General features: G+C 40.5%; 2 protein-coding genes and 1 non-coding gene across 4 annotated transcripts in view; 1 reads left to right on the top strand and 2 right to left on the bottom strand.

Moving 5' to 3' along the window:
* Nucleotides 1–46,652, bottom strand: part of PPP4R2 (protein phosphatase 4 regulatory subunit 2) — a 55,100-nt gene extending 8,448 nt beyond the window's left edge. Inside the window, exons 1-3 of the mRNA XM_059940194.1 lie at nt 46,403–46,652; nt 45,324–45,405; nt 8,059–8,229 (exon numbers count right to left, since the gene is read on the bottom strand). Coding sequence (XP_059796177.1) covers nt 8,059–8,229; nt 45,324–45,405; nt 46,403–46,436 — 287 coding nt within the window. The 5' untranslated portion in view covers nt 46,437–46,652. The remainder of the gene's footprint in view (nt 1–8,058; nt 8,230–45,323; nt 45,406–46,402) is intronic.
* LOC132375545 (U6 spliceosomal RNA) lies at nt 11,209–11,316 on the top strand. Its single transcript, XR_009506089.1, has one exon. It is a non-coding gene; the product is annotated as a U6 spliceosomal RNA (small nuclear RNA).
* Nucleotides 46,653–63,140: 16,488 nt separating the features above from the next.
* GXYLT2 (glucoside xylosyltransferase 2) lies at nt 63,141–143,870 on the bottom strand. 2 transcript variants are annotated; one of them, XM_059940192.1, is made up of 7 exons: nt 143,565–143,870; nt 123,014–123,206; nt 115,762–115,893; nt 85,063–85,314; nt 83,705–83,828; nt 72,921–73,093; nt 63,141–67,601 (listed from the first exon to the last, which is right to left on the bottom strand). In XM_059940192.1, exons 1-7 carry the CDS (start codon nt 143,837–143,839, stop codon nt 67,419–67,421), a joined length of 1,332 nt encoding a protein of 443 aa, XP_059796175.1. In that variant the 5' UTR covers nt 143,840–143,870; the 3' UTR covers nt 63,141–67,418. The 2 variants fall into 2 exon arrangements, with proteins under 2 accessions (XP_059796175.1, XP_059796176.1); XM_059940193.1 differs by lacking the exon at nt 143,565–143,870 and adding an exon at nt 143,323–143,343.
* Nucleotides 143,871–144,179: the final 309 nt, after the last annotated feature.

Genomic DNA, 144,179 nt, shown 5'->3' with positions numbered 1-144,179 from the left:
ATCGAGGATAAATGTGGGAACACTTAATTTAAGGTGGGTCTTTAAAAGGAGGTATAAGAATAAACCATATAAATCCCAAATGAACGCCTGGTACAACTATATGAAAGTTCTGCTTTCTGTTACTCTTCATTACACATAAGCACACAAGATATTTTATTCTAACTCTGGAGAATATTAACGCGTTACCCAATAAATATCACTAGCTAAATTAAGACACATGCTAAGAAGGAAAAAAAAGCAAAAATGCATGCTGCTAACTCTCAACGAAAAGCATGAACCAGAATCCCGAAAACGGGAGAACGCGGGAGGATGTTCATTAGCAAAGATGCATTGTAATTTAGTAGAAAAATATTTTGGGTTATTTAAAATAAAATGCAGTCAGTTTACTCTGCAAGATGTCACCAATATATTACCTTATTTACCCACATCATAAGATGAAAACTAAGATTATATAAGGAACTGAAAGAAAAAAACTTTTAAAAAGGATATGACTAGCTTGCATTTTATTAAGCAAACCAAAAAAACCTATGTCTACAATATCTAATAAAACTTAAAAAAAACATTAAGTATTTCAAATTGTATTACTCAGAAATGGTACAGAACGCTATCAACCAGTCCACTTTAATGCACAAATTACGTATAAGGCAGTGTGGCTTAAAAAAAAAATACTGGCTAGCCCACTGGGACACCTTGCCCGAGTCGAATTTACCTCTTTAAAGCCTTCATGTCCTTTTCTGGAAAAGAGAGATTCTGAAAGTGCACTTCTCGTGTGATTATCATGAGCACTGAATACGACATCATGCATATAAATCACTTAAGGCCTGAAATATTTTAAAGTGTTCAATAAATCTTAGTTCCTATCATCATCCTGATTCCATCTGACCTTTAATGTAGATTGTGAGAAGGCACAAACCCTCCAAAGACCAACTACAGTGAAACAAAGCAAAAAATGTTTTTAAAAATATTCTTTTTAGGACTTCCCTGGTGGCACAGTGGTTAAGAATCTGCCTGCCAGTGCAGGGGACACGGGTTCAAGCTCTGGTCCGGGAAGATCCCACGTGCCGCAGAGCAACTAAGCCCGTGCACCACAACTACTGAGCCCGCACTCTAGAGTCCGCAAGCCACAACTACTGAGCCCTCGCGCCACAACTACCGAAGCCCGCACGCCTAGAGCCCATGCTCTGCAACAAGAGAAGCCACCTCAATGAGAAGCTCGCACACCACAACGAAGAGTAGCCCCCGCTCACCACAACTAGAGAAAGCCCGCATGCAGCAACGAAGACCCAATGCAGCCAAAATTAAATAAATAATTTTTTTAAAATTATTTTTCATTCCAAAGAAAGTAACTAACCCTGATGAAATAGGATCACACATTTTACATTACTTATATACCTGAATTTGACTGCAATCTGTCCCCATCTACTGACTTAAAAAAAAAAAAGACCAAGTCTTGTATATCTAAAACCTATGGGGTATTCAAATACCAAGAAAGCTGCTGAACATCAGAGAAAGACATCTAAGCACAAATTAGAAATTTTAAACACTAACACTAAGCCCTAAAGATAGAATCTTCTACCCTGTATTTTAACTTGAGAAAGACTCTAAGTAACTAAAATTTATGTTTTGTTTTTAATTTATCTTCGTCTTTTTAAAGGTTTGATCATCAAGATGTGCCAATATTCTGGATATATACCAAGATATTAAGAAGGCATCCAGAAAAAAAGAAATGCACATTTCATTCAGAGTCTAAGATTTTAAAAATCAGATAACCTATATCTTGCCTTTATGTTATTATATAAGCAACGTTCCTCATAAAAAAAGATAAAGGAGTATAAAACACAGAAGCCATTAAAGTAAAAGGCTAAAGAGATAACCACAAAACCAGACATCCTATTTAAAAACTGCTAAAACAACCAATCACTTTTTTTTTATGCATAAAGATGTGATTTTTACCACATCTTTATTTTCTATTAATGACCACATTTATACTGTGTCTTAGTTAACAGAATTACTCGTTTGACCTGAACTATTGAAGTAGAAATTAACTTATATATCTCTTAGATATCAAAGGTTAAATGGGTTAAGTTTTGTTTACTCTTAAGTCCTACAGAAGTCAGAAATCACCACTGGAATCTTGTGATATTATCTGACCTAAAACAATATGCTCTTTCTGGATCAGGCTTTATTTAACATCTGTATCAATATACACAACATAAATATTCATACGCATAAATTTTACAACTCAAATCAAATGTTAGTAATTGAGATTTACTGAAAACAGCACTGTAAAATGGCAAGTATAGAAAATTAAGAAAATGAAGAATTAGCCTCTTACAATAATGGTAAATAACCGTAAACTAGTATCTATACCATTCCCCATTCCAAAACAAATCTATAGCAATTGTCAACACTTTTAATCAAGTTAACCATCTTCTACAGTGCCTGAATTACTTTACTTGCCTCAAATAAAAATGTTAAGAAAAATTAATTAGGTTTCTGCTATTTCCTCTCTTTTTTTTAATACAGCAGGTTTATTTCCTCTCTTTCAATTATAAAATTTTATTATAGAGAGCATCACATCAAACCCTATTACCACCAGACAAGGCAAGGCAGGAAGGAGAATAAGGAGGGAAGGGTACTAAATAATTCCGATTCTCAACTAGTTATGCTAAGAAAGGGAGTAAAGAAAAAGAAATAAACAAATTTCAGCTAAAGGATTCAATATGCTCAACAAATACTGGCACAAATAACTAATAAAAAATGCAATAACTCTATTTTTCTCAACAGAGGAGCAGAAATTCCAGCAAGCAATAAAATAGGTAAAAGGAGTAAAGGAACAAAGTAACAAAAGGCTGGAACCCATTCCATCCCTGAATAATCTGAGCTAACTGTAAAGCAAACAATACAAAATCAAAAAAGGAGTAAATGTTTTATATCTACAATCCAGATTTTAAAGTATTAAAAACCTTGTATATGAACCTTTAAAAAAAAAAAAGTATGACGAGGCAAACTCTCAGGTGCAGAAACTTACAAGATATCTGCACTTGTGCACACATGCATATAAAACAATCACGTGAAAGTTTTCAGGAGTAAGCAAAATCTAGTTAATTATGTACATTAAAATAACTTTAGAAGACGCACACGTAGAGAATGGACTTGAGGACACGGGGAGGGGGAAGGATAAGCTGGGACGAAGTGAGACGGTGGCATGGACATATATACACTACCAAATGTAAAACAGATAGCTAGTGGGAAGCAGCCACATAGCACAGGGAGATCAGCTCGGTGCTTTGTGACCACCTAGAGGGGTAGGATGGGGAGGGTGGGAGGGAGACGAAAGAGGGAGGAGATATGGGGATATATGTGTATGTATAGCTGATTCACTTTGTTATAAAGCAGAAACTAACGCACCATTGTAAAGCAATTGTACTCCAATAAAGATGTTAAAAAAATTTTTTTAAAATAACTTTAGAGAAGAAATTCTATAGTCAGACTATAATCATGCCAAAAGATATGCCCTGGATGCCTTAGAGATGATGTAACAAAGATTTTTAGGTATCAAGTAGTTGTGCAGTGTGCCTAGAACCCCTCATAAATACACAGCCATGCCGTTTTAGGCAACTACCCACAATAAGTGAAACTTACTGCTTATTTTAGAGAGGGCTTATGTCTAACAGACTGTCAAAGGTGGAGGAAGACTTAAGTAATTAATTTATATTCATTATTGTTCCATTTCAATAATTAGGATTTAAAATAATCTTTTTAAAACTACTAGGAATGTAAGTTATTCTCTCTACCTCTCGAAATCTCTCTCTGTGTACCATTATAGGAATGAACTACTAGCTACAAGCAATTTCTAAATTATATTCATGGCGTCTAAGACAGGAAGAGAATTTTCATAAATGGCCTCAGTTTGAGTAAGCCTACATATACTCTTGTTCATTATAAACCCACATAGAGGGCATAAAACGGCAACTGTCTTTTAACCGACCATTCATTGAAGTTTCTAATTTCGTTAATTTTTAATTTTTGGTGTTTCTCACCTAAGAAACTGTAACTTCAGTTCTGGAGAGTAGCTATAATCCATCTTCCCCTATAAAATTTTAAAGTTCAAAAGTAACTTTAAAAGGACAAGAATATATGACTAAAAAAATTTTTTAAAGAACTTTAAGCATTCAACTATGTAATTCTATCTACCCTGCCCCATTAAACAAAATACAGATATAGAAACATGCTTTTATTCCTTTCACTCACTCATTCAACACCTGTTTGTTTGAAAACCTACTATGTTCAGGCATTCACTGTGCTAGGCCTTATATGGAAAAAGATAGTCCCCCCTGGTGTCCAGAATCTGACAGTTCAGGAAGTCAAGTAAACAAGTGAATGGACAATTTCCGCTTTAAAGAGGGAATATTTATATACTGACAATACTAATTTTAGAAAACAGATAATCTTTTCATGCCAATATATGTATTTTAAGATATACGCACCATGCGGCACATGGGATCTTAGTTCCCTGACCAGGGATCGAACCTGTGCCCCCTGCAGTGGGAGCATGGAGTCTTAACCACTGGACCGCCAGGGAAGTCCCCATGCCAAAATATTTTGAAGCATTTAACACAGAGCTTTCACTAATTAAAAGCAAAAAACAAAAACAACAAAATGAAGTTACCAATAAGAAAATCACCAAAAGATTTAAAAAAACAAAAAAAACAGATATGAAACCACAATTCATAAAAGAGTCATTAAGGACATGGATGTTCAATTTCACTTGCAATCAGAGAGACACAAATTCACGTACATACCCACAAAAATACTGAAGAAATAAACTATGTGCATTTATATAAACATAGAAGCATAAATGAAAACATTTTGAGGTCAATTTGGCAATATTAATAAAAATTTTAAGTGTGCATACACCATGACCTAGCAACTCCTTTTCTACAAATTAAAAAAAAAGCAACACCATCTACACATATATTCAACATATGATATTCATCAACACAAAAACGTATTTACAAGGAGGCTCACTTCAAGCACTACCTGTAACAGCCAAAAAATAAATGCCCATCACCAGTGGGAACAGAGAAAATGAACTGTATACATATAATCTGTTCACATAACAGAAAATAATGAGGCTATTTCAAATAAACAGACAAACAGAAGACACAGCGGTAAATGTACTGATATAAAGAAGATTTCAAAGCTCTTCTAAAAGTAAAATACAACTAGCATATAACATGTTCCTATTTTCTTTATATATTCCTAGGACAACTGGGGATCTTTTCAAAACTATGAACATACTTATGTTTTTTATAATTTAAAAGATGATCTATTAGAAATAGCAGGAGAGGTATACTGGCAAGGACATACTCTCAAACTAGCTAAAAAAGAACAAAATGCTACTTCTACCCACCACTCTTAGCTAAAATTTTTTTAAAAGCAACAGCTTATCTATGTCTATTCAAACACAAAAGTAAATTTGAAAAATATTACAGACATGTTTTTATGTACCATGTACCAATATATTATGATACAGACAAAAATGGCTGAAATGAAAAATATTAATGTATCACTGATTAACACTTGGACCCTGAACTTCCCTGGTGGTCCAGTGGTTAAGACTCCACACTTCCACTGCAGGGGGCACAGGTTCAATCCCTAGTCAGGGAAGTTCCACATGCCACATGGTGTGGCCAAAAAGTAAAATTAAAAAAAAAGACTTGGATTCTGCCTGATTAAGAAAAATAATTTGGGGCTTCCTGGTGGCGCAGTGGTTGAGAGTCTGCCTGCCAATGCAGGGGACACGGGTTCGAGCCCTGGTCTGGGAGGATCCCACATGCCGCGGAGCAACTAGGCCCGTGAGCCATAATTACTGAGCCTGTGCGTCTGGAGCCTGTGCTCCGCAACAAGAGAGGCCGCGACAGTGAGAGGCCCGTGCACCGCGATGAAGAGTGGCCCCCGCTCGCCGCAACTAGAGAAAGCCCTCGCACAGAAACGAAGACCCAACACAGCCAAAAAGGAAAAAAAAATAAAAAATCAGGCACTTATAAAAAAAAAATTGTTTAAAAAAAATTTTAAAAAAAAGAAAAATAATTCGTAAACTGCCTTTCTGAAAAATCAGAGAAAAAAACATAAATTCAAAGTATTTATGGTTCAAAGATGAAAAATATTTTAAAAGTAATTATGTTTATGTATGCTTAGGCATTTAATGACTGTTCAAGTCATTTTCAGAGGTAGGTCGACTACCTATTTAGCAAATTAAAACATTATACAAATATTTAGATTAATTTAATACCTACATATCTGTTTCATCCAATTTAATTTGAAAGAATTGAAAATGGTATTACTAAATTCAGAATCACAAGTACCTTCACACCCACAAAGCAGTGGTATAATTTAACCTGTTTCACCATAACTCGTAATTTTAAATGAGAGCCATAACTTATTGAAGTAAAAGATGAGTTACCATAATGTCTAAGTACTATCTGTCTAACTACCTCTGCACTATTTATAAACATCCCCAAGAAATATTCTTAACCACATTCAATTCAATAGTAAATCTTACGTATGCTTCTAATACATAGCATGTCTTCATCTTGGCATGTGCTTTAAAAAAAAAAAATTAGTATTGATAAGTAAACATATGCATACAGTTAAAATAATTTTCAACAGTACAATAGGGTACACAGTGAAAATAAAGTTTCCCTCCAATCCCAAGCCCCCAAGAGCAGCTCAATGATAAAGCTTTAATTTCTCCCAAAAGAAAAGTATTTTAGGAACATACTTAAAACCAAAGCTTAAGAATTTGTTATTTTAAGCCAAACTGTTAAGCAGGAGAACATAACATGTAATAAAGGGTTAGGTGAATTACACTATCTTGTTGCAAATCCCATGTGATTAAGTAACTGAAGAAAAAAATGAGACCATTTATGCTACCTAAAAATACTCACAAATGAAATGTGATCAAATAAAAACTGCCCCTAAATATGAATTCATGGTTAACATACCCACAATTCATTAAATTAGGTATTGTCACTCCACACTCCAAATTGTTAATGCCAATTTAAATACTGAACAATTCGTGCTTCCCTGGTGGCGCAGTGGCTGAGAATCCACCTGCCAGTGCGGGGGACACGGGTTCGAGCCCTGGTCCGGGAGGATCCCGCATGCCGCGGAGCAGCTGAGCCCGTGCGCAACAACTGAGCCTGCGCTCTGGAGCCTGCAAGCCACAGCTGCTGGGCCTGCGTGCCTGGAGCCTGTGCTCCGCAGCGGGAGAGGCCACCACGGTGCGCCCCCCCCACGCTCCACGGCAGGCAGGTGGCCCCTGCTCGCTGCAGCTGGATTTGGGGGGTGCCGCGCACAGCGGCAGGGACCCAACGCAGCCAAAAATAAAAATTAATTAATTAATTAAATACTGAACAATTCAACTTAACAAATACTTCTTCCCTTCAATAAAGGGAACCCTAAAAATATAAAGTCCTGAAAAGAAAGTATTTAAAATAACACAGAGTATGACACACAATTTAAAAGGTCAGCTTCATTTTAGTGGAGAGTAACTTTTCAGTACAATGTTTTACCAAGGGCTAAAAATGGTTACTTACTGGAGGGAAAAGAGGGACTCTAAAAAAATGTTTTAAAATAAAAAGTCACTAAGTAGAATCTTTTCATAAATTGTTACTTTTCATTTTAAAAGAAATGTTACTTATTTGAGTGATAGAAAGGTTCTAGACAAAGTATAAAGATTTATAATATCAAATATAAAACAGAAAGAAAAAATTTTAAAATATTTGATTAATGTTTCCACTGTCATACACATTTAAAGTCTAAATGCCACTGACCCACATAAAGGTGGTTCAAGTTTTTTTTTTTTTTTAAAAGCTGTCAATATTTTAAATACTTGTAAGCTGGAAATCAATAACTACTATATAGATCACAAGACATAGAACTTGTTCTAATGGATAATCAGTTATCAAACAACCAGACACATCAAAACTTAAGAGAAAAATCTAATGTTCTCCTAAAAATTAAACCTTTAAAGTAGAATTAAATGCATACCCATTAAATCCAGTGACAATTTTCAGTATCCTTTCCTTCATTTCATCAAAGGGAATATATTCGACATTAGGGTTGGGAGGACCTCTTGGTTCAGGAGCTGAAGTTCTGAAATCATCCATCACTTTCTCCAGTTTGAAAATAAAATAGCCTTTAAACTGGGACCACTGAATCCTATAAGCAAAAAATTAAAAAAATATATAATACCACGTAGGGTCACAATTCTTGAACAAAAAGCACAAATACAGAATTTACCATGACACTAATGCTGACAAAATTAAGATCTGGAAAAGTAGTCGTGAAAATGTCTTCGTTCAGTAGCCTGCACCACGCCTGATCAATCTGACTCACAAGGTCCAACTTGGTTCCATCCAATTCTCCCAAACTCCTGACCCAAACAAAACCTAAATCAGATTAAAATCTTTAAAATTAACTACTTCTGGCTGAAAGCTTATTGTCTCAGTCCCCCTCTCCACATTTTTAAAACATTATCTTGTTCTGACTCTATCTATCCCTCATAACAAACCTAACCCAGGAGGCGTTACTGTCCCCATTTAAAAGAGGCTATTGGAAATTGGCCCAACCTTACATTTATAATTTTAAGTGGACAAATGAGAATGACTCCATACCCTAAGCTCTTAACATCCAAGGTATAGTGCTTATATAGACTAGTAAATGTTTCTTGTTTTTTATCTCTTAAATAGCAAAATAAACTTCAATTTCTCCTTTTTCTTTTGCTTTTAACTAAAATTTTTAGTATTTTGTCATTTAAAAGGTATATATCATAGGTTCTATCCAAGATGTAGCCTGCAAAGTAAAAAAATACATAATATCCTTGTGTAATTTTCACATCTGTTCATGAACTTTTAATATAGACATCTTTTTACCCCCTCTCCCTCACATTTTACCACTAATATAAGGATATTTTGTGACACCTGCCTAAATAGCCTAAAGTCTAGGAGATGCAAGAGTCAGGAAGGCCAACCATTCCTCCAAACACTATAACCATTACTGGCAGCAGATAGATCTCTTACACAGGAGATGACTTAAGCAAGATAAGACTGCTAGTCTGCAATCACTCTTCCATCCCATCCAGCAACCCTACAAATAAGGCGGCAGTTCTCAAAGTGAGGCCCAAGAGGTCAAAGCTATTTTCATAAGAATAGAGTTGACTTTTTCAATGACAGTAGGTGCAAAAGCAGCAGTGGATAAAATGGACAACACTTAAGCACAAATCAAGGATGCAGTACCCAACCATACTAGAAGTAGTCGTTACCTTCTTTATCAACAGAGACTCACAGTTTAAAACAAAACAAAAAAACCTGTTTCACTGGAAAGTTTAATAAAACAAATTTACTAACTTAATTAAATCTGAACCTTTGAAAACACACACATCTTTTTAATATCCCGTGTAACAAGATAAGAAGTATACATAAAGGTCATCTGTTGCATAACAAAACATTATGGACATCTCAAGTCACAAAAATTTAAATACTGCTGCCGGTTGAATGAAAGCCATTTTTACTTGAAAGGAATGTCAAACAAATAATGCTTATTCAGACCAAGAAAAATTGCTAGACATTACCTCAAAAATGAACAAGTGAGTCTATCACTTGAAGAAAATCAACCACAATATTGGTGGCCACTGATAAGATTTCAACTTCAAAATAAAAATGTAAAATCTAGAAAATGTTTGTTCTTCACTGTGAGCTTCAAAGGTTCCCGATACATTCCCAAGACATTTCAAAACCTACCACTGTTGATATAAAAAAGATTGTGACACACCCCCCCCGAAAAGTAGAGGCAACAAGAGAAATAAATTGAGCTGTATCAAAGTCAAAAAGTTGTGTATCAAAGGACACTATCAGCAAAGAGTGAAAAGGCAACCCACAGAATGGGAGCAACTATTTGCAAGTCATCTATCTGATAAGGTTTTAATATCCAGGACATATAAAGAACTCCCACAACTCAACACCAAAAAAACAGACAACTCTATTTTAAAAATGGGCAGGGCTTCCCTGGTGGCACAGTGCTTAAGAATCTGCCTGACAATGGAGAGGACACGGGTTCGAGCCCTGGTCCGGTAAGATCCCACATGCCACGGAGCAACTAAGGCCATGCACCACAACTACTGAGCCCATTTGCCACAAATGACATATCTGCACGCCTAGAGCCCGTGCTCTGCAACAAGAGAAGCCACCGCAATAAGAAGCCCGCACACCTCAATGAAGAGTAGCCCCCACTCACCACAACTAGAGAAAGCCCACGCGCTGCAACGAAGACCCAACGCAGCCAAAAATAAATAAATAAAAATAAATAAATAAAAAATAAGTAAAAATGTGCATGAATAGACATTTCTTTAAAGATATAGGAATGGCCAACAAGCAAATGGAAAGATGCTGGAAAGATGCTCAACATTATTTAGGGAAATGAATATCAAAAATCACAGTAAGACAGAACTCCACATCCATCAGATTGATTGTTATCCAAAAAACAAACAAACCCCACACACAAAAAATAACAACTACTGCCTGGCAAGTATGTAGAGAAACTGAAACCCATGTGCATTGCTTGTGGGAATGTAAAATGGTGGGGTCACTGTGGAAAACAGCATGGCGGTTCCTCAAAAAAATCAAAGAATTACCATATTATCCAACAATTCCATTTCTAGACACCCAAAAGAGGTGAAAACAGAAACTCAATCACATGAAACTCACTTATACACAATGGTAGAAACTACCCAAGTGTCCCTCAACAGATGAAGAGATAACCAAAATGTGGTATATACAATAGGATATAGCCTTAAAGAAGAAGAAAATTCTGACACATACTAAAACAATGATTAATCTTGAACACATTATGCTAAGTGAGATAAGCCAGACACAAAAGAACAAGTATTTTGATTCTACTTTTAAGAGGTATCCAGAATAGTCAAACTCAAAGAGACAGCAAAAAAGGCATATGCCAGGGTCGTGAAGAAGGGATGGGCGAGATGTTACTGTTTAAAGGGGTACATAATTACAGAAGATCGATAAATGGCCAATAAGCACATGAAAAGATGCTTGACATTATTAGTCATTAAGGAAATGCACATCAAAACCACAAGATACCATTCCACACCCACTAAAGTTGTTATAATAAAAATGACGGACAGTGCTCACTTCAGCAGCACATATACTAAAACTGGAGCAATACAGAACAGGATTAGCATGGCCCCTGTGCAAGGATGACACGCGAATTCGTGAAGCGTTCCATATTTTTCGTGGATGGAGCTAGAGACTGTCATACAGAGTGAAGTAAGTCAGAAAGAGAAAAACAAATATCGTATATTAATGCATATATGTGGAATCTAGAAAAATGGTACAGATGAACCGGTTTGTAAGGCAGAAATAGAGACACAGACGTAGAGAACAAATGTACTGACACCAAGGGGGGGGGGGGCAATTGGGGCAGGGGGGATGAACTGGGAGATTGGGATTGACAAATATACACCAACATGTACAAAATAGATAATTAACAAGAACCTGCTGTATTAAAAAATGAAATACAAAAAAAAACTACAGGCTTCTTTTTTTCTGATTATAAAAGTAATAAAGCTCAATGTAGATATGCCAAGCAAAACAGGAAAAATATAAAATCATTGGCAATCTCACCTCAACATGACCATCATTAATATTATTAATATCCTCCAGAGAGTATTTATGAATTTTCATATGCACTACTTCTTTCATTTTATGTAAATGAAGTTTGAATTATGTACATTTTTCCATTCAACAATGTGTCATTCACATTTCCATTTTCAAAATATACTGACTTTCGTTATTCTAATGGTTCAGTCCACTGAATAGATGCATGACAATCTCTACTGACAGATATATATATATATGTGTGTGGGCGTGTATTTCGTTTATCTTTCACAGTTAATGCACTAAAACCTATATTCTGGTAAACGTTCTTGTGCATACCAATTTATATTACCAATAAAGGTATATGCAAATACTTCTAAAAAAAAATGATGGACAATAAACAAGTGTTGGGGGACTTCCCTGGTGGTGCAGTGGTTAAGAAGCCGCCTGCCAATGCAGGGGACACGGGTTCGATCCCTGGTCCGGGAAGATCCCACATGCCGCGGAGCAACTAAGCCCCTGCACCACAACTACTGAGCCTGCACTCTAGAGCATGTGAGCCACAACTACTGAGCCCACACACTACAACTACCGAAGCCCACGCGCCTAGAGCCCAAGCTCCGCAACAAGCAAAGCCACCGCAGTGAGAAGCCCGCGCACCGCAACGAAGAGTAGCCCCGCTCACCGCAACTGGAGAAAGCCCACGCACAGCAATGAAGACCCAATGCAGCCAAAAATAAGTAAATAAATTAAAAAACAAACAAGTGTTGGGAAGGATGCAGGGCAATCGTTGACGGGAAGTGCAAAATGGTGTTGATGGGAATGCAACCTACACACTGTTGATGGGAATGCAAAATGGTGTTGATGGGAATGCAACCTACACATTGTTGATGGGAATGCAAAATGGTGTTGATGGGAATGCAACCTACACATTGTTGATGGGAATGCAAAATGGTGTTGATGGGAATGCAACCTACACATTGTTGATGGGAATGCAAAATGGTGTTGATGGGAATGCAACCTACACATTGTTGATGGGAATGCAAAATGGTGTTGATGGGAATGCAACCTACACATTGTTGATGGGAATGCAAAATGGTGTAGCCATTTTGGAAAATAGTTTGGCTTGGCAGTTCCTCAAAAAATTAAAGAGAGTTAATGTGTGACCTGACAACTTACTCTGTTAAATGACTGAATTACATCGTATGTAAATTTTACTACTATTATTTTTAAAATATGGTGAGGGTGATTATCTAAAGCTAACTGCATGACTACGTTTTCCCTCCTTTCCCTAGTCTTCTTTGGGAAGGGAAATTTGAGATTTAACAAGCAGAGGCAGCATATTATAATCTCTAACATGCCTAATATTAATTTCTGAGTAGTATACAATTGTCAATGGTTACTCAAATTTATCTTTAAATTTCACTAGACTCCCTACAGTCATTTAACTAATACTTAAACACACCAGGGGAGGGTACTGAAATAGGAGTCTTACACTTTTCATTTCTTAAATTAAGAATCTTTCTGTAGTTTTAATAATCACCCACTAAGTCATAACCTGTTTCATTAATTAGAATTTCCATATACACATGGGTTTCTTAACCCACCTTTCCACTAACTGCTTGAGAATCCACCCATGACATCCAAACAGCAGCAGCAACACATTAATGGGAATAGGGAGACAAGGAGTGATAGAGACCAGGTAAAGCAAACTATGAGGAGCTTCAAAGACTCTAGGTCACCAATTCTAGGTCAGATGGTAATTAAGTCCCATAAAATGAAATGAATTATGTACAATTTGTATTTTAAGTTCCAAATGTATCAAGCACAGTTACTCTAAATCAGATCCAATAGATGCAAGTCAAATTCCTATGCCATATATAATTGAAAAAATGCTTCTATAAAATGTGAAAGATAATGTTTTTGATGTAACACAACTGATAAAAACAAAAGCAGAAAATGCTTCCCTGAAAATTATGTAATGTGAGCACAAAAACAGGCCAAGAGTAAATCAACTAAAAATTTGGCAACAGAAATAATTTTCTTAGGAATGTACTCACAGGACAAGAAACTACAAAACAAAAATAAAACAAACAAAAAAACCCTTATTTTTCACATGAAAATAAAATTATTCTAAACAGATGCTCATGAAACATAAACACGTTTTCAACTTTAGAATCAACTCCTCCACATAAAAATTTCCTCCAAAAGTAAAATACATACTCAGAATTTAAATCTACTTTGCTAAAATTAACTCGAGAATTTACTGAAATTCATTACTCATTAATTTTTTTAAGTAACTTAACCTCCCTTCACTTGCTTTTCTTCTCTTTCCCTTCATGCAGTTTCTCCTCTACGAAGGCAAAACAACTCTCATCACTAATAAATATATCCTCCTTCCAAACACCACACTGACCTTTTTCTTCCACAGGAACTCTCAAGTACTAATAAAACAAACATGTTTCCCTCACAATTCTCAGGTTAAAGGTATTTTTCAGAGACTCAAGAGCCAAAAATCCATCTCTTATTTCCCAGCTAGTTCTAGAACATTTTAGTGACCAGTAGCCACATCTTAACTTGTTGCCCCTTACAGTTCCAAATTCTATTAAGATTACTTCCTATTCAGACTAATTGCTTTCCACACAAAATCTGTGTGGGAAGCTAACAGAAGAGAGCACAGGAGAGCCCTACACTATCTCCAACGGAGAGCAGATACTGTACCACTTGTAAACAAAGGGGAATATGGAAAAAATGAATGAATGAAAACAAAAAGAAAATTAATAGGGCTGATCACTGACACAAGGTGACAGGCTTTGAATCAGGAGACTTAAAAGTGCCATAGAATTCAGTCGTAACTATCTGACTGGAGCAAACAAAGACAAGTAAATTTAATATGAATACTGAATTACGTGAGTGATAAAGATGGGCAAAAATCAGAACACAACTGCTTACACAAAATCTTGACATTTTTAAGAACTTCCTTTAAATTACAAATCACTAGCTCAGAAAACCTCTACAAGTGGGGTCCCAACCAAGAGAATATTCCTTGCATAATTTCTTTTGCATAATTATACCTTTAAAATATATTATACTTTATCAATTAATTGAGCAAGCATTAAAATGTCAGTGGAACAGAGAGCCCAGAAACAGACCCATACATAAATGGAAACTCAGTATATGGGAAAGGACAGATTTTTCAGCAAATAGTCTGAGAAATGACAGAGCTACTACAAACTTTTACTACAGTTTAAAAATTTAAAAGATGTCTGCTCCCCCCCCTTTCTGATTATATAAATAGGACAGTCATCAGAAAAAATTACAAAACACAGAAACAATGAAAATTGTCCATAATGTGCCCAGTAGTCATTACTAAAGTACATGTTTAGTGTATTTTTTCACTAATATTTATTTATTTAAATTGGGTATCCTTGATTAATATCCCTTTGTTTCCCTACCTCATTCACTGTGGGTATTGTCACGGGACCAGTAGTCTCTGAAAGTAAGATTTTTAATATGTATCACATATGGTAGTACCATTATTTAATAACCACCATTTTAAACAAAGAATTTAGGTTTGCTTCCAGCTCATTACAATTAAAAATAACTGTGTTTAATATCCCAATAATAAACTTTGTAGGCATCTGTTTATTACCTTAGGATAAATTCCTGTAAGTGGAATTACTGAGTCAAAAGTATGAAATATAAGGACTTTTCATACATATATTCAAAAGCCCCTCAGAAATGCTGTACCACTTTATAGTGCCATCAGTATAGAAACACCTATTTCATTCCAGTATTACATGCTTTCAAAACTCTTGTATATTTAATAGTAGAAAAACACTTTAATTTGCCTTTCATTCATTGCAAGTGAAACTGAGTATTTTTACCTATGTTTACTACCCACAAAACATTCCTTTTGGGTCTGAATAGGTCCTTTGCAATCCCTCATCCTGTAGTCCCTCAATTTTGGCACCACTGACACTGTAAGCCTGATAATTCTTTGTCAAAGACGGATGTCCTATGAACTGTAGAATGGTGAGCAGCAATCCTTGATCTCTACCCACTAGAAGTCATTAGCACCCAACCTTCAACTGCCCCCCAAATTCTGACAATAATAAATGTCTATAAATATTGCCAAGTGTTTCCTGGGAGACAAAAAGCATCCCCAGTTAAAAACCACTGCCTACTCCACCCCTTTAAAATTGTCTTTTTCTTACTCTCATGGTATTACAGAAAAAGTAAAATTACTATGTAACACAAGTATGAACATAACTTTTGCATTCTCATTTTGTACCGACTGCTGCAAAAATAAAAATTGTCTTCATATGAATGTTGAAGTGACACTAAAATATTTATCTAATTGTTCCTATGTTGAAATTATCTTTGAAATGTCATACATTTCTTTGCTCAGAAACTCATATCTGAAGATGGAATGGTACCTGCTCCAAAGCAATAAAATTATGACACAAATTCTGAAGGGAAAGTATTTGGCACTAAAAGTGAAGTTTTCAAATTAAGAGTGCTAAATATCTAATGATAATTATACACAAAAAGGATCCAATCAGATGGAAAAGAAAGCTTCAGCAGGTAATGCTAACGTTCAGGTAATACCTTACTGCAAACTTGGGTTTCTTCTTTGGCAACTTGTATATTCGTGATAAGGACTCTAACATGTCTAAAGATTCAAGTTGCACTCCTCTACTCACCCATCTCTCTCTACCAATTAAAACAAAAAGTTCAAGAAACAGTGTGTTCTGGTTAGCCTGATTTATGCTTAACTCTTAGCTAAACTTTGACCCTTTTTTGAAAATCTTTCTCAAATTTACTAACAGATCAACATGGATCCTTCCCTTCCACACAGACAGTTGAACCAAACAAGTATGAACCAAAGATAGATCTCCTCTAACAGTATGACTCAGGCTGAAGACAGCCGATTTAGAATTCAGAAGGTACTAGGTTTTTTTAAATAGCACTAGTTTAATGGCTGCAGTGGATCTACCCTCCTCCCTGCTACTAGAGAGTAACTCTTCTCATCCCATTCACCACTGATGCTATCACTTCTTCCATAATCCATTTGATACTAATGCCAAACTGCCATCAACAGAGATGAGTCCGTTCTTCTACCACATTTGCCAGAGCCTAGGTAGGCCATGGGCCCTTTTTTCATTCTACAAACTCACAATGTAATGTCAGTGTCAACAGCAGTTAGAAAGCCCAGAAACAATGTAGGACATTGATCCTTAACAAAATTAGTTTGAAAAACAAGATACATAAACAATAAATAAATAGAAATAAAACAGCATAAACTATCAGATGCAAAGATTTCAGTGATGGTATAATAGAACAAAGAAAAAGGAGAGATGAAATGCAGGTTTAGAGCCATCAAGAAAAGCCTTCAGGACAAAGTGAGACTTTAAAAGGTGAACCTTAAAAGCATGAGTAGAGTACGGAAAAAGGAAGTGGGAAAGTATAGGACTTAAACATAGAAGTTTAATATGGACAAATGACTTTTTCAAACTCAGCACTACTGACAGTTTAGGCTACAGAGTTCTGTATTGTGGTAGGCTGTCCTGTGCATTGTAGGATGTTCAGCAACATCTGCGACCCCTACACTGTGATGCCAGTAATCCCCACCACAAATGGTGACAATCAAAACTGTCTCTAGACCCTGACAAATGAACCCTGGGGTTGGGGGGAAGGGAGGCTTGCTCCCAGTTGAAAAACACTGCAATACACAATCTCTTTTGTTGAGAATTACACTGGTTCCTGAAAAACAGTAAGGCTGGCAAAATCAGAGGTGCAACACCAAACTCTCAAAAAATTTGAAGAATAAAACAGCACGAATATATATATTTTAAGAGACAGAGGAGAAATTCTAAAATGTACATGAGTCATTCAAAAAATACTCATTAGCATTAAAATCTATCTCATGAATCACTTCTAGTCGTACAGGAAAATGCGCTGTGGAGATATGATCTAGAATTTATTTTTCCTCGGGTGTAGTCTTCTGTTGAGAAAGGTGAAGGAAAAAAAACAACAAACAACAGCAAAAAGTCCTTCCACCTGGACCCAGATATCAATTCATGTGGTGCAAAGCAAAGGAAGCTTTAAATACTCAAGTTTTTAAAGGAGGTTGAATGAACATACATAAATGGTTTTATAATTTGTTAATGAAATATAAAATGAGTTAACACAGCAGTGGTGGTAGATTACTGTACACTTTAGTACACAGTGTTTCATCCTGGAGAATCCTTTCAGAGTTTGAAGGTGAAGCTCAAAGTGTCTTTATAGTGTTTGCAATATTGGCTTTTTATAGTGTGGTATGTGTCTATTTTGTGCTATTCCATTTACAATTATTTTTATTAGCGTTTTGAAGTATGACCCAGAGTTATGCTATCTTACAATTACTAATAAAGATATAATTATTTAGAAAGCATTTTTCTCTATCTACATACTCTCAAAACAAAGAAAAAATAATAACCACTAAAAGCATAGTATCTACTGAGAAAACAACTTGTACTCTAATCCAAGAACTGTCTGAACATGTGAAAAACGAACACATCAACACTGAAATGGATAACCCTTCCTGAGACTCTCCATCTACATAAGATGAAACTAAGAAGATTAGCTGGAATTTTTTTTTTCAGGGAAATGTTTTTAAAACAAGTAACTGACTAGCCCAAACCTAACATCATGCTCAGTGGTGAAAAGCTGAAAGCTTTTCCTCTAAGATCAAGAACAAGACAAGAATGTGCACTCTCACCAGTTTTACTCAACATAGTACTGGTAGTCCTAGCCACAGCAATTAGGCAAGAAAAAGAAATAAAAGGCAACCAAGTCCAAAAGGAAGAGTAAAACTATCTCTATTTGCAGGTAACATTATATTATGTATAGAAAACTCCAAAGACACAACCAAAAGACTGTTAACACTAACAAATGAATTCAGTAAAGTTGCAGAATACAAACTCAAGATAGAAAACTCAAGTGTGTTTCTACACACTCATAATTCACTACTGGAAACAGAACTTAAGAAAACTATCCCATTTACAACAGCATCAAAAACAATGATATACTTAGGAATGAATTTAAGCAAGGAGATGAAAGATCAGTACAACACTGAAAATTTTAAGACACTGATGAAGGAAAGTGAAGACACAAACACATGCAAAGATATTCTATGCTCATGGAATGGAATAATATTGTTAAAATGGCCAAATACTACCTAAAGCAATCTACAGATTCAATGCAATCCCTACCAAAATGCCAATGGCATCTTTCAGAGAAACAGGAAAAAAAAAATCCTAAATTCTTATGGAACCACAAAAAACTCTGGATATAGCCAAAGCAATCTTGAGAAACAAGAATAAAGATGGAGGCCTCACACAATCTGATTTCAACTATATAACAAAGCTATAGTAATCAAAACAGTATGGTAGTGGCATAAAAACAAACAGATCACTGGAACAGAACAGAGGGTCCAGAAATAAACCCATGCATGTATAAATACAGTCAATTAATTTTTGGAAAAGGAGCAAAGACTATACAAGGGGGAAAGGATAGTCTCTTCAATTAGTGGTGCTGGGAAAACTGAATAGCCACATGCAGAAGAATGAAACTGGATCACTATCTTATACCTACACAAAAATCACCTCAAAATGGATTAAAGACTTGATCATAAGACCCAAAACCATAAAACTCTTAAAGATGATTTTTTGGATCTGACTCTAAAAGCAAAGGCAAAAAATGCAAAAATAAAGAAATGGGACCACATCAAACTAAAAAGCTTCTGCACAGTGGAGGAAACCATCAATAAAATTAAAAGACAACCTATGAAATGGCAGAAAATATTTGCAAAGCAGATAGCTGACAGGGTTAATATCCAAGATATACAAGGAATTCATACAACTCAATAGCAAAAAAAAAAAAAAAAAACCTTATTTTTAAATGGGCAGAGAATATGAACAGACATTTCTGCAAACAAGACATTCAAATGGCCAACAGGTACAGGAAAAAGTACTCAACATCACTAATGCTGAACTGTACACTTTAAAATGACTATATGTCAATTACACCTCAATAAAGCTAGCGGAGAATGATTAAAATGGTAAATTTTATATTATGTATGTTTCACCGCAGTAAAACAGAATATAAATTTAAATAGCCATATTTAAAAGATACTACTTTTCAAACTGAGAGAGCCTCACAAAGGTTGACAAACAGATTAGGGATCAGACATCATAGTAAAACTGCATAATTCTGGAATCAAAAAGAAGATCCTGCAAAACTCCAGAGATACAAAACAGGTCACATACAGGGCTTCAGACTTAACAACAGTGCAGGAAGAAAGCAACAGGAAAATGCCTTTAAAATTCAAAAAAACTCTTTTCAACCTAGAATTCTGTACCCCAACTATCCATTTAAGTAAATGGGTAGGGGAAAAAAAACATTTTCGGACGTTGAAAGTACAAAAAAAGATGTATTTCCTATCATGCTTTCTCTCAGTCCACCAAAACAATGAAGTAAACCAAGAGCGAGCATGTAACATGCTATCAAGGAAACTAAAGACCCAAGACGAGAAAGTGAATTTCAGAATAATGATAAAGGCAGATTCCAAGAGCGGAGGAATAAGGCAGGTCTAAGAGCAACCACTCCAGAATGGAGCAGTTAAGAAGGCTCCACAAGAGATTTTTTAAAAATATAGAATTGGTAGAAGACCTAATATGTCATATTTTGCAATGAGATCTAAACAACTAAAGTTTGGGGTGGAATTAGCCATAAGTATACAAAAAATTAAATGGAAAAAATAGCATTCACTGAGACAATGAATGTAACAAATGCTGAGCTGACCAAATTTTCAATATAATTATACTGAAGACACTGGGCAATGGAAGTGAGAAGTATGTATGTCTGAAGGAGAGCAGATAAAAAAAACTACATCCTCACTGCAATTATTATGAAATCAATAATTAATTCTAAAAATTTAAAGAAAAAAGTGATTTTCTAAGACTGTAACTTAGAAATAGGCAGATTAACACCCCTTCCCCCAAGAAAACAATGATTTTAAAGTGGTTATCTCTAGGGAATAGGGAAAAAAAGGAAAGCACACAGAAGACTTTTTTTGTTCCCTTTGTTATATTAATAAACTCCCTAAATCCTGTGCATGTAAAACTTCGATGAAAGTAAAAATCACATGGTAAAAAAAAAAAATTAAAAAGCATTGGTGGGGCTTCCCTGGTGGCGCAGTGGTTGAGGGTCTGCCTGCTAATGCGGGGGACGTGGGTTCGAGCCCTGGTCTGGGAGGATCCCACGTGCCGCGGAGCGGCTAGGCCCGTGAGCCACAACTACTGAGCCTGCGCGTCTGGAGCCTGTGCTCCGCAACAAGAGAGGCCACGATAGTGAGAGGCCCGCGCACCGCGATGAAGAGTTGCCCCCACTTGCCGCAGCTAGAGGGAGCCCTTGCACGGAAACGAAGACCCAACATAGCAATGAATCAATAAATTAAAATCTTAAAAAAAAAAAAAAAAAAAAAGGAAAACAAAGAAACAGAACCACATATCCCTTTAGGAGTTGATATAGTGCAGCAATATAACCCAGCTGTTCACATTTAAAAAGCACTGGTGCTAGAGTCTGAAAGCTTGGTTGGGTTCAAATTTTAGTTCAGCCACTTTTTCATTTGTATGACCTAAGAGAGATAACTCCAGACTCCCTTTCTTTCCCATCTCTAAAATGGAGGTAACAGTATCTACTTCACAGAACTGCTGTGAGGATTACATTAGTGTAAGCAGACTGCTTAGCAAAGTGGCTGACACCTAGTAAGCACTCAGTCAATGGCTGTTTGTCCTCAAGAAACTCAGGATGTGGAGAACATCTGAGTAATATTGTAGAAATATGCAGAGTTTTCCAAACGGCTTTCCAGGTGTAAGAATGGATTGGGACAGTGAGAAAGACCTCTTTTAGGGCATAAGATGGTTGGGCTTATCTTATATACTCTCACATAACAGATATATAACAAATTGAGGCAATCTCTCCAGCCTAAGAGCACTTCTAGAGCCTCTTTAATTATTCCCTTCTATTAGAGAAAGGAGAAAATTTACCCAATATTCCTTCTTCACCCATTCACAAAATTATTTCCTTTTAAAAAGTAAATGTAATATTTTAGCTAACGTAAGAATTTAGAACAGGAAAAAAAAACCCTACACATCACCCAGCTTTGTCAAACCTTAGCTAGTCATATTTTTAATAGTTCTGAACTGGAAGATATTTAAATATATTGCACTTACTGCAAAAATTCTTTGACTCTACCAGTACCTCCAATCCATTGATCCTACCACCTTTTTACTGTCCCTCACCACCTTCATTATCAAGATTAAATTATAATTAATCATTAAACATTAGTCATCCCCTTGCATACAGCTGATTCTCTGGCCCCTCTCTGGCTTCACTGTACTCACAAAATCAACTTTACTAGTAGGTTAAAATGCAATCCCCACCAAATCTGTGCCTACACAGCACCACACATGGGCACAAACACAAAATTAAAGAAAAATGCACCACTATGCTGGGTTGTTTCGAGTACACTACCAGATTAATATTTTATTTCCCTAGTTTATTCACTCCCAGACTCTTCTAGGTAACTACTTCATATCTTCTCTCTCCTCAAACCCCCACTGAGCTCTCCCTCACTCTGTCACACTTAATGACCTTGAATTTCCAGAGTCCCACCACATTTATCCACCTACTAGTAGGCTCATGCACACCCCGAATTCCCACCTGTTATAAAGTACCCATGTTCTCATCTACTTACATGCCAGATTCTCCATTTGCACACCTACTCAAGAGCATCACTTGTGTAATTCTCCCCTTTCTTCTATCACATATCAACTTTTTAAATCTCTAATGGATCCTTTCCACTACCTTACAAATACATTTATATTTCTCCCATCTCAAAATTTTGTTCTTCCCTCCACTTACCCTCCTAGTTCCCCCATCATTTATTTGCTCTCCTTTGAAGGAAAACTCCTTGAAATAGTTGTCTCCCTCCCATTATCCCTCAAACCCACTCCAAACAAGCTTTCAGTCCCACCACTAAAATTAATCTGCTCTAATCAAGGTCATCAATTACCTCCATATTGCTGAATCCAACGATTTCTCACACCTCATCTTAACAGCCTATAAAGAGTACTTCACACAGTTGATCCTTTTTCCTTAATTACTTTCTGATACTGTCTTTTAACTTGCTGATCTTTCCTACTCATTGTCCTTTTCTGGTTTCACAAAATGCTCCATGCTGGAGTAATCCAAAGCTCAACCAATCAATTCTCTGTCTACACTTGGTGATACTGTCAAGTCTGGAGGTTTTAAATACTATTTGCCCATGAAATCTCCGGATCTCCACATTCACCCATTCAACCACTTGCTCCACGTCAAAATAGCATTCAGCATGTCCAACAGTGAACTGCTGGTCTTTCCCACAAATTGCTCCTCCCACATCTCTTCCCATTTCAGGTGTGAAGAAATTCCATCCTTCTAGCTGCTATGGCAAACCGGAGTCATTCCCGACTCCATTTTTTCTCTCACACACCACACCCTATCTTCAGGAAATCCTGCCAGCTGCACCTTCAAAATGTATTAAAAATGTTGACTAATTCTCACCACCTCCTGCTACCACTTAATCCATCTCTTCAAAAACATTATTATCTTCAATAACTACTGCTTCTAGTTTACTTTACCTAAAGTCTATTGTCAGCACAGCCGTTCATACAACTCTCTTAACACTTAAGTCTGACAATGTCACTTTTCAACTCACAACTCCACAGTGGCTCCTGATTTCACTCAGAGTAAAGTCTAAAAAGTCCTTACCATAGTCCACATTGCCTACATGATTTGACCCCAATCCTCTTTAACCTCTCTGATTTCCTCTCCTTGGTCAGTCTACTCCAGCCACAGTGGCCACCTTTGTTAGTCTGCAAAAAGGTGAGAGACACTCCTTCTTAAGGGCCTTTGCACTGGAAGTCCTCTGCCTGGAATGCTCTTCTACTAAATATATGCATGGCCAACTTCCTATCTCGCTCAACTGTCACCTTCAAAATGAGGCTTACTCTGACCACCTTATTTAAAAGTACAACTACCTCTCCACCCTTAAACTCTCATTTCCCTTACCATTTTTCTTATTCTTCCATTGCCCTTACAATCTAGTAACATAATACAAAATGTTATTTATTATATTTATCTATCTGCTCACATATTTGTTGACCAGTACATATCACAAGTACCAACAATATGTATGGCAAAAAATAAGTGCTCAATAATTATTTGGTAAACATCCTGAAGCCTACTCTGGAATAATATTCACAACCCACCTACAGTGGAAAAAAAGAAATCAGAAAGAAAAATACCACTTTCCAAGCAGATTTGGGAAGTATTATATGTGCAATTGTTTTAGCAATAGGAGCATAGATTCGTATTTGAACTGCAATGCTTAATAGTAATAGCAGCAAGCACATAACCACTAATGTCAAACACTGTTCTAAGCATTTTGTACTTAATAACTCAATGCTCACAACAACCCACGAGTCAGGTAGTATTATTTCACCCATTTTATTATCAATAAAGCAACTAAGAATAAAGTGGTTAAACAACTTGCCCATGGTTCATAGCAAGTAAGTAGCAGAGCTAAAACTTCAACCCAGGCACTCTGGCTTCAGAATCTATACTCTTAATAAGTCAATACATCTAGTTATAGGAAAAGTATAAGGGAAAAAAAAAAAACCCCACAAATATGCATCTCTAAGCTACACTGTAGTGGGAAAAGATTTTAAAAAGTCTACTTGCCTTCAGGGAACTCACAATCTAAACAAAAAATAATAACATAACAAAATACACATAAAATGATAGAAGCAATCATGAAGTACTGTAGCAGACTAAGGCACACCTAACCCAGGGTCAAGGAAAGCTTCCCAGACCCTTAGTATATCTCTTAAAAGATGAGCAAAAAGGAAAAGAAAGGTCTTTGTTCCAAGGAGAGGAAACAATATGGGCACAGGCACTAAGATGAGGGAGCATGATCCACCAGAGAACTGTAAGTAGTTTAGGAGAGCAGAAAAACAAAGGAAGCAAAACTGGGGGACAACAAGTAGAGAAATGATCATTTTAAATATCATTACAATGATCTTAAACTTTAATTTGAGCAAGGGGAAAGGTGCATAAGGATTTTAATTATGGGAAGAACATATTTACACTGTAGCACAACCACTGCTAAGAGCATAGATTAGACAGACTTTCTAGAAAGGGAAAGTAAAACTCCAGTTAGGAAACTATTTAGAAAGCCTATACAGAAACTCAAGCAAGATGGGAATGATGGATAGACATTGTCTAAAGAACCATAACCTTATGTGGTCTGTGAATCCTCATGTCCATTCACACTAACACTACCCTATTTCAGGTTCTCATTTCCTCTAGATTAAACTCCTGTAATAGCCTCCTGAGTGACTGCCCTAACTCCCAAGTTTGCCAAGGCAAAGCTCTATCTCTCCCTTGCTCAAAAATCATCAATACCTTGTAAAGTCTTTGTAAATGCAAAATTCTATACAACAGCAAGACACTCTCTGATCTATCACAAATCTACCTTCATAGTCCTGCATCTTTCCTATTTCTTTGTTCACTGTTCCTTCTAGCTGGACTAAGCATGTCTCTTATACCATGAAGCTCTGCCTAATTCTCCTTGCCAGAAATCAACCTCTGACTCTACCGTTCCCAAAGCATTTAATGTGTAACTCCCTTAAAACAACTATTATATTCTGCCCCAGACCATGATCACTAGTTCTATGTCTTTTTTTCCTTACAAGATCAGGTTAGGAATCTTAGGAAGCTAAGAATCATATAACAGAATTTCTCTTTTGGGAGGGAACTGTCTTTGTCATGAAAACACTTTGAAACTAACTTAGCAAAAGCTGCAGCTTTAAATCATAATTAAGCGTTTCAGCAATTCAGAGAGGTTGGTAAGTATACTGAATTTCTCAATAATAGAACAGGGGTTAGTTCCAACTTCATCTAGATCCTTAAAGGTCAAAGACACTTCCTGCTGACATGTAAGTCACAGTTATAACCTCACAACTGTGAGATAAGTTTAATACACTTTACCTGTATGATGAATTGGGGGTACTGCATATGCATATACGCTGGTTACAGCATATACCAATGAACTGGTTCCCCACTTTCCCAGAATAATACAAGGATTGACCTCCAGTAGCCAGCTGCTTCCCTAACCACACCACCTGCTCCCCTTCTAAAAGTGAATTAATCCTGGGGTGGGCCAACTGGATGCTCTCCCCCAGAAATGTGAAATAGGGAGGAACAGGAATTTATTGGAACTAAGTCACCCCTTTGGCAGGAACCTAAAAAACATGTCCAGCAACTTCTACTGCTGATGCCCTGAAGTACCCCATCCTCATCACTGGCTTGGTGATATAGGTCAAACTTTGATTCCAAGTGCTACCTCAATATTCTTCCAATAAATCTTTCTTTCTCTTCTTGTTTTCTTTTGGGCTTACGTGAACCAGAATCAGTTTGCGTTGCTTTCAAGCAAAAAAGTTTTAAATTAATTTGATGCTTTCAAAAAGCTAAAGATTCCTTCAGAATTAAATCTTTAATGTCCTAGCTTTAAGCAGAAATCTGAGCTGTGAAAAAAAGGCTCTTCTGGATTTTCAAATTACAACTTAAAAGTTTATTTCTTATATTGTCTAATTTAAAATGCTGTGATCCTAGTATATTAATTTAAGTCTGAGTGGGCTTTCCCAAATGAGCCATTTGAATATTCAGTCTAGCAGAATACCCACGGTATTCAGAGAACTGGGGTTTTAAATTTCTCCACATGTAACTCCAGAATGTCAAAGATCTGGCATGTCATTATACACACTGAAAATCTCTTTATGACACATCATTTTATGGCTATTTTCTTCTTTATCAGAACTTCAACACTGACTATAGTTTGGTGAATTTTATCTTTTTCCAATATAAATATCCTAGGCCTTCAAAATACATAAATGCTCCTGCATTGGCCCTAAAGCTTGATTTTCCTACATTAGAAATTAGATCTGAATTTATAAATGTATGTATTTATGAATTTGAAAGACTAAAGGTTGCTTTCAGCCAATCATATCTTCAAATTTTTTTTCAATGTGAGCTTTTCGCCTTTTAAAGGTATAAAAAGTGTAATTAATTGCTTAGTCAGTGAAATTACAAATTTAGAAAAATTAAACCACGAATGGTGAAACTTTGTAATAAAAACATTCGAACTGGAAACTAAAAAGCAAAGTTGATCCAATTACATTTGTAAAGGGCTACTGGCATTTCTTTTTCACATATGCCTGAAAAATGTGAATTTAATTCCTCAGAACACAAAGGTTTGCTCAAGTGTGCTTTAGTTTTTTCAGATGACTTTTTTTAAAGCTACTATTAAATTCTCCTTTTTTATTTTACTGAAGCATATAAATATTAAGCGTATTTGGGGGCACAGAAATGGGAGTGATTTTCACTTCTTTTATGAAATACTGCAATGTTCAAATTGTTTTAAATAAGGTACCCTATCCTGATCTTATAATTTAAAAAAAAAACATTTTAAATACTCGGCCACATTTCTCAACACTATGCCTCACACCAATACCAAATTCAGTAATTTTAAAAATTACCACATTTAGAAAACTTCATTCCATTAATGCGATTCTATAATTTGAAGTTTTTGTACAGTTCAACTACAATGTTTCAAAAAGCAAAACCTTCAATCAATCACAAACAAGAATATGATTTTATCCACAAAGCCTCATACCAACTTTTAAAGACTACCAACTAAATATAAAAGGAATATACTTTTAAAATGTTTAAAATCTTTTCTTACTTGAAACATGCCAACACTTAAATCAATCTACTTACACTGTAAACTCAGAAGCCTTTCTTTTAAAATAATTCTTCCAAACTGTCTCTACTACCCATCCAAAACATTTAAATATGTACTTTTCCTAAACCTTCAAAGAGCTAACAACACTGTATTAATCAAATCTAAATCAGGAGCAACTGTAAGACTCTCCATTATTTTAAGAAAACTAGGACACTATTAACGTTTGCAAGACATTCACTTTCAAAGATATTAAAACGTGGAAAAAACACACGCTGATGAGGAATATTTACAAAAAATTAATTTTAAAACGTCTTTCTGGGTAGCAAAGAGATTCTAGGCTTAAACTATTAATTTAATAAAATTTGTAATTATGTCAAAATTTTGAGGTATATCTGGAATTTATATACATAGCAGAAAAAACTCAAAAAGCAACATCTTAAAGCAATTTCAATTTTATTCCCATCGAATCTAACCAAGCTCTACTGCACTTCACACATTATGAAGCTAGTATTACTTGACACTAAAGCTTTCACCTCCCCACCCAAAACTTAAAAATAGAAATGTATATCAAAAATGATAATTATTGATATCAGATTACTCTTAGGCTTATAGCATATGCTGACTTAAGGATCAACTGAAAAAAATTACTCTCTTAAGGAACTACATTTTTAAGTTTCCCCAGTCCTAATTTTAAAGATAAACTTAACATAGTTTATACCGGCAAATACTGATAAAAGCGGTGAGCAAAATATTAAATGAAATATAACACATTTAAAATAATAAACACTATAACGGACTGTGGTTTGTGTGCTCACCAGTGCATCCCAAGGTACCTAGCACAGTACCCAGTACAGAATATATGCTCAATAATCATTTGTTGACATCTCAATAGAGATTTGAAGGAACTTAAGCAAACTTGATACACAGAAATTACACAAAAACTAACTTGAATAGTATATAACAAGGAAACCTCTGCATTCCGAAAATTTCACACCAGCATTTTTTACATAAAATGTCACATAATATGCATTTACTATCACATAGTATGCATTCAATAAATCCCAGCCCCTTTTCCTTCCACTTTCTTTTTAACAGTGTACACCTAAAATGTTTACTTCATAAAACTCAGTTAACATCAAAATTTTTAAGAATACATCTGCATAAAACAATCCATATCTGAATGTAATCAGTAAATATAAAAAGACATACAAATCATTGGCGAACATTACGGAATGTGTTTGTGTCCACCCAAATTCTTTATGTTGAAGCCCCTAGCCCACAGTGTGATGGTATTTGAGAATAAGGCCTTTGGGAGACAATCAGGTATGAGTGAGGTCCTGAAAGTAACACCCTCCTGATGGGACTACTACTTTTAGTATAAAAAATGGGGGGTGTGGAGGGCAGGCAGGAGAGCAGTCCCCCAGGCCCCACCCCCCTCCATGTGTGGCCACAGCAAGAAGGTGACCTTGGGCAAGCCAGGAAGAGTTCTCACCAGAACCCAACCATGCCAGCACTGTGAGCTCAGACTTCCAGCCTCCATAACTGTAAGAAAATAATTTCTGTTGTTTGAGCCATCCAGTCTACGGTATTTTCTTACAGTAGCCCAAGCTAAGACAGCAAGTCTACTACTTTGAAGGAACAGTGACATATAATACAGAAGCATATAATAATCAAAAAACAAATTATGGCCTCTAAGGGCCTAGCTTGGTAGAAAAAATAATACTTATATTAAAGTACCCATACAGGGACTTCCCTGGTGGTGGCGGAGCGGTTAAGAATCCGCCTGCCAAAGCAGGGGACACGAGTTCAATCCCTGGTCCGGGAAGATCCTACATGCACAGAGCAACTAATCCCGTGCACCACAACTACTGAGCCTGCGCTCTAGAGCTAGCAACCCACAACTATAGAGCCTGCATGCTGCAACTACTGAAGCCCATGTGCCTAGAGCCTGTGCTCCGCAACAAGAGAAGCCACCGCGAGGAGAAGCCCACGCACCGCAACGAAGAGTAGCCCCCACTCGCCGCAACCAGAGAAGGCCCACGCACAGCAACGAAGACCCAACGTGGCCAAAAATAAACAAACAAACAAATAAATATACTTTAAAAAAAAGAAAAAGAAAGCTGGGCTTCCCTGGTGGCACAGCAGTTGAGAATCTGCCTGCCAGTGCAGGGGACACGGGTTTGAGCCCTGGTCTGGGAGGATCCCACATGACGCAACTGGGTCCATGAGCCACAACTACTGAGCCTGGGCGTCTGGAGCCTGTGCTCCGCAACAAGAGAGGCCGCGACAGTGAGAGGCCCGCGCACCGCGATGAAGAGTGGCCTCCGCTCGCTGCAACTAGAGAAAGCCCTTGCACAGAAACGAAGACCCAACACAGCTAAAAATAATTAAATAAATAATTTTTTTTTAAAAAAAGCCAATTGATGAAACCATTAAAAAAAAAAGGTACCCACACAGAGTAGAAGATGGTAAAATGAAGACTTTAGAAAGGCAAGATTACTATCTTGTTTTAAAATCTAGGGAGGCGTAAAAACAAGCAAAACTGACAAAGAATAAATAGAATCTGGACACAGGAAAAAAAAAGGGAAGACAGAAAGCAAGCAAACTCAGAATTTTCACACATACACAATGCTCAAAATTCTGATACCAATAATATTTTCTATTTTTTTCTAAAGTAAGAAAAGAATATTTCTTTAATAGATGAAGACAAGATTATTTTTCTCCCATTTAGATATTTAATCCAGCTCCTAACTTTGTGCCACGTTTTGGGCAAGGCAATTTCAGCACGCTCAAAGCCTATAGAACCACAAGTGGAAACAGACTAATAGAAAATATGATCAATGCGTGTCATAAATATGGTAGTTTCTATGGAGAAAAGGAAATCCAAGAGAGCTTCTCAGGAGATCCGTATGTATTTGAACAGTGTTAAAAGACAAGTTGAAGGGGCTTCCCTGGTGGCGCAGTGGTTCAGAGTCTGCCTGCCAATGCAGGGGACACGGGTTCGAGCCCTGGTCTGGGAAGATCCCACATGCCGCGGAGCAACTGGGCCCGTGAGCCACAATTACTGAGCCTGCGCATCTGGAGCCTGTGCTCCGCAACAAGAGAGGCCGCGATAGTGAGAGGCCCATGCACCGCGATGAAGAGTGGCCCCCGCTTGCCACAACTAGAAGAAAGCCCTCGCACAGAAATGAAGACCCAACACAGCCATAAATAAATAAAATAAATTTAAAAAAAAAAAAAAAAAAGACAAGTTGAAGTTATCCCATGAGGAAAAATGTCAGAAGCAACAAACAGAAAGATGCTATTAGAGGGACTTCCCTGGTGGCGCAGTGGTTGGGAGTTCGCCTGCTAATGCAGGGGACACGGGTTCGGGACCTGGTCCGGGAAGATCGCACGTGCCGGGGAGCAGCTGAGCCCTTGCGCCACAAGTACTGAAGCCCGGGAGCCTGGAGCCCCTGCTCCGCAACAGGGACAGGCCACTGCGGTGAAGGGTCTGCACACCGCAGTGAGGGGTGGCCCCCCGCTCGCCACAGCTAGAGTGGGCCCGCGCGCAGCAACGAGGACCCAACGCAGCCAAAAATAAATAAATAAATTTTTTTAAAAAACAGATGCTATTAGAATTTAATACTAGCAAAATAGAGCACTGCATACTCAGTGAACTGCAAGTCACTTGGCAAAGTTACATACAGTGGCAAGAGACACATTGGAAAGGTAAAAGAAGCCCAGATCAAGAAACCAGTTTAAAGTATAAAACAGTATTTGCCTAACTAATAGGATAAAAGTATAAGAATGAATGATACAAACTAGTAATGCTATACAAGGGAGAATTCAAAGGAAACAGAGACAATACATCCTAGTTAGAACAGTCCTAGTCTACACCTGGCGTTCTGCCCAGTTTACCATGTGTATCGTATTTAATGAAGTATTATTAATAATTACATTAAAATATGCAGGTTTGGTAGACCTCTCTACTTTGTGCTTCCAATTTCTCTCATCTTGTCAGACTGTGAAATGCATGAGTAATGAAGAAAGTCCTCACTTTAACACACAGTTAAATCTGAAAAATGAGAGAAATCTTTCTCACCTGTTCCAGGCTCAATTTAACCCTTCCCTTTCAAAGACAGTATGCAGGGGGTGGCTATGGCAGCTAACTCCTTTGGAGGTGGGAGAAGTGGTCAACACTGCTGCCACTAATGTCCCATTGGTGTACTGACCAGTTGTGTAGTGGCCTGTGACTTTGTGACATACACACAGCTGCCAAGCTATCAGTCAGCAGAGTTCATGGGTAATTACAGATTAGGTATATGCAGAACAGTTAATTAAGACACAAAGCTAGCAATCCACCAATGAAGGGAGAAATTAAAGGTTCTCTCTCTCCCCTACGCATATAAGAATGGTCCAATGAAGCTAGCTAATGGATATATTTGTGCAGTAATAAGAACCATGCATACTGCTCTCTGCTCCCAGATCCTAACAGAGCTCCTAAAACCCTTGAAAATAAAGGCCCTAGGAGAATCTTCTGTTGTAATATTTAGTCACTGGCCCCAGTTCCTGACACAGAGCTACTAAATCCCTTGGAATTTCCTGGGTGATAGAAATGTCTTTTATTCTAATGAGGCAACTCTGACTCTTGGTAGGCTCCTAGATGGCGGCTGGTCACCAGAAAGATGGAGTCATGATTAGAAGCTTGGAACTTTCAACCCCACTTCCCACTGTCATTCTCTGGAGAGGGCCTAAAAGTGGAATTAATCATCGATCATGCCCACCTGATGAAGCCTCCATAAACATCTATCAACTATGGGGATCAGAGAGGTTCTGCGTTGGTGAGCAAGAATGTATCCACATGCCGGGAGGGTGGTGCACCCAAACTCCACAGGCGTCTGTGCTCAGGACCCTTCTGGACCTCACCCTATGTATCTCTTCATCTGGCTACTCCTTCATAACCTTTAACATCCTGTGTAATATTAGTAAACGAATAATCTAGATAGTAAACTTCCTGAGTTCTGTGAGCCACTCTAGCAAATTAACAGAACCTGAGGAAGGGGTCATAGAAACCTCTAATTTTTAGCCTGCTGGTCAGAAACACAGGTATAACAACCTGGACCTGTGACTGGTGTCTGAAGGGGGTAGGTAGGCGGCAGTATTGTGGGACTAAGCCCTTCACATGTGAGATATGATGCTAACTCCAAGTAGAAAATGGCACTACTGAATTGTCGGAGACTCAGGTGGTATCACAGAATTGCCACATATCTAACGTCAAAAGTGCTCTGAGTATGACCAGCAAGGAGAAAGAGTTCTAGACAATATTTGATTAGATAAAAGGCAAAACATTTGGGACTTTCATCTTAACTGAAAATCAGGGAAGAGAACACTTTAATTAAACTATCAAATCTTCAATAAGTAGTATTTATTTCCCAAAATCAGACTTTTCTAAGTTTGTCAAATAGAATCCTGAAAGGTATCAATAAAACTAGAAGCCTTGGTTAAGGACCTTGATGGTCTTATCATACCCATCACTGTTTTTATTTCACAGGTCACAGAACAAAACTATTAGACACTTTTTAAAGCTTAACGTATGCTTTTTCCTATGAAACAGAAATCTTTCAACCTCAGCACTGAGATTTTGGGTCTGATAACGCTTTGTCGTCGGGTGTTATCCTGTGCAATGTAGCATTCTTGGCTTCACACTATATGCCAGTTGCGTCCCCCACTTGTAACAACCAAAAACGTCTCCAGACATTGTCACCCCTGGTTGAGAACCACTGTTAAGAATTATTGAAACAGAAAGTGAAATAAATATTACAGAATTAAATGCAAATTTGAAGAAAAATCCCACATCTCAAAAATCTCACACATCTTCAGTTACTTTTACTTAGACACCATCAGTATTTTACTTACATTTAAATAAAAGTATGTATTTATTCAAAACTAATTTTAAGATAGTAGGAAACAATCTTAAGATACGTCTCTTTTTGGGGATAGTATTTTCATTTCTTCTGCTTGACTAGGACTTTATGACACTTTTGAGATCTCAGCGTGTTTTCAGTATTCAGCCAACCTAAGGACAGAATGTAGTTTTGTTTTGTTTTTTTTTCTCTCAAACTAACTGGTTGTTTTGGCCTATTTACAAATAAATAGACCAGGACCACATGTCGGTGGTGGGGGGGGATTTACCAGGACAAAATTTCAAATACAGTCATAAAAATGAAAGACATTGCTCATACTTTGTATTTGAAGTTTCTTTTACTGATAAATATGCCTACCTGTCTTTAGAATGTGAATAAAAACACAGATACATGCCAGAGTCTAGACCATCCTTTTTAAACAACTTGCTGCTTGAGACTGTCTTTTTCTTTTTTTTTAAGAATGAGAATTTTTTTTAATTTTATTTTTGGCTGCATTGGGTCTTTGTTGCTGTGCGCGGGCTTTCTCTAGTTGCGGCGAGCAGGGGCTACTCTTCGTTGCGGTGCGCGGGCTTCTCACTGTGGTGGCTCCTCTTGTTGCGGAGCACGGGCTCTAGGCGCGCGGGCTCAGTACTTTCGGCTTGCAGGCTTACTTGCTCAGCGGCATGTGGGATCTTCCCGGACCAGGGATCGAACCCATGTTCCCTGCACTGGCAGGTGAATTCTTAACCACTGCACCACCAACGAAGTCCTTGAGACTGTCTTAAACTCAAATTATTCCTAACACAACAAAAGTATAACTTATTTAGAAGTTAACTTTATCAAGGTACTCTATTATTTTATCAATAAAAATCTAGCAAAAAAAACGAAGGAACAAATCATAGCTTAATAAATGAGGGAGACAGAAAACTACAGATAGCAATAAACAAATGGAAAGATGCTGGCATAAAATAAAAGAAAGCAAATTAAAATGAGATACCATTTTTCATCTATCAGATTTTCAGACTTAAAAGGCTAATTATGTTCAGTGCTGATACTGGACAGGTAACTTTGATACACTGTTTCTATAGGCATATGTTGAAACAAAAAAGATTTCTGAAGGCCAGATAATAATGCACATAAAGTCCAACCCATAAATCCCATTCTTGCATCTGTGCCAACATAATTATGCTCACTTAAGCATTGTTTTAACTGTAAACAATCTTTAAGACCATCAAAGTGAACAGATTAAATGAATTACAATACAGCCAAAATGATGGAATACTATGCAACCCAAAAAAATGATGTGTTCCAATAAGAGATACACGAATTGTAGAAGTATGATATATTTTTAAAAAGAATTAACATATATACACATATACGCATAGAAAAATTCTATTAAGAATATACATGAAACAGGTTAACAACAGTCTAGTTTGATTTTTCTTTTTTCCTGAGAGCACTTTTGTAATAAAAAACTTTTAAAACTAGACAGGCTTATCTAAAGGAGTATTAATTTCCATAATCTTTGTACATGAGTTTTTTCATATTATGGGCACAATAATAATTATTTAATTTATGTGATCCATTAAACTCAAAATGCAGTTATTCTCACCAAACTTCTTGTTAACCAATATGGAGATGTGAATTTTAAAAGCATATATATATTCTCCATATTTAAGATACTTTTAGAAACACTAAAAGTTCTACAAGTATTTATATTTACCACCTGTCCATATACTCACCTAATATCAATATTTTGGAATTTTTTAAAGTGGCCAAATCCTAGCTGTGGCATTCACTTCTGCCATATGCTAGAGCAACTAAGATAGCAAAACCAAATGCCACAGACAATACTTACAAGAAAAGTGGATGACAAGGTAACAAGGTATTATCCTCATGAACCCTCTAATATGAACAGTTAGGACAAGATTAGAGAGGTATTAATAGCTATACAGGAGCAAGAGAAAGACAACCTGTCTTACAACAGCTTATTAACAGGAAAACCCAGGGTTCACCAACAGTCTTCACTGGGGAAAAAAGAAAACCAGGCCACATTCTATCTACATTTAAGATTACTCCTTGCAGAAATACTCTTAATGTGCAAAGGCCCTAGAAAAGGCGGACTAGTCTCCACTTAAAGAACCACTGTGAGAAAATAAATACCCACAATCTCAAAAGTTACCCTGGAGTCCTCATGAATAATATCCCTAAAATAAGACCAGAATAAAACTATCTCCAGAAATATTAAATTCACTTTACCACAAACAATTCTGAATAGAAATATTTTGTTGTTAATAAAAAAGCTACCTCACCCGCCTTCCCAGCAGTACACAACAGTGCAAAAATTACAAATACACCTGTAAGACCTCTTACATATCTCAAATTTCAAATCCTTCTATAATATGTAGTTTCTCGTTTCATCACCTGTAAATATTATCACCTATCTCCCAATACTGCAAAGGTAAGATTTTGGGGTGACAGAATAACAAATCCAAGATGCACGTATTAAAGAGGCTTACACATTCCACCTATAAAATACATACATCAGTTCATCACCTATATGCTTCATATGTATACTGCAAAATTACAATTACTGAAAGGTTTCAGCATTTAGGGTCACCAGAAAATGATCAAAATCACAAATGTTAGGGTACATCAAGTCACCTACCTTACTGACCCTTTCAATAAATATCCCCTAACATAGTTTTTCTTAAACCACAAACCACCACACCCAACCTCCCCATACTTGCCACAATCCCTCCCCCAGGAAACCACCTGTGGTGTCAGTGCCTAGAAGGTCACATTATACCGTAGCACAAGGAAAGGAGGGGTGGACAGGTATGTGGGATCTGGCTTAGGTAAGCAGCATGAAAGTCTTAGAATTTACAAAAATAACAGCAGTAATAGATTCCTACCAAATGCATAGCTTCAAATTCTAAGTAGTTTTGTAACGATTCTAAGATAGCTACAGTAAACAGGAAAGATGTGAGAAGACAACTGAACAAGTGACAAGTGGTATAAAGTACTGGTTATGGGAGAAGTTGAAGTCAGAATGGCTGAGTTTAAGTCCCAATTCTGTCACTCACCAGCTGCACAATCAAAATTATTTAAGTTCTGCAAGCCTCAGTATCCTTATTTTTAAAAAGGAGACACCTACTTCAAAGAATAGTAGTGAAGATTAAATTAGGGTAGGCATACGAAACATTTGATAGTGTCTGGCACAAAAGAATCGTTCATTAAAAGTCTGCCTTTTAGGGGGCTTCCCTGGTGGCGCAGTGGTTGAGAATCTGCCTGCTAATGCAGGGGACATGGGTTCGAGCCCTGGTCTGGGAGGATCCCACATGCCGCGGAGCAACTGGGCCCGTGAGCCACAATTACTGAGCCTGCGCGTCTGGAGCTTGTGCTCCGCAACAAGAGAGGCCGCGATAGTGAGAGGCCTGCGCACCGCAATGAAGAGTGGCCCCCGCTTGCCACAACTAGAGAAAGCCCTCGCACAGAAACGAAGACCCAACACAGCAAAAATAAATAAATAAATAAAAATATAACCCTTATGTTAAAAAAAAAAAAAAGTTTGCCTTTTAGGAAGAAAAAAACCCGATAACCCAAAACAGGAGTTCTTATGTGAAAATCCTAGTCCCTTAAAGATTTCTGATTCACCACTTTACAATCAATCAAAGACTCTAACTAGGTAGAAGTACTCACAAGCACCACATACAACAAAAAATAACATTAGGAGAATAAGATTTAAAAGAGTCAAAATACTCAAGAGGCTCCACCCCCTGCAGGGAGCCCAGACAAATCATAGGGAGATAGTACAAGTACAGGTACGCACGTCTGAGACAGTCTAAGTCAGACCTGGCTACAGGAAAGAAGGAAACGATAATAGCTGAAGCAAAGTTTTGGCAAGTAAAATGAACAGCTAGCTCAGTCACAAGCATAAAGAAGCCTGATGAGATTAGGGAACTCTTGGACCTGAAAACAGATCACTGTTACTCGTCAGTATGTTTTCATTCTTAGGATTTCATTTCAGTAAGCTGCAAAAACTTTTAAGTATCAAAACTGGTATTAAATACATGTTATTTTTACTATGAATTTTTATTTTTTATATCACAGTATATAAACAAGGCATCTAAGATTTGCTGAGTGCCAGCTATTTCACAAAAACTCTGCGACCTAAGTGTTGTTATTCATATTTTCAGCTGGGGAACAGAGGAAAAGAGGGCATAGGTGACTAACTTGTTCCATCATGGTCATTCAAATAGGTTACAATGAAACTTGAATTTTAAGGACAGCCTGCTAACCTAGAGTCAAGCAGATTATAAGCAGAGAGACAACAGAGATACCTTGACATACACAGCTCCAAGTGTGTCTTCACTCTACAATAAAGCTATCCCCCTCACCCCACCCCAACAAAGTCAAACTGGTAAGTGGTAACAAAAAAGCCCTACTTGAACTACCACACATATGGCACTTTTAAAAGCAATGGGTCACTATTACTATTATTTTACATTTTTACTAACTGAGACTTAAATTAGCTCTTACACACTATACAGTCAATGGTGTATGTTCTCAATAATATTCAATCTATTTTGGTAGGAATGGAGTTCGGAGGGTGGTTACAAGAAGTGCCAAACCCAGGCAGCCTGATATACGAAAAGGATCACTGTGGGTGAAACCACAGAGAACAAAGATGAGCAACTGAACACATCTGAAGGCCTAGCAAAAATGAAGATCTAAAACACATTTCTCACATTCATCAGGTATTTTAAAGTACAGTGCTTTCACAGGCATATGTATTAAATGAAGTAACAGCCAATGTTCTCCCCTTCAACTGTCTATACTCTGTTTTAGTAAGTGATTTAAGTTTTTTTGCTATTGATACTGATTTAGGTAGACAGACACAAACATACACACACACTCACTCACTCCCCCACCCACCCACCAACCCCCCAATAATAAACTCCCATATCAGAAAGGTAAAAGACCTACAGTCCACAGAACAGAACAGAGGGAAACCACTGTAAATTCTGGACCATAAATTCCTCATCTTCTTACTAATAAGATGTTTTGAAGCCACATGAAGTTGGTGACAGGCTTCCAGTAATAGTCCATAAGCATTATGAACTCCAATTTATTGGCAGGCACAAAGAGATCTCTGGATATAGATAAAAAGGCACACATGTAGGTAACACTAAGACAGACACTCTGGGAACCGCTTTGTGGCTCTCATGAGTTAGTGGTAACACTGACTGGTCTCTCTCATCCAAGTACAGACAAGTGATTCTCAATTTTTTTACTGTCTCCAAAGCACTAACCTATGTAACATACTCCCAAGAGGTAACATCTTCACCATCAGCAGATATTTAACGACAACCACTGTGCCTGTGCCCCACCCTTTACCACTGTTACTGCAATACCATCCCTGGTAACTACTGCCACAACACAGACTCCCACAGGCTTCTGAAATGGAAGGAAACTTGGAAATCATCTTTTATAAGCTCCTCATTGAGTACCTGAGGGAAGTGTGGCCCACAGTAATTTAAGTGACTTACTGGAGACTAAAATAGTAGCTATGGGGAGGAGGGGGTTGTCACTATGCACAAGTCACAGCGTTAAGCACTTATAAAGTATAAACTCAGTGAACCCCCATAACATCCTTTGAGATGGATTTACTTTATTTCCCATATCTTACGATAAGGAAATTAAGGCACAGAGAAGTCGGCCTTGGTGACAGAGTAACTAAGTGGTAGAGCTGGGAATTCAAACCCAGGTCTGTCTTGTGCTCTCGTGACTCTCCAACCAGATTAAGTACCTCAGACTTGTTTCATGAGCCAAATGCACTCTATTTATGCCCAACACACAGACAATTCTAACTTTTACGCTCTCCCAAATTTTAGTATCTATAGCTACATATTTTCATTTATTCAAGTCCTCACAAAAGCTGAGGCAACTACATGGTATAAGCCCCATTTCTGAAGTGAGGAAACAAGCTCACCAATTATTTGTCCTAATTCACACAGCTAATTCTGACAAGCTAATTTCAGAATCAAGCCATGCTCCTTCCCAGAATGACGTTACCACACGCTAACTCTCATGAAATTAGAGGACTAGCCAACTACTAGTAAAAACTGGACTGAACATGGAAAATATGAACTCACCTGCACACCAAAAATATTGACGATTTGAATTTAATTCCAGTCAGAAAACAGAGTTGACACATCTAGCTTCCAGTGCATCACACAGTAGATTTTGTACAGCATACATGACACATCAGATTTACAGGTTTGATGTGATGAAACAAATGAAAACTACAATTTTCTTCATGTTCCTATCTTAACCACTGCAGTTACTAAAATATTTAGATGCAAAAGGGCAACCATTTAACTAATATCTACTCAAAATCCACTGTGCTTCCTCTGTGTACCACTGTGATAATGATACATGATAGGAATTTAGATGGCACATGGGTAATTCATATTAATATTTTAGTATTTACAGATTTTAAAATGACATAGAAAAATATAACTAATGCAACAAGCCACTGGTTTCAGACCTCCTTATTTCTCACAAGACTAAGAGGAAGAAATTAACATGTTGATTATACTTCTGGGGAGGGGTCAAATGAGGGCTTAATCTCTATCTGTAGTATTCTTCCATCTTAAAAAAATCTGAAGAAAAGTAAACTGACCTCAAAAAGAGCATTAAGTAAATAATTATACAGATACTACAAGGATGTGGCAAAAAATCCCAAAGGCAGTATGTGAAACTGACATTTTAGAAATAATGTTCCAGTGTTCGATACTATGTTAGACAAAACAAAATTCCCTCCCTAAAGAAAGCCACAGAAGGATCTAACAGTCACATGGACTTAAGAAGATTTTATTTATAATAATGCAGATCTCAGTTGTTGATTACTACTACTTTTTAAGTAACTTTTATTTTCTTAGTAGTATTTCAAAATTGCTGAACACAAAGAGTTTGAAACTGCAGGGAGAAAAAAAAGTAGACTCAATATAAGCATTATCAACACAATAACAATTACTATTTATTGAGTAAATAAATAATGTTAACACTGTTTATGAAGCAGTGTATTTCCGTGTACTACATACTCATGCTATGAAGTACTATTATTATTCCCTTTTATAGATAAGGAAACTAACTTAACAGGGACTGACTTAAAAAGTTCTCTAAGGGACTTCCCTGGTGGCGCAGTGGTTAAGAGTCCGCCTGCCAATGCAGGGGACACGGGTTCGAGCCCTGGTCCAGGAAGATCCCACATGCCACGGAGCAACTAAGTCCGCGAGCCACAACTACTGAGCCCGCGCGCCGCAACTACTGAAGCCCGCGCGCCTAGAGCCTGTGCTCCGCAACAAGAGAAGCCACTGCAATGAGAAGCCCGCACACCACAACAAAGAGTAGCCCCACTCACCACAACTAGAGAAAGCCTGCATGCAGCAACAAAGACCCAACGCAGCCAAAAATAAATTAAAAAAAAAAAAAAGAAAAAGTTCTCCTAAATAGTGTAATTCTGAGAGGATGGCAGAGGTGCTACAATTTTTCATCTCTCCAAAACCCCTTATATCAAACGTAACTAGACAGCAAACCCAAAACCAATAAGCAAAAACATTTACAACAAAACTCCCTGACAAGGTTATCTCACAAACCCCAAAATGTAAGTTAATGAGGAAATACTTATGGTCACATGACCTGTACCATTATCAGAATCTGTACAAGAGAAAACAGAAGTCGTAGTGAACAGGAAGGGCCTACAAATAGGAGAACCACAAAATAGCCAACAGGTGTTCACAAGAAATCATGGCAGGTCAATGTGAGAACAGTAGCTGAAACTGAGATAGGTTTTGCCCACTCAGAGTAATAAGTGAAGAGAAAGGACGTCCAATGAGGGCTGAAAGGGACAAAGTCTTGCTTCATGAGCCCTTGAAAGTGACCCACCAGAGCTCCCGTCCAGAGGAGACCCCAAAGACAAGAGAAACAGACAACAGAGATGAAAGAAAGACAAGGTCCAAATAAAAGTATTGATAGAACAGAGCCTAGAAATTTCAGAAAGAACGCTCCATATTCCAACACTTCACAAAAATAATGAGCAAACTCTGTGAAGTTAGGACAGCTACTCTGAACCATGCCTCCTCCTCAAAGTGCAGAAAAACTATTCTCACATAAAAACACAAAACAGAAAAGTATCAAGGTCAAATCTAATATGAAATTGTTGTAAGAAAAAAGGAGAATAAGGAGCAAAATAACATCCCTCAAGACAGCAAAGGGAAGCTAGAAAGACTTGCTCAGAAACAGATCAAAACCTTACACTATTTTCAAAATGAGCTAAACACATTGAGAAAAATGATACAAGTCAGAATTAGAGAAACTCAGAAAACGAAGCAATAGAATACAGCAAAGAATCAGAAAAGAAAGAATTACTTCAGGAAATAAAAGACTAAACTAGAAAGCACACAAGAACAAACGATCACAACACACAACGCAGTAAGAATCCTTCAAAAGAGGAAATTTTAAAAAATCAAAATGGAATTAAATTTTAAATTTCACTTTAAAAGACACCGTTAAGAGAATAAAAAGACAAGCCACACAGTGGTAGCAAGTATTTGCAAACCACATTAATAAAGAATTTGTATCCGTAACATATAAAGAACTCTCAAAACCCAATAACAAATCAAACAACCCCATTTTAACATGGGCAAAAATGTGAAGAATCAATTTACTGAAGGAGATATACAAACAGCAAATAAACACATGAAAAGATGCTCAACATCATTAGTCATGAGGCAAATACAAATTAAAACCACTATACAATAGGCACCTATTAGAATATCTAAAGTGAGAAAGACTGACCGTACTAAGTGTTGGAAAGGATGTGGAGAAACCGATCTCAACTCCCATGATACTGGTGGAAAAGCAAATTGACACAATCACTCAAGAAAACAGTTCAGTACTTTCTAAAGTTAAACATACACATACCGTATGATCCAACCATTCCACTCCTGGATGGATTTTTACCCAAGAAAAAAAGAATGCATACAAAGACACATGCACAATGTTCACAGGAGCTTTGTTTAATAAAGAAAACCTGGGGCTTCCGGGGTGGCACAGTGGTTAAAAATCCACCTGCCAATGCAGGGGACACGGGTTCGAGCCCTGGTCCGGGAAGATCCCACATGCCGCGGAGCAACTAAACCCATGCGCCACAACTACTGAGCCTGCGCTCTAGAGCCCGCAAGCCACAACTGCTGAGCCCGTGTGCCACAACTACTGAAGCCCGCACGTCTAGAGCCCGTGCTCTGCAACAAGAGAAGCCACCGCAATGAGAAGCCCGTGCACCGCAAAGAAGAGTAGCCCCCGCTCACCGCAACTAGAGAAAGCCTGTGAGCAGCAATGAAGACCCAATGCAGCCAAAAATAAATAAATAAAATAAATTAAAAAAAAAAAAAAACTGGAAATAACCCAAATGCCCATCAACCAGTGAGTGAAGCAAGAACTGTAGGATATCCATGTAATGAATACAACTCAGAAATAAAAAGGAATGAATTGTTGATTTCTGAACAACGTGGATCAATCTCAAATTATGTGGAGTAAAAAAAGGCAGACAAAGAATATACTGTATGATTCCATTTATATAAAATTCCAGAACATGCTAACTAATCTACAGTGACAAAAAGCAGATCTTTAGCTGCCTGAGGAGAGGAGAGGAGAGCACACACAGGGAGGGGAGATTACAAAGGGCATGAGGAAACTTCTGCGAGTACTGGATATATTCTCAATCTGGAGTGTGGTGATAGTTTCATAAGGGTAGATGTCAAAATTTACCAAACTATATATTTTCAGTAAACGAAGCTTACTGTTTTCAATAAATGAAGTTTTTTAAAATAAGCATTATTAAGTAAAGCTATTTTCTAAAAACAGAAATGAGGAAAAAAACCCAGGAATTCTTACCTTAAGAAACTCATCCATCCTAAAACATCAAAAAGATCTGAACTGCTATCTTTTAGATTTTCGTTCTTGTATTTACAGTCTTAGAAGTTAGACAAAGCTCAGTTTAGCCATAAATGATGACAGAAACTGCAAATTTCAGTATCAAAAGTTAAGGCATGCCCAAGTTGATTTAAAAAAACAAAAAACCAACAAAGGCTAAATAAAGCTAAATGTAAAAACACCAGCTGTTTGAATCATAAATTAAAAAATATTTTCCAAACTCCATAAAGAATCTAACACCACCAATCATTTTAATACAAAATACTCTCAGTAAATGTACAAAGACCTAAAGATTTGGGTGGGGTGGGAGGGGTGGACATGGATGGGACAACTGATGACCTTTTTAAGTCCTCTCTCAGGACAAATAATTGTCCAGAAAAATCAGGTTGAATTTCCCTAGCCACTTACTGATCCAGTCAAACAGGATATTAAAGAGCTTTCTTGTAGAAACTTTCAACTGTTTATACATTTACAGCCAAAGTATTTTACCAAAAAGGGACGGCAGTTTGTACACACCTGGTAAGAGGTGTTAAGTATTTAACTCCAAATAATCTTGTTTATCAAAACTATGAAGTAAAATACTTTTCCTCTTGATACTGTAGAGAGGTATAAGTTTGGACCAACTAGCAATCAGTATAAATACAAATTAGTTATTCTGCATCAATTTTTTTAAATCAAGATGTTCTAAGAGACTATAATTCAGAGGCAAGAGTTACCTTTCTTTCCTGAAGCGTTCCATTTTTTAAAAGCACTAAATAGAAACTTAAGATTGAACACATCACAGTCACATTCCTAAGGTGACTGGTAATTTTAATAAGCACCAAGGAGTTTCAGCTTGTCTGCATGACCATTAAGGAGGGTTGTTGTTTTTTTCCTTTCTAAAATCAGGCCAGTTATTAGAAGGCTACGCTGCAACCATAAGCAAATCTTGTGAGAAATGAACATTTGCTAATAAAGCCAAAGAAAGTATACATCATTTGCTGAAGCTTACACTCTTTTATTAGGCCTCAAAAAGAATTTTAAAACTAGGCATGAAGTAAAGGAGCCAAAAGAAAGCCCACTTTTTAAAACTACCCCCCAAAAAAACCTCTCCCCTTCCTGTTCCCTGCCTCCTACATAAAGACTACAAGGCACCAAATCTGCACTGCTCTCTACAAATAAAGTTAGCCTGAGTGTGAAAACAACTCCTGCCAAACAACTACACACACAACAATGAACTGAAATGTTCCTCTGAAAACAGTGCTAACTTCATAGTATAAGTTTCAGATTCACAGCATTTGGAAACAAGCCTAATAAAATGCTGAGCGTATGTTAACAAGTTAGCTATCTGTTAACAAGTTAGCTATCCTAGAAAGTTTACAGGACAGTAAAGACTGTAGCATCTGGAATTTGTCAGATAATCATCCTGAGTGCTCAAGAGAATAAATATGTGACACTTCAAGCACCCACATACATAAATATGACAACAAAAGGTTGCAAACAGGACAATATGAGAAAATATCACCAATAAAAGAATTTGAAACAGAATCAAAGCCACAAAATTCTGGAAATAAGCCTGTTTGTTATGGCCAAAAAACAGTCATAATGGAACATGCATTCTTCTTTTTCTCTGGCTCTTCTAGACTAACACATTCTAAATGCGCAGAAGCATAAAGAAAATTTTAACAAAGTTTTAAAATTCGTTACTGGCCACATACAAAGTAAATAAAGCATATACACTTAGTAAATACTTTAAATTACTGGAGCTTGTGCAGTTTAGACAGATGGAGTATTCAGTGCTTCTGAAATACACTCCTGTCCCTGTCCTGAGCAATTCTGAAGGATACACAGATCTATAACAACGATTACATGTTTTCAACTCACATTGTTTCTCCAGTCTTGGCTACATGACAAAGAAACTGATCCAGGACCGGACAAACTTCCTTTTTCCCCCTCTTCTCAAAATCTAGATAAGGGAAGAAAAAAAAGTTATTAGTATTTCTAAAAGTCCACCAACCATTTCCAATGCCTTCTAACAACAAACTTTCCTCCCAGTCCTTCCTCATATTAAGCAGCAATTTAAAAAAAATTTTTTTTAATTTAAAAAAGCCTCTCAACGAAATATCCACCTCTTACTCTCCAATTTCAAACGTCACTCTTCACAGGTAACGAGACCCCTCCTAAAGCGGGCACTCAACTTCGCCACAAACCAGCCCTAACGCAGTGCTTCTCAAAGTGTGGTCCGGGGGGAACACCAGGACCACATTCATCTCAGAGACCGGCTAAAATACAAACCCCAGATCCCGACCCCACAGACTGTTTATTTACGTGAAGTTCATAAATCTGCGTTTTAAGAAAACACCAGCTCCCTCTCGTAGCCGTCCCCCAATGATCCTGGGTATCAAAGCCTAATTCTCAGAACGCTGAAATCAGGCTCTCCTAAGTTTGAGAACCACTGTTCTCAAGCCTGTTGCTTGGAAGGCGACCACCTGAGAAGGAGGGCGCGTGGAAAGATGACTTCAGAAGCCCCGAAAAAGGCTCCCTGAGACACTTGAAAGTTGCTTTGCCGCCCCCTCTCCTCCCCCCACCCCGAAACCTTTCACTTTTCTTCTCCCCCCCGTGGCCCGGCGTGCGGGGGCCTGATGGAGAACGAAGCCAGCCTGGAAGGGAGCTGCGGGCCCAAGACCCGTGCCCCGGGAGTGGGAGAGGGACCGGGGCCCCCGCGAGAGCTTCCCGGCTCCCCTCCCCCAGCCCAGACGCCGGCGGCCGACACAAAGCCCAGAGCGGGGCGGGAGGGAGCTGCCCACGGGGCTCCCCGCCCCCGGGGAAGCGGGAGGGGGATGGGAGCCGGGGAAGCGCGCCCTCCCCCACCAGCCCGGCCCGACCCCGCGAAACCACTTGCCCCGAAGGGAGATAGGACCGCGGAGGGTGAGGAGGAAGGGAGAGGGGGCAGCTACCCCCACCTTTCAGCGCCTCCTGCAGCCTCTCGACGTCCATGGCTTCCCGGAGTCCCTCGCAGCCTCCGCCTCCTTCCGCGGGTCTCCTGGGGACCGGAAAGCCTCCCCCCACCCCCCCGACGCCCTCCCCCTCCCTCGCACACACTCCGGCACGCAGGCGACCGGGGGGGGCACCGAAGGGAGCCGGGGGAAGCGAGCGAGAGAGCGAGACCGAGAGAGCGAGCACCTCCCCAAGCCGCTACCACCAGCCCTCCAACATGGCGCCCGGCACGTCATCGCGCGCACGCTCCCCGCCGCCGTCCTCGCGCCCGCGGCGCGCCCAGACCCGGAGCCCGAGAGCGCGTGCGCGGCGAGGCGTGTGGCCCCCGGCAGTCCCCCGCAGTTCCCCGCAGACCCGGCAGGGCCGGCCGCCCCGCCTCTCCCCGGGGATGGCCCTAGCTACCTGCGCCGACCTGAAGACGGAGTGGTGTAGGCAGGGGGGTGGGACGCAGACCCCCTGGATGTGAGTCCCTGCCGTTTGCTAGCTGTGTGACCTTGAGCAATTTACTGAGCCTCTCTGAGCCTCACTTTCCCCATCTGTACGATGAAAGCACTAGTATGGACCACCCTATAAGGTGGCTGCGAAAATCAAGTGAGAGTGTGTACACTTGGCGGTCAGAGTACGCATTTAAAAAGCACTCAGTATTACTAGTAATCGGAGAAAAAATACCTCCTTGCCTGAATCCAAAGCTCGTCGATGACCCACTCTTGAAGAGAAGCAATGCACACAGCAAAGGGATGAAAAGCTTAGGCAATGGAACCAGCTGGATTTAAAGCCCAACTCAACTATTTACTCCCTGTCTGACGTACTTAAACTCAGGTAGCCTCAGTTACCTCATCCGCAAAATGGGAGTTTGTAAAACAGCCCTGAGACCTGAATGAAATTGCGACGGTGAAGCACTGAGCGCACAGGGTGCCTGGAACTTAAGCACTCAGTTAATGTGGCTGCTGTCTTTATTATTATTATGATTTTGATTACGTTACATAAGCGCCCAGGAAGTTAGAGAGGGCAGAGACCACAGAAGTACTCTCCCGCCCTGACATTTTACAAATGGGATAGATGAGGCACGGAGAGCTAGTCTGGCGAAACAGCAGCAGAATCCAGAACATCTGGCAACTAGCTAGTGTGTGGACATTTTTATTATCCTCTCATGTCTGTGAGCTTTTCAAGAGAAAGATACTGAACTGTTCCACCTTCTCTTCTCAAAGCCTAACACAAATCTATGAAAGGAAGGAAGGGAGAGAGGGAGGAAGGGAGGACAGAAAGCTATTTCTTGACTGGTGTTAGAAGGTGCAAATTTGGACACAGCCATCACAAGTGCTGACCCTCTTAAAAGATAGTGGCTCTGACCCTGAACCTAGGTGGCAGATGTAGGCAAAAGCCCCCCGCTGCAAAAAAATACTTTTCTCGATTTTGCCATCAGAGAACCAGTCCTAATATCTTGAGACCCTTTCACTGTTCTAAGCATCCTGCTCAGTTACAAATAGCCTTGCAGGGGATGTATTAGGGTGGCATCATCACACTGGGCCAACACTTTCAATGCCCTGGATTTAGTTTATTATGGTCCCTTCCAGTCTGAAGGGGCCTATCCTCTACATAGCAAAGCTTAGCCGCCACTCTCTCTGCCACCCGGTACTCTGTTTAAGCAGGTGTCTTCCCGTATGGCCTGTGCAGGACAATACAGTTGTCACTAGCCATGTGTGGGTATTTAAATTTAAATTAATTAAAATTAAATAAAATTTAAAATTCAGTTCCTGAGTTCGTCAATGAAATTCAGTTCCTCAGTCATACTAGCCACATTACATGTGTTCAATAGGCCCATGTGGCTAGTGACTTTTGCACTGAGAGAAGATTCCATGATCACCAGAAGTTCTTCTGGAACTTTCTGTTAGAGAACGTACCATGCTAATTTCTTCCACCCTGCTCTGTCCCTTTTCATCAGCTGTTCCCCTCACTTGGAGATGCTTCAACTTCCAAAAACTGGATAAGGTCCATGAAAGGAGACAAAGTACACACAGCAGTGACAGCCGAAGGGAATCAGGGAAAGTTTCCCTAGAGGAAGTAGAAGCGTTTAAGCTTGAGAGATGAATTCTGAGAGGAAGGTAGCCAAGTGAAGTGGAGAGGAGATGCTTTCAAAGACAAAAACTCTAGGTGCACGGGCGCTGAAATGAGACAGAAGATCCAGGTAGGTTCAGTCTGGCTTAAGCTGAGAGTGCAAGGGCAGAAGAAGCAAGGGATGAGGCTGAAGAAATATTTTCTTTGGTTCATTTCTTCCTTCTTCCTTGGAATGCTTCTCTAGCCGGCATGCTTCCCAATGTCTGTGATTGCTAGAGCCTCCTATTTGTACTAACTCCCTTAGAGCAAAACAGAATAAAATGTGACGTCTAGCCTCCACGAATGACCCTGAAGATCCTAGCCTCCTGGGGTTCATGTCCCAGTGTAGTCTTCTCCCAGGTGAATCAGGGAGAGCGGGTCCGTGTGAACAATAAGCGTGGGGGAAGGGATGGTACTTGACTTCTGAGGCTAGGTCATAAAAGGTGCTGAGGCTTCTGCCCTGGGCGCTTGGATTGCTCTTTCTAGAGGAAGCCAGCTGCCATGTCACAAGAACATCAGAGCAGCCCTGTGGAAACGCCCAAATGGAAAGGATTGATGGCTTTAACGTGGGCCCTCGAGCCCCAGGAAATCCTTCCGATGACTGCAGCCCCAGCTGGCATCTGGATTGCAACCTTATAAGTGATCCCAAGTCAGAACCACCCATCTAAGCTGCACCTCAAGTCCTGATCCACAGAAACTATGAAAGATGACAAATCTTTATAATTGTTCTCAGCTTCTAAATTCTGAGGTAATTTGTTACACAGCACTAGATAAATAATGCATAAAGGAAAATATTAATAGTAACAACTAATATTTATCAAGTATTCTCTGTGTCTAGCATTCTTCTAAGCACTGTATAAAAGTATTTAATTTAATCCTTGCAAAAATCCTGTAAGTGATATATTTTTTAAAATATTTATTTATTTATTTTTGGCTACATCAGGTCTTCCTTGCTGTGCGCAGGCTTTCTACAGTTGCGGCGAGAGCGGGGGCTGCTCTTCGTTGCGGTGCGCGGGCTTCTCATTGCGGTGGCTTCTCTTGTTGCGGAGCACGGGCTCTAGGCGCGTGGGCTTCAGTAGTTGTGGCACCAGGGCTCAAACCCGTGTCCCCTGCATTGGCAGGCGGATTCTTAACCACTGCGCCACAAGGGAAGTCCCCCTACACGTGATATTATCATCCCCACTTAACATAAGAGAAAACTAAGGTATAAAGAAGTGAACTAACTTGTCCAAGGTCACACAACTACACAGGCAAGGGACTGACCCATGATTCAAAGCCAGACTGGTTTCAGAGGCCCAGACTCTTTCTTGTCCTCAGGAAGTTTGCACACGACCAGGAGAGATAAGACATAATTATAGACTCTGATGCAAAGTAGAAGGCAAGTATGCAAATCTGGTGGTCAGAGGCCTGCGACATCTCTTTCAGGCAGAGATAGAAGTTTTACTTTTTGGAAGGGCCTCACTTAAACACTGGAAAGGATTTGCACCAAAAGAGAAGAGGCTTCCAGGCAGAGGGAACGGTAATAACCAGGCAAACTGTCCATGAGGGCCTCCTAGGTACTGCAGAGAACGCGTGCTTGGAATCTGTTCCCCCACAGAGTCAGGGTGTAATGGAAGAGATGTCCCTTAAATGCAAACATGCAAGAAGACTGGCCCGTTCCTCTGAGGGTACACAAGAGGGGGAAAACCTGATGACACAGAGGAGAAGGTAGAAGATAGAGACAGAAGAAGATCGGGAAAGAGAAAACAGCTGGGACTGTGTCAGAAAAAAATGTGCAAGGATCTTCAAATAACCCCAGGGAGAAAGAATGGAGTTGGGCCATGCCTCTGGGATGAGCCTGTGGGGAGGGACAAGAATGGGAGATTGAGGAAAAGTCTAGAAAAATCCACACACCGTCTACAAGGGCTGAAGGGCACAGAACAGGCTGCGTTAAAATACGAATAGAAAGACTTAGGCCTTCCCTGGTGGTGCAGTGGTTACGAATCCGCCTGCCAACGCAGGGGACACGGGTTCGAGCCCTGGTCCAGGAAGATCCCACATGCCGTGGAGCAACTAAGCCCGTGCGCCACAACTACTGAGCCTGTGCTCTAGAGCCCGCGAGCCACAACTACTGAGCCCACGTGCCACAACTACTGAAGCCCGCGCACCCTAGAGCCCATGCTCCACAATAAGAGAAGCCACCGCAATGAGAAGCCTGCGCACCGCAACAAAGAGTAGCCCCCGCTCACCGCAACTAGAGAAAGCCCGCGCGCAGCAATGAAGACCCAACACAGCCAAAAATAAAATAAAATAAAAAATAAAATAAAATAAAATAAAAAAAAGAAAGACTTGGAGGCTCTTTGATTCTCAGGGCCTTTTATCCATGCTTTTTAGTCTTTATTTGTATATCGCAACGAGTGGCAGGATGAAGCTGAGGTTGGAAGGTGGACAAATTAGAGTGAATCCAGGTTTCTAAACAAATAAGAGAATAGCTTCACCTATCCTCAAGGTTCACTTTCTTCCAAAGACTTTCAAAAGCTAACTGTTTTTTTTATTGGAAATAAGGGCAACAAAGGGTGTGCTCCAAAAGACCCAGGGTTGTTCTCTGTGGTGCCATGACAGTGCGGTGGCCACTGGCAGCCACTCTGGGCTGAGAGCAGCATTAAGAGAGGAGGCTGGCCGAGAGTAGCAAGCACTGCCTGGGTGGATGCCTGAATGAAGTCTGACTGCAGTAACGGGGGTGCACTTCAAACTGTGTGAACGAAATGGGAATTTATGAGGAGGGAAGGGTACGCCATAGGATCAGGGACTCTCTGTTCTGGAGGCCAGGAGTCTGAGATCAGGATGTAAGGCAGCCCACGTTCCCTCTGGAGGGTCTAGGGAAGAGTCTGTTCTTTACCTCTCCCAGCTCCTGCTGACTGTGGGCGTTCCTTGACGTGTAGCTGCATGCGCCCTCCCATCTCTGCCCCTGCGGTCACGTTGCCTCTTCTGTCTATCACTTCTCCCTTGACCTTACTCTTAAAAGGACACTAGTTCTTGGATTAAGAGCCCATCTGGTTATCCAGGCTGATCTCCTCAGCTCAAGATTCTTAACTTAAATTACATCTACAAACACTCTTTTTCCCAGGAAGATAACAGTCACAGGTTCCAGAGATTAGGATGCAGACAGAATCATTTTGGGGCTACCATTCAGCTCACTATAGTAATTAAACGATTTTTGTGGGAAGGTCCTTTGACACTTTGTAAATATCCCATTTCTCATCAAATTTTCACTCCTGAGTTCTCGCCTCCATTGACGTTTCTTGGCTGAATTAATTATGACTATGATGGTTGCCAAATGGTGGTTTTCTAATTTCCATCATTCCTTTTACATTTATTAGTTGGCATCCTACCAAAAGGAAAGTGTCATCTCCTCTCATTTATTCATGTTTTATTTATAATAATTTAGACTCACTGATTCCTATTTTATTCAATGGGTTATGATTCATTGCTATCATTATTTATTTTGATACCTAAATTGTCCTATACTTGGCCAGTGGGACCTTCTTCAAGCTGGCTTCTGCATCCTTTTGACATGTCCCCATCATTCTTGGAGCGCTTCTTTATGGTCGGGTACAAAAAGGTATTCCAGGCTCATCTTGCATCTTCCTTCCCCAGCCCTGGAATTAGCCATTTCTCCAAGAAGTCCCAATTCCTTTTCGTGGAGAATGCGATTTAGAAACCTAGATGAGGCTCCTAGGGTGTTCATGACCATTGGGATGTCATTGCTTCTAGGCCCTCCACATATATATTTATTTCTGTATCTAGCTATATCCATCTATCTATCTATCTGTCTGTCTATCTATCTATAGATAGATAGCTAGTGAAAACTATGAGTTCTCAGCTTCCAATTCCAATCCAACACAGGAGGATTCATTCTAGTTTTCTCCCTTTGCATATACATAACTCTCCAACATTGAACCTGGCTGCCATTCTCCTCAATATATTCTTTTATTCTGTCAATCTCCCTGTTATGCAAGCGACCTATCACCAGTCCCTTTAACAGTTGCCTTTCTCACCTGTCTTGGGCGCTGACACCCTGCACCAGGCTACTTTCCCCACCCTCTTGCAAATTCCTACTTTTCTTGGCCACACTTAACTGGTTTGAGGCTGAATTATTCCAGAAGGAAGGGTAAATATTATTAGTATTTATAATAATAATAATAGTAATTTTAAACTTTTCAAATAACTGATAAATAATGTTTTATAAAGCAATTCAAAGACTACAGGGCAAGCAAACATACCTTAAGATGTTCTCCCCCAGCCAGTACCCACCACAGCTAGATGGAGCTTTATGAGTTTGTGGTGAATCTTTCCAGATGTTTATTAGGTGTTTACGTGTCTCACCTGTAGTATTACAACAGCCTCCAAATGTTCTCCTGCCTTCTGTCCTTGCCTTCCTACAATTTATTTTCAACACAGCAGCCAGGGTTTTCAATAAGAAGATCCGATCATGGGCCAATCCCTGCAGTCTCCTCATTCCACTCAGAGTAAAAGCCACAGCCCTTGCCCTGGGGCCTCTACGCACAATCTGCCCCTCCCTCCCCCAACCTCTTCCCCGGCCCCCAGCCCTTCTTCAAGCACCCGGGCCTCAGTGACCTCCATGATGTACTTTTAACCTGCGAGTACACTCCCCACTTAGGATGGTGCCCTACCTCTTCCTTCTGCCTGGATCCCTCTTCCCTGGGATATCCACGTGACCCTCTCATCCCCTTGAGTACCACCTTCTCAACGAGGCCTACTCAGGCCACGCTAAGTGCCGTGGCACCCTCCATCTTCCCCTGCATCCCTCAGCCACCTCCTCTCTCCCCAGCCCCCGCTCTATTTCTTTTGCTCCTAGCCCTTCTCATCTCGTAACATATTATGTCATTTCCTTTTTAAATTTTGTTTATTGCATGTCTCTGCATCACTAGAACATAAACACCCCGAGGACAGAAAACTCTTTTGTTCCCTGGTTTGTCCCAAGTGTCTTGAAGCTTTATGCAGTGTCTAACACCACAGGGGCTCGATAAATAAATATTTGGTGCATGAACATTTATTGAAGTAGTTCTTCTTGGCTTAAATTTCTCTCAAAAGGTAACGTATTCTTCTGCAGTTTGAGTTTTGGTTTTTCACGTAACAATATGTCTTGGGATCTTTCTGTTTTATTTTAGATATACTAATTAAAATCTTATTTTGCGTAGTACTTTGAAGTATAGATGGAGTATTATTATTCAACCAGTCGTCTGTGAATCACACATACAGCTACTCCAGTTTTTCTCTGTTAAAAACCAGGCCTTGCATAATTCAAATCTCGGTGTCCTCCTTTATAAAATAGACAGTATTCACCTCATAAGACTGAGGATTAAAAGAGATCCTGGGGTAGGACTTGGCAAATCTTTTTTTTTTTTTAATTTATTTTTGGCTGCGTTGGGTCTTCATTGCTGCACGCCGGTTTTTCTCTAGTTGCGGCGAGCGGGGGCTACTCTTCCTTGCGGTGCGCGGGCTTCTCATTGCGGTGGCTTCTCTTGTTGTGAAGCATGGGCTGTAGGCACGCGGGCTTCAGTAGTTGTGGCTCGCAGGCTCTAGAGCGCAGCCTCTGTAGTTGTGGTGCACGGGCTTAGCTGCTCCGCGGCATGTGGGATCTTCCCGGATCAGGGCTCGAACCCGTGTCCCCCGCGTTGGCAGGCGGATTCTTCACCACTGCACCACCAGGGAAGCCCAGGACTCGGCAAATCTTTTATTGCATTTTTATGCTGTTATTATTACCTGTGCTGTTGCAGCTACTACTGCAAGCCTCCTCATGACCATTTCTCCAGGATAGTAATTGTTGGAGAAGCACGTTTTTAATCAGCAGTGCCTATGGACTTCCTCAAACAGAGCTGTCACCTTCTGAAAGTATGTCACTGTACACCCACTTGTGGACTCAGTAATTTTGTCAATCTGATGAGTACGAAAAATAATACCTCTGTGTTGTTTTTTGTTTCCAAGATGTAACTGTTAGTTGGAATATTTTTTCCTTTTTTTTTTTTTTCTGCCAAGAGTGTAATTTCATCTTTTATTCCATCTCAGTCCCTAAAGACTTTCCAGACAACCCCAAATCACATTGACGGGATCTATCTTCTGGGTTGTCAAAAGCTATGTCACTTCTGCAATGGCTTAATTATATGTGGATTTTGTTAGTGTCACCACCCAAAAGTGTGGAGTAGGAAAGTGGGGAAGGAGTCAGCCTCGATCAGCAAAGTCGCAGACTTAGAACATAAAGCTGAGCCCAGGAAATTCTGAGAGTGTGTAGTTTATGCCAGAAACTGGTCTGTGGAGACTGTGGTGAGCAAGGCACAGTCTCCTGGACCTTACAGTCTAGTGGGACAGAGAAACGTAAAGGAAGTAGACAACTAAGTAAAGGCCCAGGATTTACAGATCGTAGTAAGTTCTAAGAAGGAAATATACAGGATAATATGGTATGAAAGCCATGTGGGGAAGCCACTTCCGGTGGGGTGATCAGGGGAGATCTGTCTGAAAAGGTGATGTTTGGGTTGAGGCTTGAAAATGAGCCATGTGGGGGAAGAGCTGCGGAAATTAAAGATGCAGAGGCTTTCAGACAGCAGGGGGAAAGATGTGTTCAGGGAAACTGGAGGAGGGCTGGAGGATGGTGGGTGAGGGAGAGGAGAGCAAGGATAAGGAAGGCAGAAGCTGGAAACTGTGATTCCTTCTAAGCCATGTTAATGAGTCTGGTTCTCATCTTTAGGGTGATAGAAAGTAGGATGTTTTAAGCAAGGAAATGGCATGCTCCAATGTGTGTTTGTCAAAATCACCATAGTTTCTTGTCTGGTCTTCCTTTCTAGGAGCGCCCAGTGCCTTCTCTTCTTTCAGGGGTTTCCAGTTCCTGTCGTTTCCTCTAGCATCCTAATATCTACAACTGATGACACACCACCTAGACTGTCATTCTCATGGTTTGGAGTGAGTTAGCATTACTCGGGGAGCTTGATAAAAATGGGTATTCTAGGCCCTTACCCCAGAGATCCTGACTTAGTAGGCTGGAGGTAGGAGCCAGAAATCTCCATTTCATCAAATTCCCAGGTCAGTGGTTCTCAAATCAGTCTCCATCAGAACTACCTGGAGGGCTTATGAAAACACAGATTACTGGGCTCCACTTCTAAAGTTTCGGATTCAGTAGGCCTGGGGTGGAGCCCCAGGATCTTTGACTCTTTTTTGTTTGTTTGTTTAATTTTTATTTTTGTCTGCGTTGGGTCTTCGGTGCTGCATGTGGGCTTTCTCTAGCTGCGGCGAGCGCGGGCTACTCTTCATTGCAGTGCGCGGGCTTCTCACTGTGGTGGCTTCTCTTGCTGCGGAGCACGGACTCTAGGCACGCAGGCTTCAGTAGTTGCAGCAGGTGGGCTCAGTAGTTGCAGCATGTGGGCCCTAGAGCGCAGGCTCAGTAGTTGTGGCACGTGGGCTTAGTTGCACCGTAGCATGCAGGATCTTCCTGGACCAGGGATTGAACACATGTCCCCTGCATTGGCAGGCGGATTCTTAACCACTGCGCACCAGGGAAGCCCCCCCAGAATCTTCATTTCTAACAAGTTCCCAAGTAATATTGATGCTACTGGTCCAGGAACCATGTTTTAAGAACCACGGTCCAGGGTGATTCTAATAAAGGTGATCCCTGGGACCACACTTTGAGAAACACAGGCCCAGGGACTAAAGCTAATCTTTCTAGTATTCCATAAGTGTTCTTCCTAATATCTCCCAGCCTATCTCTCTGGCCTCATCTTGGTCCACCCACTCTCTGCCCTAGGCCAACCCCTAGCATTCTTTGCTCTTGGCACAGAAAAGTTCTCATCATTGCTAGAACTTGTCATGACTGTGCACTTGCTGGCCTTTGCACATGCTGTTCCTTCTCCTTGTAATGCCCTTCCCCCAGGCATTCCTTTAAGACCCTGCTCAAATGTTATCCCTTCTGTGTTGAGTGTTCCCCATCTCTCTGCTAGACATTTGTTGCTCCTTTCATTGGATTGCCTGACACTTTGTACATATCTCTAACATAGGAGCATGAAAACTTTTTTGACCAAAACCAGTAGAAAAAATTCATTTTATATTGCAACCCAATAAACATATACTGATATATTACATAAAATTAACATATGATTTTATAAAATAATACTTACCTTAACATGCACTCTGCTATTTTTTTTTTAAAGCTGGCTGTGACTTTTTAAATTGATTGTGGTATGAAACACACAGCTTTGGGGGCTTCCCTGGTGGCACAGTGGTTAAGAATCTGCCTGCCAATGCAGGGGACACGGGTTCAATCCCTGGTCTGGGAAGATCCCACATGTCGCAGAACGACTAAGCCCATGCGCCACAACTACTGAGCCCGCATGCCTCAACTACTGAAGCCCACGCACCTAGCGCCCGTGCTCCTCAACAAGAGAAGCCACCGCAATGAGAAGCCCGTGCACCGCAAGAAAGAGTAGCCCCCGCTGGACGCAACTAGAGAAAGCCCGCGCGCAGCAATGAAGACCCAACAACACGGCCCAAAATAAATAAATTCATTAATTAAAAAAAAAACACACACACAGCTTTGGCACACTTTTCTCATACTACATTGTAGTTATTTTTGTATTTATCTCCTCAATTAAAGTGCAATCTGAAGGTTAGGGTTGGATCTTATTCATCATGTGTTTCCAAAGCCTACTGGGGCACTTAATAGTCAATAGGTATTTATTGAATGAATGAATGAATAAATAAATGAATACAGGGCCTATTGCTTTTTTTGTTTAATATATTTATTTATTTATTTTTGGCTGTGTTGGGTCTTCGTTTCTGTGCAAGGGCTTTCTCTCTAGTTGCAGCAAGCGGGGGCCACTCTTCATCATGGTGCACGGGCCTTTCATTGTCGTGGGTCTATTGCTTTTGATTGTCCTTATCCAATATTGATCCAAACATTAATATTTAGCTAAATACAAGTCAGTTGGATCAATGGTTGAATCAACTGGATGCCCATAGAGAAATCAATGAAGGTCAACCCTTATCTCTTGCCATACATAAAAATTAATTCAAAATAGATAGTGTATCCTCACATGGCTGAGAGAGAAATAGTGTCTCTCATGTTCCTTCTTATAAGGGCATTAATCTACCCTCATGACCTAGTTACCTCCCAAAGGCCTCACACCCTAATACCATCACATGGGGTTTAGGATTTCAACATATGAATTTGGGGGGTGGGGGGACACACACATTGTCTATAACAGTATAAAACCTAAAACTATAAAATTTGTGGTATAAGACACAGGAGAAAAATCTTTGCCACTTGGGACAGGCAATCATTTCTTAAAACACAAAGCATAAAACAAAAAAGAAAAAGTTGAGAAACTGAACTTTACCAACATAAAATCTTTTGCTCTTGGAAAGACAAATTGAGAAAATGAAAAGACATGACACAGGCTCACAAAAAATATTTGCAACATATATATCAAAGGATTTGTATCCAGAATATGTAAAGACTCCCAAAATTTAAGAATAAGACATGAAAAACCAAATTTTTTAAAAATGGGGGGACTTCCCTGGTGGCACAGTGGTTAAGAATCTGCCTGCCAATGCAGGGGACATGGGTTCGATCCTTGGTCCAGGAAGATCCCACATGCCACAGAGCAACTAAGCCCGTGTGCCACAACTACTGAAGCCCACGTGCCTAGAGCCCATGCTCCGCAACAAGAGAAGCCACCACAATGAGAAGCCCGCGCACCGCAACAAGGAGTAGCCCCTGCTCGCAGCAACTAGAGAAAGCCCGCGCGCGGCAACAAAGACCCAACGCAGCCATAAACAAATAAATAAATAATACAAATAAAAAATGGGCAAAAGATTTGAACAGACTTTTTACCAGTGAAAACATATCAATGTCAAATAAACACATGAAAGGATGCTAAACATCATTAGTCACTAGGAAAATGCAACTTAAAATCACAATGAGATACCACTTCATACTCACTAGACTGGTGAAAATTTAAAAGATTGTCCACATAATCTTGGCAAGCACGTGGAGAAACAGGAACTGCTAGTGAAAATGTAAGTGGTACAACCAACTTGGAAAAGAGTTTAGCAGTTGCTTGAAAAGTTAAACATACATTTACCATAGAGCTCAGACATTCCAATCCTAGATTTTACCCAACAGAAATGGAAAAATATGTCGAAAGACATGTTCAAGAATGTCCATAACAGCTTTATTTGTAATAGCCAAGAACTGGAGACAAGCAAATCCATCAATAGGAGGATGAAATAAAAAGGAATGAACTATGGATACATGCAACAATATGGATGAATCTCGACGATGCTGAGTGAAAAAAGCCAAGCAAAAAGAGTACATGATGTATGATTCCTTTTATGTAAAATCCTAGAACATGCAAACTCATGTATAGTAACAAGAATTAGATCAACAGTTAGCTGGGAACAGGGGTGGAGGAACGGATGGATTGAAAGGGGTATGAAAAGACTATTAGGGATGATGGAACTATTTGTTATCTTGATTGTGAAGATGGTTTCAAGGGAGCATACATAAGTTACAATCAATCAAGTTGTACCTTTTAAATATAAGTAGTTTATTGCATTTCAATTATACCCTAACAAAGTTGTACAAAAATATTAATGACTAGCTAAACACAAGTCATAAATGCAAAAACAAAACAAAAATCCTAGTCTAAAATACAATGCATTTAAAATGCATAGCTTAAAAAGGAAAATAATGGATAATAGAATTCAAAGCATTTGGGGATCTAAGGTGGGGGAGAGGGAGGAGGACAAGGGAGAAGAAGAATTCTCATAATAAGTAAAATAAGATCATAAGTATTATTGAAATTCGATTACTCATATAAAAAAATTATCAGTTGCAGATGATGGAACACAGATTTCAGTACAGTGGGGCCCAAATCCAAGGAAAGGCTGGTAGAAGAGTGGGGAAGGGAGACAGAGAAGGGAAGGAAGCCAGTAAAGAATATATTATCAAGGAAGTTACTAGTGCGGGCAGTCTGAGCTTGCTCCCAGTGTAGAATTCTGGGATGGAACTCCAGAACAGACAACTAAGAGTTGAGAGGAGAAGGAGCTGGGGTATTTATCCACCAATTCCCGTCAGTCAGTGGTTGAGAGCTACTTCCAGATGTGTTAATTTTCCGACACTTCCAGACTGCCCATAGGCAAGTAGAGCAGGCTGCAGTGGAAAAGGAGAGCCTTCAGGCGGAGAGTCACAGGGGCTGGAAATTAGATTCTAAGCTGGCATGCATGGGAATCACGCGTGTTAAGGAAATAAGGCAGGGCTTGCTGCGCTGGTCACCCATTGCACGCCACATACTGTGGTTATTTACATAGACAGCAACCTTAAGAAGCTTGCATTTCAACTTGTGATACACCAACTATTTTCCTAATTAGTTCTTGACTTTATCTAAATCTCATCTCAACTGAACACGACCTCTTAATTTTATGTTGACTTTCTCCTGAATCACCACGCACATGCAAAGAACAGCAGAATATCAGGGGAACCATTATAAATAGCTATCGAGTTTTAAACTTGATTTTTAAAAATATTTATTATTTATTTATTTATTTATTTTGGCTGCACCGGGTCTTAGTTGCAGCACTCAGGATCTTTGTTGCAGCACGCGGGATCTTTTTAGATGTGGCATGCGGGCGACATGCAGACTTTTTAGCTGCAACATGCGAACTCTTAGTTGAAGCATGCATGTGGGATTTAGTTCCCCGACCAGGTGTAGAACCTGGGCCTCTGCACTGGGGCTGGAGTCTTACCCACTGGACCACCAGGAAAGTCCCCTTGATGTTTTGACCCATGTTGACAATACCATTTTTTGGCTGCACTCAGAGACAATGTATTTTTCCAAAGACGGAATGATTCTATTGAAATGACATGAAAATTTTATGGCTGGAATCCTAGAAGGATGTGTGGTTTTCAGTAAAATATTAATGAAACAAAGCATTGTTAGAGTGACACATTTCCCTTGGCATCGTTTAAGCCTATGAATCCAGAGCTATTTCTGGATTTTTCACTTACATGAGCCAATACATTCTCTCTCCCTCTCTCCCTCTATATCATTTTGAGTTGTATTTGCTGTCACTTGCAATTTATAAAGTTTTTAACTAATACAGAAATCGGCACCAGGAGTGGGGTTGTTTCCATGCATCCAAAATCCCACAAACGTCCACAACAGAGACATAAAAGAGAGATTACGTGAACACAGAGCACTCAGGTAGAAAGGAACTTAAGCACCGACTGACCCAATCAAGTCATTTTATGGGCAAGTAAATAAATCTCCAAGAAATTAAATAAATCAACACTTTTAGTTAATGATAGTTTACAGAATGGATTATTATAACCCAGCACCCTGAACACTTGTAGGAGAAGTAGTTTTTGGAAACAACACTCAAAATAAGTATAGTGTGTTACGAAGCTTCTCTGATAGGAACTGGTCCCAGTTCATGGTGCGGCAGTATCACTTTACTTCTTTTCAGTAAATATTTTTGGAGCACCAGAAATGTATTAGCCACTGAGTTAGGTGATGCACATAGAGCAGGGGAAAAGAACAGCAAGGACTGTACCCTCAAAGAACTTTGTATCTAGTGGGAAAGGCCGTCAATTAACTCAGAGTTTCACACAAATAAGTATTGTTCCTGTGATAATACATACCACAAAGAAAAAGTCCAGGATTATATGAGGGAATATAAGAGGCAGAACTGCCTTTATGTAGGGGATCCAAGGAGCCTTCCACAAGGAAAGGATATTTAAATCGATACCTGAAGGATAGTAGAATTTTGCCAGGTGAATTTCTAGGGTAAATGATTCCAAGCATGTGCAAAGCCCCCTGATGGGAAAGAGCTCCGCTTCCTAAAGGAACAGAAAAACAAACTAGCATAAGTGAACATTAGGGGAGTGAGGAAGAAGAACTCAAATGAAGCCAGGGAGATCGGTAGGAGGTAGATACACAGGGACTTTCTGAGAACTCTGGACGCTATCCTAGGAGCAAAGGGGAAACACTGAGGAGCTTTACACAGGGTGGGGATGGGTTAGGGTTTGGAGGGGACCAGACTGAATGCAGAGAAATAAGAAAGGCATTAGAACAACAATCCAGGTCAGAGAGAAGAGGAATCCAGGGAGTAATGGTTTGAGTGGACACAACAGTGAAGATAGAGGAATTTCTGACTGACTTGGTGAATATTCTGGAGGTAGAAGCAATACAGTTTTTTTTGTTTGTTTTGGTACTCGTTTGAGTTGTTCGTGCTGTCACTTGCAATCTGAAGAGATGTACAGAAATCGGTATCAGGCGTGGGGTGCGTCAACGGGGATGTGATGATTTAGTGATGAGGGTGATGTGAAATTTGACAGAGGGCGAAACAAGTAATGAGCAGGCTTCTAGGATAAGGTAGGGGGTGGGTTGGTGACACTGACTGACTTAGGGAACCAGGAAGGAGGAGAAGAAGGGGGAACCTTATGAGATCATGATCAAGGACAGGAGGGCTACTTGTAAGCTATGAAGAGCTAAAGGGCATGATAGGAATCAAACAGAAACAGGATAGCTTTGGGAATCGTGAAACTACTGAAGCCAGAGAGTTTCAAACTTTTCCACGTACGTTCCTCTAAAAAGACAAGGAAGGCAGAACTTCAGCATGTGGACCCTCTGGTAAGAAAACATCTGACCCCACGGCAGACTAATAAATAAAAATGCCATTTTTTCAATATGATACTTTTTAAGAAATCCATCAGCCATTTATTTACTGGAGGTAAGGGGGCCACAAACAAGGAATTTTTAGAATCTTGGAATTTCATGTTTTTGTGTTTATTGCTCACAACAATCTATGAGGAATCCTTGTCCTGTTCTAGTAAGTGGGAAGTCTGAAGCACAAAGATGGTCAAAACGGTTGCCTAGGTCACATGCAGGCAGAAAATGGTGGAACTAGGATTTAAAGTCAATGTTGTCTAAATATAGTACCTGACTCTCATATCTCACATAATAATTTGATGTGGGTTCCCAGTTATTCCAGAAAACCATATCCAAATACCTTAGCATTTTAAAAAGTTTTAAAATATGAGGAGGAAACTCAGATGAACAGAATACCTTGTGCTGATTTTTAAGAGTCTAGGGATTGGGGGATAAAACCCTTTATGTAGACTCAAAACCCTTGGTATGTTATTTTTGATTATGTTAGTAGCTAACAAGTCAGGTTCAATTTTGCTAAATAAAATATAAGAACGCAAGAACTAATTTCACATTTTCCAAATTTTCTTCATTGTATCTCAAACACCAGACACCTTTAAAACCAAATAACATAACTTATAGTGTGGTATTTTATAAACAAAGAAGATTTTTAATGATTTTTTAAAATAGGCTAAACTACTTGCTAAACCAAATATCTCTTTAATAGCTGGAAGGACTTAAATATTACTATTTAACATTATAAAATCTTAAACTTGAAATCTTACAAAAGAAAAGTAACACACTTCCAAAATAACACCAAAAGACAAGACTTTTTTAAAAGCTTTTAATTAAAAAAAAGTAAAACAGGAGATGGCATTTAAAAAGACAAGATAGTAATTAAATCATAATACTTATGTTCCTTTTAATTTGCTGTCATAATTCCTTTTCTTTGGAGTGTTCTTTCATATGCTCATTTCGTCCCAAAGAAAAATCACTAAAAAATAAGTTTTCCAACATAAAAAATGCATTCAGGTTCTCCTTGGGAGCTATAAACAATTGGTGCACTTTTCAGTGACAACACAAACATGTAAAACTGATGAAGCAGAAATTGCACCTGATTCTTACATGTTCATGCATATGGTGATACAAACAAAGTGCTTTATCTTGAAGACTCAAGAGAATATTTCCAGTTTTGACCTGTGAAAATTTCTCTGTTTGCCAGAGAAATCTCATCAGCTTTTTAAATGCCAGCACGGCAATTGTGAAATGATTTCACCTCAGGTGTGACCATCTATGATTCTTCAATTCACAGAGCACAATAGATGCTGGGTCTTTCTTTAAAAAGCATGTGAGGGGTGTGTGTGTGTGTGTGTGTGTGTGTGTGTGTCTGTACGTATTGTGTAAATTTTTTTTTAATTTTTGGAAAATTCTCATCATAAAGATTTGATTTTAGGATTAGAAGTTAGTTCTGCCTGCACAGGCATCCCCAAGTGCTCTGGCTCTGCCACCAATGCCAAGCATCTTGGTACCACTGAGAAGCTAACATCAAAACCAGGAAGGGAAAGGAAAGAATGGAAAAGAGGAAGATGAAAAAGTAGAAGAGAAACAAGGACATAAAAAAGCTTGCTTACCGTACTGATAAACGGGGATATAATGATTTGTACTCTCATGGCATTCAACATATTTCTGAATTCAACATATTTCTGAATTCAGTCATGAAATCATATTCATTTTGGTTTATCCAACACATGCGATTTATCTGTTTTGTATAAGTATCAGGCAATATTTATACATAACCCTAAATCTGTGTGTATGTTGTGGCATCTTCAGGGTAGGTTGGAGTGATTATTCCATTATTGGATCACTATTTTGTGACTGTGAATAAGGTTTTATACAGTTTGCTTGTTTTATAAACACCATAACTGCAATGAAATAAATATTCACAAACTTCTACAAGTCCGTATAAATATCCATTTCAATAATAAATTCAGTAGAAGTCACAACAATTTGCAGTGGAAACACTGAATATGGAATACACATTTCAAATAAATAGTTAAGCTTGGAGCAATATACCCTAAATGCTAAATTGTCTTGGAAGTTGAAAGAAAACTTAGATTTTCTAGCCAGTTAATTTTTCAAATACTGGAATTTCTGATGTAAGTCACAATTTCAGAGATTTATACTGGGAAAAGAAAAACTCAGCAAGAAAAATATGGTCAGCATTTCTATGACCCTGCTATTGAAAGTTCCAATATCCATGCACACAAAAATACTACACTTTGCTATTAGAAAGTGTTCTTTCATTCTCCAATGGAACTCTGTAGTCATGCCTTAAACAGAATTTTAAAGGAAACAAGGAGAGGACAGGAGAAGATAGAAGGACAGAAGAGACCCAGTCTCATGGTCGTCCCACAGATTCTATGTGCCACAGGGGGCAATGTAACCTTTGGCAAACTTCAGACCACAGACGGCATGTTTCAGGAGTCCACTGAATTAAAATTGTGGTTATCATATTTCAAAGGCGCTAATGTAGTACTTTTCTGGAAATTATCAAAGGCAGAGAAAATACTGCCTCATGGCAACATCCTAACTATAAAAAATAATTAGCACTTTTTGGCATGGGGATTAGAAGATCAGAGTTTTTCTAAATTCTCCACCGAACTCACCTAACATTTCAGGATACAGCAAAGGAAATCCCAGGGAGAAAACCACACCAAATTCTAAGGTTTCACAGTCTCATAATGCATCATTCTAGAATGTTCTAGAGTTCTATCATTGCCCTTCGCTGGAAATCCTATTGTGCATCTTCAGACTAGAACGCACAATTGAGAGTTGTGGGTAAGCCTGACTCTCATAAAAGAAAAGGAATTGCTGTATGCCAAGTCTTTACAAGCAGATTTTTTGTGGGACTTGCCAAAAGAGGAAAGGAACTTCTTTAGGTCTGTGAGCCACCAGCAAATCTGAGTGACATCTGTGGGGTTTGCTGGCTGTGCTGAACAAGTAGAAAGAAAACTGTAATGGAAGTCAGGGGATCATCTTCACATCCTGGCTCTTTCACTAAAATCCTTTTTGTGGAATACAGAATGCATTTTCCCCGTCCAAAGCACAATCTCGAAATTCCCCCCACATGCTTTAGAAATCAAATAATGAATGATGTCACTTTCAGTGGTAAAATGAGGAAACATAAAATACAACAGCAAAGATAAGAGTTTCACACCATAATGGTAATTTCCCTTAACAAAAATAACAAACCACAGGTCACCCAACTTATCAAAAGGAAAGTACGGGTTATTACTCAACCATTTTAGATTTAAATTTGTTACTACCATAATGGTGCTGCATACTAATATTGATTGATACCTATATATTCTTTGGTAGTGCTGAGACTTTCATATATTTTTTCAGGGTAAGACTTTTTCTGCTGTTATAGAACCTATGCTATCCTACTGGATTCCAATATATCGGATACCATATTTGCATTACCAAAACAAAAATTTTCATTTTATACTTTCAGATCACTGTCTATATATGATGAAAAATATTTAATATTTTTGTTTTCAAAAATTTCTCTGTGAAACGGGATGTATCTTATACACATCTGTGTGTCTTAACAGAACAGTAATTATATGGAATATATTTGTTTCTTTGTATTACAATTTCCTTATTTGCCCAGTGGAGATGATACAGGCCCCTACTAAGTTGTTGCAAACATCAAGGAGATCATTTATGCACACATTTTTTGAGATAAATGAAGCATTATGCAAAATGCCCTTATGCTAATAGCAGCTACAGGAGCAACTAGGGATTAACTTTGATTCCTTTGGGGAAAGAATACATCCTCTACTGTAGCTAGGTGATAAGACACACTTTGGCTAGAGAAGAAAAAAAAAATTTGAGAGACCTTTCTAAGGCTGGTGGGAAGATGAATTTTCTTGCCAGTGGAATCCACTGAACAATTTATTTGTACACATTACATTCCAAGTCGGCCTTTAATTTCCACCTATTGCCCAAGAGTTTAAAGAGACAAGGCCACACCTACTAAAGTCAGAGATAAAATGCTTTTGTCTCTGGGTCAGCACAAAATCACATCTCTGCTAAACAGACCACTTAGGTTTAACACAATTACTGAATTTCCTTTCAGAAGATGTGGCTGCATAGACATGTCTTATGATTTGGAAAAATCTGAACAATTTTTCTTAAAAAACACCCCCAGATATGCTTCATCCTTTATCACTGCCCAATTAGCTAAAATCCGAATGCTTCTCCCCGACGTATTTTTTTGAAGTAGAAAAGGATAGCTGTATTGCTTTGCCAGGCAAAGGGGGACAGAGCAGGCTCCTGCCTTGAAAAACTATGTGTCCCCACCCCAGAGGATTTGATGAGGGGTTTTATAACAATGGTGAGGCGGGACGTCTGACAAGATTAGGGTGTGAGCAGGGCTTGTGCTCCCTTAATCTCATCTCACGTGGTCGGTCCCCTAATCTTGATCTCTGTCCCAGATGTATTTTAAATAAAGCGTTGTAGGCATCATCATTTTGTCTAAATTTTTAGTCTCCTACATAAAAATCTCAGCATAGGGTCCCACTTTCACTTAGACTACCTGTTTTAGATACATGTTTATACGATGGAAAAGACAAAGGCAAGTAAAAAAAAGGCTAGAAGGGACTACACTAAAATAAAAATCTTTTTCCCTGGTTGATAGGATTATGGCTAATCTCATCTTGATTTTGGTCCAATGATCTATATATTCTCTATAAGTTTTAAAAATTTGTTTTACAACAAGCATGTATTTCTTTTATAACAAGGGGTGGGGCTAACCCATTGCATAGAAAGAGTCTCAAGAAAAGTGGATAAAATGTGCCACATCAGATGCCACTGACATTGTCTCAGACACTTGGGAATCAGAAGGCTCACAAGAGTTCCTGTTCACAGCTAGCTCAACCTACTTCAACAATGTTCAGTGAGCAACAATATCATTTTTTTAAAAAAACAGAGAGATAAATAGCACTTTAGAAAAAAATTAAAGCATATTTCCATGCAGGGGCAACTGATTTAGCAACATTTAACAAGTCTTTTTAAACTCAGTTGTCATAGAGCACCATGAAATATTCACATAAAAGAGATGCAGGCAGCTTGAAGATGAGTATTTCCTCGTTCATGAGATGCCTAATTGACTTGCGACAATAGGAAATACTCAGCGCCTCTGGTTCGGGCCAACATGGATGATGACATGTTTCTCATAAGCCCTTTTCATGGTTTTCTCAATTTGCTTCAGAAAAACTTGTGGGATTCGTCCACATAAAGTGTGCACAGTCTCCAAAAACTTCAGCTGAAGAGGGTAATACATGGATTGAAAGAGATTGTCTTGAAAGGGAAACTGAAAGATGAGTTAAAAAAAAAAAAAAGAAAAGAAAAGTCTATTTTAGTTACTGAAATGCCATTTAAAACGCAAATAACTTACTGAGAAATGACACAGGGAATTACTGTAAGCATGCAGGCACAGCTTGGTACGTTTTTAGATACAGAGGAAGGGACCGCCGAGGACCGAGGTTCAAATCCTGATTCAAGGTTCAAATACTGATTCAGTCCTGTGCAACCTCAGGCAATCACTTACCCTTTTGGGGCCTGTTTCTTTACTTCTTAAAAAAAAAAAAAAAAAAAAAAAGATAATTTATTTGGGTTCTAAAAGCTCTTAAAATCTAAGAGTGAAGTATATTTCCCAGGACAGGATATTCTATAGCATGCTGTTGCCGAGTAGAAGCAAGACTCAAGTATAAACAACAAGGTCCTACTGTATAGCACAGGGAACTATGTTCAATATCCTGTGACAAACCCCATAATGGAAAAGAAGATGAAAAAGAATACATATATGTATAACTGAGTTACTTTGCTGTACAGAAGAAATTAACACAACATTGTAAATCAACTATACTTCAATAAAATTTTTAAAAAAGATTCAAGTAGATACTTGAAATCTACTAAAATAAAACACTGAATTGTTCATATATCTTGCCTTTGTAGCAATCTTAATGAAGGAACTATGGTAATCTCATGAAGTTCAGAGTTTAACAACTACTAGTGAAATGTATCATCAGTGAACTTTATTTTAGTAATTCAGGTACCAAATATTGGTTGTTGGTTTTTTCCCACTTAATATTGGACTTTAAAAAGAAATTATCTTGTTTTCCTATGGAATGTGTCTGTATTTCCCAAAATAAGTCTTTCAGACCACCTAATTATGAGCATGAGTCCAAGTTTTATTACAATCTTGTCGAAAGGGAAAAGGCCTCTAGTAGGTCAAGTCAAAGATTCATTGTTGGCAAGGACATTCTAAACAAAAAGACTAGAGAAAAAAACAGAAGGGAAATAAGAATGATGAAAAGTCAGATACTATTGCCTGACAGCAGAGTGGGTGGGTGTCTCGTTTCCTAGAACAAGTCTTAATCCCTTAAAGTTCATCAGAAATATTGCTTAAGCATGTTTATCAGAAACGTGAATTTCTTCCCAGAAGGAGATTACACATTATGTAATGCAAAAAAAGCGTTCTGTCCGAGACCATGTTTGGAACACTTTCCTTCACAGCACAATTTAGACCATTGATAAACTCCTTTTCATCACTGTATCCCCAGTGACAGGAACCGAATAGGTCAAAACCGTGGAGCCCTCCTTGATTCCTCTCTTTCCCCTACATCCTTCACCTGGTGCAACAGCCAAGTACCATAAACTCTGCCTCTACAGCACATCCCGAGTCCGGCCTCTCATCTTCCCGACACCACACAAGTGCACGCCAGCACCATCTCTCACCTGGAAGGCTGCAGTAAGTCTCACAGATAGCCTTTTTGTTTTCACTCTTGCAACCCCTGCACCAAGTTACCATGGAGGTATTTTTAAAGCATAAATCAGAGCACATCGTTTTCCTGCAGGGGCTTCCCGCTGCAATTAGAGTAAGATTCCAACCCCTCTCCTGTCCCCAAAGGTTCAATGTGACCTGGAACTCTCCCTGCTCATCTCCTCCTCTCTTCCCTTTTCTGTTCATTCTGGTTACTGTGGCCTCTTCCCTGTCGGTGGGCACACAAACTTACTCCCGACTCAGGGACTTTTCCCAGGTTATTTCTTCTACTTGGCAGGATCTCTCCCCAGATTGTCCCAGGGATCAAGGCTCAGGCTGGCAGAAGCCTCCCTGAGGACCCAAGCTCGTGAACCTTCCTCTCCATCCTGGATGCCCATCACCCTGCTCTGGTCACCTTTCAACCTTCCACTATCTGATAAGAGTTTTATTGATTTCTTGGTTTATGTGAGTACTGTCTGGCTCCTCACCCAGAATATACGCTTCATGAGGAGCGGGCTTTGTCAGTCTTGTTGACTTCTGAGTTCCCAGAACCTAGAATTGTTCCCGCATAAAATAGGCTCTTCAGAGATGATTGTTGAAAGAATTACTGGCAGAACGTCTGCCTCGTATATAATTTTCCTTGGGTCATGATGGGGGGAGATCACACTTACCCTTCACACAAACATACACACAGGGTTAGGGTATGTGAGTATGTGTGTTTGTGTGTGTGTGTGAGAGGGAGAGAGAGAGAGAGAAGGGGAGGGAAGAGAAGGAAGAGGGAGGGACAGGAGGAATATTTTCAGAGAGAGATAAAGGAAGAAAGAGACATACAGTGAAAGAGAGAGAGAGGAAAAATATTTATAGAGGGGAAGAGAGAGAGCAAGTGAGAAAATGTGGACAAGATAAGAAAAGAGTGTGAAACTTCTAATTATTGAGAACAACTCTATGTCGGGTGCTGTACTAAAAGTGTAAAAACAATCATTTTGCTGAATTCTCACAACACATTTTATGAGGTAGATAATATTATTATCCCCATTTCACAGATGAGGAAACTGAGGCTCAGTAAGTCAAGAGCACAGAGTTAATGACTAATCACCAGAAAGTGACAAAATTGGGACCTGAACCCAGGTCTGTCGAAGCCCAAAGCCAAGCCCTGACCCCACTGCACTGGGGTGCACAGTGGCGAGTGGAGAAATAGGTCTTTTATGATGAAGTCTGTCTATATTTACTCGAGTTTCAGGATGGGGTTAGTGATTGTCCTGATTGAAATGCATGAACGAAAACTGTCTTTTTAGTCCCAACTGAGGAAAATCAGTGAGTGTATTATGCAGGATCATTTATGAAACAGTTATTTGGCCCTCTTTCTGATCCACCCAGAAAACAAACAAGACCGATTGTAATTCTAGAACCGCAGTTGCTCAATCCCAGGCCAGATTACAGAACAACCTGGGGCATGGCTCTCATGTCCATGTCTGCTGCATTCTTATTTAACTTCCGTTTGTACTCCTGAATGGGTTTGCGCCTGGAGTCAGTGTTTGAATATCTAAATGTGATATCACTAAGTACAGAACAACTTTTCTGTGTAATTAAATCACCTGGCTTTTGAGAAACAACAGCAGGAATCCCAGGAGAAGAAAGAGGTGTTAGTTTATTGGCACATGAAATTCTTTCCCTCCACAGAAGACAATTCTGGGGATTCCAGAATTGGAATTCTCTGGGATTCTCCTTAGCAAAATGTGTACTTTCACACGTGCAAAAACGCATTACTATGTTGCAGGATTCACCCTCGCCTCACTCCTGCCAAATCCTTTTCATGAATCATGAAGGTTCCCAGATCCCCAAGGAAAAAACCCTCTAATAAAATCTACATGCCTTCTGTCAGGGGTTGGCAAATTTTTTCTGTAAAGGGCTAGATAGTAAGTATTTCAGACTCTGTGGGCCGTACAGTGTGTCACAGCTACTCATCTCTGCCTTTGTGGCATACCAGTGGCCACAGACAATACGTAACATGAACAGTTGTTGCTGTGTCCTGATAAGACTATATGAACAGAGAAATCTGAATTTCATAAAACTTTCCTGTGTTACGAAATATTCTTCTGTTCATTTTTTCCCCAACTATTTAAGAAACCATTCTTACCCCACACGGCTTACAAAAACAGGCCAGATTCGGCCCAATATTTGGCCCAAGTTGGCCGACCCCTACACTCTATGTTTCGGAATGAAAGTTTCAAAAGGGAAATCTCTGAAAGCAGCTGTTGCTGGTTCTGCCCCAGCAACTTCAAGGGGAAAGGCAATGTGGAAAGCAGTGTTTCCCAAAGTGAGGGATGCAGGTACCAGCAGGCAGCACTTGAGGTGTTATTAGGTGGTGAACCACAAAGCAAGGTCCTTTCGACCTTCCCAGTTACTGCAAGGATACAGCTCACATAGGTCTTTAACTGCTCCTGCTAATCAACCTCCTCAAGGGAGTAAGAGGGGGCCTCAGCTCCAGGCCAGAATAGTTGGTGTGATCTTCACACTCAGCCAGAGGCAATTACAAGGCTGTCTGGCAGGTCTCAGGGGGGGAAAGCTGCCCTCCCAGACTTGGTGCATGGCAGCGAGCTGCAGTTTTCTTTGTGTGTATAAGCCACCCTGGCTTATACGCACGTCTGCATCCCTGCCCCAAGCACCTCCATGTGGAGGCCTCCTTTGGGAGGTGTGTGTGGGGGGGTACCTTTCTCCTCCTCCCCTCTTCCTTCCCTCTCCTCTTCCCCAAGGTTCATGGGTCCGTAAAGATGCAAAAGCCTTTTATTCAGGAGATATTCCTGCCTCCGTGCTGCAGCCACTTGACCCTCAGCCAGCATCCTTTGGTGTATAAAAATGGACCACCGAGAGCCGGTGCCTCTTCTTGCCTCTTGCTTGCACTGTGGCAGTCCATAAACAAAGACTTGATTGTCACTTTGGTTTGGCTCCTGGTCCTAACTCAGGAGTCCCCAACTCCTGGTCCTTGGACTGGTACCGGTCTGCGGCCTGTTAGGAGCCGGGCCGCACAGCAGGAGGTGAGCGGCGGGCGAGCGAGCGAAGCTGCATCCACTGCTCCCCATCGCTGGCATTACCGCCTGAACCATCCCCCACGCCCTCCCACCCTCCCACCCCATCCGTGGAAAAATCGTCTTCCTTGTAATGCGTCCCTGGTGCCAAAAAGGTTGGGGACCGCTGTCCTAAATGACCACCTCGACACCTGCTTGTTCAATAGGGTGGAGTTGGCAATCAGGCAACACACTTAGCTTGAGCTGAATAATATTTTATTTTTATTGTATTACCTATATCCTAACCTCTGACCCTTTATTACGGCACATGGCACAGAGTTTCTCTCTTTTTTTTTTTTTTGCTTACTGTTCTCTTTTTTTTGGGGGGGAGGATTTTTTTTTTTTATTCAAACAGAAAGTCACAAAAATTATAATCATCCTCATCAGTTCACTCAGTCCCATGTAATTAATTTTTTTTTCATCTTGATCTTTTGTTAGCACTTTTATGAATTCATCAGTTTTCCATTAGAGTTCTGAAAATGCTTATTCATTCAGTTCAGCAGTATAGTCAGTTACCAAGGGTTTCCCTTTCTGATAGGACACTTCCTCCTTCAGCGAATTTATTTCAGAGAAAAAAAAATGAGTGACTTTCTTGGAAATATTAAGTCAAGAGTGGACAAAGTATAGTATCAGGTGGCAAGTGGATGGAGTGACATAGCGTGAGTGAGGTTGGGGAAAAGTGGTTAGAACTCAATGCTTCTGGGAATTATTTGGCCTTCAAAGGGACGGGTGACCAAAGCGCCTGCACTGCTTCATGCTGATAAGTACATGTCTGCTGAATGGGGGGTGAGAACACACTTACATCTCGGATTGCTTCATAGAGCGCTTTGAAAGTTGGCTGCTTCTCGTCATGGTAGACGCCTCGGTTCCCATGCAGGACAGACACGCCTTCCCGCTCGGCCGCTCTGCAATTGCTTCCGTACATGCAGTGATCAGGACGGTAGTTCCACTGGCAGGGGAACACGTACAGACACTCTGGTGGTGACAAGAGAAAGATATGTGTGTACAATCAGTGTCAGCGATGAAACCGTTTCCATAAACTGCACACCACACAGGATTTCAAAGTGCGTGACTGTGATTGTGACTTGTAGCTCAGATTTTACCACGTTTGTCGATATTCTGAGATCAGGAATTGAAGGAGCACGCATTAGTGATGTTGGAGGTTTTACCCCAAAAAGGGGGGCAATATAGCATCTTAGACAAGAAGGCAAATAAGGGTAGCAGACAGCCTGTATCAGAATCCCAACTCTGTCACTCAAAAACAGTGCAACCTGGGTCCAGTGACTTAACCGTCCCATGGTTCAATTTCCTCATCTGCAAGATGGATTTAACAGGATTGCCCTGTTATTTTGATGATTCAATTTTTAAAAAGCTCATGTAAAATGCATAGCAGAGTGACAAGCACACGGCGGTGGTCCATAGCATTAGCAGTTACAATCAACTCTTTGAAAAGGTTTTGTGAAATGGACCAACTTGAAAAATTAGAGTCAAGATTGAAGCAAAGGGGCTTCCCTGGTGGCGCAGTGGTTAAGAATCTGCCTGCCAATGCAGGGGGCACAGGTTCGAGCCCTGGTCCAGGAAGATCCCACATGCCCTGGAGCAACTAAGCCCGTGTGCCACAACTACTGAAGCCTGCATGCCACAACTACTGATGCCCACGCGCCTAGAGCCCGTGCTCTGTGACAACAGAAGCCACTGCAATGAGAAGCCCGTGCACCGCCATGAAGAGTAGCCCCCGCTCGCCGTAACTTAAGAAAGCCCGTGTGCAGCAAAGAAGATCCAACGCAGCCAAAAATAAATAAATAGATAAATAAATACATAAATAAATTTATTTTTAAAAAAAAGATTGAAGCAAAGGTTCTTCTTCAGATTAAAAAGCAACCAACCAACAGAAACAAAGTGAAGGAAAAAACAACAAACAAAATACTACAATAGGAAAACAACAACAACAACAAAAAGCAACACAAAAAGAAGTCCCCCTGTCAAGGTGACTATGTACACTGTGGGTGAGCATGTGCACACGTGTCCTTGTGCGTGTTTGCATCTCTAAGCCAGTGGTTCTTAGCCAGGGGTGATGCTACCCTGCAGTCTCCCGGGACCACCTGGCGGTGTTTGGAGGGAGACATTGGTCGTCATACATGACGAGGCTGTTACTGGCATCTAGTGGGTAGAGGCCAGGGATGCTGTAAATATCCTCAGTGAACAGCAAGCCCCACCACTGTAGTAGTGCCAAGGTCGAGAAACTCTGCTCTAATCCTGATGGACTCAGTAAATTTCCTCTTGGTGACTAGGGATTATAAAATCAGCAATAAGCTCATAACCCCTGAGCTTCCCAGCTCCTCCTTCCTGGTGCCTTTAAGGGCCGGGGCTAGAGGAGGATGGATCAAAGTTCTCTGCAAACGTGTGCCACTGACCATGAGAAAGGCCCCGTGTGACAGCACAGAAGGCTTAGAGGAAATCAACTACCAGTGTCAGAAGAGCATCATAAAGATGTACTTGTTGGTTGGGTTGATGGCATTCCCTTCTCATGGAAAGGACCCCTGCTTAGAGGTTATTTACAGAAACTTTCGAGATGGAAAGCAAAGAATGAAGACATCATCGGGCATCCCCTCTGGCAGACAGTGTGTAATATTTCTACCACTCAGAAATTACATGCCACTGGGGAATTCCCCGGCAGTCCAGGGGTTAGGACTTGGAGCTTTCACTGCCGAGGGCGCAGGTTCAATCCCTGGTCGTGGAACTAAGATCCCGCAAGCCGCGTGGCACGGCCAAAAAAACAAAACAAAACATAAAACTCACAGACTGCTGTGACATCCACGCACCCTCTAATTCCTAACTGTTCACAACACACTATGAGATTTTCCTTTTCTTGGGAGAACTCCATTCCACCAGGATGTTTCCCTTACTTGCATTCACCTCCACGCTTGCGCATACACAATCCACAGCTGGGAGAGACCGGTGCTCATCATGAAGTTACACTATCAAGGTCTGAATCCCAACTCCTCTATTAGTTGTGTGACTTTTCTGCATTTCAGTGCAGAGGGTGGATGTGAGGACAGTGGGAGTGAAAATATCTAAACATGCTTTTGTGCTTCTGAACTGTGACCTGACCCCAGCCCAATAGCTGCCTTTTTTTAATCCAATGAGTCACTTCACTCCTTTCTGATACCTGCCCGGCCATTTGGATTTGCAGTCCCTGCTTAAGCACCTGCCAGTATTCTCTGCTGACTGAACTGCCCTAGACACTACCTCTGTTTTTGTAAACGCACGGATTGATGGAATCAACAAATATTTATCAAATGCCTGCTATGTGTACAGGTCCTGCCTTCATGGAGTTTAAGATTGGTGATGAAGGTTTTTTCCTCTTCCTAAGTAGTTTAAGGACTCCACTACAAAAAGAAAACTTTTCCTCTCTTTGCAGCCTCCTTAGAGGACCGAGCCCAATGAGGGCATCACTCAAAGGCAAAACACAAAGACACAGAGTCTAAACAATATGTTACTAAATAACTGATGGATCACTGAAGAAATCAAATAGGAAATAAAAAAATACCGGAGACAAATAACAATGAAAACATGACAATCCAAAACCTATGGGATGCAGCAAAAGCAGTTCTAAGAGGGAAGTTTACAGCAATACAACCCCATCTCAAGAAACAAGAAACATCTCAAATAAACAACCTAGGGCTTCCCTGGTGGTGCAGTGGTTGAGAATCTGCCTGCCAATGCAGGGGACACGGGTTCGAGCCCTGGTCTGGGAAGATCCCACATGCCGCGGAGCAACTAGGCCCGTGAGCCACAACTACTGAGCCTGTGCATCTGGAGCCTGTGCTCCGCAACAAGAGAGGCCGCGATAGTGAGAGGCCCACGCACCGCGATGAAGAGTGGCCCCTGCTTGCCACAACTAGAGAAAGCCCTTGCACAGAAACGAAGACCCAACACAGCCAAAAATAAATAATAAATTAAAAATAAATAAATAAATAAATAAACAACCTAACCTTACACCTAAAGCAATTAGAGAAAGAAGAACAAAAAACCCCAAAGTTAGCAGAAGGAAAGAAATCATAAAGATCAGATCAGAAATAAATGAAAAAGAAATGAAGGAAACGATAGCAAAGATCAGTAAAACTAAAAGCTGGTCCTTTGAGAAGATAAACAAAACATAAACCATTAGCCAGACTCATCAAGAAAAAAAGGGAGAAGACTCAAATCAATAAAATTGGAAATGAAAAAGGAGAAGTTACAGTGGACACCACAGAAATACAAAGGATCATAAGAGACTACTACAAGCAACTATATACCAATTAATGGACAAATTCTTCGAAAGGACAAATTCTTCCAAGACTGAACCAGGAAGAAATAGAAACTACGAACAGACCAACCACAAGTACTGAAATCGAAACTGTGATTAAAAAATCTTCCAACAAACGAAAGTCCAGGACCAGATGGCTTCATAGGCGAATTCTGTCAAACATTTAGTGAAGAGTTAACACCTACTTTACTGAAATTCTTCCGAAAGCCTTTGTAATAAGACAGGTAGGTTCAAAGTTGGCTCCTACCACCTCCTAGTTCTAAAAACTTGGGTGAGTTGCTGAAACCCTTGGCCTCAGTTTAGAAGCACTAAAGAGAAGTTAAATGATGCAGATTTGAATCCCAGTTCTACCATGTGTTAGCCATGACCTAACAGCAGAGTGGCTAAGGAGCAAGCTTTAGAATCAAGCTGTTGGGTTTCAGTACAGAACTCTGCCATTAGTTGCATGAACTCAAGCAAATTACATGATTTTTCTGGGCCTCAGTTTCATTATCTGTAAAAGGGGGAAGAATTGTAAATATCACTTGTAGGATTTGGGGAAGTACTAAATGAGTTCATATCTAGAAGTACCTGGAACAGTGCTTGCTGCACATAGAAGGTACACCCCGTAAATGTAAGCTGTAATCATTACTATTATCATTGCTATTGCCATAACAAGAACTATTGCATTAGGCTACTAGAAGGATAAAACAAGATAACTTAAATGGAATGAGCCTGGCATCCTTCCGGACACATAGCACATTGGTGGTAAATGTTTTACAGCAATTGCCTCTAGACATGCAGGTGGCCAGACTTTCTTAACCTTTTATGAGTCACAGATCTCTCTGAGAATCTAATGAAAGCTTTAAACTCTGTCTTTGGAAAAATATATGAAGAATATCTGCTTACAAATTTAGGGGTTTGTAGATTTCCTGAAGATAAGCTAGGAACCACAGCTACTGAATATCACACGTGAAATTCGGTCCCAGACAGAATTCAATTCACGTGTTTACCTTCCCTTCAGAATTTTCCAGAGGAAGAAATGCGAAGTACCGTGAGAATAGAATTGAAACAAGTATTTGTTCACCACAATGCGAGGCATTGGTGTCACTGGGTGATAAGGCACTGCCCCTGCCCTTGGAGAATTTATACTCTTCTAAGGGAGATAGTACAGAAATGAACATTTTTTTATTAGAGTTTATAGAAAGGAAGGCATTTTTGGTAAAGCTTTACTTAAACTTAGACTTATATAGTAAGGATAAGATTCTGACAGTTAGAAATAGAAGCCTGGAAGAGCATTTGAGGAGGAGAAAATGGCCTGATCATGGCGAAGAGTTTGGAAATCAGAGTGTGTTTTAGAAAAGATAAAGCATTTAATTTTGGGGGGGCAAACTCGATTTCTTCAAAGAGGTAAGATAATGGTAGGAAAGTTGTTATATAAATAGACTGCTTTGCCCTAAAATACTCAAGAAATATAAATCTATATTACGTTGCAAATAATCAACTTTGATTCTAGCAGGTGAGGCAAAAAAATTTTTTTTTCCTTTGGAAAGAGAGGAGGTAGCTCAAAAAGTCAGAGGGAAAGCTGAATTGGGGCAGGAAGTGGGGTGGCTCCTGGGATCTGGTGTGGGGACTAATTACTGTCAGCTTCTCGGCATTGCTGCCAGGATGAGCCAGCCTTGCCTACTTTCTGCTCTTGGATTCCCAGACTCAGGTTCTCAGGAGATGGTCTGACTGGTTAAGTGCGAGTCAGGGGCGGGCGGGGCTCTAAGACTGCATGCAATGGGGGAAGAGTAATTCCCCTGAGAAAACTGCGTGCTGTTACTAAAAGAAAGGGCAATCAAGAGTGCACAGGTGGACATTTAGATGAACCTATTTGCAGGGCAGGAATAGAGCCGCAGGCGTAGAGAACGGACGTGTGGACACAGAGGGGAAGGGTAGGGTGGGATGAAGTGGGAGATTAGGTCTGACATAAATACACTACCATGTGTAAAATAGATAGCTAGTGGGAACCTGCTGTATACATATAGCTGATTCACTTCATTGTACAGCAGAAACTAACACGACATTGTAAAGCAATTATACTCCAATAAAAAGAAAAAAGAGTGCATAGGTGAAAATAACAGATGTGCCTTTTCATTCACAGATACATTTGGTGTGGGTTACATTGCGAAATCTCCTTCTCCATGGGGTGAAGGAGGAGGAGAGGGGCTACACCAGCACCCTGGGCTGGGCTGAAGATGGAAAACCTCTGTAGAGCAGCTGATGAACACGTAGTGTGGATTAATGATGGTTATTTGGCACACGATGAATAACTATACTGAAACGAATCTAGTTTAAGCAAGATTATCATGGCTGTCAAAATCTAATGTTTAAAAATGACAGCACGGTGAAATGTGCAGGTTATTTTTTTCTGCTGCTGAGGAAATAATACAGTGAATGGTTTTTAAATTCCAAATCCCCAAAGCCTCAAAACACTGCAATTTATTAAAAAAATTTTTTTCAAGCCAATCTCTCTTCAAACCCTGGGTCTTTGCTATTTTTCCTCTCCATTTTACGTAGATAAAGCAGCTCATTAATTGATTATTTATGAGTCTGAAATCCCTTAGTGATCCTTTTCCGGAGTCTATGTTTATTTCCAGAGCCTCCTAACTACTTGCAAAGTACTGTGTGAATTGATTGTTCCTTACATTTCTGATCATTTCCTACTCTTGGGGTCTCTAAGATTATGGAATAGTTTATGTCTGATCATTTTAACTTCCTGGTGGAATAGGCTTGCTACTTACTTAACTACACTATATCAACAGAACGGAGGCTGTTTGCACGACTCATAGCGTTTTGTTTGTTCTGCTTTGTTTTTTAACGTCTCATTCTGGAACTGAGCTTTCCCAGCCTCCTCTTCTTCCTTCTTCCAGAATGTACCTTGTTCCAGAAAAGGGCAATTCATTCCTCCAAGAAGATGTCTCTGATCACACAATTTAAAGATGGAACCCTTGACAGTTCCATCAGCCTTGACAGTGGCTCTCTCAACCCCTTATTTGTTTCCTTCATAGCACTGATCACAATTTGTGATTTTGAATGACTCATTGTTACTCTTTGGAAGTTGACCTCTCCCAATACAAGGTAGGTTTTGTAAAAGTAGAGACTCTGTCTCCTCTGTATGCCACCATATCCCCACTGCCTAGCCCTGTGGCTGGCACCTAGTAGGTAGGTGCTCACTGAATGAACAGGAGAATCAAAGCATAGACGTTCCTCTACCCTCTCTACCTTTCCCCTTTCTCTGCTTTCTCCCTCTCCTTTCTCTCCCCAACATCCCTTCCTCTCACTTTCCTGGCTGCGCTCTTTCTCTTCCATTTCCTTCCTTCTTCCATTCCAGTCTCTTAATCCCATTCCTCCAACCAGCCAACACCTCTGAAGATCAACTCCAGTTAAGGCATTAACCCTCACACTGGAATCACTCAATGAAGACAAAGTAGACATAACCCCTTCTCACAAGGACCCTACGATCTTCATTCTTGAGCTTCGTATCAGAGCTCATGAACTTCTCAGACTCCCAAAACAATGATCTGTTTCCAGTTTTCCAGGACAGTCCTAAAACCAAATAATTGGACCTGTCCACCCCAAAACACATTCACAACTACCAGCTGCTGGAAGCTTTTGGTGAGGTGAGTATATAGTGTGGTTGCACACCCAGGCAGGATGAGAACAAGGCCTGGCAGGGCCTCTGAAGAGGCCTGTTCCATGTGACTGTGTGTCCTGCTCTCTGCGGCCCCAGCAAACCCTCCCGACTCCCTAGTATCACGTTCAACTCATGGACGATCTATGTACATTCCATGCGCGTTTCAGCTCTTCTCTCTCTTCGTGGACAGAGCCCTAGTGCTTCTCCTCTGGCTGGATGCCCTGCCTTGTCATCTATACTCGGCTGGTTTCATTTCTTCCCCTGGCCACCCCCACTTTTCTAGAAATTGCTTTGAAAGAAGGGACAGACCTCGGTGGTCATGTTTGAGAGAGGAAAATGCCACGTGATCTTGCTATTCTGGCCCCTGAGGACCGGATCAAGGGTGGTCTCCCCATCGAAAGAGAACCGGTTCATAGCTGGGCTGGGAATCAGTTAATAGGCTGGGACAGGCCAACACTCCGTCCCCCCCCCTCTCTTACCTTCAAGAATCCGAATTAAGAAACCTAGTCAACCCATCATCATTGGCATGGGCTTGTAAGGTTGTGTTGACTTGGGGTTGGGCCATGTACATGCAGACATTATTGCTGGACAGACGGAATGGAATCAGATGGGCATGGAGAGAAGCAACACAACAGACACCATGAGGACTCTGAGGGATGAAGAAATGAGCTTTGATCCTGAGCAGCTGCCCAGAGATGGTTCTCATGAGGCCTGGCATGATCTGACCCATGTGTTCATGGGACTGGCACCTGGACCTTTACTTAGCTGGTCTGAGTTAAGTTTTATTCCCTGCAACCTAAGCGCATGAATCCAAGCATATCTTTCTACATAGCCTTCTCTTTTAGCCCTTGTCAAATCTACCCTTTCTACGGAAGTCTGCTCTTGACTCAAATTCACCTGTAAATATGTGAGTTCAGTCTTTCACCCCTTGAAGAAGCTGCCGTGGCTCACCTGCCAGGAAATGTCCCGTGGGATGAGCTACCTGCATGTCCCCCATGGGCTTCAGCTGTCTTCTTGTGAGTCAGTCTAGTACCCAGCACAGCAATTACACATCCACAGGCATTTACTATCTAATTATAGAAAGAGTTTTAAAACATTTTTAAGCTAATGGCTTTTAAACACATTTTAAAAGCGATGGGATTGGCTACGAGAGGCTATAATAATAAAAACATTCTAGATATGGGCTTGGGTTTTGTGTGTATTGCTTCACCAATGGCAACCCAAAGAATCACAACAATAAGCATGTTTATCTCCTGAGTCATGGCCAATTTTCTCTCTCTCCTTTCCAGGGATAAAGGTGACACACTTTTTTTTTTTTTTCAAATATAGTTAGTTCTGGTTTATAGAAAATGCTCCCAATCAATATAAACAAAGAAAAACCTTTCAATGTGATGGATATCACTGGATTTCAGGTCAAAGAGCTCATGTTTGATAAAGTACCTGGATAAAGTATGAAAGATCAAAGGCAGGCCATACAAAGAACAATGAAGGAATTACCTAATACTCACTGACCTAAAGTTAGGAAACTCGGTTATTTACTTGCTACTGCTCAGACCCAAGATTTGGAACAACTTCATAATTATTTTATAATATCCTTGTACTCAGTGGACCTAAGATGGGCAGTGTGACGCCATTAAACTCAGCTGGTTTTCAGCCCTAATTAAAGACAAGGGGCTCGCATCTAATGGCAGAGCTGCTTGCGACCGTCTTTGAGTGTTATTTACTCACTGATCACGTCCTCAAATAATCTGCAACAGGCTAAGAGGATTTCTAGGGAGGCAACTATGCGAATGTTTTGAATTCCTCAGTTTGGGAATATGGACAGATAGGCTTATGGAAGAGAGTTTAAGCCACACAACACAGAGGAAAAAATGCAATATTTAAAGGGCAGAAATAATGCGGGAGAGAGAGACACATTTGGGGATACCTGCCCAGCTCTCTAGAATTCCCCCTTCTCTGGGACCTTCCCCTCACCCCCAAAGACACGGGGCCACAGTTGGAGTGGCCTGGGTTTGTGCCCCTGCTCTGGCACTCATTAGCTATACCACAAATTATTTAACTCTCTTTCCCTTGGTACCTTTGTCTATAAAATGGGGATTCTATTCTCAGGGTTGTTGTGAGGATTAAATAAGAAAATGCTTAGAACAGCACCTGACACTCAGAAAATAATCCATGTCAGCCATGATTCCTTAGCTCCATGCTCCTGGCCTAGGGGACCCAAACTGCCAACATCTGATTTCTCCCCCAGGAATTTGGAACTGGGATGAAGTTAGTCTTTCCATGTGGCTGGACGTGGAGCATGAAACCTTGGTACTTTGCTTTGAGCACAGAATGAGAACCTTCAAAGAGAGGAATACACAGTCTCACCAGGAGAAGCAAAGTCCAACCTGGGTTCCTCATCCTTTTCCCTCTCCTGCTTTAGGTCCTGGGCCCAGCCTGCTGGCCTTTCTACCCTAGGTTTCTACAGGACACCAGTTTGCTTATTAAAAAAAAGTATCCTTTGTGCTTAGACTAGCTCCAGGGACCTTTTATTTGTAGCCAAGAGTCCTACTCAGTATAACTACACCTAGAAAAAAAGATGAAATCCGCTGTAGAAGAAAAAGGAGGGGCAGACTTTCAAATCCCCGTTGATCCCTGTTGCTATCAAAGTGAAATGGATTAAAACATGCCACAAACGAACAGCCAACACATCCCCTTCATCAAATGAATTAGTATTGGGACTCTTTGCCAGAAATGCACCCCGTTCCATATCAACCTGCTTTTTTTCTTTTCCAGGATTTGCTCCTTTTTGATCCAAGGGCATGTGAGATTAGGTTTTATTTCAGAATTTTGTTAAAAAACAAAAAAAAAGGTACATACACAGAAGTCTTTATAAACAGGAGTCTCTAGTTCAGGATTTTTAAAGACACAGGAGAGGCCTGAGGAGGTTGGGGTGAAGAGTGCTTTTTTCCCTAGAGATCTTTCTCAAAGAGAAAACATGGTTTTGGTTTTAATACCATTAAATAAGGTTGTAGCAAAGATGAAAGAAAAGAAGGAAAATTTTTAGCTTTAGGTGTCAATACAAAAACACAGACCAGAAATATACATCTCCTTTCCTTCCCCAACTACCCAAACACTGACTTAACAATATAAGAAGAATTTCTTTAGCCCTAGGTGAAAAGAAAGAGGGATGTGGGAATCCAAGTCCTTCTTCTAGACCCTTTTAACCCTGAACAAGTCACTTTATTGTAAGGATCCCAAGAATCAATTCCCTTCAATCTAGCAATTGTTCAGGCTATGGCGGGCCTCATGCCTAGATTATAATGTTTTCATTTAGTCCTGTGCCGCCCATTGATTTTGCCTGTACTTCTTGGAAGAATGGCGCGGCAAAACCTAAAAGATATTCTTGAAAAACGGAGCCCAGTGTCGGGGGTTTCAACATTTGGCCTTTTGTGTCAGCAGCGAGAGGACCGCCCACGTGAGACCCTGGGGAGGGGGTGGGGTGGGCGATGAAAAGGCACCCTTTGCAGGGGACACAGGCACAATTCAGGCTTCGCCAATGCAGCCCAGGCTGGAATGTGCTCTGTGGGGCGAGGTGGGCGGACTCCTCCAAGAACTGCATTCTTGAAAGAGAACCTACCTGGGTTGAAATAAAAAATAATATTTAATAAGTCCTGGTCTCCCCACGTGATGGCATTCTTGTACTTCTGGTACAGAGGGTACAGCATGTCCTCCCAAGCCAAGCCTGTTGGAATCATGCTGTTCTGGAAAAGAGAAAACCATCAGAGTGGCTAAGGCATGGCAAATACATCTCATCTGCTGAGAATCAATGTACAGGGACGGGTTCTCCCCTTCACCTCCCCGCTCCCCAGAATGAAAATGAAATCAGCAGAGGAGGGGACCTGTTGGCCTCAGGGCATAGGACAAAGCAGAACTAGGGCTAGCGATTACAGGTGTACACATGGATGGTAGATGGACCAGAAACTGGCAGTTGGGCCTATGGCTTCTGCTCAGAAAATCATGCCCCATGTGGCGGAGGGATAAATCAGGAGCTTGGGATGAACATACACACACTAGTGTATATAGGATAGATAACCAACAAGGACCTACTGTAGAGCACAGGGAACTCTACTCAATATTCTGTAATGGCCTATATGGGTAAAGAATCTGAAAAAGAGTGGATATACATATTCACTTTGCTGTACACCTGAAACTAACACAACATTGTAAATCAGCTACACTCCAATAAAATTTTTTTTAATTATTTACTTTTAAGACAAAAGCAACGTATTCAGACTAAATATTCAAACAGCACACAAAGAAGTAAAAAGTAAAAATATTTTTCCTCCTGCCTCCTGCAATTCCCATTCCCACTTTCCCTAGATGTATCCACAATTAATGACCAGTCTCTTAGATACTCTTCTGGAAGTTTCTAAGGCATAAAAGGGATCACCTCTATGGCATCATGCTCTGTTGCATTTAATTTTTTCACTTAATATTTTTTAGAGCTCTTATCTCACTTATAGATTTGATCTAATTCTTTTTAATAGGAAGATAATTTTTTTGACTTGTTCTCTACTGATGTTCACTTAGGTTCTTCCAGTTTTTTGCTAGGATAAAAGACAAGGCCATGAACAGCCTTGTACATTTATCTCTGTACATTTACATAAATATATCCCTAGGGTAACTCCAAAAAGTTTTCCAGGGTTTTTGAAGCCTGGGATACACAGAGCGTTTAAACATGCAATTCAGAAATGCAACATAATATTCCCCAATAGTAACTCTGCTGAACAGTTTAAATTCCATTATCATCTGGAATTTTCCTAAGCCAACAAATATTCCATAACTCTCCAAATACTCTTCTCTTCCCTGGCTTCTTCCATTCTCACCTGCAAGCCAGCTACTTCTAAAATCAATACACTGACACTCCTGGAATGTCACTGTTGAGGAGACAAAAATCCCAATGTTTAAACAAGGAAATATAACATACTTCCTTACCTTGAACTGGGCACTTCTTATCCGAGTTAAGTTCATCAGCATGACTCCTGAGTTAACTCCCGCGGAGCCATAGAAAGGGTGCCGAGCAAAGCGGCTGTACCAGCCGATCTTGGGGATTTCATGCTCGGGGGCCATGGCCGCAAGCTGTGTGGAATTAAATTGCCTCAGAAGCTTCCAGATGTCATCAACAGGTCTCAGAAAGAGAACATCGGTGTCTACGTAGAGGAGGGAGTCCACATCTTTTAAAATCACCTTTGTGTGTATTGGGTGAGGAGGGAGAAAACAAGAAACAAAGGAAGTGGCCTGATAAGTCAACGCTGCCAATGATTTTGTTGATTAATGTTAATTCTAGAAAGGGTTTCACTCTTAGCTTCCATTCCTCCCTTCTCCTTGGACTTCAGGGATAAGGGTCAGTCAAAGGGTAGAGACTCAAAGGAAGATCCATCTTGATTCAGATTGGTCCAATTCCAGGACCCTGGACTATATCTGGTAAGGGTTGAAGGTCGCAAGGAATGAAAACATTAGCAAAAGACTGTGGCTTTCTTCTCCTCCATCCTCCAATAAGGCCATCTGTCTTTCTCGGTTTTTTCTTGGAAAAGCTAGGGCTAGCATTAGACTACTTGAAGTGGACAATCCGTAGATTAGCTCATGCCAGGCTTTAGGGTAAATACTCTGTCTCTGGATCCATTTCTTTTAGTGTTGATGGATATGGCTCTGCATCTTTTTGAAATAGTATTTTCAGCTAAGATTTAGAATTGGAAATAGGCAAAACAAGTCATTGGCCAGCTTTGTCTGCAAGGATTGGCAAACATTTTTCTTTAAAGGGCCAGAGAGTAAATATTTTAGGCTCTGTTGCAGCTACTTAACTGCTGTTAGCATAAAAGCAGCCATGGACAATATATAAACAAATGAGCATGGGTGGTTCCAATAAAACTATTTAGAGACAATAAAACTGGAATTTCATTTAATCTTCAGATGTCACAAAGCCTCCTTCTTTTGATTTTTTTCAACCATCTGAAATGTAAAAGCCACTCTTGACTCAAAGGCTGTGGTTTGTCAACCTCTGTTGTAGATCATTCAAGCCAGCCACCTTAAGTAAATAAGTTTTGCTATGCTAAATGCTTAGTTTACCAGAATTTTGCCCTGGGGTTTGAGACTTTAAAGTCGTAGTGAGTAATAGAGTTATTTGCCTTGTTTTTGCCATTGTTCCCCCAATTTAGAGGTAGCTGAATCAAAGAAGGATCGTCATCCTAAAACCACAACAACACTTGTTATGGACTGAATGTGTCTTTACAAAATGCATATGTTGAAGCCCTAACTCCCCAATGTGAGGGTATTTGGAGATGGGGTCTTTGGGAAGTAATTAGGGTTAGATGAGGTCCTGAGGGTGGAACCCTCAAGATGGGATTCATGTCCTCATTAAAAGAGACACCAGACAGCTTGCTCTCATTCTCTCTCTGTCTCTCTCTCTGTCTCTCTCTCTCTCTCTCTCTGCCACATTAGAACATAGTGAGAAGGCAGCAGTCTGCATGCCAGGGAGAGTGTCCTCACCAGAACCCAACCATGTCAGCACCCTAATCTCAGACTTCTAGCCTCCAGAACTATAAGAAAATAAATTTCTGTGGTTTAAGCCATCCAGTTACGGTATTTTGTTATGGCAAGTTAAGACACCACTCCATTGAGATCCTAATATTTAAAACTGATGAACATGGGCACTGTATGATACAGGCATCATGGGGATTTCAGTCTTGAATAATTTCAAAACTTACATGATTAACTGCAGGATTTACCTTTCCTTCCTCATCTACTAGAGGAATAGAATTTACAAATCAATAAAATGAAATAAAAAAAATAATGATCATCTACCATGTCATAAAAGAAGATCTCCGTCTTAACAGTTTAAAGATCTTAATTCCAGAATTAGGATGAATGCTTTAAAATGAACACACAAACTTAAACAAACATCTACCACACTACACTTATTTTTTCTTATTTAACCATGGACAGGCAAAAACTTTGCCACAGATTAGCACCAGTCTCCTGAGTTGTTTTCTTTTTAAATCACAACTCCAGAGTACTGTGGAAGAAGGGCAAACTCTCTACAAAAGTAATAGTAAATTATACAATCATGATGCAAGTTACTTATCACATGTAAATACAATTTTGATGTTTTGCATGCTCAAGACCATCCAAAGAACTCAACATCCTGCCAATCCTATTTTACTGGGAAGGAAAACTAATGCACAGAAAAGTGTTCTATCCAAGTTAATGTGTCAAATAATGCTAACAATCGCTGGATTTGGGGCTAATAAAGTTGCAACACGGTAAAGTCACTTTCTAGAATGTGTTTAAGGAAATGAGAGACTGCACAGTGTTTCACTAAAAAGCTAATTTAGAATTACAGAATCAGAGGATGAGAAAGCTATTTCAACCCATGTGAAAGAGAACAGATTTCTCTTTATGGCTGATTATCTAATAAGGCCTAAATAAAACTGTATTAATATTAATGTTTTAATCAATTAAGGGTTATGCAGACATCTAGTTCCTAAATTCAAGCTCACTGACGATTAATTTTTTTCTCGGTCTTAAATCAATACTATTGTTAAAGCTTTCATCACTTTCTTCAATAAAATAAAAGTGTTACCATCTTTCATCAAAACAAAAAAGAAAGCAAGAAGAGTTGAAAAAAGGTCTGGAAAAGGAAAACTAAAAAACCCTTCAGGATGGAGGCATTCCATCATGAAATAATAAGCAAGATAAATATATTGATTATACAGTATAGAAGCTGGTTAAAAATAAAGCAGGGAGAGGGGCGGGGGTCCCAGGTAGGAAGGGGCTTGCAACTTTAATTAGGGACGTTGGGAAGGACTCACTGAGAAGAAAGAGGGCAAGTACAAATAGCGGAGGCTGGACCACTCTTAGAACAGCAGGGAGTCAGGGATGAGGATGGAGCAGAGTGGGAGCCGGTCACTTCACTTAGTTAGGGCTTTGTTTGCCTTTGAAAGAACTTGTTCTTTCACTGTCAGTGAGATGGAAGCCATTGAAGGGCTTTTACCAGAGGAGTGGCATGGTCTGACTTGGAGTAAGGATCACTTTGGATGCTACACGGAGAAAAGACAATTGGGGCACACAGGGGAAGCAGGGAGACCAGTTAGGATGCTATTTTAATAATTCAAGTGAGATGCGATGGCGGCTTGGCTCAGGTGGTAACAACCCAGGGAGTGAGAAGTGGTTGAATCCATAACACAGTTTGAAATGGAGCCAACAGGATTTCCGCAACAGATTGGATGTGGAATGTGAGAGTAAGAGAAAAGTCAAGGGAAACTCCATGGATTTTAACCTGAGCAACAGGTATGATGGAATCGCCTTTAACTGAGATTGCACCTGATGTGTGTCAGTCCCGAGTTACCTGCCTGGCCCTGGCACATAGGTACTGGAGTTGGCAGATGCTAAAGCCTCGCTCCCTCCCTCTTCCTCTGCATCTGCCCTTCCTGAAATATAAAGAAGATTGTAGTGGTCCTAGGAAGGGATGCATTGATGGCAGATTTCTGGGGTGATGGTCGTTTGTCTAGTTCTCGACCACAGTAGTGGTTATACAGGTGTGAGTGTGCTAAACTAAGCATACAGCGTTTTGGGGGGCTCTTTTTGGTAGGTAGATCATATTTCAAAACTGACACACAAAAGTAGCCCTAATGGTATATCTCAGAGACGGAATAGATGATAGTCCTTAGGAATCCTGAGTCTGGCATTCCTGAGTTCAAATCCTGGCATCATGTGCCCTGTGACTCTGGACAAGTTCCTCAGTTCCCCGTGCATAAAGAGTGGAAAGCAAGACCTCCACCACGGCCCCTGTCTTTGGGTTGTCACTAACATCCAGTGAAATAAAACACACACAGGGAACTCGGTACAGTGGCTGGTACGTAGTAAGTACTCAATAAATAGCAGTGTTGCTACTATAAGAAGTCTCCGTGTTTTTTCTTTTAAAACTCACGTGTAATTAGTTACCATTCACATCAATGCTCGCAGCACTTCAAAGCATGTGTCGACCACAAAGTGTCTTTTATATAAACAAAGTCAAGCCGAGAAAAGTTGAAGTTTTCGAACATTTCTAATATCGTGATCCACATATTACCTCAACTGAAAACAAGAACACCAGGTCTTTTTACTCTTTATCTGAAAAAATAAAAGACCAGGAGAAAAACTCCACTCCTCCTATAACATTGCGTCTCTGGAGGCTAATTCTGCAGCAATTATTGGTGGTATTAATTTGAAGAGGATCATTGTGGCCACTTTATAATGGGCAGAGGAATATTTACCGAAAGGATATAAAATTAGCCATTCTAATTCCCTTATGGCAATTAGCACTAGAAATGAGCCCCCTGTTTTCTTAGAGAAGGGCGAATAGAGGACAGACAACAGCTATTTGTATATAATGCTGCTGTGGCTCCGCTCACCACCCCAACCTGGGCAGCTGCCTCTGGCCACGGGCAACAAGATGATCAGGGGCCACTGGCTCTCCTTCAAGTTCATTTTGCTGCAACCTTGTTCTGACTTCAACAGTACAACTTTGTGGTTGAAAGTTCGGGGTTTGAAATCTAACCATCTGTGTTTGGATTCTGTTTCCATTACAAACTGTGGTCTTGGGCAAGCTGCTTTAAGCCTTCTAAGCCTTAGTTTCCTCATCTTTCTTTTGGCCGTGCTGGGCGGCATGCAGGATCTTAGTTCCCCGCAGGGATCGAACCCGTGCCACCTGCAGTGGAAGCATGGAGTCTTTAACCACTGGACCGCCAGGGAACTCCCTGTTTCCTCATCTTGTAGATGGGATTGGTCACTCACTTCAGAGTGCTGCCGGGATGATTAAATTAGATGATGCATGTGAAGCCCCTGACATACACACAGTAAGGACTCAATAAATGCTATGTGACATTCTTATGGGCTCACTCTCAGGAGGGCTAGCTCTTTGGTTCATAGCCCAGTAACTGGCTGCAGTAGTGGTGGTAGTAAAAGAATGAGGCCTGTGCTCTGTTCTCAAAGCGCTTTGGTGGGGGAGACAGATAAGAGGCAAAGCAAAATAAGATGTGGCTAACGGTAGGAGTAGCACAGAAGCACTTGGCAGGGCTGCTAAACCATTCTGGAGTGAAAAAAGGACAGAAGTGACAACTAAGCTGAGAGATAGGCAAGTGAAGAGCAGGGCAAAGAGTACTGAAGATAAATAGAACAGCATGTGCAAAGGCCCAGAGGCCAGGAGAGAGCAACACACCAGGGAGGATGGCCAATTGGTTGGTGGGGCTGGAGCTTACAGTGGGAGAGCCAGGAGCCAGGGGTGGGGAGAGATTAGGCTGGCCAAGTGGGCAGGGGCCCGATAGCAGGAGCTATGCTGACAAATTTGGACGTGATCCTAAGAGCCATGGGGAGATGTGAAATGACATGAACCAGAAACCTTGAGGTCTGATGTTTCCTCTCCTATCCCCATTGCCCACATCCAATCCTCAGCAAGTCCCATATGCTCTTCCTCCAAAATACATCTGAATCTGCCCATTCCTCTCCCTTTCCACTGCCTTACCCTGAGTTCAAGGCACCATTGCAGCTCCCCTAGAATTCTGGAAGGGTCTATTCACGGGCCTCCCTGTGCACACACTTTCCCCTTCAATCTATTCCTCACAGAGCGGCCAGAGGGATTTTTAATCTCCAGTGTCATTTCTTCTTTGACCCATGGGTTATTTACAAGGGTGGCTGTTTAATTTCCAAATATTTGGGATTTTCCAGATATCTTTTTATTATTCATTTCTAATCTAATTTCCTTGTAGTCAGGGAGCACACTCTGCATGATTTCAATCCTCTCAAATTCACTGAGACTTGTTTTATGGCCCACATATGGTCTATCTTGGCGAATGTTGAATGTTTATTATTCTGCAGTTGTTGGGTGGAGCATTCTGTAAATTCTGTAGCTGCCAATTAGGTCAGTTGGTTGATAGTGTTGTCAAGGATTTCTAGGTGCTAACTGATTTTCTGTTTGCTTATTATAACCACAGGAGCTCTATGGAGTTTTATCTTCAGACACAAAGAAAGAGGGGAGAAATATGAAGTTACTGCAAATTCATTTACATCAACAGATATGATTTGGGAGAATTCCCTGGTGGCCTAGTTTTTAGGATTCCGGGCTTTCACTGCCATGGCCTGGGTTCAATCCCTGGTTGGGGAACTGAGATCCCACAAGCCACGTGGCACAGCCAAAAACAAACAAACAAACAAACAAAAAACAGATATGACTTGGGAGCCATCATTTATTTTCACACTAACAGACAATTATCAAAAGAGGAGTGTTGAAGTCTCTCACTCTGATTGTGGATTTGTCTATTTGTCTATTTCTCTAAGCATGGTTTTGCTTTGTAGATTTGGAAGCTCTGTTGTTAGGTGCATACTCATTTAGGGTAGATACACCTTCCTGATGGACTGAGCCTTATCGTTATGAAAGATCCAGAGGGCTTTTTAAAAAAACTTACATTAGAGGATGCCACTTTCATCTTTAAACCCCTTCAAGACTTTTCACTCTGCTTTCATTACACGTGAACCATGGTCCCTAAAACGCTCTGCAGGATGGACACACTGTGTCTCTACAGGGGACCGAGTTCCTATCAGTGGTGATCTTTCACCTCCTAGCACAACTTTCCATTATGGCTCAGTTACTGTCAAAGTCAACAGAGGGTGAGGAGGAAAATGGACTTAACAGGAAGTTAACGAGCTCCTACTTCTCTTCCTGCCTACAGCCAGGGTTTCCTCTGTCGGAGATGCTCTTAAGTCTTTCTTTAGATAGAAACTAACACATAAGTCCCCCCCACCCCTTTCAGAAAGAAAACATAAAGTAGAAACTATCTCATTTAACAAGGGAATCATCTTTTGGAATGTTATTTCTCACTTCATTCCCGAAATTCAATGCACCCAAAGTGAAGAAGATAATGTGCTCAAATTTGCTGAAAAACAGTATCAATTATGAAATACATGTGCAGCCCTGATGCTTTATTCAGTTTCATTGTTTGTGAGTTCTCATTTTAGATAATTGCCTAAAGTATCAAAACTATGATTAGGGTGAAAATTAATGATGTCCCCAAATTGTATCTGTTGATGTAAATCAATTAGCAGTAACTTCACATTTCTCCCCCTTTCCTTGGGTCCGGAGATTAAGCTCTAGGGAGCTCCTGTGATTTAGGATCAGCATCTTCCCCGGCCTGTGAGTGAAGTGCTACCAACAGCTTCCCGGATGTGAGGCAGAGCTTTCCACTTACCATTCTCGAATGCCCAGCTCTAACTCTTGCTGTAGATCTGAGATCAGGTGTGACCTCCTCAGAAAGGCTTACCCTAGAGCCTCCTTCCTCTCTCCCTCCAGGCTCCCCATCACACCACTCTACATACCTCTGTCCGCAACCAATGGCCTTTTGTTAAATTATTTTCTCCTCTGTTGCTTGCCTCCTCCAATTAGAATAGAAGTTCCGAGAGGACAGGGACCTTCTGGGTCTAGTTAACTCCTAAAAGTTTATGTGCCTAAGGCAATGCCTAGTAGCTATGTTAGGCATCCAATAAATATTTACACAAAGTAAGGAATTCAACTGCTGAACTGTCTCAGAAACATTGTAACTTTAAATATGTTTCAAGGCCGACTGCAGAGGAAAGGACAGGCCCTGAGAGATAAGAAGGTCTGTGAATAGTTGAAGAATAGAAGACCAAAGTTCCTGAAGAGAAAACCAACATAACCCCTACCATGCTGAATATCATTCTTTTGCTGGTGTGGTCCAGGGCGTCACCCTACAGGCCTCTGTTGATGGTACAGCTAAGTCACTTCGTATGTATATCATCCCATTTCCTTACCTCTCTAGCATTTTTAAAAGACCCTAAAAACTAAAGGAATGGAAAGGGAGCTGGAGGAGGCAAAGGACAGAACAAAAGCAAAGACAAAAACGCCATTTAGATTCAAGTAGGACTGAATTCCAGAGGAGGGAATCTTTGTTAAATGATGTTAGTGATAATTAGGAGAAGGAAAAAATATTCAAAGAGGATTAAAGCAGGAAGTGGAAACAGAGAGGAGGAAAGGACAAGTTTCAAGAGGAAGTAAAAAAGAAACACGTCTTTTTTTGTTTGTTTTCTTACCAAGGGGGAAACATCTCCTATATTTATGAAAAATAGAGACTTGAATATAACTAAAATAGCAACAATTCATTTGTACAATCTGAAAGCCACAGTCTCCATATACACTAAGTCAGATCATGACTAAAGAAACGAAGGTCTCCATGGAAAGGCACAAGAAATGCAGCCACCGTTTCAGTCTGGGAAGATGAAGAAGTTCTGGAGATGGATGGTGGTAGTGGTTTGCCCAACAATGTACTGAATGCCACTGACCTGTACACTTAAAAATGATTAATTAAAACATTTTATGTTATGCATATCTTACCACAATAAAAATGGGAAAAAACGAAATACAGATACCACTATTACATTTTTTCAATTCAAACAATGTACTCAATGGTGTTTACTCACCTATTTCTACCTTTGTGAATTTTTATTTCCCTCAACAAAATGTATTCTAGGAGTTATTCTAAGATGATCTTTAATTTCCACAATTCTATCAGGTTCCTGTCCTTTATTTTTTCTTCTTTTCCTGTTTTGAAGAGTAATTCGTTCCTAGAGCACACACCTCTCCAGGTGAGATGTCCTTCAAAGCTGACCGAGAGCCCACCTTTGCCAATGAAGGAGCCTGGGCAACGTCCCCTGCCACCTGCCTCCTTCTCTCTCTAACAGAGAACTTTCCCCTAAGGGGCTAGATTCCCAGGAAAATGTTTGGGGTCCCCTGCCCCTTCTCATTCTACAGAAAGATAAATTGAATGGGACAGAATTTCTCAAGCTACTTGGACTTTCTCCTCTTGGACCAAAATTCCCAAGTCTCCAAATCAAAATCAGAACAAAAAGGAAATTCTACGTTTCGATACATATTTGCAATTTCATCAAAATAAATTCCCTTTTCCTCTACCATCATGTCACATTCCTTTTCAAAAAACGCACACTGGACCTATCTTGAAGCTATTACAGAGAAAATAATTACTGAGGAAAGGGAGAAAGTCAGGTAATGACAGACGTGTCCACTGATGGCTGGGTAACCTCTCAGAGATCCTCTAGTAAACAGAGTGGAAATCTGAGAGACGCAAAAACCATGGTAATTTAATCCTCATTTCATCCTCATGACAACCTAATGAGGTAGTACTATTATGACCCCCATTTTATAGATGAGGAAACTGAGACAGAGAGAGGTTAAGTTCCTTTCCCAAGGTCACACAGCTATAGAAAATATTCAATCAGCAGATATTTTTGTCAATAAAGTAACTTACAAACATAAAGGAATAATAATCCCTCTGTTTTTTTTAGCACGTGTTATGTGCTAAGCATCATTCCAGCCATCTCCTATACATAGTACATTGTTTCCAGGGCCTCAACAACCCTGCCAGGGTGGTATTATTACTCTCATTTAATAGATGAGCTTAAATAACTTACCTAAGGTTAGCACTAGTAAATGGCAGCACCTGGATGAAACCAGGGCTCTCTGACACCAAAGCTCACACTCCTTGTATTCTACCATGTTGTTTTTCATCCACCACAAAGCAGTAATTGTACTTGTTCACAACTGGAATGATGGATGTGACTAGTGCTAGAGCAATTGTTCTTAAACCTCAGTGTACATGAGATTCATTTAAGAAGCTGGTTTGAAATGCAGATTCCTAGGCCCTACCTCCAGATTCTGAATTATTAGGTCTGACCTGGACCCCTAGAACGTGCCTGTATGTATGTATGTGTGTGTTTTTTCAATTTTTTATTTTGAGATCATTTCAGACTTATGGAAGAGTTGCCAAAAGTCCAGAGAGCTCCCATGTACTCTTCACCGAGCTTCTCCTGTGTTAATATCTCATATAACCGCCCAACATTTGTTAAGACTAAGAAATTAACCTTGGTACAACTCTATTAACCACAGAATTACTCTGATTTTACCAGTTTTTCCACTAATGTCTTCTTTCTGTTCCAAAATCCAATTGGTATCTCACAGTGCCTTGAGCTGTTAGGAGTACTTACTCTTCTCCAGTCTGTGACAGTTCTTCAGTCTTTCCTTGTCTATTCACGAGCTTGACAGCTTTGAAGAATACCGGTCAGCTATTTTGTACAAAGTCTCTCAATTTGGGTGTTTTCTCATGATTAGACTGAGCTAATGCACTGTCAGGAAAAATACTACAGAGGTGAAGTGTCCTTTCTCTGTGCGTGCCCGTCTCTGGATGTACATGATGCTGATATATCAATACGTTACTGGTGACGTGACCCTTGATCCCTTGGTTGAGGTTCTGTCTATCAGTATTCTTCACAGTAAACTTACTACTTCTCCTTGGTAATTACTAAATATTGTAAAGGAGACACTTTGAAACCATGAAAATATCCTGTTTCTGGTTAAACTTACACCCCCTAATTTTAGTATTCGCTGGCAGATCTTACCTGCAGTAATTAGTACTGTAGTATTCTGATGGTGATTTTCTATTTCCCTCATTTCTTTCTACATGTATTAATTGAATTCTTCTGTAAGAAAGAGTTGTCATTTCTCCCCATCTATTTATTTGTTCAGTTATTTATTTATATTAGTATGGACTTATGAAAATTATTTTATTTGGGGGTTAAAATTTGATATATATTTTTAAACAAATAATTATTTATTTTGTTGCTCAAGCTGTTTCAACTTTGGTCGTTTGGAGCTCTTTCAGATTGGCTCCTGTGCGCTTTCAATATGCACGCCCTTCATTTTTTTCCACATCCTTACTTTCTAGCACCACAAGACACTCCAGGCTCGTCTTGCACTTTCCCTGCCCTCTGTTCTAGAATCAACAAGTTCTACAAGGAGCCCTGGTTCCTTTTATTGGAGGATGGAATTTAGAAACCAAGATTTGGGTGCAAGGTGTGCTCATTGCTACTGGGGTGTCACTGCTTCTAGCCTCTCTTAGTGGATCTCTAGGAAGTACTTGTATGTATACTACCCAAGGTATACATACATATCTCTATCTATCTAGTTAACTACCTATCTATCTATTAAAAAGAACATGAATTCACATTGATACCTGATCTCACGAGCCTGTATGTGCCTTTGAAAAATAATTTGTTAAAGAAACAGAAAATTTTGAGCTTAGATTATCAGGGTATTGGGCTGAGTTTTGAATTATTGGGCATGATTTTAATAACTGAGGCTGGAGGTGGAAGAGTGGAGAGGCGTGGTCCCCAAGCAACAGTATGGAGGGCGTTAATCTACACAGCATCTCAGAAAGACAATGGCAGAGCAGCCTGGCTGGAATGGGAATTCATGATTTGGAATAATGCTGAAAAGTTAATAGGTGCACTCGGTCGGAATGCAAAAGGCCCTGAACACCAGGCTGAGGGGGTGCAACTTGATCCTACAGGGACTCTGGGAAGGCTCTGGGCTGAGAATCCACATGAGAATATCATTCAGAAACCAAAAATCCAGGAGTGACATGCACAAGGGAAGGGACACAGAAGGCAGGGATACAAATAAATAGATCAGTACCATCATCATTTTCTCTATTATCATTGCCACATTTACTGTTTGTATTAATGTAAACATACACAGAACCAGCACACCTGGTCCGAAAGAGGCCAGCACCTTCTGTAATTCTCTGTAATTCTGGCATGCCTGTATGTATTTGCAAATGTGAACAAAAAGTTTCTATACATTACAAAAAGCTTTGATGCTCTTTTTTTTTTTCTGACTGGTTTGCCATTTAAAAAAATTGTCTAAATTATACAATATACAAATTCATGCTTGTGTGTTATAAAAGTATGGACAATTTAGCAATCCACAGAATAAGAAATTCAAATTTTTCTTTTTCTGCCTATCCCCGCCACACCATCACTCCATGCCCCTGCAACCCTCTCTCCTCTTCTTCCCATTAACTAACCATAATGGTTCAGTGAATATCACCCCAGACAGTTTCTACACATTTATCTATATATGTGACCTTTGCAAGGCCAGGAATTCAGACCTCAACTCAACTGTTACCTCCTCAGAGAGCCCCACTACCCATCACTCTCTAAACACTTTAATTTTTCCCCATTATCCTTATTACTACCTGAAATGAACTTTAATTGTTTTTGTCATTCTTCCCTGACTAGGATGTAAGCTCCATGAAAGCAGGAAATCTGGATAACTTGTTCTCAGCCATATTTCTAGGGCCAGTCACATAGTTGGGGCTGAATAAGTATTACTGAATGAATGTTTGTGTATATGAATGTTTGTGTGTATACATACACACACGTAAATGCACATACTTTTGGATTTTTTTAAATTGAGGTACAGTTGATTTACAATGTTGTGTTTTATTGGTGTACAGCACAGTGATTCAAATATACACATATATATTCTTTTTCATATTCTTTTCCATTATAGTTTATTACAAAATATTGAATATAGTTTCCTGTGCTATATATAGTAGGATGTTGCTGTTTACCTATTTTACATATAGTAGTGTGTATCCGCTAATCCCAAACTCCTAATTTATCCCTCCCCACCCTTTTCTCCTTTGGTAACCGTAAGTTTGTTTTCTATGTCTGTGAGTCTGTCTCTGTTTTGTAAATAAGTTCATCTGTATCATTTTTTAGATTCCACATATAAGTGCTATCATATATTTGTCTTTCCCTGACTTACTTCATTTAGTATGATAATCTCTAGGTCTATCCATGTTGCTGTAAATGGCATTATTTCATTCTTTTATTATTAGATTCCACATATAAGTGCTATCATATATTTGTCTTTCTCTGACTTACTTCATTTAGTATGATAATCTCTAGGTCTATCCATGTTGCTGTAAATGGCATTATTTCATTCTTTTATTATGACTGAGTAATATTCCATTGTATATATGTACCACATTTTCTTTATCCATTCATCTGGCAATGGACACTGAGGTTGCTTCCACGTCTTGGCTATTGTAAATAGTGCTGCTATGAACACTGGGGTGCATGTATCTTTTTTTTTTTTAAATGATAGTTTTGTTTGTTTGTTTGTTTTTTAAATTTATTTATTTAGTTATTTATTTTTGGCTGCGTTGGGTCTTCGTTTCTGTGCGAGGCCTTTCTCTAGTTGCGGCGAGCGGGGGCCGCTCTTCATCGCGGTGCGCGGGTCTCTCACTGTCGCGGCCTCTCTTGTTGCGGAGGACAAGCTCCAGACGCGTAGGTTCAGTAGTTGTGGCTCATGGGCCTAGTCGCTCGGCGGCACGTGGGATCTTCCCAGACCAGGGCTCGAACCCGTGTCCCCTGCACTGGCAGGCAGATTCTCAACCACTGCGCCACCAGGGAAGCCCCCGCATGTATCTTTTTGAATTAGAATTTTCTCCAGATATATGCCCAGGACTGGGATTCCTGGATCATATGGTAACTCTATTTTTAGTTTTTAAGGAACCTCCATACTGTTTTCCATAGTGGCTGCACCAATTTATGTTCCCCCCAACACATACTTTTGGATTTTTAAAAATACCAATGGATTCACTCTATGCATACTTTCTGATTTTCTACTTTGAGATATTTCCCTTTTGGTTTGGATGTGCAGAGAACAAAGAACTTTCTGTTTGAGTCTATATATTCTCAAACATCCTTTATAATGTTAAAATAGTTTAAGGCAGGGGAGAGAGTTATGAACACTTGAAATGTATCATTCCCATATAGTGCTTTCTTCCCTGTTCCATTGGGAACTTGTACAGAAAAAATATCCACTCTTGATTAAATAGTGACTCACCACTTAAACTGTTTTGAGATTTTTAAGGGTCACTAAATTGCTGGCTTAAAATGCAGTGGCCCAGGAGAAAAATTACATCAATTTTTATTTTTGCTTCTATTGTGCCCTCTTGTGGAATGACATATAACTCACATACTCATTTTTGTGAAGTTTTAACAAAGAGCAGATTGTACCCATGTCCTGGCTACTATATTCAGACATGTTCCCATCAACGAAGTAGACTCTTCTGATCAGTTTAATCTCTGAACTCCATGCAAACAAGATTCAGATTGCCTCTGAGTTGGGCAAATCAATGATGGCTTTGTTCAGGATGCTTCTCCTAAAAGTCTGGCTCATCAAGCTTGTGTTTGGTCTTTGATTTCATCATCTCAGCTGTTGGGTCAGCTGTTATAACTGCAAGCAGGACATTTTCCATAGGCCTTGCGTTACTAAAGGTGTCTGGTTTCTCTGGCATGCTCTGAGATAATGGCTCTCTCAGATCTTCCATCTGCTTCCATCCCTTTGGCTTGCTTCCTCCTCTTATCAGGTGTTGCAATCCCAGCCAGCAAGTACACAGTATCTTCTCTTGCAGGCTATAGACATCCTGTTAGCCCTGGCAACTGTCATTTAAAGCAGAGACCAGTTTCTTAGTCAGATGATGCCTTCCCAGAGAATGTGCTCTCTGCTAGGGAGTTGCTGGAAACAGGATCATTGGGTCACAAGGAACTGTAGCTCTTCCCTCGAATTGGACTGATTTTCAACGAATGTTTTCATTTTCCCTATATTTGAGAATCAAATCCAACTAACGTGTACTGAATATATACTGGGTTCAATCTAGCAAGTTATAAGTGTTAAATCTTCATATCCTCTCTATGACCCTTTGATGAACTTGGTAAAGCCCTTATTGTAAGTCCATTCATTCATGCATCCGATCGTCCATCCTCCCTCCCTCTTTCCCTCCCTCCCTCCCGTCCTTCCCTCCTTCCTTTCCTTCCTTCCTTCTCGTCCAAACATCCCAATAGTTTTACTGAGTGCCTTCTGCTAATATGTGCAGGGCACTACTCTACTTGTTGGAGACCAAAGACCTTTCCCATGATAGGGCTTACATGCTAGTGAGAGAAACCCAAAAATAAAACGAATAAGTAAAGTAGGTAGTATTCTAACTTTAACGATAGCAGCATAGAGGAAAAAATAAAGTGAGGGAGGGGAACAATTTTAAGTACAATAGCTTGACTGAACAAGTGAGTCTGAACAAAGACATGTGTACTATTTTTATACCCATTTAACAGATAAGGATGGAAGATTCCAGGGAATCTTCCAAAGGAGGTATTTTGGAACATTTGGGGAATCTTTTCTACAAATACAGGAGAAAATTCTGGCATCTAGAAACTACAGGAAGCAGGGCAGAATGACTATACTATGGGAGAAACTTGGGCTCCAATCCAGGCTCTAAGATTTACTCCAGGAAAATGATTTAACTTCCCTCAACTTCAGTTTCCTTGTTAGAAAAAAATGGTACCAATTAGTACATTCTTCAAAAAGTGAAGAGTTGATGAAATCATGAACCTGAGGATCCCAGCACGTACTAGTGTGACAGTCACTGCCTGGTCACTGCCCACCAACCATTCAGATCTCTCCTTTCAGTGGTATGTCCTGAAGACCTGTCTTAAAGCCTCATTTCTCGCACTGCTTTCAACCGCACCCCACAGTAAGAAATGCATTTATATCATGATACTAGGAGTACGTGCACACATAAATATATAAAATGGAAACATTTTCAAAAATATATTTGTCCTTACTATAGTGACGCATGTCCCTTATTCGATACTACTTTAGTTATTTAATTTTTTAAAGAGCTGACCATTAGCCACTAAACTGATGTCAAGAGTTACCAGTGAGTAATTTTCTAGTATTTGAGAAACACAGGGGTCGAACTGTTAACAAAGGCTTGGTAAATAATTTAACGTAGATAGACAGACAAACAGACATATGAACAAATACATAAAAAATGTCCTCAACATCTCCCACCACATTTCCCTCTCTCACCGAAAACAACCAATTCCAATTCTTTAAACGGATTCTTTGGGTATGTACCTCCACACCTCTAAATAACACGCTAAAAGAAAAACAATTCTCTGAACTCACAACTTCTGGCACCAAATGTGTGGGGCTTTTCCCCACACCAACCAATTCGCCAACACTCCAGACACCAACTGGGTGTCCTACAATTCAATTATGACACTGACTATGTAGGGTGAGGTCCAGAAGGGTCCTGAGCCCAGGAGCTTCTGTCTCCATAAAGTTTGCACCACCCTCCCAGCACATGGATGTGTTCACCCATCCAAAATCTCTCTGGATCTCATCATTTACAGATTTTTGTGGAGGCTTCATCACGTAGGCATGATCAATTATTAACTCAATCTCTAATCTCCCTCTCCCCTCCTAGAGGATGGGGAGTAGGGCTGAAAGTTCCAATCATGGCTTGGTCTTTCTAGTGACCGGCCCTCATCCAGAAGCCCACCAAGAGTCACCTCATTAGAAAAAAAAGACATGCCTATTAACCAGGAAATCCCAAGGGACTTAGAAGCTCTATGTAAGATGCCTCTATCACACCCATTATTCAAGAAATTACAAGGGTTTTAGGAACTCTGTGTCAGGAACCGGGACCAGAGACCAAATATATATTTCTCATTCTGTCACATATGCCTCATCTACTGACTTCTTACCCTGGAAGAGAATTTAGCTGCAGTACTCGGGATCTTCGCTGCGGCATGTGGGCTTCTTAGTTGTGGCATGCATGCAGGATCTAGTTCCCTGACTAGGGATCGAACCGGGCGTCCTGCACTGGGAGCGTGGCATCTTACCCACTGGACCACCAGGGAAGTCCCGAAATTTTCTTGAATTAGTTTCACTGTTGATTTCCTATCCTTTGTGTTCTATGTTCTCTTTCCAGGGCTCCTGTTCTTTAGATGTTTGATCTATCCTCTAATTTTCTAAACATTGTATTGCTATCCTCCATATCATTGGTTTTTATTGTTTTTTAATTCTACTTTCTGAATAAAAACCTTTTCTCCCAATTCTTCTATTGATTTGTTCATTTCTACTACCACAGTTTGAATTTATGAGGTTTTTAAAATCCTCTAAATGTTTCATTTTTTAAATAGAATCCTATGCTTCTTTATGTAATACCTTCTTTTATTTCTCTGAAAATACTGATAATTTTTTTAGAAGTTTTATTCATCCTACATAGATGATCTTCTCTATGTTGATGTTTTTCTCTTTATTTGTCTTGACCTCTGTCTTTCCTAGTAGAGGGTTTCTCCAAATATCTAGTGATTTCTGGATTTCCATTAAGATTTAAGAGCAGTTTGGAAGTATGTGGAGGGAACTTGTCAGCTGTATGCTTCAGTGTAGGAAGCTCTGGCTGGGCCACCTTAGTGGGGAAACTCCTGATGTCAGTGTCCTTAAATCCCCAGACATATTTCTTCCAAATCCCTGTTTGGAAGACATAATTTTCCTTGCAAGGTTCTGAGAGCTATATGGGAGGAAAGGTCTGTGGTCTCAGCATTCATATTTAAGTTTTAAATTGAACCTCATGTTTCAATATGACGCCCACCACTGTGCCTGGATTCCTATAGTCCAGAAATAATCTATTTTATCTTCTCTAGAAACGGAACCTCCAATCTTTTGCCCAGGGAAAGAGAGAGGCAGAATCCCAGTTACATGATATAAAATTGGCAATCTGGGGGTCTAAGTGTTCCTCAAAGAATCTTGCAGTGAAACCACTGATTTTAGGAATGTTTTCACTGCCAATTCCAGCTGGTGCCACCAGTTCTCTGGCCTTTTGGGATTGATCATGCTAGTCATTTGCTCCTGGGCTTTCTCCATTGCTGGTTAATGATACAGATGTCTCAAGCGGACTAAGTTGGTTACCACCAACTTAGTGGTAAAATGTATTTCAAGCTTTAATTGCCTCCTCTTCTGTACTTTTTATCCTAGAATAGAAGGTTTATGCTACTTATAAAGTAAATTATCCATTTTAGTATAGTTTTGGGAAAGAATGAATATAAATCAAATGTTTTTTGTTTTTTTTTTTAAAGAATTGTGTTGCATTCTTTTTTTAAAAAATTTATTTATTTATTTATTTATTTTTGGCTGTGTTGGGTCTTCGTTTCTGTGCGAGGGCTTTCTCTAGTTGGGGCAAGCAGAGGCCACTCTTCATCACGGTGCGCGGGCCTCTCACTATCGCGGCCTCTCTCATTGCGGAGCACAGGCTCCAGACGCGCAGGCTCAGTAGTTGTGGCTCATGGGCCTAGTTTTTCCGCGGCATGTGGGATCTTTCCAGACCAGGGCTCGAACCGGTGTCCCCTGCATTGGCAGGCAGATTCTCAACCCCTGCGCCACCAGGGAAGCCCCTCATTGTAGTTTTGATTTGCATTTCTCTAATGATTAGTGATGTTGAGCATCCTTTCATGTGTTTGTTGGCAATCTGTATATCTTCTTTGGAGAAATGTCCACTTAGGTCTTCTGCCCATTTTTGGATTGGGTTGTTTGTTTGTTTTGATATTGGGCTGCATGAGCTGCTTGTAAAGTTTGGAGATTAATCCTTTGTCAGTTGCTTCATTTGCAAATATTTTCTCCCATTCTGAGGGTTGTCTTTTCATCTCGTTTATGGTTTCCTTTGCTGTGCAAAAGCTTTTAAGTTTCATTAGGTCCCATTTGTTTATTTCTGTTTTTATTTCCATTTCTCTAGGAGGTGGGTCAAAAAGGATCTTGCTGTGATTTATGTCATAGAGCGTTCTGCCTATGTTTTCCTCTAAGAGTTTTATAGTGTCTGGCCTTACATTTAGGTCTTTAATCCATTTTGAGTTTATTTTTGTGTATGGTGTTAGGGAGTGTTCTAATTTCATTCTTTTACATGTAGCTGTCCAGTTTTCCCAGCACCACTTATTGAAGAGGCTGTCTTTTCTCCATTGTTAATCTACTTTCTATCTCTATAAATAGATTTGCCTATTTAAGAGATTTCATATAAATAAGATCATAGAATATGTGTTCTTTTTTGAATGGCTCCTTTCACTTTGCATAATGTTTTCAAAGCACACCCAATGTTGTAGCTTGTATCAGTACTTCATTCCTATTTATAGCAAAATATTACTCCATTGTATGAATATACTACATTTTATTCATCCAGTCAACAGTTGATGGATGTCTGGGTTGCTTCCATCTTTTGGCTTTTATGAATCATGTTGCTATGAATATTTGTGTACATGTGTTTTCATTTCTCTCCATTATCTAGGAGTAGAGTTGCTGGGTCATATGGTAACTCTATGTTTAGTCTTTTGGGGAAGTGGCAGACTGTTTTCCAAAGTGACCACACCATTTTACATTCCTACCAGTAGTGCATGAGGGTTCCAATTTTTCCACATCCTTGCCAACACTTATTACTATGTCTTTTTGTTTAAAGCCATCCTAGTAGTGTGAAGTGGCATCTCAATGTGTGTGTGTTTTTAAATTAATTAACATTTATTTATTTATTTTTGGCTGCGTTGGGTCTTCGTTGCTGTGCACGGGTTTTCTCTAGTTGCAGCGAGTGGGGCTACTCTTTGTTGCGGTGCACGGGCTTCTCATTGTGGTGGCTTCTCTTGTTGCAGAGCACGGGTTCTAGGCATGTGGGCTTCAGTAGTTGTGGCACGTGGGCTCAGTAGTTTTGGCTCATGGGCTCTACAGAGCAGGCTCAGTAGCTGTGGCTCACGGGCTTAGTTGCTCCGCTGCACGTGGGATCTTCCCAGACCAGGGCTTGAACCCGTATCCCCTGCATTGGCAGGCGGACTCTCAACCACTGTGCCACCAGGGAAGCCCCTCAATGTGGCTTTGATTGCATTTCCCTGATGACTAATGATATTGAGCTTCTTTTCACATGTGTATTGCCCATTTTTGAACCTTCTCTGGAGACCTGTCTATTCAGATCCTTTGCCCATTTTTAGTTGGGTCATTTGTCTTTGATTACTGAGTTGTAAGAGTTTTGTATATTCTAGAGAAAAGTACTTTATCAGATATATGATATGCGAATATTTTCTCCTATTCTGTAGATATATTTTTGCTTTCTTGATGGTGCTCTCTGAAGCACAAAAGTTTTCAATTTTGATGTAGTCCAAGTTATCTAGTTTTTCTTTTGTTGCTTGTGCTTTTGGTATCACATCTAAGAAACCACTGTCTAATCTAAGGTCTTGAAGATTTACTCCTATATTTTCTTCTAAGACTTCTTTATTTTCAGCTCTTATATTAGGTCTTTGATCCATTTGAATTAAATTTTACATATAGTTTAAGGTACAGAATATAACTTCATTCTTTTGCATGTGGATATCCGGTTCTTCCAATACCATCTGTTGAAAAGATTACTCTTTCCCCAACTGAATTGCCTGGGAACCTTCATCTAAAATAAACGGACTGTGAATATGAGGGTTTATTTCTGGACTCTCAAATCTCTTCCACTGATCTATACTTCTGCCTTTATGCCAGTACTACACTGGGATAGTTACAGTACTTCTGTTGTAAATTTTGAAATCAGGAAGTGAGAGTCTTCCAAGTTTGTTCTTCTTTTTCAAGATTGTTTTGGATATTTTGGGTGTCTTGAATTTTTAAAAAAACTTTATATATATATATTTAGCAGTTTTAGGTTCACAACAAAATTGAGAGGAAGGTACAGAGATTTCCCATACACGCCCTGCCTCCACACAAGCATAGACTCCCCTACTATCAACGTCACTCACCAGAGTGGTATATTTGTTACTAGGGATGAACCTATAGTGACTCATCATAATCACCCAAAGTCCATAGTTTACATTAGGGTTCACTCTTGGTGTTATACATTTTATGGGTTTGGACAAATGTATAATGACATATATTCATCATTATAATATCATACAGCATATTATCACTGCCTTAAAAATCCTCTGAGCACCACATATTCATCCATTCCCCCTCTCCAAACCCCAGGCAAACACTTTTTACTGTCTCCATAGGTTTGCCTTTTCCAGAATGTCATATAGTTGGAATCATATAGTATTTGGCCTTTTCAAATTGGCTTCTTTCCCTTAGTAACATGCATTTAAGGTTCCTCCATGACTTTTTATGGTTTGATAGCTCATTTCATTTTAGCACTGAATAATATTCCACTGTCTACATGCACCACAGTTTATTTATCCATTTACCTCATGAGGGATATCTTGGTTGCTTCCAAGTTTTTACAATTATAAATAAAGCTGCTATAAAGATCCAAGTGCAGGTAGACATAAGTTTTCAGCTCCTTTGGGTAAATACCAATGAGCACTACTGCTGGGTCATATGGTAAGCACAGATTTAGTTTTGTAAGAAACTGCCAAACTGTCTTCCAAAGAGGCTGTACCATTTTGCATTCCCACCAGCAATGTATCACAATGCTTGTTGGTCCACATCCCTGAGAGCATTTGATGTTGTCAGTATTCCAGATTTGGGTCATTCTGATAAGTATGCAGTGGTATCTCACTGTTGTTTTAATTTGTATTTCTCTGATGACATATGATGCGGAGCACATTTTCATACACTTATTTGCCACCTGTATATCTTCTTTGATGAGGCGTCTGTTAAGGTCTTTCGCCCATTTTAAAATCAGGTTATTTATACTCTTGTTGTTGAGTTTTAAGACTTCTTTGCATATTTTAGGTAACAGTCTTTTATCAGGTGTGTCTTTTGCAAATATTCTGACCCAGTCTGTAGCTTGTCTTCTCATTCTCTTGATATTGTCTTTCACAGAGCAGAAGTTTTTAATTATAATGAAGTCTAGCTTATCAATTATTTCCTTCATGGATTGTGTCCTTACTGTTGTATCCAAAAGGACATCACCATACCCAAGGTCATTTAGGTTTTCTCCTATGCTATCTTGTCAGAGTTTTATAGTTTTGCATTTTACATGATCCATTTTGAGTTAATTTTTGTAAAGTGTGTAAGGTGTGTGTCTATATTCATTATTTTGTATGTGGTCATCCAGTTGTTCCAGCACCATTTGTTGAAGAGACTATCTTTGCTCCATTGTATTGCCTTTGTGCCTTTGTCAAAGATCAATTGACTATATTTATGGGGGTCTATTTCTGGACTCTCTATCCTGTTCCATTGATCTATTTAAGGTTTTATTTCTATGAAATGGTATAACATCTTTCTTAAATGTTTGGTAGAATTCACCAGCAAACCCATTTGGGCATGGTGCTTTCTATTTGGAAGGTTATTAATTATTGATTCAATTTCTTTAATAGATATAGGCCTATTAAGAACATCTGTTTCCCCTTGGGTGCGTTTTGACAGATTGCATCTTTCAAGGAATTGGTCCATTTCATTTAGGTTATTAAATTTGTGGTCATAAGAGTTGTTCATAGTATTTTTTTAATTGTACTTTTAATGTCCATTAGAAAGAATCTGTAGTAATGCCCCTTTTTCATTTCTGATATTAGTAATTTGTGTCATTTCTTTTATTTATAACTTGGCTAGAGGCTTATTGACTTTATAGATCCTTGAATTTCCATATAAATTTTAGGATTAGCTTGTCAATTTCTGCAAGTTTACTGAGGCTTTTATATGGCCTAACATATGGTCTATCCTGGAGAATGCTCCATATGCACTCAGATGGATGTGTGTTCTGCTGGTATTGGGTGGACTGTTCTACAGGGGTCTGTTGGTCCAGCTGGTTTATAATGTTGTTCAAGTCTTCTATTCCCTTGTCGATGTTCTGCCTACTGCTTAATCCATTACTGAATGTGAGGCATTGAAATCTCCTACTCTTATTGGTGGATTACTTATTTCTCCCTCTAATTCTGTCAGCTTTTGCTTCAAGTATTTTGGGGGCTCTGTTGTTAGGTGCATGAATGTTTACAACTGTTATATTTTCTTTGTGGACTAACACATTTATCATTATAAAATGTGTCTGTTTTTCTCTAATAATGTTGCTTTTTATATTCTATTTTATCTGATACTAGTATAGCCACTACTGCTTTCTTGTGGTTGCTGTTTGATTGACATATCTTTTTCCATCCTTTTGCTTCCAACCTATTTGTATTTTGAATCTAAGGTGTGTCTCCTGTAAACGGCACACAGGATTGTATTCTTTATCATCTATCTCTGGCAATTTCTTTCTTTTGATTGGATTTTTACCCATTCTTATTTAATGTTATTATAGATAATAGTTGAGTTTATGTCTGCTATTTTACTTTTTGTTTTCAATATCGCATGTCTTTTTTATTCCTGTAGTCTTCTTTTAACTGCTTTCTTCTGCACTGAGTATTTGCTAACGTAGCATTTTAACACATTTTTCACCATATTTTTTGAGATATTTCCTTGGCGGTTGCCCTAAAGATTAACATATATGTATCTTATCAGAATACACTTCAGATTTATACTAACTTCATTCCAGTGAGATATACAAATGTTAGTCATATATAATTCTATTCCCTCTTCTCCATTTTATGACATTGTTGTACATATTGCATCTATACTGTTACAAACCCAACAGTATAATTGCTACTTCTTACAATTTTATGTGTTTAAAGAAGCTGAGAGAGGAAGAAGAGCAAGTATATATTTATGGAGATGTTATATTAACTTTTTCATATGCCATTTTTAATTTTCTTTATTTGTTCCTGTGGATTCAAGTTACTATCTGGTGTCATTTTCCTATTCCATACAATTTTTCTCCATTCCAACCTCCTTTGTACATATATATATATATATATATATATATATTTATATTTATATATTTATATATTTATATTTATATTACATTTCTATGGTACAGGCTCAACACATGATTATTATATACATAATGTTTTATACAATTGTTTTTAAAATCAATCCAGAGAATAAAGGGTAAAAAATACTCACTTATATTGTCTTTTGCATTAATGCCTTTATTGGTGCTTTTTTTTTTCTTTAATGTGTTTTTGAATCACTGCCTGGAGTCCTTGCTTTCAGCCTGAAGAACTTCCTTTATTCTTGTGGTTCTGCTGTAAATGAATTATCTCAGATTTTGTTTATCTGGGAGCGACTTTATTTCACCTTCATTTTAAAAATTATTTTGCTGGATATAAGATTTTTGGTTGACAGTTCCCCCTACTTTTTGGCACTTCAAATAATGTTATCTCATGGCCTTATGGCATCCACAGTTTCTAATGAGAAGTCAGCAAATTATCTCATTGGAGTTTCCTTACATGTGACAAGTTATTTTTCTCTTGCTGCTTATAAGATGTTGTCTTTGTCTTTCAGGACTTTTACTATGATTTATCTGTGTGTGGATCTCTTTGAGTTTATCTTACTTGGAGTTAATTGATTTCTGATGTGTAGATTGTTTTTCATCAAATTTGCAAGTTTTCAACCATTATTTCTTCAAAAAAATTTTTTTTTATATTCCTTTCTCTCTCTCCTCTCCTTCTGGTGCTCTCATCATACATGTCCTGGTGGATCTGATGGTGTTTCACATCTCTGAGTCTCTGTTCAATTTTATGTGTTATTTTTCTCTGTTCTTCAGATTGTATACTCTTTATTGATTATCTTCAAGTTTACTGATTCTTTCTACTTTAAGTTCAAATCAATAGTGAGATCCTCTAATGATTTTTTTCACTTCAGTTATTTTACCTTTCAACTCCACAACTTTCATGTGGCTCTTTTTATAAAAAATAATTTAAATTTCTTTATTGATAGTCTCAATTTTATGAAACATTGCCATCACATCTTACTTTACTTCTTTAAGCACAGTTTCCTTTTGTTGCTTGAATATATTTACAATGGTTGTTTTGAAGTCTTTTTCTACTAAATCTGCAGCTGGGTCCTCTCACCAGGCAGTTTCTGCTGCCTGCATTTTTCCCTGTGAATGAATCACACTTTCCTGTTTATTTGCCTGCCTCATATTTTTTTGTTGAAAAAAATTTAGATAATATTTTTAGCATGTTAATATATTTTAGCATGATAATACATTTTAGGATGTTTTAGCAACTCTGGATAACTCTCCCCTGCCCACCTCACGCCCCAACTCAACGTACAGGGCTTGTTGATGTTGTTTGCTTGTTTATTTGTTTAGTATCTTGACTGGACTATTTCAGTGAAGTCCACTTTATCCACTGTGTGAAACCTACGATGTTTTTCCTCAGTGGGTGCAGCCTTGTGCATGACCACAGTCACCCAGGATGACAGTGGTTTTATCAGGGCTCTCTCTGATTGACTCTTCTTTTAATCATCCTCTTAGGCTGTGCATCTCTGTTGGTATTACACCCAGCTATTAGCCTTCACTAATTGCCAGCTGATTGCTCTACTGTTTTTGACAACAGCCTGAGCTCAAGTTGATCCTGCAGTATGATCCATTAAATTCTGGCCCATTTGCAAGGATAGTTTTTGAGGTTGGTCTTTGAACTTTGTTCTGACACCAGGAGGGCACTTTTTATTTGTCTCTTTCCTTGGCTGTCCCTTGTAAACTAACTAGCCTATCGTTTAGCCTGTTGCTCTCATGAAGTTTTCTCTTAATGAACAGAGCCTCTGAACCCTTGGACATACTTACCTGAAATTTAAGCTCTGTAAGACATAGCTAGTAGAGATGAGAAATGCTGATGACTTGCCCCTCCCAAGGAAATACCATATCCCTCAACTGGGAGCTGGGAGGATCCCTGTGTTCTTGACTGAATTGTCTAGAGTTGGGTTTCCACCATGCAGAGCTAGAAGGGGAGAGGGAGGGAGTGGGTCATGATTCAAGTGTCACAGACTCTTGCTCTTTCTTATTAAGTTTTAGTAGATTTTCTTGAGTAAGAAATCTGGTTCTTAATGTGCTTAGGCCCTTAGGACAATTTCCAAAGACTCTAGATAGTTGTTTTAAAAATAATGTTCACAGTTATGCTTGTTTCACTGGGGAACAATTTCCAGAGATCTCATGCCACCATTTCAGATGTCATCACCCTGCCAGGCTCTTTTTCTGCTGCAGTGGCTAAGCTTTTAGAATTTGTCTCTCAGGCTGCTTCAAGCAATCATCATTCTCACAGAGTGAGCCCTGCAGGGGACGGGGAGAGAGACAGACAGAGCCCTGGTAACATTATAGGAGCCTTGGGATCTAGCTGTGCTTGAGATTAGCCCTCTGATCTGGACTCCACAGTCAGATAAGTGAATAAATTGCCTTCTTTGCTTAGCTTGTTGAAATTGAGTTCCTCTCACATGTAACCAAGAGTTGTAACTAATACCCTGAATGTCAAACTTTTAATAATGTGTGAGTAAATGATAAGTACTGTGGAAAGCTTGTTCAACAAAATTAGTATCTAGGGTCATTTTCATGTGATATTTAGGTAGTTAATCTCATCCTGATAATTTATGGCCTCTGAGTGCTTGATGAAATATATAGACATCACTTATGGTGATTCTAATTGATGTTCCTCTTAATAAGGATTTTTAATACATTCCTATTCACCTGTCAGTATTTGTTGCTATCCAAAGGGTTGTTTCCAAGGAAGTCTCAATGTTAATTGCTAATTCTGAGGTATAATATTAATAATAATACAGAAGCCTAACCTTAATCATAAAAAGTTCTAATAAGTCAGGTAAACCTCTCTTTTCCATCGGTCTATGGCAAACTTATTAGAACATTTCTGGTAAGCATACAGTTTTCCAAATATCTGAACCAGATGAAGACCTCTTTAACAAATTAGAAGTAGAAAGAGGGAAGACTTATGTTGTTGCCCTTGATGTGATATAGAAAATCTAGGTAATTAAGATTTTTGCTTATTTGGCATGCTACTACTTTGATATATTAAAGAATGGGACAAGTTTGTTGGAAACATAAGAGTTAGAAATTCTCAGGATGTATTTATAGTTCAAGACTGTGAGCAATTTTATCCAGTCTCTCTTGATAATATTCTTCCCTAACTCCTTCCTTGAATGTGGATACTTATGACAAGTTTTATGAGCAAGACATCAGACATTATTATAATCCTGGAACTTACAAAACTTGGTTAAAAAAGTCTTTCTCTGGATGAGGACTGGAAAGCGCCTTAACCTACCTCATATTACCATGTTTGGTGCCACTTGCCAATAAAGTCTCTGTAGATTCTGTAATCCAGTGATCTCTTGTCATATTTTAAATACCTCTAGGATCTCCAGAGGAGCACATTATTGAGAAGACAGGTCTTTATAATCAAACAGGCACAGTGTGTAACAAAATGTAGAGATCCATTATGCAATCTCACTAATTCCTATTAAATGAGGAAAAGGTGATGTGAATTCACAAAACTCAATTATTCTTATAGAATAAAGCCTTTTGGCCTTCACTAAGGAAAAAGGGAAAAGTCCTCCAAGGTCAATTTTAATTGACAGATTTGATTTATTTGTGATTGGCATATTGTTTTAAATACTTTGAGCTTCTGAATTACCTGAAAGCAGAATGCAGTCTAGGGAGCTTAATCAAATCATCTGCTGTTTACTTTGCACTAATAATGGTCCTTAGATCCACCATTCACAGAAATAGAAAAGTAAGCATCCACTGATTTAGGACTTCATAAATCTTGAATTGGTGGGATCTGAATTCCACTAATTGTACTTGAGAATCTAACAGTCTTGAGTTGCAAAGACTCATGCTCTGATTAGTAAAATCTTACCTGAGAAAGGGTTTCATCTACAGGTTTGTGGTAGATGACACTCCCTCAGAAAAGAGGTAAGGGCTTCCCAGGTGGCACAGTGGTTAAGAATCCACCTGCCAATGCAGGGGACACGGTTTCGAGCCCTAGTCCGGGAAGATCCCATATGCCGCGGAGCAACTAAGCCCATGCACCACAACTACTGAGCCTGCGCTCTAGAGCCCACGAGCCACAACTACTGAAGCCCGCACACCTAGAGCCCATGCTCCGCAGCAAGAAAAGCCACCACAATGAGAAGCTTGCACACCGCAATGAAGAGTAGCCCCAACTCCCCGCAACTAGAGAAAGCCCGCGCAGCAGCAAAGACCCAACGCAGCCAAAAATAAAAATAAAATATAAAAAAAATTTAAAAATTTTAAAAAAGAAAGAAAAGAGGTAAGACTGTGATTCTCAGTCAACTGACTGACCAGGGCTAGAATGTTTGCATTTTATTTTATTTTATTTATTTGGTTGCACTGGGTCTTAGTTGCAGCTCGTGGGCTCCTTAGTTGTGGCATGCGAACTCTTAGTTGTGGCATGCATGTGGGATCTAGTTCCCTGACCAGGGATCGAATCTGGGCCCCCTGCATTGGGAGCGCGAAGTCTTAACCACTGTGCCCCCAGGGAAGTCCCTGCATTTTAGAATCTCCATCTCCTCTGCAGTGCCTCAGCAGCACACTAATCTGGTTTTATAGAGACGAATTTCAAGGAAAACATCACCTAGACTTTATTTCAAATTACCCTGAGGGTCAATATATCTCACTGATGTCCAGAAACTCCATGTTTATAATCTGCTGTTATGATATACAACTCAGGGAAGGTAAATGTCCTGTCAACCGCAATCTCTCTTTATTATTTTTAAGGAGGGCTAATTTCCATTATCAAAAGCAGATAAGGAATGCCAGCACTCATTTGTCATTCAAAATGGAATAGACTTGTTTATCTGGGGATGAATGAAAACCATCATGTGGTGGGTTTGTTTTTTTAGTAGTGGCAATAAAGTCACAATTCAAGGTCAGGGAAAATTCAAATGTGTTCTACTGGGTTGCTACTATTTTTTTGCATAGGTTGGGAAGACAATTTTCCAAAAATAACTTGGGATTTCTAATATTTTTTCCCCTAAAACAGAGATAAGAAGCAGAAGCCTGAGATTTTCTCTCGTCTTCTCAAACAGTAGTTAGTTTTCATTTCACCAATCTGGAGATTTTGGTTCTGATTTGGGGTAGTCTTTTCTTACTCCCATTTTTATGCAATGACTCCCATCTCACAATCTGTATAAAAGGCTGTGGCATGTGAAAAAAAGGTCAGTTAGTAGTGAGTGGGCTTGTGCAGCAAATCAGCACCAAGAGTACAGCCAGGCCTTGTTTTTTTCACAGGTTCTGTACAGGAAATGCTAAAACTGCCATTTGCCATTTGGGATTTCAGACCAACAGATGGTAAGACCTCCCTGTGTGGGTGTTTCCCAGGCACCTCGAAATCAAAATATGACCCAAATTAAACTCATCTTCTCCCTTACAAATAATGGTCTTTCTTTAGCCTTTTCCATCTCTAAATAGCACTGCCATCCATTTTGTAGGCTGAACTATAAGAAACTGCCTTTTTTGTAGGTCATAAATAGCTGAATACTGGCAATTTCAAACAGATCAACCTCCATAGTTGTTCAGGTCAGAAACCTGGGTGAAATCTTTATCACCTCTTCTCCCCTTCAACTCCCACAGCCAGCCAGTCACGGGGACTGGTAATTCTATTTCTCAGGCAAGGTCTGCATCCATCTCTAAGGCAACCGCCATAGCCGAAGTCAGTATTAATTGGCCTCAGCAATTCCACTGTCCACACTTCAATGAACCGGTGAGTCCTCTGTATTACCCAAGTCAGATCATCTCACTTTCGTGCTAAGAATTGTTCAATGGCGTCTCACTGCCCTTAACGCAAAGACCAGACACTCCAACATGGTTTATAGAGCCTGCAAGCTCCAGCCCCTGCCGACCTCTTCTATCCTATCGCGCTCTATTTTCTGGTTACTGGGACCTTCTATCTTCTCAAACATGTTCCTGTCCACTTTTGCAGTAGGGCCCCTTTGTACCTATTATTCCATTTGCCTGGAACCCTTTTCTCTCATTACCCACCCCAGGCCCTAGTCTCTCAGTAACCCCCTACTACTCCTTCTTTCATGTCTCAGCATAAAAGCCATTCCTCAAGAGAACCTTCTAGACATCCCCCAGACCAGAGTGGAACCCCATGTTACATACATCCATGAGACTCTGTTCTCCACCTCAGCATGGATCACATTCCTAATTACCTGTTCAATGCCTTGCTAGACTCAAACTCCAAGGAGGCAAGACCAATAGATAACTAATAAGGACCTACTGTATAGCACAGGGAACTCTACTCAATATTCTGTAATGACCTACATGGGAATAGAAACTAAAAAAAAAGTGGATACATGTATATGTATAACTGACTCACTTTGCTGTACAGCGGAAAGTAACACAACATTGTAAATCAACTATATTCCAATTAAAAAAAAAAAAAAGACCAGAACTGTCTTGCTCACCACCATATCGCCATCACTAAGCCAGGGCTTCGCACCTAATGGGCGCTCAATAAATGTTTACTGAAGGCATGACCTTCACAAATGTCAAGGTTGCAATTCACAGTTCAAAGCTGCCATCTTTGTTCACTGATATTCTCAGTTTTGGAATATCTTCGGTGATTTTTCTATTTAGAATTTTAAAGAAGGAAACAAAAACATTCAATGTGAAAATTCAAAATGAAAACGGTAAACCAGAACTCTGGACCTTCTGTGAATTATGCCCTAGCATGGCTACATCTAGAAATAGTTATTATTATAAGAGAAATAATAATAATCTAAAATAACATTTATTGAGCACCAACTATGTGCCAAGCTTATGGAGGAAAGTGAGGCTTAGAGAAGTTAAGAGATTTAGTGAGGTCCACACGGTTAGAAAATGGTGCATCCATAGTCACAAAGACCCATAATCCAAGACATGCTTTGGATGCTCTCAGTCCCTCAATCTTTGGGAAAGACAATTTCTCAACTACAGGGACCCTCTCCCTACACCCTGAAGACTAAGAGCATCAACTACAGAATCCAAGAGGAACATACTTTCCACTGTAATTAAAACGTCTCTAAACACACCCTAGTTAAATCCATGATGTTTCCAAGAGCAATTCTCTCCCAAGCAGCATCTTATTAAAAGCAGGTGTTCCTACCGGAAGAAAGAGTCTCTGGGCAGCACACGGTTTGAATAATTTCTTCCATTCCTGAGGGTTTCCAACCGAAAATGTGATGGGGTAGATTCTGTACTCAAACTTCTTTGTATATGAGTCTGGCCACTGTCGTAGCTGAAAAACATGGAAGGTCAGGGGAGGGTGATTAGAGCCCAGAAATATGAAAAACACCGAAAGCTTCTGCATTGCCAGGTGGAAATTATTCAGGTAGCATACAAAGAAAATCTAACTTTATCGCCACAATTTATGCTCACTGAATAAAAAGACCATTGCTAAGATTTTAAAAAATAACATCCAGAGTTGGCAAGGATGATGGGAAACTGGCACCTAAACTGCAAGGGTAAATTTAAACAAACTTCCAAGATGGCAATTTAGAGACTAGTAACAACAAATCCCAAGACAAAGGCACAAGGACTTTCACCGAAACATAGTTTGTAATAAAAACAAACAAACAAACAAAAAAACCTTGCTCAATACTCAATGCTCAACGATAAGGAATTGGGAAAATGCATTATGATTTAACTACAGTTAAAATAAAGTAGATCTATGTGTGCTGTCATGAGAAAATGGTTACGATATATAGTTAGGTTTTAGTAAAAGCAAAGTACAATACGAAATTTATAATATGGTTCTATCTTACAGGGAAAAATATATGCATACACTAACACGTAGAGAAAAATCTGAATAGATATGCGCCTAATTGTTAAACGTGGGTACCTGTGGTGGAGGTGGTGGTGGTTTCATTTTCTAAGTTTATATTTCTGTGTTCTTTAAGACTTTTACGGACAATGTATATTACTTTGTCTGCATAAATTAATTTTATAATAAAATTATTTTAATTTATAGACTTTATTTTTCAGAGCAGTTTTATGGTTACAGAATTAAGCAGGAAGTACAGAGACAGTTCCCATATACCCTCTCTCCTTCCCCTCCCACCCCCCAGTTTCCCCATCATTGACATCTTGCATTAATGTGGTACGTTTGTTACAACCGATGAACCAATATCAATACATTGTTAAGAAAAGCTCATAGTTTACATTAGGGTTCATTCTTTGTGTTGTGTAATTTTACCGGTTTTGACAAACGCATGATGTTCTGTGTCTACCACTATAGTATCATACAGCATAGTTCCACCGCCCTAAAAATCCCCTCTGTTCCATCTATTCATCCCTCCTCTCTCCCTCCTTTTCATCTCTGAACTACTTGCAACCACTGATCTTTTTACTGTCTCTCAGTTTTGCATTTTCCAGAATGTGATATAGTTGGAATCACACAGCATACAGTCTTTTCAGATTGGCTTTTCTCCTTGGCAATATGCATTTAAAGTTCCTCCATGTCTTTCTGTAGCTTCATAGCTTATTTTTTTTTTTTTATCACTGACCAATATTCCATTGTATAAACATATCACAGTTTGCTTACCTATTTATCTATTGAAGGACATCTTGGTTGCTTCTGGTTTGGGGTGACTATGAATAAAGCTGCTCTAAACACTCATGTGCAGGTTTCTGTGTAGATAATTTATCAATTCATTTGGGTAAATACCAAGGAGTGCGATTACCAGATTGTATGGTCAGCCTACATTTAACTTTCTAAGAAACTGTCAAACCATCTTCCAAAGTGGCTGTACCATTTTGCATTCCCACCAGCAATGAGTGAGAGTTCCTGTTGCTCCATATCCCCTTCAGCATTTGGTGTTATCAGTGTTATGGATTTTAGCAATTCTAATGGTATGTAGCTGTATCTCATCATTTTAATTTGCAATTCCTTAATGACATGTGATCTTAAGCATCCTTTCATATGCTTATTTGCATATGTATCTGTGTATCTTCTTAATTCTTTTTAGTTAATGCCTTCCCAGTGCCACAGTAACTCCATTTCTAAGAACTTATCCTAAGGAAAATTCCAAAAGTACATACACACTTATTACAAGGTTGTTTACTGTAGCATTGTTTGTAACAGTGAAAAATAGGAAACAAGGTAAATAAGAAATTGGTGAAATAAGCTCTGGGATAGGCTTACACAACAGAATGCTATGCAGCTACTAGTGACAATGTTGCAGAAAAAGGTCAGCAAAACATGGTAGTGGAAGAGCCAAACCCAGCCTGCTACAAATAGCACACAAGCCAAGAATGGGTTAAACATTTTAAAATAGTTGAAAAAAATAAAAACAAGAATAACATTTTGTGACAAGTGAAAATCACATGAAATTTGAATTTCACTGTCCATAAATACAAATTTTATTGGAACATAGCCACACCCATTTCTTTAGGTATATCTAATGGCTGCTTTTATAAGAAGGAATACAGGTGAGTAGCTGTGAGACCAGACAGCTTGCAAAGCCTAAAATACTTACTATCTGGTCTTTCACAGAAAAAGTTGGTCAACCCCTATTTTAGAAGAAATTCAGTAATATAAGTAACAGTGATAGAAAAGAAAATATAGAATATAATCCCATTTCTGACGTTGATATGACAAGAAAAGAAACGTAAATAAATACACCAAAATTGTTCTCCTCAGCATTAATATGATGGTTGATTTTTTTCATTTCTGATTTTATAACTTTTTTTGATAGTTTACATTTTTACTCTCTGTCCACTAATATAACTTTTTTTTTACAGTGTACATATATTGCTTATATAGTCGCATAAAATTTTTTGAAAAACCACACCATTGGGAACACTTTAAATTTGCAATTTTGAGATGGATATTTGGGAGAGAAATCTTCAGGCATAAATACCCAATACAAGTGCACGAATACATCAGAACTGACACTGGGCATGAACATTCAGTGCAACAGTACCAACCAATCAGAACAGACACTGGGCACAAATACCCAGGACAACTGTGCCACTGCACAACAGCCCAAAATCATCCCTGGAAGGAGGACGGGAAGGTCCCATAGTCCACTGATTCCCTTGACTCTTTGATCTGTAGCATCCTATCTTCTAGAAGGGTTTATCTACCTTTGCCAATCCATGTCTTTTAAGTGGAATATCCAGTCCATTTATATTTGTTCCTATGTCTATATTTGAATAGTATACTGACTACAGCCACTAGAAATTCCTGTTGACACCTCTTCCTATGTCAGAGCTACACTCACACACAAACACGATGTCAATGCCCCACGGGGCCCCACCTATCACCAGAACGGATTGGTGGCTATCCCCGCTTCTGTGTCGCACTATTTCCTGATTCTGAGTCTGGGGCAGGAGCACAGATTAACCAAACTTAAATCATATATTTGATCCTGAACTTCCTGGAGAGGCTAAGAAATCAACCAGCTGGCATTTTCAGCTTTTATACTGGGAGATGACAAAAATAAATGAAACTTTCAAATATTAAATACCAACAACGGAGACACTAAATACCACCAGTGTACTTAAGCAGCTTTAAAAAAATTTCTACTTAAATGTAACAGAACTTGTCCGCAATGCCAGTTTCCAGAGGGATAATGATGGCAATTAGCATTTTGTTTTGTTTTGTTTTGACCCTGAGGTATGTGGCCCTGAGCATCTCCGGAAGTTATCACAAGACACTCTGGATATTCCCACAATGCTTCAGTGTTGAAACTGACAGCCTTCAGAAGGATGGTATAACCTGCCCCTCCACACCAGCATCTCATGTGGCTGAGCGGAAACCAACTGCTGCTGATCTATAGCTTCAGGGCTAACACAGTGCCCAACCCAGGGAGATGTTCCAAGGAATCTTTGTGGAATGAGAGAATAAATAGGTTATCTGATTCAGCCTCACAATTACACTCTGCAATAAGCAGAGCAAGCATCGTTTGTCCCTTTTGTATATCTATTATAGATTTCTGCTTGATACAGATGAAGAAATTGAGACTGAGAAAAGTTCTGTGACTTATGGAAGAGCCAATATTTAACATCTAAACTTGCACCATAATCCCAGCATGGAAAAGAAAGGGGTGACTCCATATGCCCTGCCGTGATGTGAACACCCTATTATAACCTCCTTTGCCAATGAAGCTTCACTGGTCTAACAAAGAACTGAGGAAATAAGCCATCAGAGGGACAAAGTCAGCAGGGCAACGTAAAACGTGGCTCAACTTCACAAGTATCTGCAATATTTCCCCATACTTTAGCTCCTAATTTATAATGTCCCAGGTACTATGGCTCATAACAAATTACCCCAAAACTTAGCAGAATAAAACAACCATTTATTATGCTCAGAGATTCCAAGGATCAGGAATTCAGACAAGGCACAGAAGGCACGGCTTGACTCTGCTCCCCAATGTCTGGGGCCTCAGCTAGAAGGCTTGGAGGCTGGGGGCTTGAATCATCTGAAGGCTCGTTCTCACGTGTCTGGTGGTGGAGGTCAGTTACCGACTGGGGACCTCAGCTCTTCTCTGTGTGGGCGAGTTTGGACTTCCTCACTGCATGGTGGCCAGGTTCCAGGGCCAGGCATCCCAAGAGAGAGCCAGGCACAAGCTGTATCCTTTCAGTGATCTAGCTTCAGGACATTTGGCATACTCTATTTTATATACACATACATATTATGTATGTAGACGTATTAGCCCTTGCCTTATAACAAATTACTCCAAAAGCTAGTAGCTTAAAACCACAAACATTCATTAACTCACATCATTTTTTAGGGTCAGGAATCTGTGAGTTGGGTTGTTCCAGCTCAGGACCTCTCATGAGGGTGAGTCATGTGAAGGCTGGATGGGGCTAGAGGTCCTGTCTCCAAGCCCAAGCACACGAGTGTCGGCAAGAGGCCTTCATTCCTTAACACATGGGCCTCTGCAAGGGCTGCTCTGACATAAAAGCTGACCTCCAAGAGAGAAAGAGTGCAACCAAGATGGAAGGTGCAGTGCCTTATTAAACCTAATCTTAAAAGTGACATAGCATCACTTCTTCCCTATGCTACTGGTCACACAGGCCAGGCCTGGGACAGCGCAGGAGGGAAATATACAAAGGTGTGAATAACAGGAGGCGGGACCACTGGAGGCCCTTTGGAAAACACAATCTGTTACACATCTATAGTTACACATACACATCTTCCTTCTCTTGTCTTTTTTAAGTCCAAGCCTGTATTGTGTTCTGTTCTATCCTCATGCCCCAACTTCTAGCATGCAGTAGGTACTCAATAAATACCTGTCCAATGGATATTGTACATGACCTGACTAGTGGTGACCCATAGCCACTTCTCCTCCATTCCTTCATGTAGGATACCTCTCAGCCCCCTTGGAGTTGGGTGGGCCTTGTGACCAACTGCTTCTGGACAGTTAAATAGGAGCAGAAATGTCACCGTCAAGTTGAGGGAGTGAAAAGCACAGTGGGGATCCGATAGTCCCAATCTTTCCTTTAGTGGCATCTCAAGAACTGCAGAGGCCAAATGTTCTAGCAGGTGCAGCTACGTGCATGAATGGTCTCTGTCAACTGTGGTCCCAGGCTGAGGGGGCCGTGCGGACAGGCACCCTGCTGGGCCTGCAGGAGACATGCAGCAGGCGTGTGGGAAGTCTCTGAGCTTTCTGGAAGCTGTCACTGCAGCCTGAGCTAGCCTATCAAGATTACAGATAAGCATCTCTTGTATCACTTCTGCTGCTCCCAAGCTACAGAGGGGGAAACCGAAGCCCAAAAAGCCCACAAGACTTGCCCGAGATCACACAGCAAGAGTGGAGCTAAATTTTGAATTCAAGACTTCCGTCTACTAGTTTGGGAGGTAGTATGGTATAGTGGTTAAGTTCATGGAGGTCTGAGTCAGTAACCTTGAACTGACACCTGATGAGCTAATCACTAAGACTCTCTGAGCCTCAATGATCTCAGTTAGTAAAATAGGGACATGGTTATTACCATCTTCAAAGGATTCTTGTGAGGATTAAGTAAGAGTAAATCGTAAGTCATAAGCCCTTGATAAAGGCTATTTTATTTTTAAAATTATTATTACTACTATTATTGTTATTATTATTAACTATAATTCCCCTTATACCACAGCTTCAGAGAAGCTACCTATGTGTGTTTCAATGTTTTTCTTTGCCCCTTTCACGGACTCAGACCTTTCTCAAGCCATTTTCCAATCAATTTCAAAGCCCCAAGACTGTTCTTCTCTTGGTGAGGATGTAGAGGTGATTTTTTTTCTTCATTTTTTTTTTCTTTTTTTTCTTTTTTTCTTTCTAATAAGCTTTCTGTTATTAGTCTTTCTCTGCCCAACATGCTGCTTTGGCCTTTCTCATCAGCATGGCTACCCCAGCGGCAGGATGTAGCCTGGTGACACAAGTCGGTAGATACAAAACAAAAGAGCTTCTCTCTCTGCCAGCGCACAAGAACTCACCGCAAGAGAAGCCTCTCCAGGAAAACAAAGCTCGGTCTGCAGTCACACACGTACCAAGCCTAGGGAGAAGAGGCATTTCCAAAGCTCTCCTGCACTGGGAGGAAACTGTTACTTATTCCTCAGTACAGGAAGAGTCAAATAAATGATGACCCAGCCACATGATAAAAGACTGTGTAGTCAGCAAAAAGGGATGAGGTGAGAATCTAGGAGTCCTCACCTGGAACGATGTTGATGTATGGCTTTAAGTGAGGAAAAGCAAGTTCCAGAATAATACATAGAGAGTAATCTGGATTTTGTAAAAGAAATATGTTTTGATAAATAAATATAATAAATAAGTATATTATATATTTATACATACAATAAAAGAATACATGCATGTGCATGTGTTATACATGTATGTGTCTATACTTATACAAATATACATGTATACACACAAACATACACAATCACACAGATATGTAAACACACACACACCTGCATATGAAAAAAAATATGGGAGAATCACTCAAAAGTGTTTGACTCTGACAGTTTCTTGTGTGGGAAAGAACAGTAGCAAGGACTTCTACCTTTTTAATTTATAACATCTATACTGTTGGAATTTATTTTGATGAGCGTATATTATTTGTCATTCAAAAAACATGCATACATAGATAAAAAATAGCTATGTGACTCCCACTAAGAACAATGTCAATAACACCAGGAGGGATGGAGCCCTAGGTCAAGTGCTTTAAGTGCATCATCTCATTTAATCCTCACCATGTCTCTCTAAGGGGGGGTGCAATTATCCCTATATAATAGATGAGAACAGTAAGGCTCGGAGTCAAGGGTTCATGGGCGCACAGCTGAGTATGCAGCAAAATAATTAGGAAACAGGATAGGCATTTCCCGCAATGCAGTCTGTCTGCACTCAGTAAACACCGTGCCACAGTTTCTGCACATTCACCTGTTTGTCAAACTCGGGCTTCAGAGAGTCTTCGGTGAAGATGTGAAATTTCATCTTCCTGTGGCTGAAGAGCACGGCCGATTTGAGCATGACCAGTGTCTCCTCCAGCCGATTGCCACAGGCCACCACGGCCAGGTGGATCCAGAGCTCGGGGGGCAGCACAGCTTGGAAACTCCTGAGTTCTCCAGGCCTCCTAGAAAGAAGAAAAACAGGTGAAAGCTGTTATTAAACTCTTAAAAGAAAAAAAAAACAGCTAGTGAAGGGTTGGAACATTTCAAAACATGAACAGGCACAATCTGTTATATTTTATAAAATGATAAGCATTTTGACAATTCTTCCTGCTTAGAGAAAAATACCGTTTATTCCCATATTTATCCTGGCAATAGCAGGATGAGTCACTGTTTGGACTGCTATAGGTGTCTGAGGCTTTTTCCGCCAGCATTCAGCTGTCTAGTGCCTGCTGGCTGCCTACTGGCCCATGTTTGGAAATGGTATTGCTAAACTCTGACAGCTGACACAGGGCTGTGGAGCTCCCACTCACATGGGCCATGGAAATTAGATTTGAACGCAACTTGAACAAGAGGAAGGTGGGCGGTGGCTTTCCCATGTGAAACGAGCAACATGATACTCCCATGATCTGGATGGTTTCAGCTTGCAGTGGAATGCATGACCACCGGACCAAAGGAAAATCATGCACACCCGGGAAGTGAGCAAAGAAAACAACGCATGGGCCTCCATTCCATCTTGGGAGAGTCTTAAAGAAACAGGTGTTAATCCTAACTGTCTCTCTCAAGACTGCGGAGCTGGTAGGTATGAAATTCAGCTTCCAGTGTGAAATGCATATTAACGAGAAGAAGGGAGGAGAGGGGGCAGGTTAAGCTGAAAATTACCAAGGTATCAAATATCCAGTCAACAGCTGAGAGGGGAATAGGGTCCAAGAACTCCAGAATCATCATCCAGCTATTTCCTCGTAATAAAAGATTTGTTCCAGACAAGGAGACACAGCCAAGCCTCAGACACACCACTGAGAAACATTTGCAGGCAAGCTGGAAGAAGTTGGCCTGGAAAAGGTGCCCTGAGACAAATGAAACTAATTTACTTGCACAAAAGATCTGGAGACCAGGGGAACTTGGACGTGGAATGCTACCTTCCTTCCAAAAACTTTGAGTTCAATCAGCGTGCTGCTGCATTTTTCACTGCTCGGTCGAATAAAGGCAGCCTTGCTCCAGATTTCTTTCACCAAGAGGAAAGTTGAAGATGTGGGTGGAGCACTTTCGATAGCTTTCCAGTTTGATTACTTAAGAGCACGCTGAATAGAAGCACAGCCTCCTGGCTTAGTTAAGCCCAGATTCGGGGAGTTACTGAGATTCCAGTTATTTTGGGGATCGGAGGAAAAGACAAGTAGAGATGTCCTACGTATCTCCGGAAATTGTCCACGTCTCTTCATGCCCCTGCTGCTACCTGATGAGATCACCATCTTCCCTCACCTGATCGCTGTGACAGCCCCCTAGATGGTCCACCTGTCTCCAATCTGATCCTTAACCCCCATCCTATGATTTCTTCTTGTGGGTGCCAGAGTGACGTTCTTCTAAAAATGCACATAGGATCGTGTTATTCCCTTGATAAAAATCATGTAAAGCTCCTGACTGCCTTCAAGGTCAAGTCCAAACTGCTGACTGTGGCTCCTACTTGTATCTCTTGTAACTGCCTCTAGCAACCCCCGCCTGCATGGGCAGCCATTCATAATCACAGTCACACTTACATTGCAACTCTCCAGCTCACTCCTAGTCATGAGACCATGCTGGGTTGCCTTCGGGCCTTGGCACATACACTGTCTCTCAGAAATGCTCTTCTCTGCTCTCTTTGCCTTGCTAACTGCAGCCCATTTATTAGTCCACAAATCTATACTGAGTGCCTACTACGTGCCAGACACCGTTCTTGGTGCCAGGAAGACAGTAGTGAACAAACCAGACCAAGATGCCTGCCCTTGCATAAGTTACATTCTACAGGTGGTAGGCAAAAGACAAAGAAAGAATAATGGTCATAGCAAACAATAACTAAGTAACTTATATAGAAAGCTATCCAGTGGTATAAGTGCTAGGAGGAAATAGATAATGGAGCCAGGAGGGATACAGGAGTGGCTGATGGGCTGGAATACATTATATAGTGCAAAGTTAGGGAAGTCCTCACTGAGAAAGTGAGATCCGATGACAACCTGACGGTGGGGAGGGCAGGAGGGCGTCACGTGCTTTTCTGGGTGAGGAGGATTCCAGGCAGAGGGGACAGTCAGAGCAAAGACACTAAATCAGGAGCATGCCTGGTGAATTCAAGGACCCTTGCCTTCAGGACTCAGATGTCTTCTCTCCCTCAGCTTCATGGATGGGTTTTCATACCTGCTATTAAAGCCAACTCCCAACTAATTTATGTAAAGGGATGGGAAGGATGTGTCACAGATAATGCTAAAATCACAGTCAATTAAAAAAAAAAGACAGTCAAAATACCAGCCAAAATATGCTACAAAAGAGATTTAATGCAAACTCCCTTGCTTAAAATTATGTTCAATATCTAAAAACACAGGTATCCAAAGGTACTAAAATAATAAATACAATAGCTTAGATATCTTAAATACGAACCATTACCCCACCCCCAAATAGAACAACTCCGCCTTGTTTAGCTTTACACCTTGAGCTTCTACATAAATTAAAAGTTTTAACCTCAGTAATCAGGGAAATACTAATTCAAACAATAAAGAGATTCCACGTTATTTTCGCACTGGCAAAACATAAAAAATAAAAGTTGGACCATACACGTCTCAGAGTGGATATGGAGGTGGGGGACAGCTCAGATGCCGCTAGCGGCAGTGTAAGTTGACCCAAACACTTTGGAAAGCCTTTTGGCAACATCTATCAGGAGTGAAGATATATATATATATGCCCTCACTCTTCTGGTTCTACCCCTACATATGTGACCTGAAGAAACTCTTGCACGTTTGCACAGGACCCACACAAGAACGCTCACAGCAGCCCTGTGTATAATAGTGAAAAGCTGGAAAAAACTTTTCTGTTTACACACAGGAGAATCATGAATATATCTGACAAGTTTAAGTGGACTACTACACAGCAGTGAAAATGAACAACTCAGAAAGTCACTTGTCAACATAAGGATAAAGAGAAAAAAGAGCAATTTGTAGCAGGATACTGAGAATGAGACCATTTCGATGAAGCTTGAAAACCAGCAAAATAGCACTGCATGTTGTTCACAGACATATGGAGTAAAAGTCATCATGCATGAGGATGAGAAACATCAAAGGCAAGGCAGTGGTTATTTCCAGGGACTTAAGTTTTTATTTCTTAAGATGAGTGCAGGGTTCACAGAAATTCATGATGTAATTGTCTGTTTTATTCATACGCCCAAACTATTTGACATATACTTTTTTTTTCTTTTTGATTAAAAAAAGCTTGCACCTCCCTGCAGCACAGCAGGCCACTTCTTTTCTTTGCAGGCTTCAGTGATATGGGACTGCAAGGTACACAGAGCAGGGGGCTGGGGCCTGCAATCTTTTTTGGTGTCTGGTGACAAGTACTAAAAAAGACAAATAAAAGCCTCTCCTGGTGGCAGTTCAAGTATCAGCGGCTGGGGTTTAACGAGACCTTTGCTGCCCCTACTGTGTTACCTCTCACGTTACATTAAAAATCCTGGGCTTCAGGTAATAAGCGTCTGTGCTGTGTGGTCACACGGAATAATCAAGTTTAAGGGTGCTGAAACGGTGTGCCTTTCACCAGATCTTACCAACAGCACACTCAGCCCCTCTCAAATGTCACCTGAAGGCTCTGCAAGGATCAAGGGAAGTCCAGTCTACGAACCTAGGACTTCTTAACCCCTTGAGTCACCAGGTGTTGGTGGCAAATGGGAGATGGGGAACTGCACTTCCCCTGCTCTGACTGGTGGTTAATTATGTTCATATTTACACTTTATAAAAGAAGACTGGAGTGGATGTTTGCTGTCCAGGATTTTTAAAGACCTGTTGCTGAGGCTGGAGCTGATGGCAGGCACCTTGGCCACCACACTGGTGGAGCCTGGAAGGCAGTGAGCGGAGTAGAAAGCAGAGCTATAAGATGGTGGGTCAGATCTCGGGTGGCATTACTGGAGCACCTGAATCCAGGTGCACTGACCCTAACCCTGGAAGTTCATTGATCAAGTCCATAAATTCTCCTCTACTTAAGTCAGTTTGAAACAAACTTACAACTTAGCAATCAAAAGTGTCTTAACGTAGGTCTTAAAAATAGGTTTCCAATCACCTTGGACTCACTCCGCCTCTCGCATCTTCTCACCAGAGTCATCCTTGAAATGCTCCATGAATCCACTCCCTCTCCGCAGCTCACTGCTAGGACCTTGATCAAATCTCCATCACTCTACCAGTTTCATAGGTGGAGGAGACACCAGATACCATCTCGCACAGCGGATTCCCGACCTGGCTGCATATCATCATCACGGGAGGTGCTTGTTAGTATTGAAACCCCAGCTCACAGAGATTCCGATTCCGTGGGTCTGGGGTGAGGCTCCAGAGTTTGCATATTAACACACTTGGACCACAACCACCTGCAGTTCACCTCCAGCCAGGAACTCATCGTCTGAGCTGACCTCTCACCTCTCCTCTGTCTCCCGAACTCTTCCCCGAGCCCTCAGGAATGCCCATTCTATCCTCTGCCTTTTCTCACGGTCTCCTCTTCACCTCTTGCCTTAATGAAAACATGCTGCCTTGTGAGGACGCCCCCTCCCCAGCAGACCCCTCGAGTGGCAGCTGTTCTTCCTGCCCTGTCCTAGGAGCCTCAGGGCAGTAGGCGGGGCTGGTTTTCTCCTTGCTCCTCACTGCGGCGCCCAGACACGGACCACGTCTCCATGGCGAAGTCCGTGGATGCAACTATTCCACCCTCCTCGTTGCTGTCATCTCTCAGCTGCCGGTTTACTTACTCCTCGTCATTCACTGAGGAGTTGAGCTTCTTGCCCACACTGTTTCTCCTCACCCCAGTTCCTCAACATCCTTCGGGACTTCATCTGCTCTTTAGCAGATGGTTCCCGATCCTTCAGTTTTGTGAGCTGAACACCCTGCCCCTTTTCCTTCTCACTTCCTGAAGCACCTAGTGCTGGGCTCACATCGTCGACCTTCACACAAACTGTTCCACCTGGAATGTTCTTCCATAGCTCTTTGCGAAGCCGCCTCCTTCTCTTTTGGACAGTAGAATGGCCTCCCCTCACACCTCATTGAAGGAGCACCGTCCCTTTTATTTTCTATCACGGTCTTTGTTTATTTCATTCCAAAAATGAACCTCAGCTGGTGATTATATATTCTTTCATTGTAATTTATAGCAAGTACACAATATTATTTACAGTCAATATAAGGCAGTGTATCAATAAATAAAAAATATCTTTAGAAAAAAGACTGGAATAAAACACACAATGCACATTTTCAATTTAAAAAATGTAAAACATGTGGTGAAATAGTAAAGTTGGTACATGAAAAAACTTCTTGCCCCATAAAAAATGGGTTTTTTTGCATGTTACGTTCTGGTCTTTATTCCATTGAATACATATTTTTACAGCTGCAGTAATGCTGTACATATAATTTTATATCCTACTTTTTTCATCTGATTCTTTTATTTTTCTTGTTACTTTTTAAGTCTTCATGACCATCATTTTATTCCATCCAGCTAAAACACCATGGCTTATCATCATTTCCTTTGTGTTGTTGTTTCCAATTGTTCTCAGTTATATATATTAAAAAATCTTCCACTAAGCATGGGTGGGCCAATAGATTTTTTTCTTTCTTTGCATTATTTCCTTACACTACATTCCCTGGAATGGATTTACTGCGTTAATAGCTATTATCCTAGCAAGAATGTAGTAATTTTGACAGTTTCTCAGATTTACCCAAGAGTTCTTGGAAAACACCAGACCATGAGAAGGAAAACAAAGAAACGTAACAAACATTAGCCCAGCCACCTCTGAGCTCCTTGTATGAGGTAACCGTGTAGCTGACTGCTGAAACAAGATGAAACACACTTGCCTATGGCATCAGTGCCTCCAAATTCCTTGTGTTCTGAAGGGGTGATGCTTAGGTTGCAGTTATCATTTAGACACTGCATCAAATAACACTGAGTCTCACAGTGAGAAGTTATTCCATTTTCAGTTCTTTTTCAACAAGGGCAATAAGAAAGTCTCAGTTGGTGCTAATATGTCTTGAACACCTTTCTTTTTCTCAATATTTATTTATTTTTGGCTGTGCTGGCTCTTAGTTGCAGCACGCGGGATCTTTAGTTGTGGTGTGCAGACTCTTAGCTGCGGCATGTGGACTTCTTAGTTGTAGCATGCAGACTTCCTAGTTGCAGCATTCATGCGGTATCTAGTTCCCCGACCAGGGATCAAACCCAGGCCCCCTGCATTGGGAGCACGGAGTCTTAACCACTGGACCACCAGGGAAGTCCCCTGAACACCTTTCAAATGTTGCCTAATCCTCCCTTTCAACTGAAAAGACAGCAGACTTTAGATACAGAAACTTCAGCAGGAGTATCAAGTTAGAAATGAACAACATTGTTTGGTTTTCTTAGTGTTTGATTTGACAGTTACCTTCTGTTTATGTTTTTGCTGACAATTCATGGTGATGTTATAAAATTTCCTTTAAAAACAAATATACTTAGGATGTGGAGAAATTAGCACCCTCAAACATTGCTGGTGGGATTGCAAAATGGTGCAGCCACTTCAGAAAGCAGTTCTACAGTTCCTCAAAATTTTAAATATAGAATTACCATATGACCCAGCAATCCTATTTCTCGGTATCTACCCAAGAGAAATGATAGCATTATGTTCTCACAAAAACGTGTACATTTATAAATGTTCATAGAAGCATGACTCACAATAGCCAAAAAGTCCAACCCAAATGTCCATCAACTGATGAATGGATAAACAAAATGTGGTATATCCATACAATGGAATATTATTTGGCAATAAAAAGGAATGAAGTACTGATGCATGTGACAACATGTATGAACCTTTAAAACCGTGAACTGTGAACCTCGTGAAAATATAAAAGACCGCATGTTTTGTGACTCCATATGTATGAAAAGTCCAGGATAGAAAAATCCATAGAGACATAAGGCAGGTTAGTGGTTACCAGGGACTCACAGAAGGGACAAATGGGGAGTGACTGGTTTTATGGGTACAGGGTTTCTTTTTTGGGTGATGAGACTGTTCTGAAATCGGATAGCAGGGGTGGTTGCACAACTCTGTGAGTAAACTAAAAACCTCTGCAGTGTACACCTTTTAAGGGTATTTGAATTATATTGCAATAAAGCTGTTTATTAAATACATAAAGGCACACATTTATAACAAGGATAGATTTAAACTTTTTCCTTTTAAAGTTAGCATATGGTAGTGTAGTCATGTTAAAAGAATCATGATACTGGGCTTCCCTGGTGGCGCAGTGGTTGAGAATCTGCCTGCCAATGCAGCGGACACGGGTTCGAGCCCTGGTCTGGGAAGATCCCACATGCCGTGGAGCAACTGGGCCTGTGAGCCACAATTACTGAGCCTGTGCGTCTGGAGCCTGTGCTCCGCAACAAGAGAGGCCGCGACAGTGAGAGGCCCGCACACTGCGATGAAGAGTGGCCCCCACTTGCAGCAACTAGAGAAAGCCCTCGCACAGAAACGAAGACCCAACACAGCCAAAAATAAATAAATAAATAAATTTATTAAAAAAAAAAAAATCATGATACTGACGTGGGAACAACTGAGGCTTGGCAAACGCCGCCCCCGTTGTCCTGGCTTAAGCCAGCCCTGTGATCCAATGAGAAATGATGCTCATAATGACACAGAAGGCTTACAGCAGAAGCAGCCTCACCACCTCCGCGCTGCCCGAGAGGAAGCGTCTCCTTAATTGCTTAAAAAGTCTCAAGCGTGTGACTTAATTAAACTTCAATTTCTGGAGTGTATAAATAATGAAATACGGCATTTGTGTGTATGCTATTTACTTTGGAGCCTATTACTGCAAAACACACTGAATTATTAAAGCGAGTAATTGCTTCTACTCAGACCCTCTTTTCTGCCGTCTGCTGCTACCTCTGTTTCCAGGGCTTCTCCTTCACTGACAGGCTAAGTTAACTCAGGTCAACCTGATGCTATGATACGGGCCGGCAGTGTGAGCTGGATGGAAAAGAATCACAGTTCTTTCAAACACAGCCTGAAACAGTTGGTGACTATTTTTAACAGGGAAGGAAACACAGAAATATGAGGGTGGGGAGGGAAGCAGACAAATTTTAAGAGGTTGAATATGCTCACCCTAGGAGAAGACTTGACTAGCAGAATGCCACTCCCCTCTCCCCTAGTGGAATCTCTTACAAGACGAAGCCATGGCTATCTGAATGTGGAAGTTTGCAAATGAGGTCAGAGTGGCAGCTGAAGACGTGGAAATACCTTGATTCAGCCCCTAGCAGGAGCGTCTGGTGATGGGTGGTTATATCTGCCTTAAGTGTTGGCAGCCAGAGGCACTAGTGAAGCTCCTCACAAACCACAGGTCTGGGAACACGGGAGACCCTTGACAAAAAATGTCCGCACTGAAGCTGTAAGTAGAGCCTTCACTTAGCAACCCAGACGTGACGCTCAGGACTGTGCTAACAGTTAAATCACTTTTAACGACCCATGGTTTGGAGTTAAATCAACTATCTTTAATCTTCCAAGACAGACAGAAAAGCCTGAAGTCCCAGCATTACATGAACAGTGTTGACACAGTGCCAAAAATATCTGCCATGAGGGGGGAGGCTTGATAAAATCATTTGATAAGTGCATCCAATTACTAATAGTTTGTATTTAGTTTGGATCATGATATTTGAAACATGGCTGTGTTCCTAAACAAAGTCTAGGTCTAATGCACAGGAGGTGTTCAATGTCCAAAGTTGGTGACTTTGTGCGTCTCTAGGTGTATGTGTCTGCTTTTAGCCATCATTGTACACATACACATGCTTTATGATTAGGAAGTAGCAGAGCAAGGATTCAAACTCAGGGAGCTGGACTTAAGAAGCCCTGCTTTTAGTTATGACTCTGTATTTGGGGTCACACACAAGTGAGTCAGAAAAGGAGCCCCTCCAGGCAGATGAAGCCTTTATCTCTACTCAGAGCTCCTGACTCAGTGATCCGAAGGTGGGCTGGATTTCAGTCCTCACCCACAGCCCCGCCAGGTGTGACTCGCACGGCACACCTGCACCATCTCTACCTCCATAATCCATCCTCTCGCCCTTAGCTGAGGTCACGCACAATTGGGTTTATAATTCTTCTCCTTCCAAAACTCTAGGATGCTGCCTGGACTGATTCTCATTTCATTCTTATCACCCCCCCCCCCACCGTGTTCGTTCCTGACACACGGGGGATTCTATTTCTCCATCTCCCTCTTCTTTTCAAATTAAGACGTTATTGAGATTTTAAAAATATGAACCAGCAGCGCTGGTTTGAAATAAATTTCTGGTGACATACGAGGGAGAAGAATGAGGATAACATATTCTGCGAATGGGTACCTCTATCTCATTTCCTGAAAAAGAGCATAAGGGACTTACCAATTTAAACGAAGGAAAAGTGGTCTCCCCAGCTAATTTCCATCCTCTTATGGCTCAGGCCAATAGGGATTTTAAATTTTTATGATAATTAATATACTTTAAATTGTTTTATAAATATATAAGTAATGCATATATTTATCACAGAAAAAGTGTAAAATACAGACAAGCAAAGGCGGGCGAGGGGTAACCAAACCAACTTCATAACCTCTGTTAACGTTTTGGTATACTATCTCCCAGAGTTATAACCACTATATGTGGGTGTGAGTATATAAATATGTAAATATATAAAAACCTTTAAAGAATGGGATTTTTATAATCTGTTTTTTTCCCCTTACAAATACGAACAATTTTCAAATTTAAAAAAAGAAAAGAGATTTTATCAAAGGGATCTTCTTCAAAGGGATTCTGGAAAGCCATCAAATATTTCAAATTTCAAGATTTGTTCCCAAGTACAGTATGGTCGTAAGCAATATGGATCTAGATGCACACAGACCTAGCTTCAAATTCTAGGTCTGCCACTTGGCTGTCCCATCTTGGGCAAACACTTTACTTCTCACCCTCAGTTTCCCCATCTGTAAAAAGGGCTTGTTGATTCTAATGGCTCTTTGCTTTTGGTTTTGGTGTTTCTTACTAGCGTCCATTTCCAGGTGTTTCTGGTAAGAGCACCTCAGTTTTCTTCGGGGGAAACCACGGTTCTCAGTTCATGAGGTTTGGAGGGACTGAAGCATCCTCCCCCAGGTGCGGCCATCGGGGCTGGTGTGCATGTGATCCAAGCCAGGGCGGTTAGAGGCAGCCCTGGGACTCTTGCTGGATGGAGTCTTTCCCTTCAAGGTTACTAAAGGAGGAGGACTGAAGCCCAGACCCGTTGGAACTATCACATGGAAAAATCTGATCTGAGAGTGTGGCCCACACAGAAGGAAGCAGAGTTAAAAGATGGAGGCAAGATGGTCACACATCCTGGACACACCCATGACTGAAGCTTTATCTCCTTTGCACATCACAGTTTTATGAGCTAGTAAATCCCCTTTTATGATTAAGTGATATCAGCAGATGAGCTGGGATTCCATCACTCCAAATGAAAACGAATTTGACCTATCCAGTAATAGTACCCACCCCTTAGGCTGTTACGAAGATTAAATGAAATAATGTGGTGAAGTGCTTCATACGGTACCTGACATGTTTTAAGTCATTATTAAATATTAGTTGTTATCATCATTATTATTAAATATTAACTTAGATGCATCAGAAGCCTTCATTTTTCTCCAAATATTTTATGTCCATGCCCAAAATGGGCGAGGCAGAGCAGCAAAAAGTTTATTTTAAGTGTCAATACTCTAAATTATTGCAAACGAGATTTGAAGTGTTTGTACATTTTTAAAAGTTCTCAGACATTAACACCGACGTCCATTAACCCATTCCTCCTGAGGGATGAAATTTGATACTTGAACACTAAGGCTTGTTACTTTGGAACCAGTGGTCAGACAACCCGGCTCCTTTTAATTCCCACAAAACTGGGATGAGGAAAAAGCAGAGCAAGGGTTCAAGCCCAAGCAGAGACACAGGCCCCTGAAGAGCAGTGTCTGTGAACAAAATTCTGCATTTTGGTGCCTGAAGACACCTCCTAATTCCCGAAAACCCTTCACTTACCCTCTGCTTTTCTAAGCTCGGAAACAGTAGTTCTCTGCCCTTGAGTAGAAATCAAAGTTACAGACAGCCTGACTTGTCTCCAGAATAATCGCCCAACTCAACCAGAGGCAGCGAAAAGGGTCCTGTCCCATCTATTCCCCGAGCTTTTACTAAGGACCAGGACACTGGGGTTAGGGTAGCATTCATTATATGCGGAAGCTGTCTTCATTTCCTCAAGACACAACCCAGGGAAAAGCCTGCCTAAATCCACATCTTAGCTCTGGCTAACATTTGCTGAGACCTTCTCGTGTTGCAGGTACTGTGCCAGCTTTTGACTCACATCATTTCACTTCCCCGTTGAACTTAGGAGAAAGCCTAGATTGGCTGAGGAGCACTGACTCATTCAAAGCCACACAGCCAGTCAGCTGGATCTAGTTAGGATTCAGTTGCTAAATAATAAAGCAACCACGGACACTAACAGGGCTCAGAACAGCACGTCACTTGCTGAGTGACCACCACGAGCTAGCCCTGTGCTTGCTGCTTTATGTGCGTTATTACAATTTTAGCTCTTTGGACCTCAGTTTCCTCTTGTGTGCCTCCTATTTATGGAAAGCTTGGACTCTAAATTGTACCATGATGAATTTTCACCAGAAGATGACAGTCTTCCGTGTTGCTAAAAGAGGCCGGGGGGAGGAGCATCCAAACATCACCCTCAAATACACCACAGTCGCTCTTGACTGCCAAAAAAAATCACGGACTCCCAATAAAGGCATCAAGTCAAGAAACTCCTCTTTCCAGGGGGCAGTTTTCGAAATTTCATCGTATGAGATAAATCAAGCGCTGGGGAAGATCTGGAGGGGAACATAAAATGAATTCCATCTTCAGCTGAAGCCTCTTATTTTCTTTTTCTTTTTTTAATATTTTAAATGGTGGCAAGATAGATATAACATAAAACTTTACCTCTTATTTTGCTACAGTAAATTATAACATGAAGAGAAGTATTTCCAAAGAAAACAAATCTGTTCTCAAATTTTCTTCCAAGGACTCTCACCTATGGAGTTTCTAGGGAGATGTGTCAATATGGCCACTATTTACGGAATTTTCTAAAGGTGCTAAAAGCAGGTGCTACATATCCACATCAGTCAGGACGTTATGGTGGTGAGTGACAGAAACTCAATTCATGGAAGCTAGGACAGGGACGGGACAGTGGCAAAGGGCAGAAGCTGGCCTTGGGAACAACGTCAGAACCCACCCCCACCCCTGTTGCTGGATGTTGCTTCTCACCCCTCCAGGTCATCTTGGGTCCATGAACTCTCCATGCAGACCAGCTTTCTCCACCTGGCAGAGACACAGCTGCCGATTCCTGAGTTTCCTATCATACAGCTGCAGCCACTAGAAACAGTCTTCCCTTATGCTGTCTCTGACCCCAATTTTTAAAATCCCTAAAAAAAGGCTCTAATTTGGCTTAGGAACCTATCCCAGAATCACCTGCCGCCTGGGACAAGGTCAGGTGCACAGAATGGCCACTCCAGGGTGTGATGGACCTTCATTTCCTGTGTGCCCCCTACAGCCATTCCCGTCTCTCTCCATCAACAGCACTGAGGTTATGATTTTTTTTTTTTTTCTGAGGTTATGATTTAAAGAACCATCTGGTTCTGTTAAGAGGATTCTGGATTCAAATAACAGAAACCTCAACTCCAGCGTGAAACAGAAGCGCCCTAGATAGGGCAGGCCTCTGGATCTGTGGCTCCCAGGACTCAGTACTGTCCTCAAGGACCCATAGTCTCCTTCTTTCTCTACTCTACTGCCCAGAGTGATGACTTCAGCCAAAGCTGGTTTTCTAAGGATCGCGGTGACAACTGGGATTATTTATTTCCTTGTTCATATCTAGAAGATAAAGTCTTTTGTCCAATAATGTAAAATAAGTCCTTCCCTTCTTATTCTGTTCCCTTCTTAATCAGGAGCTGATTGGGCCAGCTTGGGTCATGTAACACCTGTAGACCAGTAACTATTGCCAGAGAAATGAAAGTATGTCTTAGCCTTGGATATATAAAGTTTACACTACGACAGGGATGGGACTGTCATGGCAGGCTTAGACCATTGCCTGGAGGTACAGTTCACTGTCAAATTGGGGGTGGGGTGGGAGAATGGAGGTCAGGAGCCAAAGACAAGTCTATTACATCACCCTCCCCCCAGTGGTTTAGGTGGTCTTGGCTTCATCCCTAACTCAAGGGGTGGCCCTTGCTTGGTTTACTTCAATTAGCTAATCCCATCCCACCCCTCCTTCCCATTTCCTCATCCACACTGTAGGCATTTAAACCAACCAAAGCCAATGAGATGGGAGAAAACTTTTGCTGGCGCTTCTAGGGAATAAAAACACTCCCTCATCCAGAGAAGCAAGATGAGCCTGGAGCATCTTGTAGCGCCAGAGAGTAAGAAAGTGCTCAGAAAGGCAAAACTGAAAACAAAAAGCCGAAACACAGTGATGGGGGTCTACCAAAGGAGCAGAGCAGCCAACTGAAAGAGCTACTAATCACCCAGACTGAAACAATTTCAGCAACAAAATAAAGTCATACTGGATTGTAACTCAAAGTACAAAATCAATATCTACGAGTCCATCCTGATTTATGACTGAATAATAAAGGGGGGAGAAGAAACACAACATCCCCCACACAAAAGAATTTCAAATTATTTATATAGAGATACTCCACCCTCAAGGAGGGGGAACAAAACTCCACACTCCTTAGGTGGGAGCTGTGCACAGTGACTTCTTTCTAAAGAGTAGAGTGGAGTGAGGGGGAAAGAGTAAGTCTAGAGTGGAGAAAGCTGACAAACACTAGCTCAGCCAGTGACCAAGGTCAACGTTAAATCATGTCGATAGTATATGCACTTGATAGGACGTGATGAAAATGGCACTTTACCGCTACGGTTTTCCTCCAGATAACCCATAACCCCGGTTATCACCATGAGTAAAACATCAGACACATTCCAACAGCGGAGCACCTTATAAAATATCTGACCAGTGCTCTTCAAAACTCACAAGGTCATCAAAAACAAGGGAAGTGGGGCTTCCCTGGTGGCGCAGTGGTTGAGAATCTGCCTGCCAATGCAGGGGACACGGGTTCGAGCCCTGGTCTGGGAGGATCCCACGTGCCGCGGAGCAACTAGGCCCGTGAGCCACAACTACTGAGCCTGCGCGTCTGGAGCTTGTGCTCCACTACAAGAGAGGCCGCAATAGTGAGAGGCCTGCACACCGTGATGAAGAGTGGCCCCCGCACAACGCAAGTAGAAAAAGCCCTCGCACGGAAACGAAGACCCAATGCAGCCAAAAGTAAAATAATTAATTAATTAATTAAAAGAAAAAAAAAATTTAAAAAAAAAAAACAAGGGAAGTCTGAGAAACTATCACAGCCAAGAGGAGCTTAAAGAGACATGACAACTAAATGTACTGTGGTGTCATGGATAGAATCCTGGAACAGAAAAAGAGCACTAAGTAAAAACTAAGGCAATCTTGGGGCTTCCCTGGTGGCACAGTGGTTGAGAATCTGCCTGCTAATGCAGGGGACACGGGTTCGAGCCCTGGTCTGGGAAGATCCCACATGCCGCGGAGCAACTAGGCCCGTGTGCCACAACTACTGAGCCTGCGCGTCTGGAGCCTGTGCTCCGCAACAAGAGATGCCACGATAGTGAGAGGCCCACGCACCGCGATGAAGAGTGGCCCCCGCTTGCCGCAACTAGAGAAAGCCCTCGCACAGAAACGAAGACCCAACACAGCCCAAAAAATAAATAAATAAATAAATAATAATTAAAGGTGCTAATAATTTAAAAAAAAAACTAAGGAAATCTAAATACATTAAACATTAGTAATAATGTATCACTATTACTTGATAAATGGTAACAAATGTATTATACCAGTGTAAGATTTTGCTCAGAGAGGAAACTGGGTACAGGGTATATGGAAACTCTCTGTACTACATACTCCCCAACTTTTCCACAAATTTGTTCTAAAAAATAAAACCTCTTAAAAAGAAAAACATTCCCTCTCTTGGAAGGATGTTACTATTACAGATCCTTATATTTTCCTAAAGGGTGTAAGATTGTTTTGAATATTATTAGATAACATGTAACTTAATAATATAAGTAAAGTCTTAGTATCAATATAGTGCTGGCACAAGGGGGGGGGGGTTGCTGCATTTACTCATTCAGTAGTTCATTTGACAAATATTTATTGAGTACCTACTGTGAAATCATCTCTGTTCTAGGTGCCAGTGGTACATTGATTAATAAGACATGAAGTGTGCATGAAGGGGGGAGGAGCAAACAAAGTAGGATTTTCATACAACGATGAGTGCTATTTAAAAGAAATACGAAATAAGAGTAAGGAGGTAGAAGATGATGGGCAGGGTCCTCTTTCCTAGGGCAGCTGGGAAGATCCCGCTGAGGACAGAATCTGAAAGCAGACCTGAAAGAAATGAGGGAGCTAGCCACACAAGGTGTGAGCAAAGAACATTCCACCACAGGAAAAAGTAAACAGTGCTGAGGTAGGAATGAGTGCATTTGAAGGCCAGTGTGGCTGAAGCAGAGTGAGTGAAGTGGGGAAGGGTAGGAGATGAGGTCAGAGAGCTAAATGGGCTGAAATCAAACAAGGGTTCAAAGGCCACACTAAGAAATTGAATTTTACTCTGTATGGTGGAAAGTTAGGCCCTGGAACCAGCAAAGTGACCCGGTTACATATTTAAGATTATTCCAGCAGCTGTATGGACAATGGACTGTAGAGGGCGCTAGAGTGGAAACCCCAAGCCAGAGAGAAGCTACTGTAGTCGTCCATGTGTCAAACTATGGTGTTTAGCTCAGTGGTAGCATGGAAGTGGTAGATATAGTGGGATTGGGGTTATATTTGGGGATAAAACCAAGAGGGCTTACTAACTGAATACACGGAGAGGGTGAAAGAGGGGTCTCACGGACCAATCAACAAAAATGAATTTGACAAGAATCAGGACTCACAGTGACAAAATATCATAGATGGTCCCCAAGATCTAGAGATCTGTAATGTGTTCTGGGGCGACCAGCTAATTACAGGATGGCCACAGACTTGGCATTTTGCTGTATAACATCATCCCTCTTTAGTGAGACATTTATTCAGGCTTGAACCCTCTGAGAAGACCTGTCTCAGAGACCAAAGAGAACTGCAGGAAGTGCTGTCTCTTGATGAGCAAATACGCACGCTTCCTCTCGGGGCAGCTCCAGAGGCTGCCAAGTGTGTAATGTGTTTCTGTATTGTCTCCCCTCCCCCCTCCCCCAAATTCTGGGAGGGAAGCAACTCCATTCACCATTGCACACTGAGTACCTGCCCCAGGATACATGTGCAATAAACGTTTGCTGAATGACTGTGGAATAAAATGACAGAGGTAGGCTAAGTCTCCCTTAGAAGCCATATTTTAAGAGAAAACAGCAATAGCCAGGCTAACACAGAGACAAAGAATAAAGTTCAGGAGGGGGTTGAGGCTGACTAATCACTTGGAGCTCTAGGCTACAGCCAGTAAATGAGAAACAGTGATTTTGCAAGAGATGGCACAAAGGGCTAAGCAACAGTCATTGTTGGGATTTTGCAGCTGAACTTGTTGATCTCATCACAGGACCATCAAATGTCAGAGCTGGAAGAGATCTTAGAAAACTTGTAGATCGACCCACTCGTTTACAGATAAGCAAATTAGGGTGAAATGGCTCAGGACTAGCACCCAATCCTCCGGACTCCAGATGCCAAATTCTTTTTCCTATCACACAGATGGGCAGTTATACTGAACTTCCTCTTCCGTACGTAGGCTCGAAGAGTTTTCAGAAGCAAGCTGGAGAGACAGTCTTCTGAAATCCGAAGTCTATACTAACGTAAAATTCTCATTTTAGAATTCAGTTCCATGAAAAATAAATGACCCCTCTTGATAAACTTTTCCCCTTATCATTCAAAGAAAATAAGGTAGCCCATCACGGTTCCCTTTTTGACATGGCTGCCAGGAAGATTAGAGCTAAATTGAACACTTAATCCTCATAACAACAGCGGCCTCAGTGGTTAAGAATCTGCCTGCCAACGCAGGGGACATGGGTTCGAGCCCTGGGCCGGGAAGATCCCACATGCCACAGAGCAACTAAGCCTGTGCGCCACAACTACTGAGCCCGCGTGCCACAACTACTGAAGCCCACCCGCCTAGAGCCCATGCTCCGCAACAAGAGAAGCCACCGCAATAAGCCCGCACACCTCAAAAAAGAGCAGCCCCTGCTCGCCGCAAATAGAGAAAGCCCGCGTGCAGCAACGAAGACCCAACGCAGCAAAAATAAAAAATAAATAGAATTCAGAATTGGAAAAATTAGTAATTAAAAACAAAACAAAACAAAACAAAACACAGTGGCCTTAGTTTTTGACAAAAAGTACTTCTTTCCCACTCCTCTTTATGACTTTTCATGTTTCATAAGTATTTCAATGGCCTTATTGTATATGTCTCTGTTACTGTTAGTCGTCTCAAATTTGTTTTGGAAGTCAGCCAGGTCTAAATCACGAAAGAAAAACAAAATAGAAGGAAGATTTCATTTCTCTTGCGCACTGGAACGGCTACTTATAGTGTGGTGTACGTTTTCAGATCCCACCCTTGACCTAAAACTCAGACCTTACCTCCCGGCTTTATATTTATAGAAAGGAGAGCCCACCACAGGACAGACTGCATACAAATGACTAGTTATAAAATTGTAGGTCTGCCTGCTAACTAGGCAAGTCCCTGGAAACTTCTCCGAAATGAAAACAAGATGTGGAAGGAGAGTGCCATGCTTGCTGTGCTGACGTGGCAGGATTTCACTTACACCAGGACCCTGGGGGGGAGCAGTGCAGCCTGGCCTGAGGATGGTCAGCAGGCGGTGGGCTGCGTCCCACCTAACTCCACGCGTTCTGCCGACTACTCCCCAGGCTCTAGGTACGAGATCACGTACGTAGCCTTCGTCTCTTCTGGATTCTAGCCACGTAAAGAGATTAAAGCACTCATTTTCTGAAAACATGAGACTTTCTTTTCCCTCCCTAAAATGAAATTCCTCCTAAACCACAAAAATTTAACCCAGGCAGGATTAGGAAAGCAACAAAGGCGTCCATGCAGAGATCTTTCCTCTTGCTCCCTTACTGCTCTGTCGCTATTTCTGTCCAGGTAGCAAAAGAAACATTAATAAGTCCCTGAAAATGTCAACTTCGCCAGAGGACGCTAGACTTTCATGTTTATGCATTCGAGCCTGAGACTTCCTGTGGCTTTTTTGTTTTTTCCTCTTTCCTGAGTTTGAAAATTTTGTTCTTTATTCTTATGGTGTTGCCCATGATTTCCATGATAATCTAAGAGATAACGTTTAGAAGAAAAATGGCTTCAGGAGGTACTGTTGCTCATGGAAATAGTCCTTCCCGAAAACAACCATTTGGATTCTGCTCATGATCTCTTCCGAGTCAGAGCCAATTTGTTCAGACAGAGACAAGAAGATGCTGCCCCAATGTTCCCAACACCTTGAAGGATGAAGACAGTTCCAAAAATCTACGATGTTTCTTCAGAAAAATTTCAGGAAAATTATGAATGCAGGCAAGCCTAGTGTATGACATCTGCATTAGTACAAAAGGGCTCAACCTGTACCAAGACTGCTGGGATCTGTATCCTCATCATGGAACCTTGGACAAACTGCTAAACCTTGTGTAATATTTTCCTCATCTGTAAAATGGAGATAATATTAGTGCTTAATTGGTGCTTACTTCACAGAGCAGGGTCTCAAAGTTTGGTGTGCATCAGAAACAAGGGGAGGGCTTGTTAAAACACATACTACTGAACTCAACCTCTTGATTTTTGATTTCGTGGGCCTGGGTGGAGGAGGGGAGGGGTGAGACTCAGCATTTCCAACAAAGCCCCAGGTAACTCTGGTGCTGCTGGTTCATAGAGAACTCCAAGAGAACCACTATCATAGGGTTATGGTGCAGATGGCGTAGTTAATGAACATAACCTAAGTGTTAATAATGACTATTTTAATGTACTGTGGTTAACACTATGCCTCGTAAAAAGTTAGCTGTGATAAATGGTGTCCATTCTAATTATCTTCCAAGTTGTCCCATCAACTTACAAATCATAGCAACTTTGCAGTTAAACCGTAATAGAATCCATTACAAGAAACCTCAGTACATAGGAGGGAAAACCCTATTAACTTCCTAACAGAAATATCCTTATTTTAAAGAGTGAATACATTCATAAGAGATTGTAAATGGTTCTAAATAGACTTAAAAGCAATTCTATACATCACTGGGGTTTTTTCCCCTAAAACTTGTCCATACCCATCTGTACATCTCTTACCAGGCAGAAGAGAAACAAAAGCTGACACAGCTACTTACTGAGGTTTCCTGACTTTTCTCTCACTTACAGTAAAAACGCCAAACCAAATTTAGTCATTACGGTGAAAAAGAAGTCTTCCACTCGTTTCGAGTAATTAAGGAGCCCAGCAAATGTGGACGTTGCAACTGGCAGTTAGAAACATCAACAGTCTCCAAAGGGTAGAGGAAACAGAGGGCTACAAGACAAGGGGATTGTTAAAAAGCTCTCCACAACAAAGGAAATGAACGCAAATCCCTAACCTGCGGGCTTTCCAGCAACCCTAAGGCCAAAGATGAAAAGCTGTGGCGGGTTAAGCTCTGTGCAGATAAAGAGGATATCAGACAGAATGTCGAAGGCTAAGATGTTTTCCTTGCAGGGCTCTGACCACACATGAGTCTGAAAAAGAAGGAGGAACAGGGAAAGCCCCACGCTTCCAAGGAGAACACTTCTTAGTACACTCAGGTCGAGCGCCTCTTCTAAGCACAGGCGGAGATTCGCGGTTCAATGAGAGGCAGCCAGTACTTAGTAAACATCTAACTTTTCCAACTCAATCAGATCTAAGTTTTTGGTAGAAATTCTCCAGTGAAACATGAGAGTTAGATAAAGCATTCTTGCATCGTGATGGCTTTTGAGAAATTCGACAAAGGGCGCATGTTTGCAAGAATGCAAAAAAAAAAAAAACCCTTTGCCCTGACAGTTAAAAATGTACCATGCAGACCACTTTCCCTGACACTTCTCTTTCCAAAAGGTACGTGATGACCAGCACTGCGCTGTTACCAGGACTCCACGAAGACGGTTTTTCATTTCTAGCGGGGAAAGAAAGAAAAGTGGGCAGCCCGTGGGTGAACTTGGAGTTTGTCCCTCCAGCCCACAGCCTCCCTTGGACGGGACACGGGTGGAAGGAGGGAGACACGGGTCCGCGGATGGGATTCTGGGGCTGCCACGACTCACCTCGCCAACTTCTTCAGGCTCGCGGCGCCCCGACGGCTGCCTCGGGGGCGCGGACGCGGAGGCCGGCGCCGGCGAGCGCTCTGGCCGGCCCCCGGGAGGGCACCCGGGCCCGGAAGGCGCGCGGGGGCCGGCGCGGGGCGGCGCGGCGGGGCGGACGCGGGGCGAGCGAGCGGCGCAGGGGCTGCGGCGCGGCGGGCGCGCAGGGACAGCCCCGCGAGCAGGAGCGCGGCCAGCGCGAGCAGGAGCAGCGCCGCCGCCTTGTTGCGGAGCTTCATGGTGTGGCACGGCGGCGGCGGCGGCGGCGGCGGCGGCCCCTGGGCAGCGCGGCCCCTCTGCGCATCGCGGCGCGCCGGGCGGCGGCGGCGGCGGCGGGGCGAGGGCAGCGGCGCGCGACGGCCGCCTCCTCAGCCAGCCCGCCGGGGACTGGAGTCCGGGCGGCTGACGGGCGAGCGGGCGCGCGACGGAGGAAGAAGGGGAGGGAGGGGGAGGCGTGAGCCGGCCCGAGGAGGGGCAGCCCGCGCCTACCGTACTGTGTGGAGTAGCCGCCCGTCCGTCCGCGCACCCGCCAGCCGCCAGGCGCTCTGTCTTCAGGTAGGGCAGCCTAAAAACCTCTCA

Source organism: Balaenoptera ricei, chromosome 11 (assembly GCF_028023285.1).
Source record: "Balaenoptera ricei isolate mBalRic1 chromosome 11, mBalRic1.hap2, whole genome shotgun sequence".
In the NCBI taxonomy this organism is placed as follows: domain Eukaryota; kingdom Metazoa; phylum Chordata; class Mammalia; order Artiodactyla; family Balaenopteridae; genus Balaenoptera; species Balaenoptera ricei.
This window is presented reverse-complemented; position numbering and strand designations above follow the sequence as displayed.

Excerpts from the sequence above, each read along its gene's own strand:
- GXYLT2 (XM_059940192.1), bottom strand. The coding sequence starts at position 143,839 with ATGAAGCTCCGCAACAAGGCGGCGGCGCTGCTCCTGCTCGCGCTGGCC. Across the intron at positions 83,829-85,062 it reads TAAGAAGTGCCCAGTTCAAG|AACAGCATGATTCCAACAGG; the intron begins GTAAGGAAGTAT and ends TCTCTTTTCCAG. Across the intron at positions 67,602-72,920 it reads TCTATGAAGCAATCCGAGAT|TTTCCCTTTCAAGACAATCT; the intron begins GTAAGTGTGTTC and ends CTCATCTTTCAG.